The 143,521-nt window shown below is 31.7% G+C and overlaps 14 protein-coding genes, 1 long non-coding RNA gene and 5 other non-coding genes across 25 annotated transcripts; 5 read left to right on the top strand and 15 right to left on the bottom strand.

The window, feature by feature from the left end:
• Positions 1-2,506: 2,506 nt before the first annotated feature.
• Positions 2,507-6,592, bottom strand: LOC115713780 (uncharacterized). Its single transcript, XM_061114006.1, has 3 exons — positions 5,872-6,592; positions 5,722-5,790; positions 2,507-5,607 (listed from the first exon to the last, which is right to left on the bottom strand). Exons 1-3 carry the CDS (start codon positions 6,590-6,592, stop codon positions 2,507-2,509), a joined length of 3,891 nt encoding a protein of 1,296 aa, XP_060969989.1.
• Positions 6,593-9,071: 2,479 nt separating this feature from the next.
• Positions 9,072-11,393, bottom strand: LOC115712250 (oxygen-evolving enhancer protein 1, chloroplastic). The gene is made up of 2 exons (XM_030640507.2): positions 10,799-11,393; positions 9,072-9,947 (listed from the first exon to the last, which is right to left on the bottom strand). The coding sequence occupies exons 1-2, from the start codon at positions 11,042-11,044 to the stop codon at positions 9,189-9,191; spliced, it is 1,005 nt and encodes a 334-aa protein (XP_030496367.1). The 5' UTR covers positions 11,045-11,393; the 3' UTR covers positions 9,072-9,188.
• Positions 11,394-14,635: 3,242 nt separating this feature from the next.
• Positions 14,636-18,730, bottom strand: LOC115713779 (uncharacterized). The gene has a single exon (XM_030642262.1). It carries the CDS (start codon positions 18,728-18,730, stop codon positions 14,636-14,638), a length of 4,095 nt encoding a protein of 1,364 aa, XP_030498122.1.
• Positions 18,731-20,556: 1,826 nt separating this feature from the next.
• On the top strand, positions 20,557-24,809 carry LOC115714850 (notchless protein homolog). The gene is made up of 13 exons (XM_030643618.2): positions 20,557-20,823; positions 20,904-20,985; positions 21,082-21,171; positions 21,270-21,395; positions 21,592-21,719; positions 21,817-22,016; positions 22,266-22,329; positions 22,786-22,896; positions 23,514-23,651; positions 23,882-24,024; positions 24,114-24,168; positions 24,350-24,406; positions 24,503-24,809. The coding sequence occupies exons 1-13, from the start codon at positions 20,680-20,682 to the stop codon at positions 24,584-24,586; spliced, it is 1,422 nt and encodes a 473-aa protein (XP_030499478.2). The 5' UTR covers positions 20,557-20,679; the 3' UTR covers positions 24,587-24,809.
• A 4,108-nt stretch (positions 24,810-28,917) lies between these two features.
• Positions 28,918-29,042, bottom strand: LOC115715475 (small nucleolar RNA snoR126). The gene has a single exon (XR_004011344.1). It is a non-coding gene; the product is annotated as a small nucleolar RNA snoR126 (small nucleolar RNA).
• On the bottom strand, positions 28,941-30,915 carry LOC115714861 (uncharacterized). Its single transcript, XR_004011137.2, has 2 exons — positions 30,006-30,915; positions 28,941-29,721 (listed from the first exon to the last, which is right to left on the bottom strand). It is a non-coding gene; the product is annotated as an uncharacterized LOC115714861 (long non-coding RNA).
• On the bottom strand, positions 29,364-29,427 carry LOC115715459 (small nucleolar RNA Z105). Its single transcript, XR_004011329.1, has one exon. It is a non-coding gene; the product is annotated as a small nucleolar RNA Z105 (small nucleolar RNA).
• Positions 29,505-29,588, bottom strand: LOC115715488 (small nucleolar RNA SNOR75). The gene has a single exon (XR_004011357.1). It is a non-coding gene; the product is annotated as a small nucleolar RNA SNOR75 (small nucleolar RNA).
• On the bottom strand, positions 29,660-29,743 carry LOC115715489 (small nucleolar RNA SNOR75). The gene has a single exon (XR_004011358.1). It is a non-coding gene; the product is annotated as a small nucleolar RNA SNOR75 (small nucleolar RNA).
• On the bottom strand, positions 29,841-29,922 carry LOC115715490 (small nucleolar RNA SNOR75). Its single transcript, XR_004011359.1, has one exon. It is a non-coding gene; the product is annotated as a small nucleolar RNA SNOR75 (small nucleolar RNA).
• Positions 30,916-31,443: 528 nt separating the features above from the next.
• Positions 31,444-33,399, bottom strand: LOC115715090 (cold-regulated 413 plasma membrane protein 2). Its single transcript, XM_030643889.2, has 4 exons — positions 32,952-33,399; positions 32,292-32,399; positions 32,115-32,185; positions 31,444-31,859 (listed from the first exon to the last, which is right to left on the bottom strand). The coding sequence occupies exons 1-4, from the start codon at positions 33,122-33,124 to the stop codon at positions 31,606-31,608; spliced, it is 606 nt and encodes a 201-aa protein (XP_030499749.1). The 5' UTR covers positions 33,125-33,399; the 3' UTR covers positions 31,444-31,605.
• A 5,370-nt stretch (positions 33,400-38,769) lies between these two features.
• Positions 38,770-42,046, bottom strand: LOC115712791 (BTB/POZ domain-containing protein At5g66560). Its single transcript, XM_030641153.2, has 4 exons — positions 41,299-42,046; positions 41,148-41,217; positions 39,710-41,068; positions 38,770-39,601 (listed from the first exon to the last, which is right to left on the bottom strand). Exons 1-4 carry the CDS (start codon positions 41,340-41,342, stop codon positions 38,948-38,950), a joined length of 2,127 nt encoding a protein of 708 aa, XP_030497013.2. The 5' UTR covers positions 41,343-42,046; the 3' UTR covers positions 38,770-38,947.
• Positions 42,047-46,301: 4,255 nt separating this feature from the next.
• LOC115712894 (uncharacterized) lies at positions 46,302-49,398 on the bottom strand. The gene is made up of 6 exons (XM_030641310.2): positions 48,991-49,398; positions 47,836-48,095; positions 47,468-47,680; positions 47,238-47,328; positions 46,850-47,069; positions 46,302-46,768 (listed from the first exon to the last, which is right to left on the bottom strand). Exons 1-6 carry the CDS (start codon positions 49,299-49,301, stop codon positions 46,454-46,456), a joined length of 1,410 nt encoding a protein of 469 aa, XP_030497170.1. The 5' UTR covers positions 49,302-49,398; the 3' UTR covers positions 46,302-46,453.
• A 2,804-nt stretch (positions 49,399-52,202) lies between these two features.
• On the top strand, positions 52,203-52,904 carry LOC115711967 (uncharacterized). Its single transcript, XM_030640166.2, has one exon. The coding sequence runs from the start codon at positions 52,241-52,243 to the stop codon at positions 52,739-52,741; it is 501 nt and encodes a 166-aa protein (XP_030496026.2). The 5' UTR covers positions 52,203-52,240; the 3' UTR covers positions 52,742-52,904.
• Positions 52,905-56,366: 3,462 nt separating this feature from the next.
• Positions 56,367-61,396, bottom strand: LOC115713053 (wall-associated receptor kinase-like 14). Its single transcript, XM_030641531.2, has 4 exons — positions 60,982-61,396; positions 59,798-60,590; positions 58,273-58,347; positions 56,367-58,024 (listed from the first exon to the last, which is right to left on the bottom strand). Exons 2-4 carry the CDS (start codon positions 60,531-60,533, stop codon positions 56,736-56,738), a joined length of 2,100 nt encoding a protein of 699 aa, XP_030497391.1. The 5' UTR covers positions 60,534-60,590; positions 60,982-61,396; the 3' UTR covers positions 56,367-56,735.
• Positions 61,397-80,448: 19,052 nt separating this feature from the next.
• Positions 80,449-83,313, bottom strand: LOC115714840 (spermidine coumaroyl-CoA acyltransferase). Its single transcript, XM_030643600.2, has 2 exons — positions 82,417-83,313; positions 80,449-81,125 (listed from the first exon to the last, which is right to left on the bottom strand). The coding sequence occupies exons 1-2, from the start codon at positions 83,220-83,222 to the stop codon at positions 80,579-80,581; spliced, it is 1,353 nt and encodes a 450-aa protein (XP_030499460.2). The 5' UTR covers positions 83,223-83,313; the 3' UTR covers positions 80,449-80,578.
• An 8,665-nt stretch (positions 83,314-91,978) lies between these two features.
• Positions 91,979-93,940, top strand: LOC115712035 (uncharacterized). Its single transcript, XM_030640242.2, has 5 exons — positions 91,979-92,137; positions 92,230-92,282; positions 92,994-93,173; positions 93,265-93,357; positions 93,562-93,940. Exons 1-5 carry the CDS (start codon positions 92,081-92,083, stop codon positions 93,722-93,724), a joined length of 546 nt encoding a protein of 181 aa, XP_030496102.1. The 5' UTR covers positions 91,979-92,080; the 3' UTR covers positions 93,725-93,940.
• A 5,029-nt stretch (positions 93,941-98,969) lies between these two features.
• On the top strand, positions 98,970-103,378 carry LOC115715062 (uncharacterized). 3 transcript variants are annotated; one of them, XM_030643854.2, is made up of 11 exons: positions 98,970-99,228; positions 99,573-99,685; positions 99,856-100,239; positions 100,525-100,635; positions 100,940-101,030; positions 101,579-101,647; positions 102,017-102,094; positions 102,201-102,278; positions 102,426-102,476; positions 102,714-102,935; positions 103,034-103,378. In XM_030643854.2, the coding sequence occupies exons 2-11, from the start codon at positions 99,618-99,620 to the stop codon at positions 103,148-103,150; spliced, it is 1,269 nt and encodes a 422-aa protein (XP_030499714.2). In that variant the 5' UTR covers positions 98,970-99,228; positions 99,573-99,617; the 3' UTR covers positions 103,151-103,378. The 3 variants fall into 3 exon arrangements, with proteins under 3 accessions (XP_030499714.2, XP_030499716.2, XP_030499715.2); XM_030643855.2 differs by lacking the exon at positions 98,970-99,228 and adding an exon at positions 99,235-99,436; XM_030643856.2 differs by lacking the exon at positions 99,573-99,685 and having other exon boundaries at positions 98,998-99,228.
• Positions 103,379-104,084: 706 nt separating this feature from the next.
• LOC115715105 (uncharacterized) lies at positions 104,085-125,528 on the bottom strand. Of its 4 annotated transcripts, none has more exons than XM_030643911.2 (36): positions 124,884-125,518; positions 124,670-124,766; positions 122,108-124,329; positions 121,450-121,564; positions 119,042-119,896; positions 118,565-118,850; positions 117,730-118,199; positions 117,448-117,577; positions 117,220-117,344; positions 115,283-115,953; positions 115,048-115,165; positions 114,833-114,949; positions 114,169-114,263; positions 113,844-113,992; positions 112,322-112,377; positions 112,005-112,218; positions 111,227-111,643; positions 110,872-111,149; positions 110,285-110,370; positions 110,068-110,154; positions 109,616-109,877; positions 109,115-109,525; positions 108,908-109,004; positions 108,143-108,459; positions 107,823-107,930; positions 107,394-107,561; positions 106,959-107,087; positions 106,765-106,854; positions 106,550-106,656; positions 106,320-106,468; positions 106,094-106,176; positions 105,919-106,014; positions 105,683-105,805; positions 105,320-105,403; positions 104,930-105,073; positions 104,085-104,775 (listed from the first exon to the last, which is right to left on the bottom strand). In XM_030643911.2, the coding sequence occupies exons 1-36, from the start codon at positions 125,162-125,164 to the stop codon at positions 104,431-104,433; spliced, it is 9,582 nt and encodes a 3,193-aa protein (XP_030499771.2). In that variant the 5' UTR covers positions 125,165-125,518; the 3' UTR covers positions 104,085-104,430. The 4 variants fall into 4 exon arrangements, with proteins under 4 accessions (XP_030499771.2, XP_030499770.2, XP_030499772.2 ...); XM_030643910.2 differs by having other exon boundaries at positions 113,844-113,995; positions 124,884-125,517; XM_030643912.2 differs by lacking the exon at positions 124,884-125,518 and having other exon boundaries at positions 113,844-113,995; positions 122,108-124,324.
• Positions 125,529-131,581: 6,053 nt separating this feature from the next.
• On the top strand, positions 131,582-133,633 carry LOC115712351 (protein JINGUBANG). The gene has a single exon (XM_030640622.2). It carries the CDS (start codon positions 131,979-131,981, stop codon positions 133,416-133,418), a length of 1,440 nt encoding a protein of 479 aa, XP_030496482.2. The 5' UTR covers positions 131,582-131,978; the 3' UTR covers positions 133,419-133,633.
• The last annotated feature ends 9,888 nt before the right edge of the window (positions 133,634-143,521 follow it).

The following is a 143,521-nucleotide window of genomic DNA, read 5'->3' as shown; positions in this document are numbered from 1 at the left end:
GAAATTGAAGGGCAGAGGGGATTCCGAGTTGAATATCAGGATTTAAAATCCAGTTCAATAAAGATAAAGGGTTGATGAATTATAAAACCTCAGTTCTCAAGCCCCGTTGACTAGCAAATTAAACACCTTTATGTAACATCTCCACTTCAAGTCTCCATTGGCATTCTTCTACATACTTGTGGCTCTATTACATGTGTATGTCACTTTGGCTACTTTTGAGAATGATAACTAGCTCTGCAAGCCAACACAAGTCTTTTCAGCGTGCTTTGTCCTCACTCACAAGCCAACCTTAATATAATAAATATTTTTAGTTTTAGTTTTTAATCATTAAGGTAAAAAAATATAATATATATATTTGCATCTATTTATCAACTATTATTCATTGTGTCACTTATTTTACGAAAAAATTAAATAGAGTGTGATAAAATGATTACATTAATGTAAAAGTTATATTTGGAGTGATGATATTATTAACAAACTATATACTTAAGAGATAACTTAATAATGTAAAAAATTCGGAAGTAATTATTCTTTATGCTAATATATACTTCTTCTTTTTTATAAACTTCATTAATTCCAATATAGTAAAGAGATATAATATTAAAGATACGATTTTGGAGTTATATCATATAATAAGTTGTTTTCTAGGTGTACCTTTCGTTTTTCTAATTTGGCAAGAGAATAGTTAAAGTTTAATATATTGGTGAAGTGGGACATTGCTTTCTTTTTTGATATTGATGTAATAATAATAATAATCAAAAGGATAAAATAACTCAACAACAACCAAATTAAAGCCAAACAGATAATTCATCAAAATCAAATGAGTTCGTTTGGTGCATAACTCCATTTTCTTTATTATACTTAATAATATTCTTATAATAATTCTATCAATTTGCAATATACCAAAGTATTATAATACATTATTATTATTATTTGTAGTAGTGTTATTCCATATGCTAAAAGTCTAAGATATATATATTAAATTATTATTACTCTTAGTTATGAGGCAGTATCTAAAGGTGTGTCGATGCAAACAATCAAATTTGAGAAATGAATTCTATTTAAGACTAAATATTATCACACTTTGGTATATCAATTTTATATATACTTTTGAAAGAAAATAATTACAAATAATGAGCAATATATTCTTCGATCTGACCCAAACCAAACTTAATGGGTCAACATTATATATGTTAATGAAACTCTCTTTTGAAAATGTACATACCTAATAATAATAGATAGACAACGATGACACATACATAATACTAACGAAAACTCCATATTCATAGAATCATAGTTCATGGAAATAAAGAGACTTGGGCCTTGGAGAAGATTATTTTAGGGGATCTTAGTATCTTACAAAAATACTTTTTTTTTGTACTTTTCAAATTTTTACTGATATATTTTTTTTTTACATTTTTACTGTACCAAGTTTTCAAAAATATTGTGTTAAACTTTTAAAATTACAAAAATACTGTATTTCAGTAAAGTAAAAAAAAACTACTTAAAAACAACTTTAGAACAACTTAACAAACAACATGAAAATAATTATAAAACAACAAAAAGATAATTACAAAGCAATAGAAAAATAACAAAACATTGATTTAAGGGTAAATACCATTTAAGACCTTGTGTTTTGCAAAAGTTATCAGTTGGAGCTTCTGTTTTGTTAAATGACAAAATGGATCGTAAAGTTAGTGGCGGTAACTTTTACAAAACACATGGTCCAAAATAGTATTTACCCTTGATTTAATTGCAATATGCAAAACAACATCAACTCCTCTCAATATGTTTTTGTATTACAATTTTTTTATTTAGTTTTGACAATTTTATTTATCTTTTTGTACTACTACATTATTTTTTTTTATATAGAATTTATTGTTACAATTTCATACTTTTACTTTTTTTTGTCTTTTTTTTTTTTTTGAGTTAGTGGCAGTTACAATGTAATTTTTTTTAAAAGTTAAATAAATAATCATTAATGATAGAAATAATAAAATTTTCAAAATAAAGTATATAATATAATGGGTAATAAAAATAAATGTATATTTGAGGGTATTTGTGATTCGGCTAAAGCCATTAGTTTAACGGTTAAGCTTAATCTTAAGGGCTAGATTTAGTTGTTGTAACTTTTCTAATTTCAAAGCTATGAAGAAAGATGTAATCCTCATAATAAACAACTTTTAAGTTGTGAGGCTTTGTCTTATGTTTTGTATCTTGTTTTGGTGGTTGGTTGAATAAAATAAAATATATTTAAAATGTATTTTATTTGATAATTATTTATAATTATTAAATTAAAATTAGTTTTTAAATAAGTTTAATTAAGATAATAAATAAATTTGTAAAAGATAAATTTATTTTAAATTATGGTATGATATAAAATAAATGGCAAACATTTAACTTGGTCCAGCTATAGTAAGAGGCAATTAAGCAAGCATGGTTTTCTTGGTTCAATTTACTTTTCTATTTATTATTTTTTTTTTTTGAATGGAAAATAATAATTTTATTAACCAACAAACTCAGTTACAAGACAATGTAACAAATCGGTAGGAACAGACTCCATACCAAAAAGACAACCAGGAAATAATATAGAAGCTCGTGCAAAGTTGTGAGCTACCACATTAGCTGATCGTTTAACAAAGAAAATAGAAACATGCTTTAGTTCCGAGGAGAGTCGTTTACACTCATCAATGATTTGTCCAAACAAAGATAACATTTTAATTGAATTTCGAAGTGCTTGAACCACCATTAGACAATCCGTTTCAATACTAGCTTGCTGCCAGTTTTTCTTCTTGATCCAACTCAAGGCTTCTCTGACCCCGATTGCTTCAGCGACTTCCGGAGTAGCAGCCCCTTGAAAGTGTTCAGTTCGGCCTTCGACTAGGAAACCGTGATGGTCACGAGCTACCATACCGATCCTGTGGCTGGTTCCATCCTCAAAAAGAGCAGCGTCAACATTGATCTTGATACTATTTTCACTTGGAGCGGACCATTGCTCAACCCCATCACCCGTCTGAAAACCAGACCATGATGACTCAATGAGAGTGTTTTGAGCATTTGTCCATTGATCAAGATAACCTCTAGCTAACACTACAATTCTGTCAGCGTTTACCACCTTTTTTTGCCAAACAAAATCATTTCGGGCACTCCAAATCGCCCAACAAAGTGTTGCAATTAAGCATCTTTTGCTTGAGTCGGCACCAGTAAAAACCCGAATGCACCAGTCAAGAAAAAGAGTGATATCGGGGGTGATATTTGTACCAATTCCTACTCGATCCCAAACTTGTTTTATGTGTGAACAAGTGACCAAGGCATGTAATATAGTCTCTTCTTCCTCTCTACAAATCGGGCAGAGAGAGTTAACATTAACTCTCTTCGTTTGCAGCATACAAAGAGTAGGAAGGCAGTTCTTACCCGCACGCCAAAGAGTATTCTTCACTTTAGGAGGGATTTTTAGACGCCACATAGTAGCCCAGAAAGTTGATGCAGCATCATCATCATTATCCCATCTACCATTAACTTGTTGGAGGAGCTTGTAGGCACTTTTGACTGAGTATATACCCGAAGCTTCATATGCCCATGTCAATGTATCTTTAGCTGCCGATTGTTGCAAGGGAATTTTCACTATCAATCTTCTATCTCTTTCCTCAAATAAATCTTCTAAAATTTCCATATCCCAACCTGTGTCATTTATCTTCATTAGGCTATGGACTTTAGCACCAATTAAGCTAGGATGAGAAGTAGAGACATAAGGATTATCAGAACAAGGCAGCCATGGTTCGTTAAGAACATTGATTTCAGTTCCATCTCCTACACACCAACGAAGACCTTTCCTTACAAGTTGTTGCGCTTCCCATACACTACGCCAAACAAAACTAGGATTGTTACCTAGAGAGGCATCAAGATAAGAGTTGTTGGGGTAGTAGCGAGCCTTAAAAATCTTGGCAACGAGAGAGTCGGGTTGCACTAGGAGTCGCCAACCTTGCTTGCCAAGAAGTGACAAGTTAAAATCACGAAGATGACGAAAGCCCATACCCCCTTTTTTCTTGTGAGTACACAGTCGGTCCCAAGAAAGCCAATGGATCCCTTTTCCTGACTTGTTAGAAGATTGCCACCAAAGCTTTGTCATAATTTTCTCCATCTCCCGAGTAATGTCAATTGGAATTAGGAACACGCTCATAGCATAGCTTGGTAGAGATTGAGCCACAGTTTTTATTAAAATCTCTTTCCCTGCCCGAGAAAGGAATTTTGATTCCCAACCGTCAATTCGTTTTCGAACTCGCTCCTTTAAGTAACCAAAAACAGCTGTCTTGTTGCGAGATATGGTGCTAGGAAGTCCAAGATATAGACTATTAGTCCCTGCTATAGACATGCCGAGCCTTTGGCTAATATTGTTACGAGTTGACAAGGTTGTGTTAGTGCTGAAAAAAATAGAGGACTTAGAGTAGTTAACTTTCTGACCTGAAGCCTCTTCAAATTTGCTCAACACCTCTTGTACTCTTGTAGTTTCTTCCATAGTTGCCTTACAATATAGGTAACTGTCGTCCGCAAATAACATATGCGATATTCGGGGGGCACCATTTGCAACTTTGCAACCATGTAATAAACCACGTGCTTCGTATCGTTGTAGGATCGCTGAAAGGCCCTCAGCACATAGGATAAAAAGATAGAGGGATAGTGGATCTCCCTGTCTAATACCTCTTGAAGGAATGATGGGGCCGATTTCGTGTCTACCATGAATCACTGTATAGCACGCTGAAGAAACACACTTCACTAGACGCCTAGTCCACCAGTTTTCAAAGCCTAGCTTATGGAGCATGGCTTCAAGGAAATTCCATTCTATTCTGTCGTAGGCTTTGCTCATGTCAAGCTTTAGCGCCATGAAACCATCTTTCCATTTCCGCTTTCTCTTCAAATAATGTAAGACTTCAAAAGAAATAAGCACATTATCTGAAATGAGTCTACCTGGTATGAAGGCGCTTTGATTCTCCGACACCACTCTGTCCATGAAAGGCTTCATGCGGTTAACCACAACCTTAGTTATGATTTTATAGGACACATTACACAGAGCAATTGGCCGAAGTTGAGTCATGTTCTCGGGTTTCTTGTTCTTCGGGATTAGAACAATATTGGCATCGGCGCAGCCCTCTTCAAACTCTCCAGTAGCAAGAAAATTGTGAACCATTTGAATTACATCCTTGCCTACAATTGACCAACTTTTTTGATAAAAGGCTGGTGTCATACCGTCTGGCCCTGGGCTTTTGTCGGGGTGCATCTGAAAAACTGCTCTTTTGACCTCTTCTTCTGTAACTGGTTGACGGAATTCTTCATGAGCTATTTCAGGAATAGAGGTGTTAACACAATCAATTATCTCCTGGAAAGTGCCTCCTGCCGATTGGAAAAGATTGTTAAAGTAACTAGTAATTTCCATTGGTAATCCATTCTCCCAATATACCCAATTACCATGGCCATCTTGCAACCGATCAATCTGATTATGCCTTTTTCGAGTAGTAGCAGTTTTGTGAAAATAGCTACTGTTTTGATCCCCCTCTTTCAACCATAACTGTTTTGAACGTTGTTTCCAGAAAGCTTCTCTTTGGTCGAGCACTTTAAACAATTGTTTTTTTACATCACTGTATCTTTGAACTGAGTGAGAATCTCTCTTATTTTTCAGGTTTGCAAGTTCAACTTTACACTTTCTAATTCTCAGTTTAAAATTACCTGTGATTTCTTTTCCCCAAGGACCAGGCACATCGGCACACTTCTTTATTTTTGCTGCTAAATTGTTGTCTATTGAAGCATCCTAGCAGTCGCGGATAAGCTCAAAACACAACGGCTCTTTGAACCAGGCATTTTCAAATTTAAAGGTACGGCTAGGAGTGAATTGTTGAACAATGTCGGGTTCCAAGAGAATTGGGCAATGGTCAGAAGATGATAATTCCAAATTAGTGAGAACAGCAAGAGGAAAAACCTGAGAAAAAGTTGGAGTGATCAGTGCTCTGTCAAGCCGCACCTCTACCCAGTTTTGAGTGCCTCGGCCTTTCTCCCATGTAAATGGATAACCCGTCAATTCCATGTCATGTAAATTGCAGTCCGTCAATGCTTGTTGGAAACCAGTTATCAACTGGTGCGGATAACGCCGACCTCCTCTTTTATCTTCCTGCCTCATCACATTGTTTAAGTCCCCGATTACACACCATGGGAGATTGGAATCTCTTGATAGGAACCGAAGGAGCTCCCATGTTAAATGTCGTCTGTTTCGAACTGGTTCCCCATAGACACCCGTTAACCTCCGCTCGCCTCTCTCTGGTGAAGAAACCATGATGTCGATATGGTTTGTTGAGTAGCCAAGAAGTCGACCCTCTGCTTGAAAACGCCAGAACATAACCAATCCCCCAGCACTTCCTTGGGCTTCCACAATGAACATTCCTTCAAAGCCCAAAGCACGGCCCACTCTTTGCATTTTGCTTTTGTCACTTTTTGTTTCACAAAGGAAAATAAAATTGGGTTTCTTTTGAGACACAATCTCCTTAAGGAATTGAAAAGCCCGCTGGTTCCCAAGCCCACGACAATTCCAACTTAACACATTCATAATTCCTAGCGGGTCTATGAACCAGAACCCGCCCCAAACAAGTTTTTTGTACTACCATTTACTTCAGCATCCATATCCACATCTATTAAATCTGTAGGCCCAGTGGTATTTTTCACATTTGTCTCATGTCCCACGTTTTCCATAACCAAAAACCCACTTTGATTGGCAAAGCCCATTCTCCTTCTCTTACTTTCTATAATAAGAAGAGCCTCCTCATTATTAATTGGATTCGTCATATCAGCCCCCCCTTCTTCAGTTTGAAATTGCTCCTTTCCCACACTTTCCATATTCGGCCTCTCATTCAAAAGTGGGGAGTCTTCTTCCATATTTCTTGTAGCTTGATTGGTTGCATTGATTGATTTATTTTGATTGAATCCCAGATTTTGTGCTTGATTTATCCCATGTTGACCGCACCCTGATTTACTGCTTTGTTGGGCTGTCGAAAATACAGCATTAATGGGATTGGATACAGTTGAGTGGCCGGAGGAAGAAGCACCGCCGGACTTAGTGGCAATTCCTGGTTTCAACCATCTCGCACCAGCAGCGTAATTCCTTCGTCTTGGGAGTGCTTTCATCTCTAGACCATAAGGCTTCTCTAGCTGGTCATAGGGAGTATCAAAGAGACGATCGCAAAACCTCTCGGAGTGTCCAAGAACTCCACAGATGAAGCAAAAGGTTGGAAGGTCCTCGTACTTGAACAGAGCATGACAACTGAATCCTCCCTGTTTAATCAGTTTCTTTTTCCTTTTTAGTGGCTGAGTGACATTGATTTTTACACGAATCCGCAGATAGTCCCTCCAAACACCAACAAAGTTGTTAGGATTCGATTTGACATATTCCCCAAGATAATTACCCAGTCCCCGAATCACTTGTTCCGACATAAAACCCGTTGTCAAATTGTGAAGCTGTACCCAGAAATCAATCCGATTAAGAGGTACTGATCTGGGATTTTCGCCTTGTTTGAGTCGCTCAAATAACAAAGGAACTCGGTCGAAAGTCCGTGGGCTTCCTTCCTTAACCCGTTCAATGTCCACTTCATGATAAAATTGAAACAAATACAGATTGTTCTCTAATTCTTTCACATACATTCCTCTCCCCGGTTGCCATAGTTGTGCCATTTTATTTTGCATTGCTTGAAAGTCAATCGATCTGTGAGTGAGAAAACGTCCCACCAAGCACCATCTATCATCTATCTCAAAGGCCTCGTCATGTTCCCCTTCAAAGAGTAATCCCTCTTCCTCAACTTCTTCAATGTTCAGGGCTGCATATTGGTCTTCCAAGTTGGGAACGGTATTCATTCTTACAAGACAATAAAACACAAAAGCTAGACAGTAGGATAGCCAATAGAACCAGTTAAAAGACCACCAATACCAGAATAAACCTTTGATCGAAACAAATAAACAATTAAACATAAACCAGAGATACACTCATACACTCATACCAGAGAAAACTTCAAAACACTCATACCATGTCATATGACAAGACGCAAGAAAATATATTTAAAATGTCAATTATACTCTTAATGACAATTGTTTCTATTTATTTATTTAATTAAATTAATAAATGTTTTATTTAAAAAAGGGAAACTAAAACTTAAGACTTTGACTATATAAAGGAAGAGAAATACTCATAATGATATAACCGAAATTTATTTTTTTTTTTAATCTAAAATACTCATAATGATCAGTTTTTATTTAATATTTAATTCTAATTATTTTCACATAAGTATGTAATTGCAAAAAAAAAAAAAAAAAAAAAAAAAAAAAATTAATTCTACTTAAGTATTTTTCTAAACTATATGTTTTTTTTCTAGCTTCAATTATTTTTTAACAATTTTCCAATAATATTTTATAAACAATTAAATATATATATATAAAAAAAAATCGTTAGAATTATTAAAATTTGAATATTTACTAATAAATATTTAAAACTTAAAGTAGTTTTAATTTTATATTTTTTAATAGTTTCAATTATATAATTATAATATTCGGTGTTATATTTGAGTTTTATTATATTTTAATTTATTTATAATTAATTAATACATATTTATTACTATTATTATTAAATTTTTTTAACGTTTTATAATTTCGGACTAATATAGGGTGTTTGTACTTACTTGTAATTTTCGAACTTTTCGTGTTATGACATGCATTAAGCTTATATTTGAAATTTTGATGCATAAAACAAGTTAATATCTAAACTATAAAAATCAATATTTGTCTCATTTGAAACAAAAGGTAAAAAAAATAATAAAAACAATGGTTCATAATATTGACATTTATAATATTGTAATTACTTTTAAAACGATATTTAGCATTAAAGCCAATAAAAAGGAAGAAGATGATAATTATAATATACAACACAAACAAGTTCCTCTTTGAGTAGTTGTAAGAGAAAAGAGAGAGAGAGAGAGATGGGTTTTAGTTTTTACAAGGCAAAATTAACAAAAGTTAAAGCAGAGAAAAAAACACCTTTGGAATAACAATAAAAACCCAAAAATCTCATAAAACTTACAACATAATAACAATGATAAAAAAAAAGAGAAATTATTCATTGATTCATTGATTGATTCATTCAAAGAGAAACTAATATTGATCTAAGAGTCAAGCTGAGCATACCACACACCCTGAATCTTGACATCTTTAGGAACCTTAGCACCCAAATCAGTATCAGATGGCTGAACACTCTCAAAAACACCAATCACCTCACCAGTCTCAGGCTTAGTCTTAGTAACACTAAGAGTAATTTTGCCAGTTGAAGAAGCAGTATTCTTTACATTCTCCTTTTGAAGTTCCTCCTCATCACCTCTGCCCCCAGCTGGCAATGCTACAGCATTGTCATACCCAGTCGACCCACCTCTGCCCTTTGGGTCCAAAAACGACGAACCACGGTACGACGGGACAAGAAACTCACCGCTGAAGCTTTCGGGTTTGCCAGAAGCCACAAGTTGCTTGATTGTGAATAGGAATGGCACGCGTTCACCTCCCGGGAGCTGGACGGTGACTGCGGCGTAGTCTATGCCGTCTTTCTCCTCGAACTTGACTGTCCCGTCGCTCGAGACCTCGAAAGGTCCTTCGATCTCGTCCAAGGTGTAAGTTAGACGTGTCATGAGCTTGGTGTTTTGGAATTCTGCTGGGGCGTTCTTGCTAACTCCTTCTGCTTTCACTGTGAATGAAGTTGGCTCCAAACAGAACTTTTTCGCGTTGTATTTCCCCGCTTTGAAGGCGAATGACTCGACACCGCCGTCGATTGTTGGGCATTGGTTTGCTGTTCCTGTTCCTTTCACTTCCATGTATGTCTTGCTTTGGATTTCGTCGAATGTTAGACGTTTTGGTGCTCCTTCTGCACTTGCTCCCTGTTTCAACATGATAAAACCATTCCATTTTTCCACTTTTGAACAAAAAAACCCAATAAGACTTTAATACACTTTCATACAAAAATAAACATTACTAAATTTTCTTATTAGTAAAATAACTAACTTTAAAAGTTACTCTTAATTCGTTGGAGGGTTGGCTCTGAGTGTAGGCGAACTAGGGGTGCGCCTCGGGCCCGACCACTCAGGCCCCCAAATTTGTGAAAACAAAAATTATTAATATATAAATAAGATATTAAATAGCAAAAAAAAAATATAATATATATCATTTGGTTGTTATGGCAAAAAGTTTTAAGCAAGGGATCAATCCCTAATATTTACTTTTTTATTTTTTTAAAAATTAGTTATATGTAGCTATGACCTTTTAAGAGTTTTTTATAACTTAACAATTACATTAAAGTATTAGATTTATCATTTTGATAATAATTAAATTACTCCCAAATTTAATTTTGCTTTAGACTCCATATACCTTAGGACTGCGGTGGTAGTAAATGTGGTTTAATTTGACAAATTTCTCCTAATCCTAACTTAGGTAACTGAGTAATATATACTATATTAAGAGCATGCTAAACCAATTCAAGTGTAAATAAGAAAAAACAAATAAGGAGTAGACAAACTCCTAACTCATATTTGAATAGAGACAATAACTCACTAAACACTTTCTTTGTTGAAATGAAAAATCTATAGTCTCTATTCAAATACCACAGTGATCAAACTCAGATTCGCAAGTGACAACAATCTGTTCCTTCAAAACATAATTAACACTACAAACACTGAGAATCAAACAAAGGGTTTTATCATAAATATATATTATGTATATAAAAGTAGTGTACCGAGACAACAAGAGCAGAAGTGGCAAGAGCAAAGCCAGCGATCTTAGTAGCATCAAGGCACTTTTGGGCCAAATCCTTAAAGTCAGTTTGGAGTGAGCAAGTGAGCCTGGCTCCACCACAACTCTCAACACCAAAAGCCTTTGAAACACTCTGAGAAGACCTCAGTTGCAACCCACCTCGGCTAGCATTAGACCCCATCTTAGTGGGCTGCATTAGAGTGGCCGCTGCTTGTAGCGAGGCTGCCATGATTGGTTACACCTTTCTTCTTCTTCTTCTTCTTTTCTTCTTGTTTTTCTATTGTCCTAACTGAAAAAACAGAGTAAGTAATTGAAAAGTGGCAAGAGAGAGAGAGAGGTGTGTTTGTGTGGAGAGAGTGGATATAGTACACTTATTTTTTAAGCTGAGATAATGGATAGGATAAGGTCTTCTCTCATTGGCTACTTCAAGCTAAATGCATTAGTTTCTTTCTTGTGTTTGCCACGTGGGCTAAGTCCTTGTTTGGGGATAAAGATACTCTGTGGTCAGACTGTTTGTTAACTTAAGCCTAGCTAGTTTAGATTGTGGACTCTTCAAATGAAATGCACCACATGATTGTTATGTGGTTCTTATTCATTCATCACTTCACTCTTATTTAAATTGTCATTGATCTTTACTAATTACTTTGATATATTATTGTTTAAGCAGTAATTTAATTAGCTTTTTTTAGGGTAATTCTATACTCATAATTAAGAAGCTAATCATAATCATATATATACTTGAATTAAAAAATTACGTTATCTAAATACCAATCTATTATAGAATTACTCATTTACCTCTCTGTAGGAAATTTAAATTGCCATTTACAATTTTACCCTACACCAACAAAACAAAACTAATCAATTTCCAAGGTCAATTTCAACCTTTCACTGTTCCACTGACTTTTCAAAGTCAGTCCCCCAAAACGGCTTCGTTTTGTCTTTGAACAAAACCAAAGAAGGATTCGAGAACCTTCTCATTCACTCCCTCACTCTTTGTCTTACTCGAAACCCTAGCAGAGAGTTTCTCTCTGAGAAACTCGAACCCTAACCCTAGCAAACCCAGAAATCCAAACACAAACACAACAACAAGATCAGATCTACAATGATCTGATCTAAACACACTCACACACACAAAACCAGAAAGATTTAAGTTAGAATACACTAGATTTTTCCCGAAGTTCACCAATAAAATTGGCTACGTCTCCATTTGAGCTGCTCCTCAAAGTTGAGAGCTCGATTCCACTATTTCAATGATCAGAAGTACAAAGATGGAGATTCCAAGTCACAGGTATGGTTTTTCGACTGGTAATCTCTTTAGTTTTACATATAATGTGTTTTATCCCTTTCTCTCAAACTGTACTAACTTTCTCTTTTGTTCTTGTGCATGTACGAGCATCAATCTCTCTTTCTTCAAGTGTTCAAAACCTGGATCTTGAAGAAATCACTCAACCGTATAGATCTGGGTGTTGATGCAGGTATATATAGATCTAGGGTTCTGGTTTTTATTTCTGCATGTGTTAGTTAGGTAGTTACAGAAATTAGTTAGGTGTGGATTTAACCAAATCCATTCTAACTAATTTCTGTTAGGGATTTTAGAGGCCGAAGGCCAACTTAGGGCTTTTACTTGTAATTCCTTTTCTGTCCTTTGTATTAAAGTGTATTGAGTCTAATATCAGTGTAAGTGGAGGTTTAATCCAACACTCCCAATAATGATTTCATAGTAATATTCACCCAACAATGTTGTAGTAAGGCAAAATCTCATCCTAAAAACATGTTTAGGTGGGAAAAGAAACATAGAGTGCTATGGGAATTTATTTGGATTCGATGGTGGGTCTAGGACTTTAAACTAGTTTCCTTGAATGTTAGTGATTAGAGGCTTTCCGAAAACATATTCGGAAGATATATTGGGATTACTATCTTAATAAGGAGATCAAATTTTACATTGATTTGATTTTCAGATCTTAACATGTTTCTATTTCGCCTTATCACATGACACTAATAGAGTTGGCTGAATTGAGACATAATATATTAGGTAGTTAATGGATAAATGTAACATCAATAATATAAATAGTACTTTTCATTGGAAACTCTAGTTTTATTTGCTAAGAAGGTTGATGGATCATTTTTGCAACTTTATATCAATTATAAAAAATTGAATCATCAATTTACATTTTAAAAAAAGTATCCTAATTGATGATAGATGAGTTGTTTGATCAATTTGAAGGTTCAAATTTCTTTTGAAAGAATGACTTGAGGTTACGCTATCGTCACTTAAGGATTAGAGAATAAGATATCCCAAAGACTGCTTTCAAAACACGTTATGGACACTTTGAGTTTTTTGTGATGACATTTGAATTAACGAATGCACCTACTGTATTTATGAATCTCATGAATAGAGTCTTTAGACTTACTGGATAAGTTTGTAGTGATATTCATTGATGATATCTTGGTGTATTCTAAAATACGTAAGGATTATGCTGAACACTTACACACCTTGAGGGATCATCATTCATATGCTAAAAAAGAGAAGTGTGACTTTTGGATGACTGAGATCAAATTCTTAAGACATGTAATCTCTCACGATGGTATCACTGCAAATTCTACAAAAGTAGACTCTATTATATACTATAGAATGTACCAAAAAATGTTACTAACGTTTCAAGTTTCTTTGGGTTAGTAGGGTACTATTGTCGCTATGTGGAGAATTTATTTCTGATTGTGAATATTGAAATAATAAATAATTGTGTGCTTCTACCATGGTCATAATTGATCAAGAAATATTTAACTGATATAGTAATGTCAATTTTTGATATATATATATACTTTTGTATATACTTAATTGATGTACATATACATTAATGTCCACAATTTTATGACTTACTCTCACTTAAGTTTTAACTTTTTTAAGACTCTATATACATTAATGTCTATAGTTTCTACATAAAAATTTAAGGTCTATTATACTACAAGATACTCTTATTAGAAAAACTAAGTTTATAAATTATATGATATAGTCCAAAAATAAAACATAATTTATAAAAAGTCTCAAGATTCACAACTTCCACAAAATAATAATAATAGCCTCTATACTGTGAAATAAGTTAAAAATAATTGTAAATTGATGAATAGAAGTACACCGGCGCAAAGAGCGACAACAATATATAGTATTTCCAAACTCTTGTTATTTGATGTTCAGTGTCCACCCATGAAAACAAAGATACTTTTTGCTGTGAGTATATTTCGCTGCAAATAATTTCACTACATTTTTATAGTGACAATTGACAATAATCTCTGAAATAATTCTGTTATATTCTTATTGTGACAACAAATATTAATCTCCAAGTAGTCAATTAACACTCTAAAATTATATAATGACATACTATTTAACATTCAATTTTTATCCTTCAAAACAAAAAGTGTAATTTATATATGTATGTTTATATATACAAATATAATTATACGATTCTTCTTAAAAGAAATTACAAAGAGAAATATATACAATCCATAATACACTAAAAATAACATGATAGAAAAACCTTTCTTTCAATTATAGATTTAGATTAATAAAATTTGTTTAAATACGTGGGGACTTGATAACATTTTTTTATGTAGCATAGTTTAAAATATTTTGTTTTAAAAATAGTTAAAAGTATGGATTTGAATTTTATAATAGATAGATTTTTTTTTTAAAAAAAAACGTCATATATAAATTTAGAGTGATATTTCATCTATTAATTTTTTTTTTTTGAGAAAAGGACTATTATATTAATTTATGATAAAATTACATAATAGTCATCAGTGGAGATGGAAATTCCTCCAACTAAGAACAATCAGTATCCACCGTAAGAGCAAACTTAGCCAAAACATGGGCATAAGTATTAGCAGATCTCCTGACATGAGAGACTTGTGCTCGTGGGAAATAGGATACAAGATAGTTAACATCATTTAATACAGTATGAAAAGCAGAATTAAAATGAGAAGCAACTTTTAATCCTTGAACTACCAACAAAGAATCGGTTTCAATGTAATCAGTAGATAAACCAATGCTTTGAAGCCATTGTAGAGCATAAACAAGTGCAGTAGCCTCCATTTCTTCAGCTTTGTAAGACCCGTGAATGGACTTGGAAAAGGCTGCTTTAATAAAACCTGAGGAGTCTCGCAACACAGCTCCAATTCCAATAATTTTATTAGTTTTGTCAAAGGCTGCATCTGTATTCAGTTTGTAGGTACCTTGAGGTGGTGCTTTCCAGGGATCAACTGATGGTGCTGCAGATGTAGAAGTTGGGAAAGGAGCAGCAGGTGCAACATCAGGACAAGGAACATTAGATTTAGCATGCACTGATTGATATTTGGCAATATATTGCAGTGCAAAATCTTTAATAGCAGTAGGACATTTTGCTGGTTTATCATGGAATTCAGCATTTCGTTCGAACCAAATACTCCAACAAAGGGTAAGAAATTGCTCAAATTCAAGTGTGGATGTGTGTCCCGAGACATAGAGCAAAAATTCTTCAGCAGAAGAGGAAGCAGCTAGCTTGAAATTCAGGTTTAGATTCGATATTTTCCATACTTCTTTGGCCCTCGAGCAGAGGAAAAGAGCATGTGGAATTGTTTCTTGCTGAAGTTTACACAATGGACAGTAAGGAGAGGCTGCAATGTGTCGTCGGTTCAATTCAGAAGCCACAGGTAATACATTATGAAACACCTTCCAGACAAAGATACGAAGCTTGGAAGGCAGCTGCAATTTCCAGAATTTAGACCACCAATGCTCATAAGTATTAGAACTGCCCGTGTCTTGTTGCTCAGCAAGTGAATTTGCAAAATAATATCCTGACTTGACTGAGTAACAACCTGTATTTGTACCATTCCAAATGAGGATATCAGCCTTAGGGAAGATGCTAAGTGGAATGGATAGAATTCTATCAATGTCTGCCTGTCCAAAATTAGCTGCAACAGCTGAGAAATCCCATTGCCGATGGGAGTTGATAAGATCAGCAACTTGCAAAGAACTATCAGTGCCTATGAAGCTGAATGGTGTAAAGTCAGTATGTCCAGGAAGCCAAGGATCCGTTTTGCAATTGATTTGAGTACCAGTACCTACTCTCCATCGAAGGCCTTTAACAAGAAGCTCTTTACCCCATACAATGCTTCTCCAAGTAAGTGAAGGACAGTTGCCCAAACCAGCAGAAAGCAAAGAACCATGTAAAAAATATCTGTGATGCAATATGCGACTGAGTAGAGAATTAGGTGATTCCAATAAACGCCAAGCTTGTTTAGCTAGGAGAGCTTGATTGAAGTCAATGAAATTTCGGAAGCCTAACCCACCTTGAACCTTAGCCTTACAAAGAGAATTCCAATTTTTCCAATGAATTGCATTACCAGAAGCTGTTGATCCCCACCAGAAATTGGCCATCATGCTCTCAATTTGATGACACAGTGTGGCTGGCAAACGAAAGCAACTCATTGCATATGTGGGAATTGCCTGTACTACAGCTTTCAATAGCACTTCCTTACCTCCAGCAGAAAATAATTGTTCCTTCCAACTACTTAATAGCTTCCAAATTTTATCAGTGATACCACTAAAGAGTCTAGTCTTATCTCGGCCTGAGAAGGAAGGCAACCCAAGATATTCTTCATGGCAAGGCTGAATTGGCATATTGAGAAGTTGTTGGAAGTAATTTTGATGATATTGTCTCGTGTTAGGAGAAAAGGATAGCACACACTTGTCTGGGTTAACTGCTTGGCCACTAGCTCTATGATAGATATCCAACACTTGCTGAATAGACCTAGCTGATTGGGGGTTCGCTCGACAAAAAAGAACACTATCATCAGCAAAAAACAGATGAGATACTGATGGAGCTGTTCTTGACACTCTCAGCCCATAGAGAGACCCATTGTTTTCTTTTGATTGGAGCAGCCGTGAGAGTCCTTCTGCACAAATTAGAAATAGGTAGGGCGAGAGAGGGTCCCCCTGTCTTATTCCCCGAGATGGCTTCAAATCTCCCAGAACCTTACCATTCAAGAGAAAAGAATAGGAAACTGATTGAAGGCATCGAAGAATAAGGTTGACAATAATGGTTCCAAACCCCATTTTCAACATGATCTGAGCAATATAATTCCATTCCACGCGATCAAACGCTTTGGACATGTCGAGCTTGATTGCAGCATACCCTTGTGAACCCCGTTTTCGATTCTTCAGCGAGTGCAACAACTCAAAAGCAATGAGAACATTATCAGTTATCAATCGTTGAGACATGAAGGCACTTTGATATTCAGAGATCACCAATGGCAAGAAAGGTTGCAATCGCAGCACAATTGACTTAGAAACCAATTTATAGAGTACGTTGCACAAACTGATTGGTCGATACTGAGTTATAAACTGTGGCTTCTTAACCTTTGGAATAAGAGTGATTATAGTGCTATTGAAGAGAGTAGGATCAGCACCATTGTTGAGAACTTCCAACACCGATTCTGTGACTAAACTTCCCACAATATTCCAATAGTTGGTAAAGAACATGACTGACATACCATCTTTCCCAGGGCTTTTGTCATCACTCATTGAGTGGAGAGCAGTATAAACTTCAGATGCAGTAAATGGCGCAGAAATGATATCTCTTGCATTCTCATCAAGCATGGTTGGGACAACTTCTAAAATTGAATTAATAGCATGATCATCAACTTGGTGGCTTGTGAAAATAGATTGAAAATAATCTGAAATTATAGTCATGAGAGCCGATTCACTGGTTTGAGTATTTCCTGCTGCATCTTTTAATTTTTTGATTCGATTGTTGGATGATCTTGAATTAGCACGTTGATGGAAAAACTTTGTATTAGAATCCCCAGATTTCATCCATGATATACGAGCTCTTTGATGCCAATAATCTTCTTCCTTAGCTAACAAATCATCTAGTATCTGCTCCGAATTTTTAAGTGCTGCAAAGTGTTCAGGAGCTGTGCTTGATGAATTTTGAAGTGCTGCTACATGTTTATGAGAATCCTTAATTTCCCTTCTCAGATTGCCAAAAGTAGAGTAATGCCACTGCTGCAGATTCGATGCACAGTCAGAAATGTTATTGGTTAACTGAACCAATGGGCTGCTGTCACCCCGATTCCAGTTTGCCAATATAATATCAGCACAAGCTTCTTCCCTTAACCAGATTTTTTCAAAGCGGAACCGAGATTTGAATTCAACAGTTCCAGTTTGATCAGATTTAGCCGTGATAGTAGCTTTGAGAGCTCTATGATCTGATCTATAAAAATCCAGGTGCTGCAAAGATGGAATTAAAAATGTAGAATCCCATTGATTATTGATGAAACCATAGTCCAGTCGTTCCTTTACATGCCCACTGCCATGACTTTTATTCGTCCAAGTTGGCCTTTGTCCATCAAAAGAAAGTTGGGATAGTTTACAGGCATCCACTACAGCACGAAAAGCCTTTATCTGTGAATCACTTCGTCGAGGCCCACCAATCTTATCATCATGAGAAATAATCTCATTGAAATCTCCTAGGACGAACCAAGGAGAGGAGGGTGCAATATCAGAACATCGACGCAATAATGTCCAAGTAAGATGTCGTTGAGATGCACTCGGATGTCCATAAAAACCAGTGAAATGTAAAGATGGACCATCATGACTTTCGACAAAACAATCAATATGATTTAGAGAGTAATTATTAATAGAAAGAGTAACATGTGACTTCCAAAGGAGCATAAGACCACCCCCTTGCCCCTGCCGTGGAACCTCAATACCATTAGGAAAATGCAACTGCTTACGAAACTTATCTATATTACCATACTGTAATTTAGTTTCCATAATGAACAGAACACAGGGAGCTTGCTCATGAACAAGCAAGCGTAAATGCCTGAATGCACTCGGGTTCCCCAAACCCCGGGCATTCCAACTTACAAAATTCATGGTTGAGCGCGGTGTTGCTGAGCAACAACCGCTGAAATTTCAGGCAGAGACTCATCTGAATCCAAAGTATTGGAGTTGGAAACAGGAGGAGCCATGGAGAATCCACTCGGAGCTGAAGAATCCGATTGAATTTGAATGGCATTGGAACGACAACGCTTAAGAACATTTCGAAGAGATTCCGAATCAATTTGCCTCTTAAATTGCTTATTAGGATTAAAATTCTCAGAGTCATCTTCAGAAATGAGAATAGCTTTGCCTTTCAAGTTTTGTGAATTAGTCTGAATTGGAATGGAAGAAGTGGTGGACATAATAGTGCTATAACTCAGAGGCATCGAAGAGGAAGCAACAGTGGTAAAAGGAGTGCGAGGAGATGGCTTGACAGAGGGAGTATTTGGAGGGTAAGTGGCTATCATGGGTGAAAAAGGAAGGTATGAAGGAAATGGAATAATTGGAACATCATTAATGGAGTTAGTGCAGTAGTCAGATAATGTTGTGGGAGATATAGATGAGGGATTGGATGGTGAGGGAACACGCAAATGTGATGGAGTGTTTGGTGATGATGATGTTTCTCTATGAGTCATATTAGGAGGCAAAGGCAGAGATCTCTTGGATAGTGAAGGAATGGCTGATTCAAAGGACTTCTTAGCAAGTCTAGTCATTAAAGGCCATGCCCCTCCCTTAAAAAAATCTGTGCGATACCGATCGTAACCCGACTCTGGAAGAGGCGAACCAATCATAGCAGGACCATAGGCAAGAGATGGTTCTTGTCCTGTATAGATTTCCTGAAGAAACTTATAACAAGATTCAAATGGATGTCCAATAATGCCACATTCAAAGCAAAACTCCGGTAAACGTTCGTAACGAAATTCCAACCAAAATTCATCAAGTGAGTCTTTAAGCTTAACCATTTTTCCTCTAAGTAATGGCTTGGAAATGTCAAGAATTGCACGAAATCGCAGAAAAGGACCCCAGTCCTCATTTAAGGAATCTTCATGAACATCAACATAAGTACCAAGTAGGTTCCCAGCCCATTCGGCCATAGCTTTGGTCTTGCTTAGAAAAGGCAGCCTATGTAGTTGAATCCAAAAAGGAGTGAGCGACATAGCTTCCGGTGTTGGTGAGTGAAGGACAGTAGGGGAGGATAACACAATGAGATGATTCTGAAAATGCCATGGTTCCAGCAACAATACCTTCTTAAGATCACCTATGCACCCAAAAGAAACAAGAAAAAGACCAGAATGATGGTCTGTAATTGTTGCAGGGTATTGACCCTTCCAGAACCCACTCATTTTTATTCGAAAAGTTTTCCTATTGATGTCTCTTGAAGATACAACTCGAGCATACAATACATGGTTCGATTCAGGGAGGTTTCCATTATGAAATTCAGCAGGAAGTGTAAGCACTTCTCGTTCAGATTCAGTGAGGATTAAAGTATGGTTAATATCGTGTAGAAGATGATCCATGAAGAGGTTAGTGAATTTGCATGAAGACAGCAAGAAAAAATGCAGAAATTCAAAGGATAAGGAGGAGGGAACAGTTACAATTCAAAATAAGGGAGAAATAGGAAGACATTTGAAAGTGAGATATTCAAACGAGGAGGGAATATTGGAGATAAGATCAAAATAAGGTAGTTAATATAGTTAAAAAGAAAAAAAGGGACTAACTGCCACATAGCTCTTTAAGGCCATACATGCTCACAAAGAAAGAAAAGAATTTCATCTATTAATTAATAATAAATAAATATTTATAAATTTAATAAAACATTAAAAAAATTAAAAATTAAAAAAGGAATAAATAATATTAGGGTTTACAACTGGAATTAAACTTTAAATATTTATAAAAGTAAAAGTTAAAAAAAAAAAAGAAAAACCCTGAATTCGCTCGTGTCTCTCAGTATTGACGCCGGCGGTGCAACCTCACCTGCAACTTCTCCTCGTCACGACGTCACTATGGAATCGGGTGAAGGTGATCAGGGTGGTCTGCTGTGCATTTTGAAGGATGCAGAGGGAATTGCTCTGGGAAACCATATGTTTCTTCCTCAAACTGTTACACCTCAACAACTCCAACATATTGTTAATCAACTCCTCAACAATGTATGTATCTATGCATTCTTCTATATATCTTCATTTATCATATTTTCTGAAACCTAATTAGGCTAATTTCATTCTCTCAGCACGAGAAATTACCATACTCGTTTTATATATCGGACATGGAACTTGTTGGACCTCTCTCTCATTATTTGGAATCAAACAAAGGTTTATTATTATTATTATTATTATTATTATTGCCTCTATTTTTAGGTATGAAACCTCTTTCTCACAACATTTTTTTTTTCATAACAAAAAATACAGTTTCGGTGGAGAAGGCCCTTATTATAGTTTATCAACCGCAAGCAATTTTTCGTGTACGACCAATTTATCGGTGCTCTTCGACAATTACTGGTGAGTTTTTGTCCAGCTCATATATATATATATGATGATGATGATGAATAGGAAGAATTTACTGTTGTATTTATTATTGGGTTGGTTTGACATTGCAGGTCACCAAGATGCTGTGGTTTCAGTTGCCTTTAGTCCTGATGGCCAACAATTGGCAAGTGGTTCGGGTGACACCACTGTTCGATTATGGGATCTTAATACACAGACACCATTGTACATATGTAAAGGTTTGGACTTTGGAATCTAACTCACCTCAACTCTACATTCTTCATGTATAAATTGATGAACTCTCTAACTTATTTCGATATATTCATTAATTTGCACTTGTTGCATTGCATCCGTGAAGCAAGTTATTTGATTGATTATATCTTTCTTTCCTTTAACTTTTAATTGATTAGACTTTTGTATTGATTTTTGACCTAGGACATACAAGTCATGTTCTTTGTGTTTCATGGTCACCTGATGGTAAGCATCTTGTGAGTGGGGGTAAATCTGGAGAAATTTTGAGTTGGGATCCACTAACAGGAAAACAATTAGGGAGTACACTCAAGGTAAACTTTATTTTATAAATTTTATCCAATGCTAGAAGTTAGTACTTGTTATCTTTTGTTTGTAATTTTTTTCAGATATTGCAATATTTTATTTTAGGGTCACAAAAGTTGGGTTAATGCCATTGCTTGGGAACCAGTGCACATAACTGCTCCATGTAGACGTTTCGTTAGTGTTAGTAAGGACGGTGTTGCACGCATATGGGATATAGTATTGAGGAAACCTCTCATATCCCTTTCTGGACATACTGATTCTGTGACTTGTGTGAAATGGAGTGGAGATGGGGTGATTTATACTGGGTATGCTTTTTTTTTTTTCATTGGGAAATAGCTTTTGTTTATTTAATTAACCTTTATATCTTAATCAACTATCATCAAAGTCATAAATTGGTTTATTGGCCAATATGGACACCATGTTAGTTTAGCTGAACATGAAAGGTACCTCATATTGTTTTTAAATTGGTTTCTGTTGATTCCATTGTGTTGTCATTATGAAATTCAAACCCCGTGAGAGGAAGTAAATTTTGTTTTTCTTTATAATTGTTGCAGCTCGGTGGATCGTACTATAAAAGTATGGGAAACTTCGGAGGGTAAGCTGATTCGTGAATTGAAGGTAATGATGCATTATAACACACTATTATTATTCTTACAAGATAATAATGAATTAGAAAGCATTTCTTTCTATATTCAGGTTAACATAATCTGCTTTGCTGATTAGAACTAAAATGGTCGTATTGCAAATTTCGGAATTTACCTTTTTATGATTCATTGTCTTGCTACTAAAACATATTTATTTATAAAAGCCGCCACTAGTTTGATTGTGGTGAGAGGGAGTTGGGAATTGAGATGAGATCAAGGTTTGAACCTTGGATCTCTTGGTATGGAAACTCTTGGTCTAAATTAACCAAGTGTGTTGATGATGAGAAAGGATATAAAAAAAAAAATCATTGTTATGTAAGGTCCAATACCATCACAAGATTACCAACATGAATTAATATCTTAAATCAAATTCTTTATGTATTTAGCTTTCTTCTTATACTAGTTGTATTGTATTTTTATTTTGTGAAAGGGTCATGGACATCGGATCAACTCTATTTCTTTGAGCACTGATTTTATCCTCCACACTGGGGCTTTCGATCACACCGGTAAACAATACTCATCTGTTGAAGAAATGAAGAAGGTGAATTCTTATCTTTTAGTTAGAATTTGAATTATTTTGTGAAACTTATTCCATACAAATGATGCATTGTTTTTTTTTTCTTCCTTATTTGTAAGGATGCGCAAGTTTAGTGGTAAACCCGATAAATAGGATTCTAACTTAATTCCTATTCATAGATTAATGGCTAAAATATACTCCTAAGATAATAACATTATTAAGGAATTACTATTGTACTATATCAGTTTAGTCATCGGAACTAAACTAAATTCTTTCTTCACTAGAAATGTGTGGCCTTTATCAGTTAATAGAGTTAACAATTTGCTCTCTGAACTGGATTGTTTTCATTTTTAATGAAAATGTTAAGTGGGTCTTTTCCTGGAAAAGTACTTTTAGATGTTCCGATATATAGAGAAAAAAATGTCAGTAGTTTCTTGTTTACACAACATCTGGTGCCCTCCTTTTTGAGCATGATTTTTCTTTTATTTGGTACTGTTTTGTCTTGACTTTACATTCTTGTGCATAAAATCTTGTGAAGGAAAATTGTTACTGATGGAATGGACTCCTTTTCTTCTAAGCATTCTTTTATTTGGTTCATTTTTTGGTTAAAATGTTTGTATTAAATTGATTGAAATGCACAGGTTGCTTTGGAGAGGTACAACAAAATGAAAGGCAACAAGCCTGAATTGCTTGTTTCAGGATCTGATGATAGGACTATGTTCTTGTGGGAACCTTTTGTCAGCAAACAACCGAAAACTCGTATTACTGGTCATCAACAGGTAAGATTCTTTATTGCTTTGTCTTGGTCATACTTTTTTAGTTTTTTTGGTAGAACTATATATATAATTTTGAGCTCTTTCCTAATCATCAAATCCTCTATCATGAACTGCCATTCTTTCATGATAGTCTCACCTAGAGATCCCTATATAGTAATTGTTTTAGTTCTTTCTTGTTCTCCAAACATTGCAAGTAATGACAGATGGAGTTGAATTCTTTTACTGGTTAACAGGTTATAAACCAAGTTTGCTTTTCCCCTGACGGGCAATGGATAGCGACTGCCTCATATGACAAATCTGTCAAGATATGGAACGGTATTACTGGAAATTTTGTTGCTACTTTAAGAGGTCATGTTGGCAAAGTTTATCAAATCAGGTTTGAATTGATTCTAACTACAAGTGTTGTTATAAAGCAACTTAGTAATCTTGAAATGTTACCTTTCCTATTGCATTTTTTACTTGCAGTTGGTCTGCCGACAGTCGGTTTCTTTTAAGTTGCAGTGCCGATACAACACTTAAGGTATGTCAATTGGTCAAAATAAGAATTGTTAACTTCAATAACTTCGAATTTTCAAACCTAAGGAGATTATTTTTTTTTTCGTTCAATATTTTAACTTGGAATTTTCTTGATCCAATAATAAGTTTCATAAAGGGCTTTATAATTGAAAAGAGTGCTGTAATGAGTTATTGTTTAATTTCAGGTGTGGGACTTGCGCACACGAAAATTAAAGCAAGATCTCCCAGGGCATGCTGATGAGGTAATTTTAGTTTTAGTGCATATTCTTCTTCATATGTCTGAGGTTTTAATCTCTTATTTGTTTGTTCAAATTGACTTTTGATTTTTATTTTGAAAGGTTTATGCTATTGATTGGAGTTCAGTTGGGGAAAAAGTTGCTTCTGGTGGCAAGGATAAAACGCTAAAATTGTGGATGGGCTAAATAAAGTAAAATCAAAATTATGAAAATGTGATTAAATTTTGTTTCTCTTAATTTATTGCCTCATAATTAGCTCAATACATAAAGTATATATAAGCTGCAGTTACATTACATATTTTTAGCGGGAGAGTATATACAAGTTACTGTTTTATGTATCGAATATTGTACATATTTGGAACGCACTAAATCAAAATCAGCAAATGAAAGAATGCATGAGCTTCATAAATATCCTTTCGACTGGTTTTGGCTAAACGTTTCCAGGTTAGAGTCCCTGACAGACTAGCTGGAATTGAACATGTGCTGTTTATCTACTAAGAAATCTCTTCTCTTGGCACTTATGGTTCGCATCTCACTGGTCTCTTTCCCTGTCCCCGAACCCTGTTAACTTTTGTTGTGACTGGTTGAAGTTCCTTTAATGGATGTTGATGAGCAATTTTGTATTTGGAAACTTTGAATAACAGTCAATACTGCTGCTCTGCCTTCCTACTGTGGGCAGTATAAGCAAGCTTCTTAATGCCACCACCACTATGGCTTTGACACCAAGCCAAGTGGAATTTCGATGTTGCGTTGGGAAAGAAATAATGGTGATCTGAGAAGTGGCTTGCAGTTAGCTGTGGATCAAACAAGGTGCTCCGCCTTCTCCTTTGGCGGGTTGAGGATGGCTGCGCTGTTTTATTTTGCATACCAGCTCATGGTTTTTCAAAATTTTAAAAGATAAAAAAATAAGGAATTTTTGTAGTTTCTAAAATACAAGTTTTGGTTAATGTTTTTTAAAATTTGTTTTTATATTTTACAATAATAGTAATAATAACAGTACATCAATGACATAAACCTTGACCCAGCCAAGACCCAAAAACCCGTGTTCGAGACCTAGCAGTAACAAATACAAATCCAGACGAATCGATGGACCTGGATCTTGCCCCTAACTGAAGAACTATCTTGAAGAATCTTTTCCATTTTTCAGTAACCTTCGCTCGGTTCCATAGTTCAATATAAAGCATGTGAGGTTGGAAACTTCTACAACAACATTACACATATACTGAATCCAGTTTATGATACAATTAACTTTCAAATAGGTTCAATCTTGATTAATTCCATGCTTAAGGGTTAAAGTCTATTGTCCTTCTGAAAGGTTAATTTTTTTTGGCTCAAAGTTTAAGTTAAATCAAGTCATTTTTATGAAATGAAATACGATATAAAGTCCTTTAGACCTTGCAACGTCTTTCTTAGTGTTGTTCATAGCAGTGACAGACCTAGAATTTTTACTTTGTAGGGATTTATTTATCATTAAAAAATATTTATACTTTTATTATAATTATTCTTACTAAATTTATTTAATTTTGTGAGAGTTTTTTCTACTATTTTGATCTATAATTATCAAATTAAAAAAAATTGCATTTAATTTTTCAAAAGATTCTATTTTTGTTAGTGGGGGCTATAGCCACCACATTAATAAAAGTAGGTTCGTCCCTGCTTCACAGTCCACTTCAGGATCACAAGAGCAAAAGGCTTGGCTTATAGACCCACCTACGTGAAAGAGAGTCTCAACTAGACAAAAAAGAGAGATAACATTTGATTAAACTTTAAATTGAACATTGACAGTAGTAAAGAATAGTAGAGTCTGCAATGACCTAATCGATAGCTGATCATCCAACCTATAAAGTCAGGTTTGCGCCAAGTGAGTAGGAAGTTGCTGTATGGTGTTTTCAATAAGAAAACAAGATTTTTTTACTTGTTATTCGGAGGATTGGGTAGGCTTGACGCCTAAGAGCTTATTGAGTATATGAACTTGTTGCCTCATTTTGTTTCTTGTACCTTCACATCCTTTAAATATTATAGCTCATAACATTCATTTGGATGTTTAAGGTTCTTAACCTAAGATGGAAGCTAGCCTAGGGGTTTGATAACATTTGTGTTAGGATTTAGTTTATGTTATTTTTGAATATTTTATTTAGTTTTAGTTCAATTTTAGTTTGTGTTAGCTTTAGTTTGTCATATTTTAAAGTTTAGTTAATAAAAATGAAGGTAAACAAGTTGAATAAAAATTGAATAAAAAATAATGATTTAGTTGAAGTTGTCACAAGTGTGTCAAAAGAATTGTGAAATAATTTAAAAAATTTGGTGCGATCGAGTCCAAACCCTCAAAGTTGAAAATTCAATGCGATGGCACTCTTGTAGAAAAAATGGACAAAAAGATCAAGTTTGAAGGAAAAGAAGCGGGCCTCAACATTGGGAAGTCAATGTCGACGCAAGGTGCGAAAGCCACGACATGCACTAGGCCTCGACGTTGCATTCCTAAGGTTTTTAAACCCAAATTAGAAAAAAGAATTGGAGCTATTGATTTGGACACTTATAGAGACGAATTTAGAAGCTGAGAAGATTCGCCATTGTTTATCTACAAATTCTTTTCTTCTTCTTTTTATTTCATATTTTTAATTAGTTTTATTCAACTATTCATAATAAGTAGCTAAATTTTAATTTACGAATTCTTTTCTTCTTTTTATTTCATATTTTTAATTAGTTTTATTCAACTATTCATAATAAGTAGCTAAATTTTTAATTATAGTGTTGAAGTGTAGCGATTATTTCTTTGATTAATATGCAAATGATGTGTATCATAAAAATATAATAATTTTACATATAATTTAGATTCTATCCATAAGAATATAAACTAAATTAGTTAATTCGCTATCTCATATTTACCCATTATTTTAATGCTTTGTCTTAGTTTAATTCAAATGCTTAAACTGAAAAATTCGTTTTGGTCGGTTTGCATCTTTGGGGCCAACTGTTGATTCTTCCTTTTATTTGGGCAGTCAGGTGTGGTTTTAGGACCACGGGGCATTAAAGTTGTAAATGATACAATTCTAAATTTGCTTCTTCCCTTAATTTGGTCCCATAAGTCTCACAAATAATTGCTTTTCCATTAATGGAGCTAACCATGGAGTGAGTGGCTGTCATTAGTACTTTCATTGCTTAGTGTCACGGGCTCACCTTTTCAGGCAGTGGAACACTCGTGCGACACCTTCATTTCTCTAAGCCAAGGTCAGCCTTCCAACAATTCAAGTAACAATGGGCTCATTTTTCGCGCGACCATGTGCCTCGTGCACACTTCCGTCTCTCAAACAACTCTCGCCGAGTCATGCCCGCAAGCATCCATGAGTGCATCCATGCGTCGAGACTCTCTAACCAAAATACTCACACTGTCCATGGGTTCCCACCATGGTAAGACAAATTCCAACACCGACACTCACTTTGTCACTCCTGACCAAGGTAGCATGTGTGGTAAGATGCCAACACTAAGTCAACATGCCAACGCTTTTATCATGCTCAATTCGATACTGTTCGAACAATCTCTCTCGTTACCCAAGGACTCCCAAACGTCCATGGACCAATCCTCAAGGCGCCATGCCTCCACGCATGTTGGCAGACCCTCGAGACAAGCCACCAAGCTAGTTGCATACACGTATGGTCCATCCGTCCCATACACGTATGCAAACTTGCCCACGAATGACTACCCGTGTCATCTCGTGTTGAGACTAATGGCCAAGGCACACTACGTCTCTTGGAGGATCTAGACCACGTCCCGTGCAAGCAGCATACCAGCAAGCTAAGAGAAACGTACTAGTAAACCTCTAGCGGCATTCTTCGACGCACTATCAAGTCAGCCAGATAATGTTCATGAGTACTCTAACTCATGGAGACATATGAGTCCATAGCTGACACCAAGGTGCTTAAAAAGGATTCTGAGCTTTTAGCCTTTTACCAAGAATATACATAATTTTGGCTCTATAGACATAGAGTCAAATCGTAAACCAAATCACCTAATTTTGCCAAACCGATTACACAATTCTATTTGTAGACCCAAATAAATAGCATATAAACTAATATCACCAGCATGCACCACTACTTGACCACCACTTGGCCAACTTTTGGGCATCACTTAACTTGTAACGTGCCATCATAACATGCACGTAACACTTAGCAATGTCCCGGTGTTGTCATCACTGCTTTCACACATCAGTTTGGAAGGAGAACACAAAGGTTTTAGAGTTAATTAGTGTTCCTGATAGTTTTGTTACAATTAATGTGAAATTAATTTATATAAACTTCAATTGTGCTGCGTGGCAAAGGAGTTGTTTTCATTTCTGTTGAGGTGGACTCTAATATGTTTGCTTAATAGTTCATCAAGAAAATACGTTTGTAATGTATTAAAAACCTGCTTATTTGATGTCATCGATCATACCCACGTCTTGTTAATTTGAAGTAACAAAACTGAGATTTTACACAAATGTGAACCTCAAATTTAAGATTAGAGATTATAACAAATTTTACAGGCTCAGACACGCACAAATACTGTCATCAAAGAGCAAAGTACGTATACTTTGCCACTTGTTTATGTATATTTGTCAAAATATACAATTTCAGGATCGAGAAATGAAATTTGTCATCCTCGCCATATCTAAAATTCAAATTTACAAGAAATTAAAACAGCCAATGTCAAATTATACACAAAAAAATTTTACGAAACAAAAACAAAATAAATCTTCAATCCAAAAATGTAACTAGAATTAGGATAAGATAGAGAGAAAAGGAGAAGCAGCTCAAAAGTGCTTGAAACAAAATCATTGATGCTTCTCAGTGTACAGTTGAATCTGTTTTATCATCATTGCTACACTTTCCTTTTCTTCTTCTCTATCCACCATTAATTCAAATAAATTCAAAATCAAACCCAAAATACATAAATTTTGAAACAAAAATCTAAAACAAGATCAGGCATTCAGAATGAGTAGGAGGTTTGTGTTCATCAAAGTAATCAGAAAAACATTTCATCATTATGCCTGACATTTCTCTAATATACTATGCAAAGATAAACCCTAATTTAATGAAAACAAAATGATATATTGAGGAAGAAGAGATTTCCTCTCAGACAAATGCCTCGATTGTCCTCATGATTTTTAAGAATGGATATCAGACTCGTCATCTGTGTTGATCATCAATGAGATAATCCCCTTCATCCCCAATATATATAAGCATGTATAACAAAAACAAAAAACAATAGAAAGATAAGAGATTTCCTCTCAGACAAATGCCTCGATTGTCGTCACGATTTTATGAATGGATATCGGACTCGTCATCTGTGGTTGATCATCAATGAGATAAGCCCTTTCATCCCCAGCAATATATAAATTTAAAGCAGAGAAACCATTTACGATTGAATGAAAATAAAAAATGAGAAGGGAAAGAGAAAGAGATTGCCTCTCAGACAAATGCCTCGATTGTCGTCACGATTTTAAGAATGGATCGGACTCGTCATCTTTGGTTGATCATCAATGAGATAATCCCTTTCATATCCAATATTAACAAAGATACAAACATATACATACATATAGCTATGAAATTAGCACTAAGACCAACTCACCTGAGAGAGAGGACACAAAATGAAAGAAGGCGGAAGAAGAGAAGAGAGCCACAATGGTAGCTTCGCCTGGTGGTTCTTTTTATAGATGGCCTTCGACTCTGCTTTTATTAGGGTTAGGGTTTCACTCTTTGCTCTTTTCTCTTCTCTAATCTCAGACTCGGACTATGGGCTTTAACATGGCCTGAGCTATGTTTGGATCAAACATGGGCCAACTTTCATAAGCCCATAATTTGGTCATGAACATAGATTCCCTGAGGGATAAGTTGAAAACTACCTCTTTTTATTACACATTAATCAAATATAACTCTAAAATAATTTTAATTGATAAATACTCTCTTTTATAATCAAAGTACTAAATATAACCTCACAAAACTAATCAAAATTAGACTTCTTAATGTACATAATGGGAATATAACTTATAAAAGTGGGTATAAATTAAAGAGTAGTAAAATGAAGGTAAAAAATAAAATACGAAACAAAAAGCGGGTATAGAATGTAATTTCCTCTTTCCCTGACTGTCCCAGCCTTCTATTTGTAATTATGAGGGGTACTTATAAAAATACCTTTATTTTTTTTGTTATAAAGTTTTTAAAAGCTTTAAAATTATAAAAATATTGTTTCAATAAAATAAAAATAAAAATCTAAGACAGTTAAAAAATAATTATATAACACTTTAACTATACGAAAACAACTATAAAACAATAAAAATATAACTACAAAGCAACAGAAAAAGGGCAAGACATCGATCTCGTTACAATATACAAAGTAATATCAACTCCTTAGCATATTTTTATATTACGAAATTATTTTCTTATACCTAGTTTTAATAACTTGATTTATTATTTTGTATTAGTATATTATTTTTTTTTTCAATGAAATTTGTTGTTATAACGTTATACTTTTAACTCTTTTTTTCTATTTGAGTTAGTAACAGTTAAAATAATAATTTATTTTTTAAAAATTAAAATAATAATTACATTAATAATAGATAATAATTTTTTTGAAATAATAGTGACAATTAATAATAGATACAATTTATTGAGAGATATAATATAATAAGTAATATATAATTAATACAACAGAAAAATAACTAAATAATAATATAATTTTAATATCTCAATATCTATTGGACATTGTGTCAATTTTTTTTAAAAAAATTATCATTATATTTCAAAAAAATATGTCCAAAAATAACTAAATACATGATTGTGATCCACATTATTTGTCATTTGTTTGGTCAATCTAAAAATGTCTCATTTAAATAAAAATAAGAAAAATATAAATATGAAGTATCAAGATCATAATAACTCCTTTTTTTTCTCTAAAATAACTTTAGGAATTTGTAAGCATTTGCTGTAAATATTAGATTTTTGTAATTGTTTCTTGTTAAATGTTAGGGCGTATTATGTAATTTTCTACTTTTTTCAGTTAGAACATATTTGAGTAAACGGTAGATTGTTTATAAATATGATCATTCTACACCCACCAAATTGCAGAATCCACAAATAGATTTGGATACGAATAAAAGCACATAGAACAATAATACTGCAAACATTGAGAAATTTGCTGAAGCAGCCTAAAACATCAAATGCATTATATCCTAGAGAATGTGGAGAACCAGAGACCAAATAGGGAAGACCAAGAGCAAAATAATGCCCATAGTGTTGGATATCCCATGAGTTTGAGTGAAGGAGTTTCGGAATCCGCCTGAGGCCCTGATGTGCTGCTGAAGCAGATAACAGCCGATGATGAGGCATATCAGAACACCAACCCAACTGTCCCTTAGAGTGTGTGAAAAGAAATTTGGAGCCACAACCAGAAGAAGAATCAATGAACCTGGCAACTCCAACCAATCTGCAAGTAACCAAATATGTCTATGAGTTTCTGTTATGGAATTAGTAACCCTTTTGAGAAAGAAATATGACATATTTCTAATTATGTAAATGGTGTGGTATTATTCTAGAGCATTGAAACTTTTTGCATTTGAAAAAGATCACTTTTTTTTTCTTCTTTTCTTTCTGAAATTTTAAACCCTTTTTAGGTGGGGCTGTATAGACACATAAAAGCCTGAAGATGAATATAAAGTTTGAACTAAACGGATATATATACCAGGGAAGTGTCTGGGGAAAAAAAGTCTTAGCACAACTGTAATAAAAGCAACCCATTTTCCAAACTCTCCACTGCATAAAAATGAAGTAACTTAATCATTAGTTAAAGATTGTTGTACAATCAAAATGTATACTTAGAAAATTACACAAGGGAAAGAAAAGAGATTATTTGTCATACCTCAGAAAATGGAACAGTACTGAGGGAAAACTGAAGAAGATGTAGGGGATTAAAAGTGAGGTCAACATATTTGTCTTCCAATTTGTTCGATCCAAAATCAACAAGTATCTGCAGTTAAAATGGAAAATAGTTATTATGATCATGTGAAGAGACTACAATCATGGTTTGAGTATGTAATAAAGAAAAGCCTTTGTAACTCAATGCAATGTAAACAAGAAAGACAATGAAACCAAAAATATGTCAAATGACATGAAAAGAGGAACAATTGGCTTTCACTAATCACAATCTTAAAAGGGTTATTGTTTAGTTAAACAATTGCTACAAACTAGTTTAACAACGGAATCAGATAACATCAATCCAAAGTTGCAGATAAAAAAAATAGCTTTTAACCACTTTACCATTGAAAAGTCAACAAAATCTTTAATTTTTAATAATGGATAACCCAATCAACCAAATATCATGAAAAACAGGAACTTTAGAATTGTCACTTTCCCATTTAAGGGCACACTGAAAACAGTGCACTTTTTTTCTACCTCAAAAATTGAAGAAACATATATACTCAATTATCAAACACACATAACAAAAAATGGGTATTACTAAAATCAAATCAGTATCAATTTTGAAAAAAATGACAACTAGACCAAAGATAAAGGTACTTACATGGCAGCAAACGAAGCGACCCATTTGAGAAACGAAGTGCCAAATCCCAACCCACCGAGCTTAGTAGCATGATTAAAAAGCTTTTTGGCTGCAATCTTTAGATCGTTGATATCAGAATCGATCAATTCAGCGGTTACTTGATCAGTCTTCATAGCCAAATGATCCCTACCCATTGCGATTTTCAGATCTGAATACTGAATTCAGCAAGAAACAACAGGAAAAAGGAGAGAAATCAGATATAATTGTTTGATTGGTTCTAAATTTTTCGTTGGGAAGGAAAGAAATAATATATATCTAGGTCGAGTTATGTTGTGTTGGAACTCAGTGAGTCAACCCGAGAACGTGAGCGAAGCTCTCGTTTCGGATCCCAATCCAAACTGTATTGAGCTGGCTTTGACTGTTGGAATTACGCCACCTGGCCGCGCCAATTGGGGACTTTGCTCGGTGTAAGCAAACTTTTTGTCCACGTGTGGGTGTGAGAGTTGCACACGTGGTCCAATCAGAGAATGTCTTTTTTGGATGTAATAATATGGGCTCTAAGGCCCAATTATATTAATCAACTTTTAATTTCTTGGGCTGTTTAGTAAGTGAAGTTTATTTTGGGATAATTACACGGAGGCACAATTTTTTTTAAATATAGGGAAATTTACATGTTATACTAATTTTTGTTATTTTTTTACAAAAATACTGTCAGATGATATTTTTTATTTTTTTACTGTGTTTTTTTATAAGTTTCATACTGCAGTATATGTGTTAAGTTTTCACTAGTGTTTTACTGGTGTTTTACTGGTGTTCTACTGTTGTTTTGAGCTGTTCTACTTTGTGTTTTACTGGTGTTTTATAAAAACACAGTATTTTTTAAAAAAATTCCGTGTGACAGTATTTTTGTAAAAGTTAATCCAAATTCCAGTATTTTTGTAAGTTTCCCAAAAAAATTGTGTAAACTTTATACTGTTATTAGACGGTTCTTTTTTAGTTGTTCCATTGTTATTTTTAGTTTTTCTGTTTTGTGTTCTATTGTTGTTTTATAAAAATACAGTATTTTTGAAAAAAATTCTATGTGACAATATTTTTGTAAAAGTTAACCCAAATTCTAATATTTTTGTAAGTTTTCCTTTATTTTAGAGATAATTAAAAAAAAAATCACACAAAAATAACAAAAAAAGAAAAAAAAATACAAAATTATGATTAATTTTTACGGTTTTTAAATTTTATTTACTTAAAATACAGTGTTTTTAATGTATTTTTATATTGTATTCTTATTATTTTATTATTGATTTTTATTATTTATATTTTTTATGTTGTTTTGATGTTATTTTCATGTGATTTTTTTGTTGTGCTATGTTCATATCTAGTGCAGCTGCATGATGGTGTTACTAAATCCTTTTAGTATTTCTCTAAAACTCCCTGTAAACACTCTTGAATGATTATTTGCTTTGCATTGTCATGACCTATTATACTACACTTTTAATGATTGATTATTCTTAGTTGGCGTGAGCACTCAAAAGCTACAATTGTACTTCACTAAATATAGAATATGGTTACTCAAATGCATAACCCCAAAATGACCATAGATTATTCACCTTTAATTTGGTTGCTCATATCTGTAGCAAATTAGCAACCAAACACCAACTACTATTCACTACCTTTCATGAGAAGGACACCACTATTAATATTATCTTTTATTTCAGCTTTGAACATTACAAGCAATGATTATAATGAACTCTGCAGATTTTGGAGCACATTCTTATCTTATTTCACCAAATTTGACCATTCTCTTCTTTACTTTTAGTAATAAAAATATAAGGACACGATTTTGTTCCGTTAGTGTACTTTAGAGGGATGTATTCTGTGATGTACGGCAACCGTTAGATGGGGTAATTATTTGATTTGAGGGTTGGAGTTGATCTAGGGGTAATTAAGGTTAAAAAATGGTAATGTACCCTGAGACCCATTATTACGTACCCTGGGACCCATAAATAAATTCACACACATTATTACGTACCCTGGGACTCACCTGTCGTACAACGCAATACATTTCGTGTTTTACTTTTCGGGACACAAAATCGACTGCCTAAAAATATATTGAGATGCATGTTTTCTTATTCAAAAACTCATACCAAATCTATGTTAATAAAACTTAATTGAGAATTTGAAAAAACATACATATGATTTTATTTTATCATAATAGTTTCATTGAAAAATTTGGGTATGTTTTTTACACAAATTTAGAGCATGTTGGGACAAAAGTAAAGGAAGAAAGAAAAACATTTGATGTGTATTAGGTATGATGATGAGTAAAGTAGAATTTGGAGGGTAGGGCCAACTCCCTTCATATGACTTTGAATCTTCCCAAAGAAGAACATATTTTCCTTAGACATAAAGGGTTAATGATGATCACAAGTGAAAAATAAAATATAATTTTTTAACATGTGCTTGTTATTACAAAATTCAACTCAAACTAAGACAAATTATAGAAAAACAGTAACAATTGCAAATGCAATCATACCACTGCAAATAGTGCACCTTCTAATGTCATCATTTTAACTTTGAGTTGATGAAGTAAAAGAAGAAGAAGATGAAGAAAAAAGTCATTGCATTTTGCATGTGTTTACTTACAAATAATCATTCAAAGATGGGTCCAAAGTCTAAAAGAAGCCCTTCTATTTTTTTCTTTTTTCATTATGAAAATTATTGTATACATAATTTTATAACATTCTTTCTTCTTTTGAGCTATCCCAATCAACTCAAAAGAAGTGTTTGTACTATCAACACAAAATAAAATCATATCATTAGTAGAAACAAAGTAAAAATGAAATATCATGATTAATTGGACCAATTTAAGCGATATTTTTTTTTGTTTGATTGGTACTTAAAATATATAATGATAATGACCACACCAAATTAGTTGACTTAATTAAAACCTTAGAAAAATATTTTGCAGCACAACGTGCTTTTAATTTTTTTACGATAATAATGATGATAATACCATATCCGATTTAGGATCCTATTGATTTCTTAGCTTTTAGTTTTAATAAATAAATTTATCTATAGTGTCTCACCAAATTTAGTAAGCATTGTAAACCATACTATTTTTTTTTTAAGTTTTTAACAATTAGATAATACTTAATACGAAAAAAAAATTATATATATTTAGTATCAAAATATTTTTATTATATTAAAAAAATAATAGAATAATATAAAATATAAAATCTGGTGTAATTTTTGGTATTGTGATTAGAGATATCTACTATACCTGTTAATATCTTTTGTAATGACCATAAGGTCTAACTTCAATTTTATTTATAAACGCATTTTTCAAAAAACAAAAAGATTAGAATTGAAAAAAAAAAAATTAATGCTTAAATAGTAATTTTTTGGTGTTGATTTAACACAAAATTTAAGTTTTACAAAATTTTTTGTAATGACCATAAGGTCTAACTTCAATTTTATTTATAAACGCATTTTTCAAAAAAAAAAAGATTAGAATTGAAAAAAAAAAATTAATGCTTAAATAGTAATTTTTTGGTGTTGATTTAACACAAAATTTAAGTTTTACTATTAGAGATGACTTAAGGCACTCCCAATAACTCAAGTACTATTTTTTCTCTAAAAATATTTTAATAGTATTTAAATTATATTTTATTCTCACGTAAAAAAAATTATATTTTATTCTAATTTTATTAGTATGTATTGTATATACTAGTATATTGTTACGTGCATCGCACGTATACTATGTTTTATATTAAGTATTATATTATGAGTTCGAAAGGAAATAAATGAATCAAAAATAAATAATATTTAATTTAGAGAGATTTAAATAATAAATTTAAATTCAACTTTTATGTCCAGTAAAAACATATTGGAAACGATAATAATAAGGTTATAATATATGTTGCATTTGTTCCCGTTCTTAAAATAATAGCAGCAAGAATATCTTTGACCTGGAAAAACAAATATTACAAAATTAATAATAATAAGGTTATAATATATGTAAGTTAATCGTAAATATTATTTAATTTTTTGGGTTTAATTATTGGGTTTATTTTTTGAAATTTGAATTTAGCCGTGTAAAAAAATTTCAAAAATGGTTGTTAGAGAGATAGGTGGGTAAGATAGGCACTTTTAATATATAAAGATATTAAAAAAATAAATTATTTAAATAATAGAGAGAAAAAATAGAGAAGTCGTAAAAGTGTGTTATAAATAAAAAAAGTTTTATGTGATTTATTTTAAATGATAGAGTAGAGAAATTGTTGAGAGTCCTCTAAGAATTTTTAAATAAAAGTTAAACAAGTTTTTTTTTTTTTTTTTGATTTAATTTTTTTTTGGAGAAGTTATAAATATGTTTTTATTCAAAGAAAAACCATATAACCTTTCTAGTAAATTGATTTTGCTAGCAATTGATGGTTTTAAGTATAATTCTTCCAACTTGCTCCCAATTTGCTCTAAATTGATCGTGTAATAGGCCATCTCCTTCATTCATGCTTTTTCTCTGGTTTCTTCTCGGCCAAAAGTTTCTTATTGGATACCTTATGGTCAATCGAATTTTTCCAATTCGAATCTCTCCATTGATGACATTTAAAGTTTCTTCAAGAATTACAGTGGAAAGAATCTTGATTTTGCGTTCTTGATCGATTACCAAGCTCTGATTTGTGGAAAAATTACTACTAGTGGTGCGAAATCAAATTAACCAAACTTTAAACAATCAAACAATTAGAGGAGAAAAACAGGGATGAACAATATTCAAAACTAGAAATGGAAACAAAGCAAAAAATGATAAAATCAGCACCAAATCTCCTTTATTGATTGAGTAAGAATAAGTACAATACATTCGAGAAGATTTTTTGATGATTCTCTCAAAGCGTTTCAACTCTCACACTCTTACCTAAGAATCTTTTTTATCTACAGAAGATTATTCATACAGAACCCAACCCCAATCTCTCTCTTTTCTATGTACTTTTCTCTTTCTTCCTTTCAAACTTTCAATGTTCTCTCTCTCTCGACTCAATGTGATCGTCGTGTCTGAAATAATAAGTATTAATGGTATTTATAAGCTTAGAATCAAGATTTTAAAGTCGGTGGCTGCAGTTAAGTTGTTAAGTTAGTTAGGACTTAACAAACTGTGTTATGAGCGAGATCTCCATGTCAACTTAAGTATAAGTGCTTTTGAGAGCGTATACGAGAACTTCTAGAATCAAGGAACAAAGCACTATTCCACAACATATAAATAAGAATTGCAAGCAATTGCACGAGCAACCTTATTTGCTAATTACTTAACAAAGATAACAATCACATTCTTTAACAAAGATAAAAACCTGTTACAATCAGCAATGATCAATCCATATGGAGAAAAACATACGAGTCTTGCTTCGTAAGGCCAATATCGAAGCGAGGAAATCCGTCTCTAGCACCACCTTTCTCTTTAATCCACCTTTGCTACTACTGGTTCAACCACCCTGTTTAGAGATTTGTCGAGCTTCAATAAGCTGGCCAGAAACATCTCGTGCAACCATACCAGCCCCATAAGAACCTTAGTTAGAGAATAAATCCATTGATCAAAACATAACTAGCATTAATCCATTGATCAAAAGTAGAGTTCGTTAACACGAAACCTTCATTAACAACCGGATTCTTATCATTTCGGATTCTCCAAATTGCCCAACAAAACATACCCACTTCTTGAACAACATGCTTAGAATTATGACTATAGAAACATCCAATATAGCCAAGACGCAAAACACTTAGTAGATAATAGAAGAGTTCATAAATTAGTGATATATGGATATGGATGAATCATGTAGTAGTAGTGAAACTATTTGGTTGAATTTTTTTTCATTTCCAATTTAGACGTAGGGAACAGTGAATCATCATCAGCATGAGAAAGAAGAAATTATGGATTACAGCTCTGCTTTATAAATTTTGAACTTTATAATATAAAAGTGTGACATAAATGGGACCCAAGGCGAGTAGATTATGATCGTGTGAGGTAGGGCCTACGATTGATGATGGTGGAGTCGTCTTCCTCCGTTTCCTTTACGAACATCCACAACCGAAGGTTCATGAGAATCGCACACCTGAGTCTTGAACTTACACCCAAATCTTCTCGTCAACGATCCTCTCCACCCTTTCACCAACGAACCACCGTTACCGCCGCCTTCTTCTCCGACCGGCCCGGTCTTATCGATCTTCTCGATCACTTTTCTCATCGTCGAACACTCTCTTTCCAGTTGGTGCACTCGCGTCCTCATGCTATCCATGTCCAATCGAAGCACCTGATTCTCTCTCACCGCCGCTCTCCACGTGTTGGTCACTACTCCTCCTCCGTCGTGAGCCACCGCTCGCGGTAGCTGATGATCTTCTTCGACGACTTCGTTTTCGTTGTCTTCGTCTACTTCTTCAGCCTCTTCTTGTTCTCTTCGTAGAACAGATGGCCTTCCGGCGTCGGTTTGTGCGGCTTCCACGGCGATTAGATTCTCTGCGATTGCGTGGCGGAGCTGGAGCTGTTCGAAGAACAGAACCTGAACCACCGCGCGAAGTGGTAGTCGTTCGTTCTGAGCCGCGTGCGTGCACGCTTCCAATGTGAGTTTCTGGCAATCTAAAACTGAGCTGATCCTTTCGCGATCGGAATCCGATGTCGATGGATGAGACTAACGAAAATAAAATCATAATAATAAATCAGAATTCGAGCAAAATTTGCATAGCTTTGAATGACTATACATACTTGTATGTATATACGTATATATATGTATATATACCTTGAGATAAACATCTACGGCTCTGTATAGACCGTCATGGAAAAGTCTGGCCTGATCTGGTAGAGACATAGCTAGATTGAAAAACCTTTCAGGTTTCAAATTCGCATCTGAGGCGATTTCCGATAAATAACCGTCAATTAATTTTCCGACGAGCATTAACGCTGGTGATCTGATGTCGTCACATTCATCAGCTTCGTCTTCATCTTCAATTCTATCTGTATTTCTGTGTTGTAATCCTTCCAAGAAGTGATTTAATATTCTCTCGACGCAATCAACGTCGTAAAGAGTCTCGTTCAGATAAGAGTAGCTTGGGATTAGAAGATCGTCGAGAGTGGCTTGCTCCAGTTGCGAACCGAGCTTCTTCTCCAATGTCGATTTACTAGTTTCTGAAATGTTTAATATATTTGCCGTTCTTAGCAAGCCGAACAAAAACCTAGTGGCGGTGGAAGATCTGCTAGAGCTCTTCTCTAATGGCAGATTCGAAATTACGGTCTCCAAAAGCTCTTTCTGTTCGTTCTCTGAAACTATCAAAGAAGACGATGACGTGGACGATGATGGCTTCCGATTCGTACGCGAAATTCCAGGAATACATTTTTTGGCGTAATGAATCAAACAGCTCTCGATCATGTCAGGGCTTAGATCTCGATCTTTCATGGCAGAGATTAAGCGTTTGAAGAATGGTAAACTCAATATAGCAAGCTCTTCCAACCATGAATCTGCATTGGTTGCTCTAGCGAGTCCTTTTCTCCTCCTATTGGTCTCAATCCCATTCCACAAATTCTGGTTCGAAGAATCTCGGCCGCCGTTAGTGGCACCAACTCCGTCATTTACCGGCCAACCGAACAGAGTAGGATCAGCGGAGGAAGCTCTAGAAGCGATTGAGTTAATGCACCTCTGTGAAATCCCTAAATTCTCCGCCATAGGCATTAACCTCTCACATGATTTCAGAGCTTTAATGGAGTCCTTCAAACTTTTGAGCACGGATTGGGAGAAGAACCTCTCTGTCTTCGAAATGAGATTGTCCTCAGAATACTCCTCCGTCATATCCAGAAATTCACCGGCGCAGCGAAGAGGAGCAACATTGAAAGCGGTCAAGTCAATCTTGACGCCATAAGAGAACTTCGCTGCTAACTCAAAAGTCTCCGAACCGCCGGGGAAGTCGGAGAGGACTATGTGGCAATGGACTTCCTCGATTTCGTCGACACCACCGGCGCCGACTTCTTCTTCGTCCTCATCTCCTGGTTCGGCGGCGGCGGCGGAGGTAGAAGTTTGGTCTTTAGTAGAAGAAAAAGCAATAGGATTCTTCTCTTGCTCGGTAATCAGGTCGTGAAGCCTTCGACTTTTCGACATCAATGGAAACTGAACCATAAAAAAAGATAACACTTAGTTCAACCGTTTTTTAAGAAATTGCAGTATGGTTTCAATGGAGGAAACTAACCTTGTGGAGATGAAATGTCATTTCATTGACTTCAACTACAACGTCACTTGGCAACCCAGTAGTGCAAAACCTGTAAAAAAAAACCAAATATGATTATGGGTGGGTTTAGAGCAGAAGGAGAAGAAGAAAGTGCAAAGAGTCTTGGTGTTACCATGCTTGGCCTTTGGTGGTGCCCGGTTTCTCAGGTGCTGCCATTTTCTCGGGAATAAGCTTCTTCAAGTTCTAGACTTTCTACTACTGAAGAAAACCCTTTTCAGAAAACTAGACAACCAGATCCATGAAATACCCAGTGGTGACTGGTGAGTGTTCTATCTCTTTCTCTCTCTCTCTCTGTTTCTTTCTTTGTTTTTCTTTCTCTGTCTTATGTAAATTTTAGATAGGAGAGTAGAGTAGGGAAAACCAAGAATATTAGGATGGAGGCTTGTTTGAGTGTGAGTGAGTGTAAGGTAGGTAGAATGAATGAATGAATGAATTTCCCTTCTCTCACTCCAACATCACATTAACAAAGACAGTACATGAAAATTGTTTTTATTGTGGTTTAGTAGAAGAAAACTAGGTGAAAGAAAGAAAGTGTAAGGGTTTTGAAAGAGAGGGTAGGAATCCAAAATATTTGAGAGAAGACAAATAGAGCTTGAACAAATATCGAAAAAGGAGATCATATGATCATGTTTCTTTTTATTATTTTTCCATTTTTTTCCTTTTGAAACCGATTCAGTATCTAACCCACTCCAGCAATGACACACACATTCTCTCTCTCCCTCTTTTCTCTTCTTGCCTCAAAGAAAGGAAATTGGGACTATCATCATAAAGAGGGTGTGTTACTCAAAGAATAATTTTAAATTTTTGCTTTTAAATATTATTAAAACCCACCATCACAATCATCCATATATCACCCATTATTAACCAAAAACGCATTGTATGCCAACTGGGGTCTCATTGCTTTTTTGAGAGTTAAAATAATTGAATTTTATAATTGCATTTGCGTTTCATAATTCTACTACTATTCAATATTGTTTGATTTTCTCCTTCAAAAAGAAAAGAAAAATCATTTGCTTTAGTCAAAACTCTTGGCTCTGCTTAATACATAAATGTACATTTATTTGGGGGGGAAATGTGTCCTAGTCCCTACCCCCCACATAATGCATTACATTAGACTAAGGTTCATAATAATAAGAATATGATGAATCTTACACATTTAAGACTAATAATTACGATTTGATTATAAATAATTGCATACCATTACCTTTAGGAAACATCTGAAAGTCTAGAGGAGAAAAAGCTATAGGTTAGGGTAGGTCCTAAAGCATTAAGAATTGGTAATTTTTGCCACAGGCCCACATGACCAACCAGTCAATTTTGTAGTCTTTTATTTATTTATTTATTTAAATGTCAATTTTGTAGTCTTTAAACTTAGAAGGTTTATCATTACTTCGGCCAACATGGTTCATACTTATAGAGCTGTGTGGAAATTAATGCTCATGTTCATCTACCATAGGATTAGGAGCTTAGGAATTTCTTGAGTTATGTTTTTCACACACACATTCAAATTCAGTAGTGACAAAGGTATGGAATTCCTATGCAACTTTAATGCGTGCATCTATCTACCCTCGCCCCATTATTAACTTGCATTTATTTATGGGCTGTTTTAATGGTTGACAGAGTATGGCAGGTTACGCACACACACCATTTCGTACAAATTCAAATTCAGACTTGAGAACTTTGAACTGTTCAAATCTAAAATTTTAAAGGATACAATATGTTATCAAATTATAAGACTATATTATATTGAAAAGGAAAAAGATATTGGTTAGATATAGTACTAGTATAGCAGTGTTGTTGGTAAATGCCATACACAACGGCTAACAGAAAACAAACAAACCCCACTTTGCCTCGAAACTGAATTTTCTGATCTATTAAATATTGACTTGAGATGAATTTGGAAGAAGGGAAATCATTCTAGCAAGGTACTAATTGTTGTAAGTTGTAACTCAAATCCCTTTTTCGTAAAAGAAAAGTTTACTGCCATTCATATTTGGTTTGGTGACTAATCATTAGACAGTAGTGTATATACTAAATATTCTATCATTATATAAAATTAAAGGCAAGGATGGGCAGGTTTCGTTGGCACAACTGCTGAGACAACAAAATGCCAATGCCAAACAGTATGAATCCAAAACATTTCTTAAAGTCAGAACTTCATATTGGCTACAATATGGTAGAGTGGGTTACATTGTTTATTTGGTTAAAACCCATGTTTAGCAATCTCTTAGGGAGCTCCCCAAATCACAAAATCAAACTTTATCAGATTCCATTTAACACAACTCCATCTAATTTCGAATTTTCCCTCTCTGGCTCTTAACATCAAAAACTATAGCCCCTTTTATAAATAATATTACAAGTGGGTTTGAAAAGAAAGAGAGCACAAAAACCATAGCAAATTGAAAAGGAATCATCCAAAAGTACAAAAATAACCCATGACTGACTTAAGTGAGCCCTTACCAAGCTAGCACAATATTTAGAGAGGAATTTGATTCTTTTAATTAACAATTAATGAATCCGTACAGTGGCAAATACAAGTTTGGTTTGGTCAATGGGTGTTGACCATAAGCCTGCATTTACATTATTAAAATATGACTAATCTTCTAGACATGATTAAAGGCATAATTAATAATGAAAGTAGTATTCAACTAAAAACATCCCTCTCTTAATTATTTTATGGATAGGTCTTCCCTTCCAGTCCCACCATCAGTCTTAAGATAACAACTCTTAACAAGCATCCAAGGGATGCCACCCCTACCTGCACAAACAAACATCAATCATCTATCTTCAATAATAAACAACCTCCCAAAATTCAAGAACTGTATATATGCTTTGATTTGAAGTTTTCTACTTCTAGGATAAAACTTCATTCCAATCATAAAAATAAATATTTATTGCAAATTTTGTTTTCCTTATAATAAACTGATTTCTTTGTAATATCATTTTTTTAGAGATAAATAAAATATATATCAGTTGGTCAATAGAATACATAATCTATTACAACAAAATAATGCTCGCAAAGCAAAATAGATTATACTCATTCAAGTTCCTTTGATTTATTCCAATTTATGTCATTCAATTTTATTTCATTCCTACGCTACATTTTTTTTTTCACTCTAAACCAAAAACATAATTTCACATACATAAATTTAATTGAAAAACACATGAAAAAACTAGCATAACTCAAGATAAATAGTGTGCACAATTTAAATGTATTCCAATCATTACTTCCATAAGTATAACTCAAGATAAAGAATAGTTAGTAAGAATTGAACATGTAACAACTAGCATTTGCATCTTAATTAATCACATATATCATGAGTGAATTTTCATTTTTTATTACCAAAATGGAGGGGTCATTTGGAAGTAGTAGTAGCAGTAGTAGTAGTGGTGGTAGTAGATGTCTTTGTAGAAGGTGAGCCATCAGTGGCTACAACAACTCCTGGCCAAGCCCTGCATTGACAATGTTTTCCCTTTTCAATTTGTTTGTACACAGAAGGAAGGTGCTGACCACACCCACCCCAGCTGTATTTTTTGCACCTTTGGCATTCAACTTTGTAGCACATTTTTTTTACTTACAATTGACTTATTATGAATTACCTCTGCTTGGTTTGGTTTGGTTTAGTTATAAAGCAATTTCCCACATTGATATAATCGTCTAATCTTTGTGTTTATTAACACCTAGTACTGTACTGTCCTAGAGTCTGTCAAAGGAATCGATTAGCTTAGTTTTTCACTTCATGAAATTGTTATCAGAAAATGACACTTCATGAATTTGTGTCTTAACCCTTGTGCTATAGTTTCTTGATTGGATCTTCTGGAACAAGAATAAAATAGAGAAAGGAAAATTCTTTATTTAAAAGCAACGTGAACCTTTTGTCATGTATTGTTTATTTGGAGATAAAAGAAAGAATGAAAAAAGTAACTAGGAACTAGGAGTTGAGTTCAAGTTCATTGTTTATAAATTGAGAATGTAACTAATTTGGTTTGGATCCAATCGAGTACTACCAATACCAACTCTTATAAAATATTTCCTCTTGAATAACGCTTCTTTTTGCAAAATAAATAAATAAAGATAAAACGTCATGGTCGGCTTGTAGTGGAACCTAATGAAATGAAGAAGACAAATGTTTAATTTAATAAGAGTTTTCTTCATTAAATGATACTCACTTTCAATTCTTTGTAAGCTATTCCAACGTAGAAAGAAGAGATTTGGTTTTTTACTTTTTGGTAGAGTAATGCTAACCATACAATGCAAAAGAAAAAAAAAATCTTAACGTGTACAATTGATTGTTTGTATGTAAATTGTAAGTATCCTTGTCACTACATGTTTGAATATTGACACAAGAATTCCACACCAAATTTGGTGACATAATTTTATTGAGCTATAGTGACAAGACTCCATTCTATTTGTATTTATACACTTCGTGAGAATCATCACCTCATCCAATGCTCTTTCGCCACATGTCTTGATCAAAATATCCAATTACTTCTCATATATTGTATATATATTTCCTATTGAAGTTCACCAATTCTATGTAAAATGCATGAAAATGATAAAGAACAATAATTGATATAGAAAATATATAATATTAATAATCACGTTATGCACCATCTCGTCTAGACTCCAACGCCTAACCAAGTCATTATATTAATATATGAGAAATGTAAAGCACTAAGAACGATTTTAAATAATTATTTGAAGAAGAATTAGTGCTATTTTCCTTAGCTTTTATTTAAAGGGCTGTTTGTGAAGATCGATGATTCCACAAAGCCAGGCAAATTATCTAATGTTGTAACAACCTGTTTTAGAATAAGTAACACTAACACCCAACTTTGCTAAACAAGGAACGCTTTACTTTACAGCCTATTTTACAATTTATTTAAATACCCACGCTAGAATAAAAAACAAGAGTAGAAAAGAAACGAATATAGAACAACTCTACCAGCATAATTCTATATTAAAATTTCATAATATTCACACCAAATCTTCTTTCTACTAAGAATCATTCCCACTCATATCAATCTATTAATCTCCCCTACAGTTTTCTTAAGAGCAGGTAAAAATAAACTGTAAATAAACAAATAAAATATATATATATATATAAGCATGCATTTGTAAATCCATTACCTCAATATTAGAAATGTTAAAAGTTGTACCACCGCATAAAAGTTAGTAAAGAAATTTAACAGAATCAGAACATTTATACTCAGGTTTCTTCATTCGCACACAATATAGAATCCTAGACCTTGAAGAGAAGCTGTCATTACTTTTTATCTTCTTCAGAATCTAATGCTGGTTTCTTGGTTGGGTTCGGGTCTGCTGTGATCACCATTCGCTTTACTCCTCTTCCTACCACTCCAAGATGTGTGACCCCAGTAGAAGACCCACTAGCTTGAGTAGTAGAAATAGTTGGAGAGTCGAAATTCCCATTGTTCTTAGAGAAGCTCATGGTGGAAGAGTCTGGCAGCACAGATGAAGATGCATTCTTCTCGCCTGCTTTAGAATTGGCAGCTGCGATTCCTAGAATTTCAGAAAGAATCGATTTCGGGTTTGATACCAGTTGTTGCAAATCTTCGAGCTGCAAAAAAAAACATTAAATGATTAATTTGAAAACTTTCAACAAGAAATATTTATTTTCTAATTCAATTTAGAGCTATACCTTCTTTTCTAGATCACCAGCAAGACCGGTTAGTGTTTCAATCTCTGCCTGTTTGTCTGTATCAGAAGTGGATGATGAGGATGTTGATTCAGATACACTATTTGCTTGGTTTTTCAGCCGCTGTGTCCGGGCCTGGCAAACAGATATAGCCTTTTGGCAGTATTGCATGGCTTCTTGAGGCTGAGAACCAATCTCCAAACACAAACATATCCGAAAATTTCTAAATTACCCCAGTTAGGGATTTAAGTTGAAAATTGAAATCATGTGTACAGCATCATTAATAGAATATAGCTAAATAGACTTAGAATGGAATGTCAGCAATAGCTGATCAAAGGCCTATAAACAACATAGTATTTTGAGTAACAGTGTCCTATCATGGAAAGGATACAATTCAGCTATATGTCGGCTGTCAGGTTCAACCAAGCGTTCCAACATGGATAGTGCTTTCTGGTAGTCACTAAGAGATGTTTCAATGTCCTCTACAAAGAGAACACAAATAATTCATGTTTAAAACAATTAAAGGCTCTGGAAGAGATCACCCAAAAAATTAATTAAGTATTCAGCAAGTCAAATATTTAAGTTAAAAAGAAAAAAATATGAATAAGCATAAAGGCACACCTCTTTCAAGTGCAACTTCTGCCAAAGTTGATAATATGTCAACTTTCAGCATCGTGTCACCGGACTGTTTCTCAGCAATTGCTCTAGCAACATCTAACATCTTCCAGGCCAAATCAAGGTCTGATTCATCTTCATCTGCTTCGGCTTCAGCTTCAGCCAGGTCCTCGGCATCACTGCCCCCATCAGCGCCCTCCTCATTATTTTCATTGGAAACTGGCTCATAAGATAACAACGAAAAAAGTAAGAAAATGTGAACATTTAAAGCATAATTGCAACCTTAGGCAGGTGCAAAAACATCTGAAATGGGAGTTTGTAAGATAAAATATCAACAGATGTAACCAACAACAAACGATCAAGCATACACCCACCTTCTTTAGCTGCTTCTCCTTCTTGATTATCTGCTGGCGCAGAATCTTCTCCATTACTTGAAGCAGAAGCCACTGAAGATTCCCCATTTGAGACATTCTTAGCAGATTCATCTTTAGCAGACTCTTGTTGAGATTCAACTCCTTTCTTGGGTACAGAACCCAGGGGATCAGCCTCCTCTTGAGCTTTGTAAAGCAAAGCACATCCATATTTATAGTAAGTTTTGATACACTCAGGAGAAAGCTCACCAAAGCGTCCAACCCTGAGTTTTTGCAAAATTATCACCAACAAGTACTCCTAAGTCCTAAAAAATGATGGGATATATGACAGGAAGTAAAATATAAAGTTTCCTAAAGAAATTAAGTCATATATATATCACCAAATTTAAACACAAAAACCCACAGAAGCATTTTCATACATGATGAGATTGAGAACAGATTGGGTTTAAAACAAACCTACTATGAGATATGAAACAATTTTTTAAATGTTTAGATAACCAAACAGTAAAATAAATAGTTTCGTAAGGAAATTAAGTCATATGAAAGCAGAAATTAAAGTCATATATATGTCACCAAATTTAAACACAACAACCCACTGAAGCATTTTTCATGCAGGATAAGATTGAGCACAGATTGGGTTTAAAAACAAATCCACTGCAGCATATGAAACAAGCATCATCAGCTCAGAGATAAATCAAAGCTCAGCACCCATTACTGCTAGATAACCAAACAGTAAAAAAAATAGTTTCCTAAAGAAATTAGTTCATATGAAAGCAGAAATAAAGTCATATATATGTCACCAAATTTAAACACAAAACCCACTTAAGCATTTTTCATACAGGATGAGATTGAGCACAAATTGGGTTTAAAAACAAAAACCCACTACAACATATGAAACAAGCATCAGCTCATAATGTTTAAATAACTAAACAGAAAAAATGTGAAAAAACAAATGTAACCTGATTTTTCATAATGTATTTGCTCAATAGAAAATGTAATACATAAAGATCTAAACACAGTTTCTAAACCTCATATACATAAATCGGTGAAAAAAAAAAAAATCAGCTCAAATACTTAATAAAATAAAATGAGCAAACTTCATGAAATTACGTGAAATGTTCCTATTTTTAATAACTAAGAAGAAAAAAAAAATGGAACCTGATTTCTAGGGCACGGCTGAAGCACTCGGCAGCCTCGCTGTAATCAGAATCTTTGAGGGCGTTGGAACCCTTCTCCATAAACTCATCGGCCAACTGGAGTGAATTCTTTGATCCTTCGCCGGAGTTAACGCCAGGAGTGTCGTGAACTGCGGCGGCACCGTTGTTGCAAGTAGACTCGGCTCCTCCTTGAGTGATAGATTCAATGGTGGCCTCGTTAGAAGGCTGAGTTTTAAGGACATTAATGGGTGGAGTATTATCTACCTCCGTTATAGAGGATTCAGACACTGGAGCTTCTTCAACTTCAACCATGGCTTCCCACTTCTTTGCTTCTCTTCTTTCTTCTGTTATTTTTTTGTAAGGAAAAACCCTCTCTTTTGGGGCACAAAAGGTAAATAATAAAGTTGTGAAATTACATAAACTACCCTTGTAATTTACATTTCTTTCATAAATATCCTCGTCTCACTCTACTAATTATATTTTACTCCTTTTTTTAGAACTGAAAAATAAAATTTTAGTCCGTCTTACACTCTAATTATAATTTCATATTTAGAATTTTCAAAAATAAGTTTGAATTTTTTTTAACATAGATTAGAATATTAGAGATTTTATTTTCAATATTGTAAATTATTTAAAAATTTACAGAATTAATATTGTAACTATAACGATAACTACTATGAAAAAAAATTAAAAAAAGAAATTCTAACACATATTTTTTAGTAAAGAAGTTGGGTGGCAGTAGTTGTATTATTTCAAGATTAGTAAATAGATTAACGACCCTAATTAAATTAATTAAGAATAAATGAGTAATTATGTCATTAAATTATATAAAATTAATAATTTTACGCATTGAAGACTCATATATGAGTTAGTGGTATTTTTCTAATTTTGGCCCCAGAAAGAAAAAATTATAATTTTATTATATATTGTGCTAATGGAGTATATTATTATATAATATGTTTGTTTTGACTTATTGTAGGTAATTTTCGACAAATCAGCGCGATATGGTCACAATCAAGTATTTTAACACAAATCGGGTTCGAAGTTCAAAATTTATGCATTATTTCTACTTTAATAATTAAATAGTGTTAGACTCTTATATCTAATTTATTTTAAAAATTACATATACATCACCATAAAAAATTATCAAAAAAATAATTTTATAAATATACTAATGTATCTCTTTCTTCTCAAACAACTTGAAAAGATTACTAAAATACTCTCCATCCTTCCTCAACTCCATGACCAAACATAATCTAAAGAAACCAAACAATTAAATGGCCCCCTCTATTCATGTGAACTAAACATTATATAAGATAAGTTTTCTTCCTTTCAATTAGCATATTAAAATTTTACTCTTTACAATTGTATTCATTTCTTAAAAATGTTTAATCTTTATTCCAATTCTCTTTTTCTTGGTGTGTTTTGTGAGTTGTTTATCAATTATTCAAACAAATTTTAACTAGGAAGCAATAATTTGGAGGATGATGCTGGTTAATGTTGGAATTGAAGGAAAGTTTTGCTTGGGGCCGTTACTATTATTTTATCAAGATTTGTAGACTCATGTCATGATAGCTTTAATATATTTTCACTTCATCAATATTTTCAGTATTTTCACTTTGAAGCATCTAATTGTATAGCATTGAATTTTGTTTTGTCTAAGCATTAAATATTTATGAGTTTTAATACTTGATTTTTAAGGTTTTTTTTTTTTTTGAGAAGTTTGATTCTTAAGTTTGCTATCAAATTTTTGTAGATTAAAAATTTTGTTTTGATGGATTACACTTTATTGGAATTGATATGTTCATAATTAAAAAAAAAAAATTAATTAATATTTTTATCTTTTGAACATTGACATGTATTAAATTATGTTTTTTTAAAATTTTTAAGTCGTTAAAATTTTTTCAAAAACTATTAATATTATTAGATTTAAATTTTTGGAAAATTCTACAATGCACCCCCTTAAAATGGATATATTGATGCACCCCTATGTGTTTTAGCATCTGAAATAATTTTTTAGTCAAATTTTTTCTCATGGTCATGTACGTTATAGTTATTTAAGACATCCTGCAAAATTTTAAGAAATTTAGAAAAGTTTAACACGTCGAAAATTATGTTCAAACAGTATGTTGCACGCGTGACTATTTTATTTTATACGAGTGTAAAATAGACGGTTTGAACATTGGTTTCTATATTGTAAATTATTCCAAATTTTTCAAAATTTTGTAGGATATCTTAAATAGCTATAACGTACATGAATATGAAAAAAATTAGACTAAAAAATTCTTCTGGATGCCGAAACAAGTTAAAGGTGTATCAGTACATCCCTTTTAAGGGGGTGCATTGTAGAATCACCCTAAATTTTTTTGTCTAATTTCATTTAATTTACTAATATGATGATTGCTAATATACTAAATTGTGTTCCTCAAATTTTAATATTTATAAAAACATGTCTTTTAAACTTTAACATGTATCGAATTATGTCCTTTAAATTTTTATCCGCATAAGATTTTATTTAATAAAATTAAACAAAAATTATTAAATTTAACTATTTTGAAAAATAATTTTTAATAACTAAAAAAATTTAAGATACATAATTTAGGGTGATTCTACAATGCACCCCCTTAAAATGGATGCATTGATGCACCCTCTACTTGTTTCGGTATTTAGAAAAAAATTTAGTCTAATTTTTTTCATATTCATGTACGTTATAGCTATTTAAGATATCTTACAAAATTTTAAGAAATTTGGAACAATTTACAATATAGAAAACAATGTTCAAACAGTCTATTTTACACGCGTATAAAATAAAATAGTCACGCGTGCAACACACTATTTGAACGCAATTTTTGGCGTGTTAAACTTTTCCGAATTTTCATAAAATTTTGCAGGATGACTTAAATAAGTATAATTTACATGACCATGAGAAAAAATTTGACTAAAAAATTATTTCGGATACTAAAACAGATAAAGATGTATCGGTGTACCCCTTTTAAGGGGGTGCATTATAGAATTTCCCCATAATTTATTACATATCAAAATTAAAAGAGTCAAATCTAAATTAGTCATAACAAAGTATATCTATATGTAAACTTATTTAAAGTAAACGACAATAATGTCCCTAATCTAACAAAAACGATAACAGCAAAAAGTAAGGGTATAACTGTCATTACAGGCTCCCAAAAGATTGTAACATATAAATAGCTTGCCCTGTGCTCAACCACATCTCCACAATCCACACACCATCTCCAATGGCTGCCACATCAGCCACCGTATCACCTCTGCTCAACACCTTCACGCTCCGGCGCGTGCGCAATGACCTTCCGCCCTCCTACAATCCACCATCTCTCAAAGCAACGCCGGCGAAAATGATGTCCTCCATTCCCAGTCGCAGACAGCTTCTGTTCTTAATTCCGGCAACGGTGACCGCAGTCACCGTAGGGGACAGAGCTTCGATGGCTGCGGACATTCCGCTGTTTGGGATAAGGAAAGGGCTGAGGAAGGTGGAGAAGGAGGCGGAGGAGATCGTTAAGGAAGGGTTCGAGGCGGCGGATAAGGGAATCGAAGCGGCTGAGAAAGGGATCGAATCGGCGGAGAAAGGTATCGAAAGTGCGGAGAAAGAGATTGAGACGGCGGTGAGTTTCGGCGGCTTAGCGCAGGCTGCGGCGGTGGCCGGAGCCGAGGTTTTGGGGGTTTTGGTGGCTACTTCAGTTGTGAATGGTATTTTGGGACCAGAACCTAACAAGTCCTAGCAATATTTTTTTATATATAATTATTGATTGTAATAATAAGTTTTTGTATTTTCGGATTATATAAAATATAAAATGTTATTATTTAGTAAATTTCTTTAGTTTTGTTTGTAAAGTTGACATAGTTTTAATGAAAAGTACTAGCGAGTATTATTTAATACTGAAATATTAGTGCACTCACAATCTAAAATAGTTACAAATGTGCAATCACTCGACGGCGGATAATTTTTGCATTGGTCTAAACCCGCTTTAAATAAAATTAAGGTAAATGTTGATGTCGTTATTTTTACTTTCGAAGATTGGTTTGGTTTTGGGGGTGTTGCTCATGACCATAATGGCCGTATTATTTAAGCTATTTATGTTAGTAAACCTAGACAAGTGGATGCGGCTATGGTTGAGATTTATGGCATCAAGAAGACTCTAAGTTGGATTAAAAAGTTGGATTAAAAGAAAAGGATAGAATGATGTGCAACTTGAAATTGAGTGCCTAGTTGTAGTCCAAGCTTTACAAAGTATATTTCATATACCTTCTTTTTTTGATTTATTAATTCACGATTGCAAACTACTCTTAGTCTCTTTAAAATCTATTGAGATTTATTTTGTTAAACGTTCTGTAAATAAAATTACTTATTGTATTACTCGTAACTCTTATTTCTATCCCGTTCGTATTTTTACCGAGAGTAATGCTTCGACTAATTTTTTATCTATTGTAATGGTTGAAGCTTTATTTTAATAAAGTGTCTATTTCCTTTAAAAAAAAATAGTTACAAATGTTAAATTATATTATATACCTAAGATTAAAAAAAATTGTGGATAAAGCACATCTATTAGAGCTAAAATAGCTCAAAAATTTATTTCAGATATAGTGCTTACTTAAATATAACTAAAAAATTTATTGACTTTAGTGTTTAGCTATAATTTTTTATTATTTTTATAATATATTTTGGTGTAAGTGTAAAAGTAAATAAATAATATATAATATTTTATTAGATAAATTTTCCAAATTAAAAATAAATTAATTTTTTATAATATATAATATTTTATTATTTTGTCTGCTATAAATATATTATTTAAATGGTATATAAAAAAATATAAAGTAATTAATATATAATGTAATGTAAATATATGAGATAAATTAGAGAAGATAAAATACAACAAAGGAAGTGTAGGAAGTATTTACAAACTCGCTATAGCTTCTATTTTTGAAAAATAAAATAAAATATGGGGACAACATATAATTTTTTGGGAATCACTAAAATTGTTTTTTTTTTTTTTTAGAAAACTTGTTTAGCTAGGTAATTAAATATTTGGATGGAGAATATCCCTCTTAATTTTTTGAATCATAATCTAGCTGATAAGAAAAGATCAAACATGAGGAGGGTTGTCCTTTTGGTGGAGTCTTTGCCGAAATAGAGTATCATCTTCTGTTTTCTTGCAGCTTTGCAAAGGCATGTTAGGAGCTTGTAGACCTTATGACAGAAATGAGTGACTTTAGCTTGATCCGAGGTTGGCTTGAGGAGGTTGTGAACTATTTTGATAGTTGTTACGCAAAAATATGAATAGTTACGCAAGTACACGTAATCAAGTAGTACTTACACATGTGAGATCGATCACACAGAGAATTGAACTGAATACCACTAAATCAGATTTATAATTCTATTTGGTAATCAAAAATTTGTAATTGAAATAAAAATAAAGATTAACAAGAAAATAAAATTATGCAATAAAAATATTTAATCAAAGATGAGAAATTAGGGAAAAAAAATCATGTTGATTTAATTACCCAATTGTTAATATGTTAATTACTATTCTCTTTCTCAATGTGGATGACAGATTATAAAAATTAACCTAACTCTTTTAAGATATTTTAGGCCATAAATCACATGTTATCTAATCATTTCTGAATTAGACTAACATATAATCAACATTAAGCAATAATCTCAAAGTCATTTAGGCTGTGCAAATACTTTCGTTTCACATCAAAATCTAGTTTATCCAATTTTAGTATTCCCAATTCTCACTTTTCAGATTTTAAATTGGGATCATAAAGCATGCAAAAGGCGATCAATCTTAAACATGTAATTAACAAAAATATGAATAAATTCACAATCAAGAAAGGAGAAATAGCAATTATCATTAACCAAAAATAATGTCAATCAACATTCATCATCTCCTCAAATAGGAGTTTAGTTCATAATCTCCATAATCAGATCCATAATTAAAATAAAAACAGAAAATAGCATAAAAAAATTAAAGAGAGAAGAGAGAACTGGTTGGAGAGATCAATTCGGATTGCCACAAGCCGCTCTTGAAGTCTTCTCCTTTGTTTCTAGGGCTCCAATTTTGAATCCTCATAAACAATCACAAGTTTCCTTTTAAATGAGCCAAGTTTTCTCTTTAAAATTTGTGAAATTACAAAACTGCCCATTTTTGTCGTCAGAAAGGCTTCGTCACGATGAAGCCTATTCCCCGTCGCGACGGCTGGAGCACTCTCAACTTGGAAAACTTTCTGCCAAGTCCTATCACGGCAAAGCTTATTCCCCGTCGCGGCGAAGGATATTGCCCGTCGCGACGAGCTTTGGTAGAAAAGAACTTTGTATATTTTTTACCTCAACTTTTTCATTTCTTGTCCTCTATTCTTGTGAATACTTCCTTTAAACATCCGGGGACCTGAAACAAAATAATCATGCGTAAAATAGCCCTAAAACTAGAAGCAAAGATCAAAAACTACCCGAAAACGCGACTCGAAACTTAGACTAAAATTAGCCTAACAATAGTCCGGGTTTGGGGCATGTAATTATAGTGTGTTGGGCTTTGTTGTTTGCTCGTAACGACTGTATCTAAAAGCAAAGATTGCGTTCTGTGGAGGATGTGGTTGCATTTGCTAATTTAAGTCTTGATCAATGGTTCAGAGCTCAAGGAAGGGGAACTATTCCTCTATTACAACCGTCTGTTGTAGGTGACAGTTTGGAGCTGTAGACTAAACTGATTTTAGGCATCAAGCTTAATGTTGACGCAACCTTGTTCAACAGCGAAGGCAAGTTTGGTTTCAGGTGTGTGGTTCGTGATACAACAGGGGTGTTAGTCCATTCTTTACCTGGTTGTTTTGTAGAAAAGTTGAATCCTAAAATGGGGGAGGCTATTGGTGTTTGGGAAGTGCTAAACATGCTCAAAACTTCTCTTCTGGTGTAGTTGAAACAGATAGCCTGATGGTTGTGGAAGCTATGTAGTTCAATGGTGATGGGTTCAGCATTTAGCTTAGTAATTGAAGATTGTAAGGAGAGTTTGAGGGATTTGTCAAATGTTCTTTGTATTTTGTTAAACGATCTGCTAAATAAACCGCCCAATATGTTACACAAAATTCTTGGTACCGTGTATTTTCTATTAATTGTGTACCTTTTGGTTGTCAATTCTCGCGAGCGATTTGCTCTAATTAATGAAGCTACACTTTTTTTTTGTGACATATATTTGAATCTAAGTATAGGACCAAAGTTTTGTAGTGTACTTTTTCACAATCATTACCAAACCATAATTCATATACAATCATATATGATTGAATTAGTGCCGGTAATAATGGAGTTTGTGTAATTGAAGCATATATCATTTTGCATAGCTATCCAACAAAATCTTTCCTCTCAAAAAATGATAGGCCTGAAGTACCATATGCATAAATTAATCTAGAAACTATTACAAAATAAAGGCTTCATAATCTGTTTTTTCTCACAAGTTACAAGTTAAAAAAATGTTTTGCAAACACAAGTAACTTGATGGCCTTTGGCTTTGGCATCATTTGCTTTAAAGGAACTGAGGGAAAATGATGATATAGTATATATATATAAATACAGTTTGGTTAAGCATACAAAAATTAATAATAACAATACTATAAGATATGGGCATTAATGGGGTTTAAGAGAACCTGTATAATACATCTATGGTATTCACTATTCACACGATTATATATATAGAAATATATATGTGAAGCAGAAGTGATTTAGAGTCATCGGACTACATTACCCAATAAGCTATTTGTTGAAGGTGAACTCTGTTCACTAAACCATGGATCTTGCACAGAAACAGGAGAGCTTTCCTTCTCCTCTTCTTCTTCCATTGACTCCAAGTTATCATCTATTTTTTGTGGAAGAAACAATCTCTGACTCCCAACACCGCCACCTTTCTTTGATGTCACGCTACCAAGTGATTCGCTCCCGTTGTAAGGCGATGAACAAGAGGACACAACTGATGAAGCAAATGTGTTTTCCTCCATTGTAGCCCATCCGCTTCTCCTGATTTGTTCGAGTTCTTCGGCTACTTCCATCATTGAAGGTCTCATGTCACTATGAAACGCGAGACATCTGAATGCAAGCTCGGCTACCTTGTTTACAGAGTAAAGTGTCCATGCATCTCTATTTGGTTCAAGGAATGGATCTATTATATCATCCACACACCCTTTTCCAATCCTATCAACAGCAAGTGCAGCCAAGTTCACATCAGTCTGAGGTCTAGTAAAGTCAACCACTTTCATTGCTGTTATTATCTCAACCAAAACTACCCCAAAACTGTACACATCACTTTTATCTGAGAGATGAAAGTTTTGATGGTACTGAGGATCCACATAGCCTGGAGTCCCTTGTGGGGCTGTTGATATGTGTGATGTTTCTATTAAGCCAAGTCTAGAAAGCCCAAAATCTGCTACCTTTGACTTGAAGTTGAAATCTAATAGTATGTTGCTAGATTTGATATCCCTGTGATAAATTGGTGGATTCATGGCAGAGTGGAGATAAGCTATAGCCTTAGCAGTTTCAGAAGCAATGGTAAGCCTTATAGTCCATGGAAGCCCTTTACCCCTTTCTCTTTGTAGATGCTGAGATAGAGTTCCATTAGGCATAAACTCATACACAAGGATCTGCTCGCCTTGCTCTATGCAGCAACCTAAGAGGCGCACCAGATTCGGGTGACTAACAGATGAAAGTAGTTTGATCTCATTCATAACTTGCTCAATGCTGTTATTGTCTCTATGTTTGATCTTTTTTATAGCAACCAACTCATCATTGAAGAGTTTTCCTTCATAAACCATACCAAAGGCACCGGTTCCAAGTCTTCGACTTTCTGAGAAGCCATTGGTGGCCTTTTCGATTTCTTTGTAGGGGTATAAAGCAACACTGGAATTGCCAGTTTCACATAGAAGGCGCTTTGCACTCATCCGGTTTTTCAAACAAGTAGAACGCCTTCGGACAACGTGGCAGAGGAAAGTTAGGATGACCATCAAAACAGCTCCAAATATTATCCCTAATAAAAGCAATGTAGCACGTGTTAATAAGAAAGCCATGGACTTCCTCAACATCTCAGCTATGGCTACTATCAATCAAACATTGTACTTTAACCACATCAATTGCTTGTTACACTTACAGATGACCATTTTGGCCCTTCAAACACATAGCAATACCGAACATAAATTAAAATTTGATACACAAGCAATACATTGATATAATTATCAATTTAATTGGAAGATTAGACTCAATAATTAGAAATTTTACCTGCAATAAGAACACCCACTTTACTAAATTTTCCACATTTGCTAGACATGTACTTTCGAGGGCTGCATGCTGAAACTGAAATATGACAATGAAACAGTAATTAGTAAACCTAATGGAAACTGAAGTTGCTGACATATTCTGAGAGTTACATAGTTCAATAATCTTGAAAACAAACACCAACATATTTTTATAATTGGAAAATCCACCAACACCCACATCTTCAAGCTGACATTGTATTCCAAAATCACAATTTCTCTTTCCATTGACTTGGTTAAAATGAAGTTCAAACTTAGCTAGCTTAGGCATGTGCAAAGCCTAATTACTCTATAAACAAATGGGAGATTTCCCAAATGTTCTAACATTTGACTTTTGCAGATATCTGCTTGGAAGATACATTACATTATAAGACCAATATTTAAAACAATTTCCAACTCCTGAAGTAGTTGGTTTTTCTTTAAAGTCCAAAGCTCCAGAGGGTCTATAAAGAAAGACTAATATAAAATAGCTGTTCCTTCAATCATAACTAAAATAGCTAAATCATAGTACTACTACTTTCCCCTAAACATCCAGCTTTCAAACACAAGAGCAAACTTCTCAACAAGCACAGTACCCTGGCATTATTACACCCAAGTCAAACACCAAACCGCCCCAAAAGTCTCACCCATGTCCTTTTATCAATTATGAGGAAAAGTAGAGCCTAAACACACGTAATCTAACAATAACCTTATTTATGCACACTTGCACAGTTCTTCTAGGTATTGTAATTACCACCTACAAAAAGAGGTAGCCTTTGCAAATTGGGCATTGACAAAAGTAGTAGTAGAAAAATAATTATGCAATATCTTGTGTCCACATATTTTTAGTTGGTCAAAAACTTGAAACTAATGATGCCCCATATCTGGTGTCTACCTAGTCATCGTTCCCATTCTAAGGTGAAGATCCAGTCAAAGAATCAATAATGATAAGAGGGCACTTAGGTACAAAAAAAAAAGTTAAACCATTATCACAAACAAATCCTACAAAAAGAAAACCATGAAAATCTTAATCCATATCCACCATTGGTATATAATAATATGACCCTCTAACGAATCATTCATTGCCATGAAACCCACCAAAGTAAACAACCAAGAAATTTCAATCAATCAGGTGTCGTTTTCTAATTGGCAAAAGACATAATAATAGCCCCACCAAACCGTATACTTTTCCTTCCCCAGTTTCCATCGTCAAAGGCAATTAGGCCATCCACCAAATATTAAAAATTAAATTAAATTAAAAAAAAAAAAGGCTAATTTAGATTTCTATCTAAGGACTTTGACATCTGTAAAATTGTGTACTGAACTTTTTAAACAGTTAAAAGTTCTCAAGAACAATGGAGATGGTTAGATTGAAAGACTACAGTATTTGGTACATGTCAAATTTCTACCATTTTGTTACATCATGTGAAATTTCAGGACAAAAAGTTCTAATTACCTTAAATAAATATGAACTTTAAACCAAAAAAAAAAAAAACAGCGAGTTGACTTACCTTTCCGGCAACGGGAGCCGGCGAGAAACCCATCTCCGTGAAACCCTTCATTACAAAAGCACCGGACCCCTGTTTTACCTTCGGGAAGAGTAACATGCATAGAATTTGCGTTTCGATCACATGACATATTTGAGGACCCATTGAGCCACCAACCCAATTCCAGCCTCTGAAACTGGAACGAGTTGACTGAGTCAAGGGCGATCGAAGCAAACAATAGCTTACACGAAGTTCCCTTCACGGCGTTGAAGTTCATAATATCAGTATCAGAATTCTTAGAGAAACAGCTGAGAGAATCGTTCTTGTTAGGAATCTTACAGTCCTGTACATCGACGACCCGATTCTCAACGAAGCTCATGGGTATGACACAGCCATTAACACGAGAGCTAGTACAGTCTTGGAGCAAGAGACTGTTATTCCAAGTCAAACCGTAGTGTGAACCAAAAAGGGGTTTGATTGATTCAATCGAACGGTTACATTTCGCTGGGAGATTGATGAAGATGCTTGTTGATGTGATGTTATTGACTAAAAATTCTCCGATTCTCTTTTCGCCATTGTCACTACAATTCAATTGGATTTTGCAACCTTGTGAGAACCCAAACGGGTACGGTACAGAATCACCTTTGCAAAACCTTTGGCAATCGTTTGAGCCATGGCTATGGTCAGCTTCGCTTGAAGAAATAACTACGAGAAGAACTATTATGATGAGAAGAACGAAAATTGTTGGTGGGGTATTCATTCTTGGGAAAAAATCTTGCAAAGCTGAAATGGGTTCAGGTTCAGGATCATCACCTTTCTGCCACAAAATTCAAAAAACCCACAATATTAATCAAACTGAAAACAAAATTTCTCTGAGGATTTTATACAAACAGTTTCTGGGTTTTGGGTTTTGGGTTTTGGCAGCTAAGAAAAATAAAAATAAAAAAAAAATTCTATTTGAATAAATTTTTGAGAAATTAAAGGCAAAGATCAGTACCGTTGGGGAGACCATCTATCTCAATAAATGCTTTATACAACAATTGAGAAGTGTAGCCTCAAAACTCATGAAGTAAAATAAATAAGCTTTAAATTCAATTCCACATTCGTGAAAAAATTAAATGTGAACAAGTAATAATGAAGAAGAAAGAAGGTGACAACAACTAAGCCATTTCCAAAGCTTTCCTTTTTTTTCTAAATAAATAATTTACCTTCCAAACCAATTGAGACTTAAATTCTTTTCCAGGTTCAACATGTAACGTTAACTAACAACTCTCCTCTCTCTCTGTTTTCTTTCTTCTCCGCATCTGAATTAAAAACAGAGTCTCAACTCAAAGTTCAACTCTTTCTTCCTCTTCTTATTCTTATTTCTTCTCCAAATATATATATATATAAACTAATAATAAGATTGGTCACCAGTTTTTGAGATTCTTGTTCATGAAAAATGAAAGAAAAAAAAGAGAGTAAAAAACCGTGTGATTCTGAGGGAAGAATTAGAAGAAAGCTTTCTTTTGCGCTCCTAACGCTTTATCTTTTTTTATCACTACAGAAATTAAATTATATAAAAAAATAAAATAAATTATAAACTTATAATATGTGTTTTTTTTTTCTTTTTTTAACAATAAACGTATAATATATGTTAGTGGGGAAAGAATTGATTTTTGTTCCTTGTTTTGTTTTTTTAGTACTTAATTTTACGAAAATGCCCCTATTACAGACACTAAATTACTCATTCCAAAATTATATTTTGTTAGTCAGACAAGAAATTATAAATTTTTTGACCAAAGCAGTAATTGTCTTTGTCCATGCTTCACACTACGAACACCAATTTTCTTAATCATTTATTGTTATTTTATTATTTTGTAAAAATAAAAAAATTATACATACTCTATCAATTTACCCTAAAATTAATTATTTCATACTTTGCCCCCAATTTTATATTAAATTATATAAAAACTTAAAAATACAAATAGTGTCTTTAAGCGTTTCTTTTTTATATGGTAATAAGAATAGTAATAGAATGTAATGGTAATAATAATAGAAATACTATTACTATATTTGATTTATTTTGTAATGAATATTGTAATTAGAATTGAATTGACAAAAATATTTATGCTTTATTTATTTTTTTATATTTTTAAAGTGAGAAAGAGAAAGGATAAAATTGTCTTTTTATTCTTTAGTTGTAATGAAAATTTATAAAATTAGTGTAATGCCCATTATAATGGAATTCCATTACAAAGGTTAAAAACACAAATCAAACATTGTAATGGTGACTTTAATTATATTACAATCGTGATCTTCTAATCAACCAAACATGCTCGTAGTTCATAAAATAGATTAAACTGATACCGAAATTAATGACCAAATCTAATAATGTTAGTTTGATGTATTTTATAAAGTGCATACTCCAATTTATATTAAACTAATTACATAATTAATCATATATTCACCCTAAATATAGAAATTAATTAGTAGTTTTAATATACTAATTAGGATCAAAAATTGAAATGATTAAAAAGCTTAGTCATGTGGAATTAGGAGGAGTTTTCTCTTGCAAAGTGTGGTTTCTTGTATTGGTTGGTTGATATACCAATTCTAACTTTCTAATATATTTTCCTTTTAAGTTTTTCATTTTTTTTTTGTTTTTTTGAAAATATAATATTTTTTTGTATATATTACATGTAATGAATGAAAATGGTGGGAAGATGGGTCTACAGTTTCCCAGCTTGAGAATAAAACTTTTATGGGTCCACTCTCCACTTTTTGTTACCCACACAAACAAAAATGGCAGTGCATAATGCATGATTTTTTAAATTTATTTCAAGTGTTATTATTTATTTATTTATTTTTGTTGAAAATTAGGGTTTTTAGTTTTGCATGCATATATTTTCAGATTTTACATTTTTTTTTGAACATGAAGATTTTACTGTTTATTAACAAGTTCTTATTTCATTAAGAACTTGGATTAAGGCCAACTCCAGCCGTATGTCAATATGTCAAATATTTGGTGGCACCACTAAAAATGTAATTCAACTGAACTGTAAATACTAATCTAAATATAAGTATATCGTTCCACTCACGGGCGGACCCACGCCCCCTGAAAAAAAAAATCGAGAAAAAAATGTATATGTATTTTAATTAGTTACACAATATATTTGTATTAAAAGATGATATTTATAAACCTAATAGTAACCTTGGTGTAATGGTTAAGGTAGTTGGTAAATAGGTTAGAGGGTAAAGGTTCAAATTCCACTAACTATACTTTATATTTTCTTTTTAAATTTATTTACGCCCCCCTCACTTTAAATTCTGGGTCCGCCAGTGGTTCCACTAAATTTAGTGGGCATTATACACCAAATTTTTAGTATTAAATAATATAATAATCAATAATATACTTTTTTTTTTTAGTTTTAGTAATTAAATAATAGTTCTATTACAAAGTTTTTTTTTTTGTCTTACATAAAAATAATATATTTTTTTTTGTGTAATTTTTAGTATTGTAGTTGAAATAAAAAAAAAATAATGTTAATTATATTTTTTTGATGTTAAACCTGCACTAAATATAGATTTTAACATTGGAGTTAAGAAGAACATGAACAAAAAAGGTGGTCAAAATTAAATTAATATCAACTAGCTAGTTGTGGTCTTTTTTTAGTGGGCAGCTTCATTAATATTGCATATTTTCTTAGCTCTGAGATATATAATTTTTTTTCTTTTGACTGATTCGTACATTTTTCCAACTTCGTAGACGTCAGATTATTTGTATTTTTTCATTAAATACTATAGTTTTTATTCTAATATATGTCTACATTGTTTACTTTCAGCAACAAAAGCAAACTTTGATAACTTATATTATTATTGTAGTATAATGTTACTTCAAGTTTCATGAGAAAAAACTTCTATTAAAATTATTTTTAAAATAGGGAGAAAAGATTGTATATCAAATTTAATTATAGTGTGTCTATAAATTAGGATATATAGAAATACATTTACTTTAATATATTTTAAGAATTGGCAAATTATGTCCATACCTATATGTGTGAGCTAGTACATTGACCAACTAAGAATAAAATGATGTATATTTGTTTCACAGATATAATTTTGGATCTACTCAAAAATATTGTTTAAATTATGCCATCAAATTATAATTAATCATAATTAGTGTCTAGTGATACTATTTTCTTATATGTGAAAAAAGTCCCCTATTATATAATATCCTTAACTCAAAAATAAAATCATGAGTCATAAAAGTAGTGCTATGCATATTAGTGTGCCATGATCTATATCATTCAATATATGTGTTTGGCTTTTTATATGATAAGGAAAAAAAGTATAAGTCACATAATAATGTCCCTTTGAATAAAAGAGTACAAATAATAATATATAGTATATGATATGTATTTTATAAAGTGAACAGTTTATTTGTGACTGTAGTACCCTTTTGCCACCCTTATTCGACCAAGTCAATCCTTTATCATTTTCTATTTTCTAAACCCAACCTTGAATATTGATTGTCTAATTTGCCTATTCTTATTAAAAAAAAACCAACGTCCGTACTTATATAAATGTTAAACTTGATAGGAAATTATGTCACATATATCACAAAGACATATATAACATATTTGACACTTTAATAAATATTTCGTAGTTTTGGATTGCATGGGGTCTAAATTTTAATATTTCAAGCTATATGCATTGAATAAAAAGAAAAAATAGTAAGTTTTATTATTAAAATCAAAAACTTATTTAATTGTTTACATAGCCTAAGTACAAGCTGTCCTCATTATTAATAGAAGTAACAATATTTACATGCAAATATATATAATTAATTCTAAATAATTAATAAATTTAATGTGATTAAAGTAATTAAATTTTGGAAGTGGTAGTGGTAGGTTCCCTGTATGCACTTGTTTTTCAAGTCGTAGTGTTATACTTATATATATTTATATAATAAATTAGATAATTAAGCCTTAATTTGTCATGTGTTAGGTTACTGACTCAGTTTGTGACTTTATAATTGTGTATTAGTCCACCTAATATATTTACTTACCACGACTAGTTTATAACTATCTATATAAGAAAAAAAAAATTGGATCAATATTTATTAAGTTTCATCTAATGGCCAGAATATTTATACTCTTTTCTTACAACTAATGTATATAGATATTCTATATAAAATATGATTATGTAACATAATTTTTAGTTTAATAGTATTTTTTGTATTTTTATGTTAACTTTTACTAAATATACTATTACTTAAAAAAAAATATTCTTTAACTTTAAATTAAAATAACAAAATTATACTTTTCAAAAAAAAAAAAATAATAACAAAATTAAAAATTAAAAATTTCTAGTATATCAATATCCATATATAGGTAGATTATTGTTAAATATTTTTTTTAAAAGAAAAACCCCAAACTCTACTTTAAAGAGTAAAAGCTCTCAAAAAGGAGAAAGAAGGAATATCATTAAAGATTTATGACATCAACCATATTGAGGTAGTGATGAAAACAATTTGAATAATCTGGCCATCAAACTTTGCTAGTAGCCACAAACAAATCATACTTAACAAGGTTATGAGCAACAACATTATAATTAATTGTCTTAGAACAATCACATTATAGAAAGAGCCATACTATAATGAATGTCCGAAAAATTAATCCTAGCGACCAGTCCAATTCTACTTTCTTGTTGATCTTGTTAACCACACTCTGGCAGTCAGATTCAATTTGAACATTATCTAAACCCAAGAGACGACATTGGATGCCAACATGACAAAAATAGAGCAAAAGCTTCAACAACTTCAACTTAAAAAAAAAACCAACATGTGCCAGATTGTCGAGGCAAAGACAACCTCATGAGCATCCCGAATAACCATACACAAACCACAAAAACTACCTTCCAAGTCTAATGTTGCATTAATATTGACCTTGAAACAACCACCATAAGGAGGAACCCAAACAAACTCGATAGGAGAAGGTGGAGTAGGCTTGGCTTGCCCAACTGCTCTCCGTTGACTAGTTTCTTTGGAACTCAAAAGAGGCCTCTGATAATCGCATAAGAAATCACGGGCCCAATTTACCACCAACTTTGGGGACATCAAACAATTATTGTGGACCATTTTATTTCTCTTGGACCAAACTCTCCACATGATAACAAGAGCTAATTCCACTTGAGATATAGGCAAAGAATCCAGCATATTATAGATGAAAGAAATGAAATTAGAACAAATGACCAAAGGATTTCTAAGGCTAAACTCACAAAGGTTTCGACAATGGGATAGAGAATAGCATCTCCACAAAGTATGATGAGTAGTTTCTTGGGCATCGCACAAGAGACAAATACCATCAATAAGCATACCACGCGTATTCAAATTAAACTTGGATGAGATTCAATTGTGAGAAATTTGCCAAGCAAATATTTTGATTTTGAGGGGAAATGAAGACTCTAAAATTTCTTCCACCATCTCGAAGACCCATAAAAAGTAAAAGGTATGTTACGCTCCGATTATTGTAATATTAGTTTTTAAAAATGTTCTGTAGTCGAGAAGGTTATTTAATTATAATAATTAATATGTATTAATTATAATATTCAAGATTATTTAAAAAAAATAATAACATTATTCAATAATAATAATAATAATGCACTTTATTTATATGCTGAAATCTATCGGAATTACAAAGCATTGTCATATTTGATTTGAGTTTTCCCCATGTTTTACAAATATATATAATAATTGTTAGAGATTTTATAACAATGGAAGAAAATCAAGATTTATTACAACTCTATTGTAAAATAATACAAGGACTAAAATCAGAGATTGATTAAATATATGTTACAATACATATATATACACTATATATATTACATATATATATATATATGAAAAGTAGAAGAGAAGATTACAACACATGCAATATAAAATATGTATATATATAAAAAGAGAATAATATATATATATAAACACTCACTCACAACCTTGAGTGTAGATTAGTGGGGATCACCATGACTTGAACAAGGTATTACACCTTTGTCCAAAAGCTTATTTCCCCCTATCTCTAAGCACTAAGGGAACTCTCTAGGAAATAGCTTTGGGAATTATCAAGCCTTAGGGTTTTCTAGCAATGTGCTTTTTTGATAGAAAACTTCTTTCTCTACCTCCCAAATGAGCACCATAGACCTCCTTTATATAGTGTTTAGGATATCACCATTTGAAATTCAAAATTCATAAGTCATAACCTCCATGGTTGTTATGGACTCAACAAAGAGATGTAACTCATGCACACCATAACTCTTATAGAGATGTAACTCATGCACACCATAACTCCTATACCATTAAGAATTTCAAATAAAGATGTGTAACACCTTTTACACTCTTAAAGTTGGTGATAATGGTGGAAGTTACTCATAGTAACAACTCCTCCAAATATTACAAAATGATGACACATAATATATAATGTCATATGTTACATATTAGTTTGTTACATGTATTTAATCTACACATTATATTATTGATAAATAATATAACAATCCCCCACTAGATTAAATGTTATCTCTTTAGTAACAAATTTGTAACTTTTGTAACATTTATTTAATCAATCAATATTATATCAAAATATAACATTCCCCCACTTTGATTGACTAAATACACACTTTTAAGAAGTCTTGCTTAGGTGCATTAGATAAAATGTCTTTCGACTTGAATTTTATCTTAGTGTAATTACCACAAAGTTTGATGAAATTTTGGTTGCCGTAGCATTGAACCATTATTCCTTTAATACAAACCGGTGATAACACACACACCCTTGCTAATGCTCACTTGAGACCGCATGTCTCGCTCTTGCACCGTTAATGGCCATGTGCAAAATTCCAATTCATGGACTCTCTAGAGAATACTCCCAATTCTCATAAGAGGCGGCACCACCTCTAGTCCATATAGGTGGAGTTTTAGTGTCTCACCACTCGTTAGACACTTCTTAAGCTTAAGTGAGTTTTCTTAAGCTTAAGCTCCATTAAAAAACCTTTTGGTTTTAACCCTCAATTTTACAACATGTACTCATCCATAGATGGGACAATTGAGTACCACATTCACTCTATTGACTTGTTATTACCTATTGAACTTAAGACTAGATTTTTACTAGTGTTAAGATAGGTTACCATCAATGAGAAAAACGCTAAGGGAGTTTAGGTCCCATCCCTCGAAAATTCATGCTTTAATCTTGTACGGAGATTAAGCGATTTGTTATAACCTCTCACTATTGATTCCATGTGAATCATGCATGCCAAAAAATATAGTGTTCACTTTGTGACCACTTTTCTCCTTAAGTACTTAAGCTTTGAAAATTCAATCATAAAAGATTAATTTTCACACAACTCAAATTCTCAATAATTTTGATACCAAACATATCAAAAATACACCAATTTAGACACCAAACATGTCTAAATTTTCATATTTTATTTTTAGACACCAAGTATGTCTAAACTTTCTCATATTAGAGTATACACCCCCACACTTTCACATTTCATTATCAAGACAATATCTTGATTTTAAAATATAGAAGACCACTTTGTCTCTATAATTCTTTTAATTAACTTCCTTCTTGAAATTATTTTCACTTAACTTTGACACCAAAATATGTCAAAATTTTACATATACACATAGCCAAATTTGATTTAGAATTTGAATTCAAAATCAAATAAATTAATCAATAATGTCTCAACACATTTTGATTAAATTTGTGGCTCACCCCCACATTTTTACCATAAAGTGTATATAAAATATCACTTTTGTGTATTTTCCTCTTCAAATGACTCTTTAAGGCCACTTTAAAAATACCATTTGACATTTTTAATTTTCTCAACAAAACTAAAATATCAAACTCACATTACTACTCATAAAATAATGTGATTATTTTTACTCATAATTTTAAGGTTATCTCCTTATTGAGATTAGCCCAAAATTATACCAAAGTTAACAAAATTCTCATCAATTTTGTTCACAACTTTGATCATTTAAGATTCAAAATTGCTTCTCTAATTTTGTTATCTTTTCACTATTTTTGAATCCACATTGATTCATTTACTTTTGAGTCCAAAATTGCTCTTCCAATTTATGGTTCATTTCACAAGTTTGGATCCCCTTTTAATCTATTGTTCTTGCTATGACAAGACAATTCTCATAAGTGTAACTCTCATATAGTTCACTTTTCTTATCTCATAATATGAGATGATTATCTCTTATAATCCAATAAAAGATATAACTTCTCAAAAGTCATCTTTTATTATCTCATAAAGTGAGATGTTCAACACCAAATTAAAAAAGAATTTAAAATATTTTTTATTCACAAAATAGATGATAATAATTCTCACAATAATAATAAACACTATTTTATTACTATCAACATTTTTATCATGCTATGTAACTCATATGTTAATATAATATGTATGTTACTAATCAATATCTCATATGTAACATACACATAATATCAATATTAAATTCACAATATATATGTTACATATCTTATATATATATAACATATATACTATAATATACATATATATCATATACACATAATATATATTAATTACACAACTATATATGTTACATATCTCACACATATATAACATATATACACTTTAATACACATTCATGATATATATTATATATAATATATGTATTATATATGCATGTCTCATATAAATACATAGAAATAATTATTTCTACATATTTAATCTCACTAATATATATTATATCACATGCTCTACATATATATAATATATATTACTCATATATATACATGTTATATATTATATATCTCACATATATACATAAAATAACATGATATAAATTTCAAATATCATATATATAATATGATATAAACACATGATCACATATATATAACTCATATATAAATATCATATATATTACTATCATATAAAATAGTAAATCACATAATATACACCACCATGCTCACCCATGAATGGTTTTCACATAAAATCTCTTATCCTTGTATTATCACAATCTTGATTTATCTCCTCTTCCATTGAAAAGGGATAAGCTTTTGATTGTTAGAGATTTTATAACAATGGAAGAAAATCAAGATTTATTACAACTCTATTGTAAAATAATACAAGGACTAAAATCAGAGATTGATTAAATATATGTTACAATACATATATATACACTATATATATTACATATATATATATATGAAAAGTAGAAGAGAAGATTACAACACATGCAATATAAAATATGTATATATATAAAAAGAGAATAATATATATATATAAACACTCACTCACAACCTTGAGTGTAGATTAGTGGGGATCACCATGACTTGAACAAGGTATTACACCTTTGTCCAAAAGCTTATTTCCCCCTATCTCTAAGCACTAAGGGAACTCTCTAGGAAATAGCTTTGGGAATTATCAAGCCTTAGGGTTTTCTAGCAATGTGCTTTTTTGATAGAAAACTTCTTTCTCTACCTCCCAAATGAGCACCATAGACCTCCTTTATATAGTGTTTAGGATATCACCATTTGAAATTCAAAATTCATAAGTCATAACCTCCATGGTTGTTATGGACTCAACAAAGAGATGTAACTCATGCACACCATAACTCTTATAGAGATGTAACTCATGCACACCATAACTCCTATACCATTAAGAATTTCAAATAAAGATGTGTAACACCTTTTACACTCTTAAAGTTGGTGATAATGGTGGAAGTTACTCATAGTAACAACTCCTCCAAATATTACAAAATGATGACACATAATATATAATGTCATATGTTACATATTAGTTTGTTACATGTATTTAATCTACACATTATATTATTGATAAATAATATAACAATAATAAGTTGTGTAATAAATTTTTTGTAATTTTATTGACATGGATCTCTCAAATTACTTCAAAGAAAAGAAAAAGAAATGAAAAGAAAAATGTATCACGCCAAAATATTCTGCCAACACCTTAATATAATTTTTTTAGTTCATTGTATCGACTAGGAGATACCTTAATTAATGGGAAAAGGCTTAAATTTATGGTGTAGAAACGTCACAACATAATCTGATGGTCGGTAACGGTGCGAAGGGTTGGACTTTACCACAAGAAAATAATATTAAGATAAATATTGATGCAGCATTATTTGTTGAGGAAAATTGTTTTAAACATGGGATTCAGGAAGTGTGTGCATAGGCAGGTTGAGCCTCATCTTGCTGAAGTTATAGAAATTAAAAAAGCTTTAAGTTGGATTAAATCTAAAGTAGGTCTGCTTGGAATCAGATTGTCTTGTAATAATTTAGGCAATCTGTAGTGATGTCAGATGGTGGTGTTCTTTATTTGGCATGGTCATTGAAGATTGTCAAAAATTAATGATTGAGTTACAAAATGTGTTTATTTTTTTGTTATTAAACGATCAGTTAATTTGATGGCTCATAAGGTTGCTAGAGTCTCTTTTTTCATCCTGACTCCAACTGATTTGTTATCTATTTTGGTAACTGAGTTTGAGGTTTAATAAAATGATTTTTCATTAAAAAAAATAATTAAAATATATATTTATCTAAATACTATCAAGAAAACTCCATTTTAATGTCAATTAGATGTAATTGGTCACACTTTCTATGGTGGTGAATAGTACTATAATATTGGCTTATAGTGTTATCCAACTTGGGACGTATGCTTGACCAAGAGAATGAAAGAACCTCGTTTGTCAAAATTTCTGAAAATGATTGATGTTAATACACCTTTTAATTAACTTATAATAATTATTGCATATTTTCTAACTTGATAATCATAAATTTACACAACTTATTGCATATTTCTTCTTAATTAATTATAGGAAGTTAGAAACACAATCAACAAGCAATCATAGCTGTGAATTTGACTAACATATAGATTTATGTGGACAGCCACTCACAATAGGACATTTCATGATTATTTATATATTCACTTAGAGAAATGCTAAAAGAATCATAATTAAGTTGTATATATAATATATTGTTATTGCTACAATTTAGTATTGAATCTCACTTATTTTAACTTAATAAACAATATAAAAAATTATTAATTAACCTTCCTAAAGTGTCACTTTTGCATCATTTAGCACCTTAAATTGCTTAATAACTAATATATAATTAGTGATTAAATCAAGGGAAATGTAGACTAAGTGAGGCGGTTGCCTTAGCTGAAAATATTATGACTGATCTTAAACTATTTGGAGCTTAAGTCTAAATAAATTTTTCGGACCTTTATACAAATATTTTTCTAGTCAAATAATATTAAGTAAGTGTTTAGTCATTTAAATGTTTGAAAATATAAATGTCATTCTATAAAATTCACTTTTATTCTATAATTCTTATTAAGATATTAAAATATCAATATGATATAAAAATATGTAATCGCCTCACTTCAATTTTATTTTTAATTTTTCCACTAGAGTAAAATGAAGGTAACATGACTTAGAAAAATATAGTTTTAGACCCCAAATTTCCAAAACCAAGTTACCTTCCTTCCTTGAGTCTTATATAAATTGATACCAATATATGCTTTTCAAGATATATTTCCAGCTCATTTTCACACCAAAGATTCAATCCAATATTATTGTCTTTATTGTCCTTTCTCCATTGAGTAATACACCAACTATTTTGTTTAGGAATATTATATAACAATTTAAGGAAATAATGTTCATTTAAAAGGTTTAACAAACAAGCATACATAAATTGTTCTATTTATATATTAATTGTTAACATTAGAATATGTGGCTTTATATCATCTAATACGTTATATTTTTTAATTTTGTAAAATCTTGACAATCAAGTGCTATGAAATTGAAAATTATTAAAATTGTGAAAGAATATTTTGAGCGATTAATATCATTTAATCTAGTTATACCATTTCAACGAACGTAATTTTAGGGATATAAGAAGAAAATTAATATGATGATGATAATTTTAGTTATTAGATGCTGACTTTTTTGTAGTTTCTAAAAAAAGAAAAGGAGAGAAAAAATAGAAAAGAAAAGAGCCAAAATGATTGACTGTCAGAGTCCGCATCTTCATCAATTGGGGCATTTTTGACCCTTAGATTACGGGGTTGGATTGGCTTCATCTGTTGATCCTTTTCTTTGGTTAAGGCCAACTCTAAAGAGACTTTGTATATATAGTGGGCTTCTTCTCCAAAGAGATACCATATACTTAGGGAATTTTACAAAAATACTGCTTTTGGACCAAAACTTTACATTTATACTGGGACACGGCAAAAACAACATTTATACTGCCACAGCCCAATTTCATTACTTTTGTACTGCCCAAGCCCAACATCATTTCATTTCTACTGTGAACAGTAAAACACACGGGAAACAACCTTGTTCGTGTGTGGGGAGACGCCGGAGACGGAAATCACCAAGAAAAAACCATTAAATCCGGCAAGAATAAACAAAAGCAGTAAAATCGACGTCAATAAATAATCATGGCAAAACAACAGTAAAACAACACTAAAACAATCAAACAAAACAAAAGAAAAAAATGATTAAAAAAAACAAACAATCTGCTGCACAACCTCAACACCAGATGCAAAATCAACTATATTTGCAAGTCTATACCTAGAAAATTATAAAAAAAAAAACTACTAAAACAACACTGAAACAACACAAAAACAAACGAAGCAAATATAACTACTTAGAAAAATATAAAAGAAACACACACCTCAAAACTCTCTTGTGAGTGAGCTCGTCAAATATATTTATAGGAGAACCAAAAGAAAAAAACCACAAAAATAGCCAAAGAGAACGAAGAAGAAATGTATTTATAGCCTCCATCTTCCACACTCACAGACATAACCATCACAACAACACGAGAACACCCAGAAAATACCTATTAATTCCAGCGAGATGGAGCAAGGGCAGTGAAATCGGCATCAAATAAATAAATCATGAAAAACAACAGTAAAACAATACTAAAACAATACTAAAACAAATAAAACAATAAAAGAAAAAAATGATAAAAAATTAACTATGTTGTGCACATCCCCAATACTAAATGCACTATATTTGCAAGAAAGTTCTAGAAAATTAGAACAAAAAAAAACCCACACTAACTCTTATATTTTAAAAAAAAACGTAACTAAGAACTTCAAAAAATTAAAAAAAAAAAAAAGAAGAAGAAGAAAAGAAAAGAAGATGAAGAAGAAGAACTGAACATGAAAAAAAAATAAAAATCATGAAAAACAACAGTAAAACAATACTAAAACAATACTAAAACAAATAAAACAATAAAAGAAAAAAATGATCAAAAATTAACTATGTTGTGCACATCCTCAATACTAAATGCACTATATTTGCAAGAAAGATCTGGAAAATTAGAACAAAAAAAAACCACACTAACTCTTATATTTTAAAAAAAAACGTAACTAAGAACTTCAAAAAAGTAAAAAAAAAAAAGAAGAAGAAAAGAAAAGAAGATGAAGAAGAAGAACTGAACATGAAAAAAAAATAAAAAAGTTATATGTTGATGGAGAGAAATAGAGAGAACTTGAGGAAGTAGAGAGTGAAAAAAATGAAGAAGATGATGAATAGTAAGAGAGAATAATGGAGAAGAGAGATTAGAGTGAAAGAAATAAGTTTGAAATATTTTAGGTGACATATTTTTATCATCAATTTCAATTAAAAAAATAATAAAAAAAAATATATGTCACTAAAGTGACAACACAAGTCACATCACACCTTTATACCTTTAAAATATAATATAATTTTAATTAAAAGAAAATTAAAAAAAAAAAGAAAAACCCCCCACACGTTTTTTAAGATTATAATATATATATATATATTTTATGTACAAAGTTTGCAACTGCTAAAAAAAAAAGAAAAAATTTGTTTAAAAAAAAAACGTTTAATGTTGTTTAAAAGGCAGTAAACTGCCAAAAAAAAAAAAAACAGTATAAATGTTGTTTTTGCCGTGGAACAGTATAAATGTAATAAAATGGGAAAAATCAGTAGTGGGTGTAAATTTCCCTATACTTAGGGGTGTTCAAAAAGTTTATAAACTGCCCAATTTCAATAAATTATTCAAATTAAAGAGTAAACCGATAAAAAATACAATCTAAAATAATACAATAAAAATTAAAACTATCCAGTAAATATATTAGTTGGTTTGCAAATTATTTTAAACTGTTCAATTAACTTAATTGAATAAATCGAATTAAATAAATTTATATATTTTAATAAAAGTATATATAATATATTACATAAATTACATTCATTAATTAAACTATTTTGTATTAAAAATTTAGCTTTTATAGTGTTTAATATGAAATTTAGATTTTATAGTTAATAATTTTTATTATATTTTGATATTAAAATTGAAATTTAAAATCTACACTATATTATTACTTTTTTTATTTTTATTTTTTATGAATATTTTTTTAATTGTTCTATGTTCACTCAATTATATTTATTTTATGTTAAAAGTTCTTAAAATTAGTGTAGAATATAACATTTTTTAGCCTAAAATATAAATAATGTATTTTTATTTTTTAAAATCTAATTATTTGAATACTAGAAACTAACAAAAATAATTATTAAAAGAATAATGAAGATCGATTTGGAAGAATTAACCCAACCGAACCGACAAAATTATTGGGTGGGTTAAATTTTTTTTAATTTTTAATTGAGCGGGCTACAATTAAATATTTGTAACGCGATATTTATATTGAGTTAGTAAAAATATGCTATAACCCGACCAAACTGACTGATATACACCCTGACACATTATTTTGAGGTTAATGTTACAGTGCACGGCATATATGTCGTGCATTGTAAATATGACATTTGTTTTTTAATATATTTAATTAATATTTATATTATGTATTTGTGAAATTAAGAATTTAATTTAGAGAAATTCTACAATCTACTTTTCTAAAAGTGTTATACTGATGTACTCTTATTTGTTTCGACACCCGATAAACTTTTTTAGTCTAATTTTGTTTTATATTCATGTATATTATAGTTATTTAAGACATCCTGCAAAATTTAAAAAAAAAAATTAAAAAAATTCAACATACCGAAAATAATGCACCTCTTTAAAAGTAGTACATTGATGGATAACACTTTACCACTCAAACATGCAAGGTATCCTAGACCTAGCTTGAGCTAAACATTTCTATCTTCAATATGAAATAGTAAATAATCAACAGAGCGTCGAGATACTTACTTGTTGTGTGAGTCGGAAAGGAAAGGTTGTCGTGGAATATGTCCAAGAATGTTGAACCCAGTCGACTAGACGATCGTAGCCGGCTTGAGCGTCGAAGTTTTTGTCAGTTTAGGGGTGGAACAATTTGAGGTTCAATGACTCTGCTTCTGGAAAACGGACTGAAAAGAGGTTTAAAAAGATTTGAATCAGGCAGTCGAAGACCTCTTCCATTCATTGTTTGAGACGACGATGAAGAAGAAGTTTTCTGGAAAATAGGAGGTTATGGCTTGAAAATTCGAAAATGGGGAGTCTGAAAGTCTGAAGTGATGAAAAAGAATAAATGAATTGGGTGAGCATATTTATACCTCGGTTAGAATCCTTGCAATTTGAAATGGACGGCCCAGGTTTCTTCTTCCAAAAAGCACATTTTGATCTGATGGATGAGAAGTTGAAAACCTGGCATTTAAAACTTGTTCTTGTCGTTTATTATTCATCATTGCACGCCTCGAGTACCGTACTCATTAAAGGAGGAGTCATTTCAATTGTCTTGCCATCATTGCAACTCCTCCTAAGAAACGTGCCCCTAACAGTCACGTGTTGTCAACAATTACATTAAAGGCGCCGCATGCGTGCCACGCCCGTGGTACCTTCACTTTATGGCCCTTTTACTTCGTGACAGCTCACGGGATGCATCTGCAATCCCAACAATTACCACGTGTCAAGAACTTGTCTCCAAGAAATGAAAGAGTACTGCAAGCTCCCAGACCTCAGAGAGTCCCAAAAGCTTAGGGGTAAATATTATGTGTGTTTTTGAGCACTCGACACATGATATTTAAAGAAAGGGATTAGCCTCATAATTCCCCTAATTAAAATCTTCCACTACAATCTTGTTCCGAAGAAGCCGCGTGGATCCAGTAGCAAGAAAAGATTGAAAGATGCATGGAAGTCCACTTCACCCTGTCCTAGCATCTGAGACGCGGAAGGCGCTTAGTCTCTCCCAGACTCGGAGGGATCCAAATATGGAAGCTTGACCTACTGATACCCGAACGGATACTCAAAGGGCCTAATGCGAATGTCGACTGCCCAGGAGTATCGCAGACGTCTACCTTTGATACAAGCCAGTTCACCAAGTGACAGTTATGCTTTTTTTAACGCAAAATCATATCTTGCCCCCTATGTCTGAGCATGGTAGTGCGCACACCTCCACCATCTTTTTAATAGACGGATATTATAAACCTTTGCCTTTAAAGGTGAAAGCTTTGGGCGACACGTGGCCTTTACTTTTAAAGGTTAACCTTTGAACGACACATGTCCATGTAATACAAAATAGTTCCCATTGTCCAGCTAAAGCATGCACAGACACAATGGTTTTCAAGGGACCCAATAGTTAGCTCTGACTTTGCATGTAATTTACCCTATTAGTGGGCTTTAAGCATAAACCCTAGGTGGGTCATGTGCATGAACATACCCACCACTTAGCCTATATATACCATTCTATTTTTATACGAAGGGAGGATCACAACCTACATAGTTAAAACTCTACCAAGATTATTCTTCGTCTTCTTCTTCATCAAAAACTTAGAGTACATAAACATGTTATTGGTTGACATGTTTAAACAATATATGCTTGTAAACGGGTTACACAGGTCGTGTCGTGTTAATCCGTTTATGAACGGGTCGTGTTCAAGTTTTATTTTTTGACACGATTATTAAACGGATCATGTTCAGGTTAAACATAATCCTGTTATACATGAGTCTCGACACGACACGAATAGTCGCTCTTACCTTCACCTACTCCATTAAATATTGCATGTAAAACGTTATTATTGTAAGCAAATAACTTATCATTTTCAGTAGACCATTTGAGTTGAGGTTTTAACTTTGAAGTACCTTCGAAATCTACCACAATGGAATGAGGCCATCTTGAAAGAATTATTTTCCATACTTTCTCATCTTGAGACTTGATAAAGGCCCTCATTCTAACCGTCAAATAAGGATAGTTAAAAGACCACACTCTTGAATCTATTCTATCTTATCTAAATAAGCTAAAAATTAGCAAAAAAAATAAATTTGAAGAGTTTAGTGTCCCACTCTGATACCAATTGAAAAAGTGTGTTTTTGCAAATGTCAATACATACTAAATTTCAATAATTAAAAAAACAACAGTAATGATTTGCAGCAACAGATTGAAATCTTGTCATAGTACAACACAAATTTGAAGAATTAAAACAAATTCATAAATAAATAGTGCATAAATTAAAACTTGACACCAAGGAATTATACATGGTGTTGACTTCGCTTTTAGCCAACGACAATGAGTCTTTTAATAAGCTATAAACGATATGTTGTAATAAGAATATGTAATAAAGCAAATAATAATAATAAGAAGACACAGAAATTTTATAGAAGTTCAGCCCTGAGCAGTTCGGTAATAGCCTAATCCTCGTTAGTTGTATTGACTTAAGAATAAGGAAGAAGATTCCTTTTCATATAGCTCTTACAATAATATCTCTGAATATATAATTCTTAGATAGCCTTAGCTTATAGCGTTTCGGTGTATGATCTCTGGTATACAGTTTCGATCAATCTCTCTTTTTTTGTCCTCCTGCCCAGTGAACATTCCTCACTATTTATAGGGCAGGAAACTTGAGGAGGAGGAGTTTTCTCTCTCGTTACAAAGCGCATAATCACAAGATCGTGGGATCATTGCTGAATGCCAGGATCGTGGGATTGAGGCCGTATACACCGATAGTGGAATCGTGCGTATGCCATATCCACGCAAGTTGATCCCTGGGTTATAGGGATTGAGCTGGTGACTCATGAAGTGCTTGGCTGAATTCGCTAAGTGTTGTTCATTCTACACGGCTCGTTGAGTATTCCATTATGGACATGTCAGCGAGGCATCCTGCTCGGCATGTTGATCCGACCAGGTGCTCTAAGTTGATGCCACGTGTCACCATTCTTGTGATGCCACGTCAGAGTGCCAATTTTGGGATAACACATGGTATCAATATTCTTTCAAATACTCCTAGTCCTCGAGCCACACCCAGAGAATGAAATCAATTAGTAAAGTATCAAAAATTACAAAAGCAATTGACTTAAACAAATTTAGATTTCCTTTAATAATTTATCACAACCCATTGTAATCCACATTGCTAATATGATCTCTGAAACACACTAAGTAGTGAATTCCCTTGAGCTATTGATATGTGCTTACATCTTCCCGAAGTAAGACTTAAACAAATCTTCTCTCTAAGATATATGCTCACTTCCTCCCAAAATGAGACTTGAAAAAGTCTTCTTCTGAAGACTCACGCTTGTTCAAAACTTTTCTTTAACCTATTCTATGAACAGTAAGAGAACAACAACGAAGATACAAAAACCTAGAAGAACACTTTAAGCTTTTACAAAAGAAACACTCTTCTCAAAAAGAAAGATATGAAAATATGAAACTAGAAGATATGAAAACGTTTGGCTGCTCTCTAGGTCCTATTTATAGAACATAAAAATCCTAGACACAACCACAAACACATTTTTCGAACTGTTCAAATTTTTCTTAAAAAATTCTTTGATTTGTAGCATCAAAATCGAACTCTGCTGCAATAGATCAAGACCAAACATTAAACTTTTCAAAAAGGACCAAGTCACGATTTGGTATTTAATACATGCCAAATAAAGTTTATTTAATCTACTATAATCATCATGACAAAACAGATTTCACCAATTAGAAAAAGGTAAGTCAAGTTTTTAAAAAACATACAACTTTCCATAAAAAGAATTCCTTATCTTGTAAGACAAATTTTCTAAACAAATAAAACCAGTCGAGAATAAAATCTTCCTTGAAAAAAAATAGCAATTAAAAGCACAAAATTAGCACAATAAAATCAAATTAATTCACAATAAATTAAATAATATTTTAACAACTAAATTACCAAAAAATGACCTAACATTATACCTCAATCTTTTTCTCTTAACCAGTCCATAGGTTCCACCACCACTGTGTTGACTATCCTTAAAGAGCTTCTCACTCAATTCAGTTGGGTATTTAACCTACCAGCAATTCATACTTTTGGCCATTTATGAGCCAACATCTCAGTGTTGGCCTCATTTCCAAGTGTCATTGGAACATCATCAAGTACATCCGAGACACCACAAATGAATGATACTTCAGTATATTGAACACCATCGTTAGACCAACTAGACAACACAGCATAAAAATTGTTAATTAGATAAAGCCAATATATTAAGAGTAAGCCCCAGTTGATTTAGCTTCAAGGTTTGATAGTAACCTCTCCAATACAGTATGCCAACTACAATTAAGATACATACACTGAAGCCATTAATTAACTCATCTTTTTATTAGAATCATACATAGTACACTATTAAAAAGTCACACAACATATCCAAGCAACACAATCTGATAAAAAAAATCTGTTACAAGGCATGATAAACACATTATAAAACCAAATTTCCACAGAAACCAAATTATAAGAATCTATATCTATACTTTATTTATGTCCACAAGTGACAATATGAAATCAATAGCAGTTTAGGGATTTTTATGAATCTGTTTATTTTATTATGCTTCAATTGAAAAACTTATTACAAAGTTAAACTAATCTTTATTTATGACAAGGGCAAAATCTCCACTTCTAAACTTGTCCATCTGGACCTTAAATGCAGGCATAGCAAACTCTCTTAAAGTCACCGAAACCTTGAAACCATCCTTGTTCCCTACACTGGCCGAAGAGTAAGGCAAAAAATAGCAAGGTTCGAGCCCCCCAAGAAGGTGCGTGGAGAGGGGTAATACAGTGACAGGACCACCCCAACCAAAATCAACATTAGAGTGTCCTAAGTGTCTCCAGTCCGTGAACCCACTCACCTCTTTCCCAACAGTAATGCCTTCACCATAATGTAAGCTCTGAAAGTCGATGAAGGACCGTACGTACTCCTCAGTGGCGTTTCTTTTGCTCATCTTGATCACCTCTGCCGTTTCCCAAATGGGCTTCTCCACTAAATCATTGGCTCTCATCTTGGCATACATTGGAACACAACCGTTGCCCCAATAGTCCCCTGGTAATGGGGGCATCATTATCTTTCTTATGTTGAGTGAGTATGCATACTTTACTATCTCATCTCCTGGGATCTTGGAAGCTTTCACTCTGTTTTTTCCAATAATGAAAAGCTCAAAATTAAGACTGAGCTCTACAATTATACAACATTGAAACTAATCTAAAAAAATTGTATTTTTATGTCAGCTGTAAACACAGATTATTATGATTATGTTCTGTTTGAACTTTTTAATATATAATTCCTACAAAATTTAGAATAAATCATCATAAATTCAAACGTTACATTTATTTTATAACCGTTGCATTGAAATAGGCCTATTATTATTTAGGCTAATTAGTAATTTTTCCCTCCGAATTTTGACATGTACTAAATCGTGTCCCTTGAACTTTTTTGACCGTTAAAAATTTTCCTCAACTATTGAGATTGTTAAGTTTAAGGATTTTTGTCTAATTTTAGTAAAAAAATTCTAAAATAGATGAAAGTTCAAGGGGCATGATTTAGTACATATCAAAGTTTGAGAGACATGATTTGGTAGATATCAAAGTCTGGGAGCATGGTTTAGTACATAAATAATCACTGAAACATTAAAATTGAATAAAATTAGACAAAAGTCCTTAAATTTAACAATCTCAATAGTTCGGGGGAATTTCTAACAATCAAAAAAGTTCAGGGGCACGATTTAGTACATGTCAAAGTTCGGGGGAAAAAATTACTAATTAGCCTATTATTTATAACAGTCTCATTATTAGCACAATTTGTAACATGTATCTACTACCTATAATTTGAGGCTAAATATTATTTTAGATACTATGTTTCGCAAAAGTTATTAATTTGAAACTTTGTTTTAGTAAATAATAAAATAGATCTTATATTTTTCAAAATGGAAAAAATAGGACCTGAAATTCAATGTTCAACAATTTTATTTTTTAATATAACAAACTTTAAGATATTTCTAACAAAAACAAATACAGAAAATGTAATTAGTTTTGTCATAATATCTTTATTTTGATAAAAAATCAATTCATAATCCTATTTGTATAATTTTAAAAAATACATGATTTATTTTGTCATTTAACAAAATAGAAATTCCAATTATTAAATTTTACAAAACACAATATCTAAAATGGTATTTAATGAACCCCTCTCAATTCAGAGCTGAATAAAAGAAACCTAGAAATCCAGAACCACTATATTATTCTATATTTTCTTTTTATCAATTATTTACAAACTAACACAAATATTATGTAGTACTATGTATATGATATGAGTACTATGGTCTAAATTTCTCCCACACCAATTATTTATTTTAAGTTAGATTAAAGTGATGAAACAGAGGAATATAAATAGTATAGATTGGGATCAATCGTTTAAGAAACTTACTTTGCTCGCCAAATGAAAGCTCCGAGAGCTTCAAACGTGGTGAAATTCAAACCAGAATGCTTTAATAATTGGCTCTTAAACCCATCCAGACACTCGTCTTTCACATCAAAGCATTCCCTCACAACCGGACCAATCGATTGTTCGTAGGCAGAGAACCCACTCTTCAAACTCAAGAACTCCCGAATCGGCGCCTCGACACGTGGCGGATTACGGGGACCCAACAAACTTTCCCGGTTCCATACCGGCATAATCGACGATCCCTCTCCCCGAGCGAACTTGGCCATTACATTGAAGAACTGAGTTGCGCCGAGTCCGTCAGCGAGCGAGTGGTGAAGTGCGGTACCGAGAGTGAACCCGCCGCAATCAAACATCGTGATCTGAAGCATACAAGGGTGAGCCAGAGCTTCGTCCGGACCTGGGGTGGGCACCAACTGTTCGACAAAATGGGTATCCGGGTTATCGAGGTAACCCAGAGAATCAAGTGTACAGCTCGCTTTGGCCCGTACAAAGGGGACGCCTTGACCTTTTGAACATACCAGCTCCAGCCGCCGATCCGGAAGAGATCGGAGGGTGCCGGTGAGAGGGTAGTAGGGAACTAGTGCGGAAGAGAGGGCTGAAGAGATGACGTGGAATGGGTTTGATGGGTGGTTGGTGGTGGTACTGTTAACGTAGGCCCGGAGGTAACGGAAGGTGAGTCGGAGATTGGGGTCGTTGTCGATGTGGGAAAGAGAGAGGACGATGTGGTCATCGGAGAATGGTGAATTTGGTGGGACTATTAAAGTAGTATCACAGATTTCAACTTGCATTTTGGATTAATTTGTTGTCTGGTATTGAGTAAACTACAAATGTTTTATATATATATATGATCATTAAGTAGTACTAATGAGTCGTTGAGTTTTTTTTTTTTTTTGAAGTTATGGTTAGGTGAGTGTGCATGAAATGTTCAGTGATAATAATGTTTAGACAAAATGACAGGTTTACTAAGAGTTGATCTCAATTTAGAATAGTCTTTCGTGTGGTTGTGGGCTCGCCACGTCTGTTTTCGATGACTACATTTCTGTCTCATATGGTTCGTTAAAACTTTCATATACTAGTCAAAACTAGAGCATATATACTAAAAAATTACATTTTATTTAAAAATATAATATACTTTTTTCCAAAACTTTATTTGTATTAATCTTACTTTTAAATATATTTCAATATATACAGTACCCTTACAAAATATTATAATTACAATCTCACTGTATTATTATTTAATATATATATTCTAACTTTTAACTATAATAATTTTTTATTAAAAAAAAAATAAATAACATCAATAATATTATATACCATCCATATATATTTCTTAAAATAATATCTTTTTCTATCTAATAGTATAACATTTCAATATTTTACGGCATCATATTTTCAGAAAATATTTTCTAAATTTTTCCCACTAGAAATGCTCTAACTACCTTGTCAAAATTTTATGAGGTGCTGGCTCTTTATCCCAACTCTTTTATTTATTTATTTGTTTTAATTAATAAACTATTTGATTGCTCAAGCCAAATACTGCATTAGTCGTTATATAAAGAGAAACTTCTTCCCATCTAATATATCTTGTTAAATCATGTGTTATTGAGATTTATGTTATAATTACAATATACAATACTAGGGAACTAAGCCGCGCTTTGCGCGGTGTTACCCAATTTTTGTAATATCTTTATATTTTGAAAATTTTATATTAATTAAGTGATATAATATAAAATATAATATTTTTTTTTTATAAAATAAAATATAACATTTTAATGTGTGTATTATAAATGAAATAACACTTGAAATTTTAAACGAATAATTTGTTATTGTCAAAATATGTAGAAAATTGTAATTTTATGACAAATATTAAAAATTGTAGAATTAACAAAGAAATTGCATGTATTTTTATAATAAAATAAATAAAACTAATAATTTTTAAGTTTAATAAACTCGTCTTGTGACTGATTATGCAATTTTTTTTATTATTATTTAAAAACCTATTTAGACTTTTTTTCCTTTTAGCTACAAAGAATGATGTTAAAACTATCTAAGTATCATTTATTATTCTGTAATATTATTTTTTTTTGTGTGTGTAACTTACTTGATATGTTTGACTTACTGAATAAATGAACCAAAAAAAAAAAACAAATATTTATAAAAAATATTCAGATAGTTTGTTATTATATAAATATTTAAAATTTTAGATTATAGAATTAGTTTTAACAATATGAAATTTGTATCTTAAAGTGTAATAATAAAAAGAGTGTTTGTAATAAATCAAGCTAATAGGACTATATAGAAAGAAAAAAATACACAATTTTGTGTATAAAATATGTAAAAGAAAAAAATATTATATAGTATACAGTAAATTGTTATTACTTTTTTGGTACCAAATATATGTGCTATTCTCAAAACTCTAAAATTTTAACTAAATGAATATAAGATGTCACTTAAATTTATTTCTGATTTAGAAAATATAACCGTCTTTTACTCATTTGTATAGTATTAGAAACTTATATGCATAGGAAATATATATTATATTAGTTACTAATAAATCTTTTAAAAAATAAAATTCATAAAAATTTATATATATAATTTTTTTCAATTTATATGAACTATATATATAAATTTAAATTATAAATATATTTTTTAATATATATGTATTGGAAATTTTAGAAGACTAAAAGATTCAATAAATTTCATGCATATATATTATTTATAAGAATAAGAATATCTTATATAACAATAAATAATAAGATTTATAAAAAAAATATGAAAAGACATGAGTTCTGTGCATATAATTTAATTGTAATAATATACAATTTATTATTATTATTATTATTTAATATGATTAGATTATAATAGATGTAGTCATAAGTTACACCAATAATAATAATAATAATAAATGTAAATGTGAGTTACTCGTTTAATTATATAGATTAATAATAAAAAAAGATAGAGCACATTAGGAAAATTTTATAATATGAAAATGGAATATAAAAAATTAATACATATATATAAACATTAATATATAACTAAACTCTAAAATTTTAACCCAATAAACAATTGTATTTGGGACTATATACGAACATTAAAAAAATAAAAACTATACAAAGAATATAAATAGTTTTTTTAATAGAAGAAAACAAATAGTTGTAATAATTAATAAAAAAAAATATTAATACAAACATAAATAATAAAATTATACAAATAATACATAGTTATTTTTTGTTACAAATTTTTATCTTGAGGTAATAATAAAAATTCTAAATAAATAAAAAAATTGAAAAAATAAAAATATGAAACATAACTCTAGGATGTCATTTTATATTGTTTAACATCAATATTATATAGATATATAGATAGATATTACATAAATTTTGTATTTAGTTAAAATTGCTATATAGATGGAGAAATTGAATTGAAAAAAACGTATAACTAATAGTATTATTAGGGATTAAAGATAAGGATGTTATATTTTTTATTATAATCATTAATTGAAAAAAATTATTAAAAAAACACTGCAATTTAAAAAAAAAAAAAAGAAAAAAAGAATATTAAAAGAAGAAGATGTCACCTCACATATTTTAACATCACAATTATAGATGTACAAAAATTTTATTTTTATTCACGATTTCGTTATTGGTATTGAATTCGATGATAAAAATATAATGAATAGAGTTGTTTTTCCATAAGCTTTGTAGTTGGAGCCGTGGTGGACTACGACGAAGACAAAATTTATACTGAAAAAAAGTGTTAGAATTAGACAACTTCTTCAATTAAAAAAATGATAAACATAGTTTGATTGATTCAAAGAAAGAAAAAAATAATACATACTAAAATATATAAACAACATTAAACAAAATAGTAATGAAAATTAAGAATTTACATTTTAAAAGATATTCTAATTTACAAACCCTTACATATTGCACATCCCAATACATGTATATATAGTGGTATTCAATCTAATAGAAGTTTTGAAGTGGAATAATTATATTGTAACCGAATATTAATTATATTTTTTATAAATTGAATGGAGTTAATAATAAAATAATAAATAAGAAAGGGGTTATAATAATAAAATAATTTAGAATTAGAGTTATAAAAATGAAAGGTCATTAACTTTTTCAACTAAATAAAACTACATTAATATTGAACATAAATGATTAAATAGAAAAAAATTAACAAAAGAAAATTAAAAAAAAAATAATGAAAGAGCAAATACAATATAAATAAATATAAATATATAAATTTATTCTTTTATGCATATTTTTATATTGGAAAATAATATATATTTATAATGCTTAAAATTATTTAAATAGGGAATGTTATTATTATTATTATTATTTTAAAATTTTAAAAAAATTAAATTAGAAAAAGTAAAAAATTTTAAAAAAATGCCAGAAAAATATATATTTGAATAATAAGAAAAATAAAATGATGAAAAACACAAAATAATATTAGATTATGAGTTATAAAAAATGAAAAGTCACTTATTTTTTCAATTAAATAATGCTACTTTTATTATTAAATAATAAATGATTTAAAGATTTTAATTGATGAAAAAAAAAAAATTTAAACAATGTGAAAATTGAGAAAACAAAAAAATGGAAAAAAATTCATATAAAATATTACCTCATTTTTTATGGTTTATTATTATTATTATTATAATTATTATAATTGTTATTATTTGAATTGAATAATTTATTATTTATTAATTTTTTAAACTTACATTTCGAATGAAATTATACATCCATATATTCATTGAATATTGATTGACTAATAATGAGTATGAAAATCTTACCAAATAAATATGGTAGATTGAAGAAAATATATGATAATAAAAAGATTGGTAATTTTCTTTTTTGAGTTTTAAAAAAATAATGTAAAATAAATGTGAAGAGAAGAGGAAAGGTTAAGAAATGTGAATAAAAGAGATAAAAATAATTAAATTAAAAGTAGATAAGTTACACTTAACACAATTTAAAAAGAAAAAAATAATTAAAAAAAGTAAAAAATAAGTATTAGAGATTATAAGAAGCTTAAGATGCCACATCATCTCCTTAAAACATTCCTTTATATAGATATATAGATAGATAGATATATAGATAGATATATAAATATAGCTATATAAATATCTATGCATATATTTTGAATTGTTAAAAGATTAATCAATTATATAGGTTTACAAAATTACTATACATATATCATATTTTTTGGGTGTAATAAAATATCTATATATATAGATGAGAATACTAATAGTTTAAAAGAATACTAATAGATTATAAAAAATTAAGAATGGGGAGGTTACATTATTTATTTCTTATTATTCAATAGAAAAAAATTACAAAACATAAGAAAATAGAGAAAATAGAGAAATGGAAGGAAAAGATGCCACATCAATGCTCTTATGCTTTCCTTTATTTATACATATATATAAACATTAATATATAACTAAACTCTAAAATTTTAACCCAATAAACAATTGTATTTGGGACTATATACGAACATTAAAAAAATAAAAACTATACAAAGAATATAAATAGTTTTTTTAATAGAAGAAAACAAATAGTTGTAATAATTAATAAAAAAAAATATTAATACAAACATAAATAATAAAATTATACAAATAATACATAGTTATTTTTTGTTACAAATTTTTATCTTGAGGTAATAATAAAAATTCTAAATAAATAAAAAAATTGAAAAAATAAAAATATGAAACATAACTCTAGGATGTCATTTTATATTGTTTAACATCAATATTATATAGATATATAGATAGATATTACATAAATTTTGTATTTAGTTAAAATTGCTATATAGATGGAGAAATTGAATTGAAAAAAACGTATAACTAATAGTATTATTAGGGATTAAAGATAAGGATGTTATATTTTTTATTATAATCATTAAGTTAAAAAAATTATTAAAAAACACCGCAATTTAAAAAAAAAAAAGAAAAAAAGAATATTAAAAGAAGAAGATGTCACCTCACATATTTTAACATCACAATTATAGATGTACAAAAATTTTATTTTTATTCACGATTTCGTTATTGGTATTGAATTCGATGATAAAAATATAATGAATAGAGTTGTTTTTCCATAAGCTTTGTAGTTGGAGCCGTGGTGGACTACGACGAAGACAAAATTTATACTGAAAAAAAGTGTTAGAATTAGACAACTTCTTCAATTAAAAAAATGATAAACATAGTTTGATTGATTCAAAGAAAGAAAAAAATAATACATACTAAAATATATAAACAACATTAAACAAAATAGTAATGAAAATTAAGAATTTACATTTTAAAAGATATTCTAATTTACAAACCCTTACATATTGCACATCCCAATACATGTATATATAGTGGTATTCAATCTAATAGAAGTTTTGAAGTGGAATAATTATATTGTAACCGAATATTAATTATATTTTTTATAAATTGAATGGAGTTAATAATAAAATAATAAATAAGAAAGGGGTTATAATAATAAAATAATTTAGAATTAGAGTTATAAAAATGAAAGGTCATTAACTTTTTCAACTAAATAAAACTACATTAATATTGAACATAAATGATTAAATAGAAAAAAATTAACAAAAGAAAATTAAAAAAAAAATAATGAAAGAGCAAATACAATATAAATAAATATAAATATATAAATTTATTCTTTTATGCATATTTTTATATTGGAAAATAATATATATTTATAATGCTTAAAATTATTTAAATAGGGAATGTTATTATTATTATTATTATTTTAAAATTTTAAAAAAATTAAATTAGAAAAAGTAAAAAATTTTAAAAAAATGCCAGAAAAATATATATTTGAATAATAAGAAAAATAAAATGATGAAAAACACAAAATAATATTAGATTATGAGTTATAAAAAATGAAAAGTCACTTATTTTTTCAATTAAATAATGCTACTTTTATTATTAAATAATAAATGATTTAAAGATTTTAATTGATGAAAAAAAAAAAATTTAAACAATGTGAAAATTGAGAAAACAAAAAAATGGAAAAAAATTCATATAAAATATTACCTCATTTTTTATGGTTTATTATTATTATTATTATAATTATTATAATTGTTATTATTTGAATTGAATAATTTATTATTTATTAATTTTTTAAACTTACATTTCGAATGAAATTATACATCCATATATTCATTGAATATTGATTGACTAATAATGAGTATGAAAATCTTACCAAATAAATATGGTAGATTGAAGAAAATATATGATAATAAAAAGATTGGTAATTTTCTTTTTTGAGTTTTAAAAAAATAATGTAAAATAAATGTGAAGAGAAGAGGAAAGGTTAAGAAATGTGAATAAAAGAGATAAAAATAATTAAATTAAAAGTAGATAAGTTACACTTAACACAATTTAAAAAGAAAAAAATAATTAAAAAAAGTAAAAAATAAGTATTAGAGATTATAAGAAGCTTAAGATGCCACATCATCTCCTTAAAACATTCCTTTATATAGATATATAGATATAGATAGATAGATATATAGATAGATATATAAATATAGCTATATAAATATCTATGCATATATTTTGAATTGTTAAAAGATTAATCAATTATATAGGTTTACAAAATTACTATACATATATCATATTTTTTGGGTGTAATAAAATATCTATATATATATAGATGAGAATACTAATAGTTTAAAAGAATACTAATAGATTATAAAAAATTAAGAATGGGGAGGTTACATTATTTATTTCTTATTATTCAATAGAAAAAAATTACAAAACATAAGAAAATAGAGAAAATAGAGAAATGGAAGGAAAAGATGCCACATCAATGCTCTTATGCTTTCCTTTATTTATATATATAGATTATATAAAAAAAACTTGAGGTATACTTTCTCTAGATACTGAAAATAAAAAAAAAAAAATTAGGGTAGAAACAAAAGTAATATCCCTACTAAATAATCTCCCAATAATTTAATTTCAAGTTTTAAATATTTTTAATTAAATAAAAATAACATTAAAAACTACTACCAATTTAACAATTTAATAATATTTATAATTTAACATGCAACATGCAACACCTTAACTTAACAATTTAATTTTAAACCTATTTAATTGAGCTTTGCTTCATCTGTTAACTTTTCCTGAAGCTCTTCCTTATAAAACTACTAAAATTGTACTAGTTGAGAAAAAAAGGGTTGAAAAAAATTAGACCAATAACAAAAGTATTTTTGAATATTAAAAAGGGATAATTACATAACACAATATTTTTTTGTTAAAAATTATATTTTTACGTTTAAAGATTTTTTTTATATATATTTTTACGGTTTTTCATAGAAACAACACGAAAATAACAAGATTACAACATAAAAGTAACATGAAAATAACATGTAAAATAACATCAAAACAACAACAAAAAATAATATACAAATAACAAAAAATTAACAAGAGTACAACATAAAAAGATTATATTTTTAGTAAATAAAATCAAAAAATCGTAAAAATATTTAAAAATTCCGTAAAACCGTATTTTTGTAATTTTTATTGTTGTTTTTGTGTATGAAATAAAGTCCAAAAACAACTTTTAGAGCCCAACAATCATTTGGTTTACATGTTCATTAAAGAGGCAACATTAGCTAAACTGAAAAGAAAATTATATAAACTTTTTGGTAAAAAATTTTATACTTTTATATTCAAAGTGTTTTTCTATATTTTTACAGACGCAAAAATATTATGAAAGTAATAAGAAAACAAAATAATATAAATAAATAATAAATAAATAATAAAAAATCAACAATAAAATAAGAAGAGTACAACATAAAATTACATCAAAAAATTATATTTTATGTAAGAATATTTAAAATTTTATACAACCTATTGTAATTTTTTTGTTATTTTTGTATTTTTTTTTTTTAAAAAATTATGCCAAATAATATTGCATTTAATTGAAACATACCTCTTTTTATATGTATTGTACCCAAAATATCATGACATAAGAGAGTCACATGGAGAGTATCTTGAAATAATAGGTGTAAAATTAGTACAATGTTTAAAAAAAAGGTAAATATGATAGACTTTGAAAAAGAAGATAAAAATAAAAGAGGACAATATAAAAATGGTATAGAGTGTAATTTCTTTCCATCTCATGGCATCATATCGTTATTTAAAGGGAAATTTACAAAAATACTGAAATTTAGGTTAATTTTTACAAAAATACTGTCACACGAATTTTTTTTCAAAAATACTGTGTTTTTATAAAACACCAGTAAAACACAAGACAAAACAACTCAAAACAACAGTAGAACACTAGTAAAACACCAGTAGAATACCAGTGAAAACTTGACACAGTATACTGCAGTATGAAACTTATAAAAAAATACAGTAAAAAAGTAAAAAATACCGCCTGACAGTATTTTTGTAAGAAAATAGGAAAAGTTTAGTATACCATGTAAATTTCTCTTATTTAAATTAGCCCAGGCCTACTTTAGAAAGAACAAAAGAACAGGCTTCCCAAGCCCAAGCCCAAGCCCAAGCCCAAGCCCGAACCAGATAAATCTTCCTCATCCTTCTTCATCCTAGGACGAATTTCTGTGAAAAAACGGAAACACCATAAACCCTAGACGTACCTGAAACCCAAGGCACAGTAATTCGATGTCGGACGATGAAGCTTATGGCTCCGATGCTCCGGAGGAACTTACAGCGGAACAGGTACCTTCAATCTTCACTTATTTCTTTATCCGATTTTTGTAATTCAGTTGAGAGTGTAAGGTTTTTCATCGTCTTTGTTGTTCTGGGTATAGGGGATACTTCAAGACCAGGAGCTAATAAAGGTTCAAAAGGAGAATAAAGCCAGGTACGATACTATTTAATTCTTAAATAAAGTTGACTAGTTTTTATCTGCTTAGTTCAATGGAGAATCGAAGCCTAAAGTTTTGGCTTTTTGCTAGTAAGGAATAAGGATTATGATTATTTTTGTAGCTTTTGATTCTTTATAATAGAATTTAAATTGACAAGTTTAGGGGTTTTGGGTTTCTCTGGATTAAGCTATAATAGCGATTTAACAAGTGGTCATTTATATAACTAAAGTGAAGAGTTAGAACTTAGAAGTTAGAACTTAGAAGTTTCTTCGTACTTGTAAATTAATAAGCTCAGAAGGAAATTTTAATGAATTAGTGGAGATTTTGACAAGTGATGATTTATATAACTAAAGTTAAGAGTTAGAACTTAGAAGTTTCTTCATACTTGTAAATTAATAAGCTCAGAAGGAAATTTTAATGAATTAGTAGAGATTTTGACAAATGATGATTTATATAACTAAAGTTAAGAGTTAGAACTTAGAAGTTTCTTCATACTTGTAAATTAATAAGCTCAGAAGGAAATTTTAATGAATTAGTAGAGATTTTGACAAGTGATGATTTATATAACTAAAGTTAAGAGTTAGAACTTAGAAGTTTCTTCATACTTGTAAAATAATAAGCCCAGAAGGGATTTTTAATGAATTAGTAAAGATTGATAAAGCTTGTTAATCATTTATAATTTTAATGGGATTTACTTGGTAATATAGAGTTGCTCGTGAAAGAAAGGAGCGTCGTAGATTATGGGCTCAGAGAAAAACACCAAAAAAACCATCTCAAAAGGTTGAAAGCGTTCAAGATGTTCCCCAGACCGAAGACCCAAGCGAACCTAATGGTAGAGAAGGAATGCTACCAAGTGAGATTGTTCAAGTTCTTGCTGCCCGTGAGAAGTATGATGCTCTATTCTATAATAATATACCTATCATACTTTTATGATTATAGAAGATGGTCTAACCAAATGGGTCATCTTAATTGTTGCAGACATGTGTTTTTATCAGACTCTGAGGATGAGAAGACTGAATCAAAGGAAAGTTCTAAAAGGAAGAAAAAATCCAGAAGAACATCAGGCTCAGGGTGAGTACTCTGTTTCTTTGGAATTTTGGCTCAAAACCCAGAAATAATCTCTGTTAGTATTAGCTAAAAGCTATTCATTTTAGTTAAAGTTGGTGTTTAATCATCTTCTTGTACTGAGAACACGTATAAAACGAGAGTCACAGAGTTATGCTTTTTTACTTTCAATCATAGTAATAATTCTTTTTTGAAATATGATGTGTGCAGGGTGGAGACTGTTATGTTGAATGAAATACCATCGGCTCAATGCTTAAAGAACTCATTGGAGTTCTTGAAGAAAAGAAAAATGCAAGTGCCAAGATCATTTGCAGTGTTGAATAACTCCAACCAAGCATTGCGCTTACTTTCTTCATCTGGCTTGTTAAAATAAAATTTGGGCAATCTTCAATTTTGTCTGTTTTTCTTTTAATCTTTTGCTTTTTGTATGTTATAGTTTATATATTTTGTTAGGTCATATAAGTTACGTTTTTCTCTTCTTTTTCTTTTCTAAGATACTTTTTGCTCCACCAAGAGCACATTTTTGTGACTGATGACCATTTCGAAAGGCTTTAAATCGATGAATGACCAATTTTATTATCTGGCTCTACTCTTCTTCCTCACTATCTTTGGATCTTATTAGCTTAGCTTTACACTTTCTAAAGTAAACCAAGTATATATATAGAGCATTGATTTTCATCTCATTGGAGTTTGAAAGGTTGGCCCCTAAGTTCATGTTGAGTTGCACAAAAGGTAAATTTTCAATAAAAACATAAGAAAACAAAAAAGAGCCCACTTTCTTAGTTCTAATTCTTATTACATTTTAATACCTACTTTCTCTGCCACTGAATCCACAGCCATATATTTTATTGGTGCATTAAAGTGAAAAACCATTCAAGCACTTTCGATGTCTTTTTTCTTCCAAGTTTGCTATTACATAAATATATTGCTAGAATAACATCTCAAGACACAGAAGCATTAATCATTACATAAATATATTGCTAGAATAACTTACTTATACATGATATGCTCAAAATAACATGTTGGGATTCAGTTCAATACAACTACATATATACAATATAGTGATGTACATATATTTCTCAATAAATTGTAAATGTGTTGTTGACTAGTTTAGCTTAGCCCTTCAACCAGAACTTAAGAAGCAATTTACTAACTCTTTTTCAAGGAGAAGAAAAATTGTCATTCTGGTCAAGCCACTTCTGCTCATTGATAGAGTTAGCATCAGCTTGGCCTTGAAAAACACTTGTGACTCTTTTCAAGCACTTGTGAAGACGAATACGTCTCAAAACAACATCTCTATTTAGAGACTTGGATGGTTTGAGGTGTAGCTCACTTGTGATGGTCTCACTTGGTCCTTTGGATTTGGATTTGGAGTCTCTATTATCAACCAATGTCTTCTGATGATCAGTCTCAGAGAAAACAAAAGCCATGTTTTTTTTTTTGCTTGGTAGTATAGAATTTGAGAAGAGGAAATGAATGAAAAAGTTAAAAGGGGTGAGTTGAGAGTGTAACAAGAGAAAATGGGGTCTTATTTATAGGAAGAAAAAGGAAGAAAGAGTGTTCATTTATTTATTCATTTAATAACCCATAAATATATAAAGGAATTATTAGTGTGAGTGGTTTTTGGGCTTTTCTGGGTTCTCAAAGCCAGTGGTTTTAGAGTCATGTGTGTGTGTGAGGTTGACACGTGGGAAGGAAGCAAAGCTGGTGTGGCAACTATAGTATAATATGCATTCTAAATTAATAGCGATATTGACACGTAAAAATGTATTAAACACCACTAATACTTTTTAACATTTCTAATACCACTAATTCTCTAACTATTACTAGCTAGGTGGACAATAATGAGTTATGCAATGTAACACACTTCCTAATATAAATTAAAATATAATATTATTTAACTATGTAATTATATATATTGATCAAAGAAGCAGAAATGTTTTTTTAAATAGGTAAATTAAATATAATTTATTATATAAATATAACGTTTATAGTCCTAGAGTAAAATCATTAGTTATTTATAATAAAAAAAATTTAACAACAATTTCAACTAATAGTGCATTTAGAAAGCTACCGTATAATTAAATTTAAGTGTAATTAAAGATAATTATATTGTAATTGTATAATTAAAAATAATTGAAGGGTTTTAATTATTTTCTCCAATTCTCCTACTCCATAAAAATTAAGTGTATTATATTATGTAATTACTAAAAATTTTATATTTTAATATATAATTACCATTTTATATTCCTATTAATTATACTACCTAAATTATATTGTAATTGTATAATTGAAAATAATTGAAGGGTTTTAATTATTTTCTCCAATTCTCGTACTCCATAAAAATTAAGTGTATTATATTATGTAATTACTAAAAATTTTACATTTTAATATATAATTACCATTTTATATTCCTATTAATTATACTACCTAAATTATAAAATTACTTTCAAATACATCCTAGAACTCTAATAAACTATAAATTATCAGGCATATAAGTTAATTATTACTTTTAATGAGTTGTGGTGTCAATAGAAAAACAATAAATAAAAGACAAATATTTAAATAGAGATAATATAAAATGTTCATTAATTATTTCTACTTTTTATGTTTGCCATTTATGTGAAAGAGGAATGGGTGATATGTGGAGATTTCTGGTTATGTTTTTTATAGTGCTCCATATGGGCTGATTGTATTATGAAAATATATATAATATGTTAGTTTTATATTTGAAGAAAGTCTAATCAATGAGTGTCATTTTTTGGTGCATGAATGTGCTATTTTTAATTTTAATTTTGAATATGATGTATGATTCAATAATCATCGATAAACTTAAGTGGTATCTGATATCTATAACATTATTTTTTTTTTCACATTATTATTCATAATGATTATTTATAAATAATCTAAAACTAATTTCTATTCACTCAACTCTACTACAATTATAAATATCACTATATAGGCATTTTTGCTCCTAAACTTTAACATGTACTAAATCATGCCCTCTAAACTTTTTTAGCCGTTCAAAATCCCCCTGAACTAATAAGATTGTTAAATTTAAGGACTTTTGTTTAATTTCATTTAATATTACTACTTCAGTGATTATTTATATACTAAATCATGTTCCCCAGATTTTAATATTTACCAAATCATGCCTCTCGAACTTCGACATGTTAGATCATGTCCCCTGAACTTTCATCCATGTTAGATTTTTTTTATTAAAATTAGATAAAAGTCCTTAAATCCAACATCTCAATAGTTCATGAGGCATTTGTAATGACCTTAAAAGTTCAAAGAGCATGATTTCGTACATGTGAAAATTTGGAAGTAAAAATTCTAATTAACCCATTTTTAATAAAAAACAAATTAATAAATGCAAGAAGGTGTATATAAGTCAAAATTCCAAAAATCTCCTTCCCAATGTAAGAGTAAAAGAACATAGTTTGTTATTGAAAAACATAGTATTTCTATGGGGCATCACCAATACCACTTAATGTGACATGAATTTAATAATTTTAATAATTAAAAGATTTATATCATTTTCGATCATTAATTTAAAATAGTTACAAATATTATCTTATATTTTATAATTGAACAATGTTATTGGGTATCAGTAGTGTGTAGCACCTTCGAATGTATCGCTTTATGATTGACTAACGATACTCTCTGATACTATATGAGACTTGATACTTAGTCAAACCAATAACGATATTAACATGTAGGAAGGTGTTAGACACTACTAGTACTTTTTAGCCTTTTTCTTTATAATTTGTTTAGAAAAAAAAAATGATAAATACCCCACTTCAAATTTGGTTAATAATAAGCTCAAAACTTATATAAATTTTCATAATTATGATCTATTTAGTAGCTAAGCTAAGCTCATGAGAGGAGAAAAGAAAACTTTTTTTTAAGGATATTTATTGTTCTTACATTATTAAACAACCAAAGGGAAAGGTGGTTTGAGCATACCAGCCCTTAGTATTTTTTTCATTTTCGATTCTTATGGCTCTTGTTTGAAAGAATTGTGTGGAGAGAAAAGTATTAAAATAAAGATTTTATCATATTGTAAATTAACATATATTAAATGTACTAGAAAATTAATAACAAAGAGAATTTTTTTTGTATGAATAACATCAATGAGAATTATTATTAAGTACCTTAAAGTATTTAATATAGCCAATATGCCAAGTACAATATTAAAATGTAAATAATAATGTGTTATCTCTTATGACATTTTACATGTAAAATTAACCCTAATAAAAGTATTTATAGAGAGAACAAAGAGAGTGTATGCTGATTCATACTGATGCCGAGAAAGATTAGGTCTGAGCTTAGGACCCATTTAACCCAGGAGTGCCAAAAAAATATCTTTTATAAAAATGCAGATGTTATTTTGTTAGTTTAAAAAATAATTTATGGGATTCATTCAATAAATATGAAAATAGAGTTTTGTGAGGTAAAACATTGGATGACAAGAAGTAGTGTTGATTGAGTGTGGATTAATGCCACCATTCCATTCCATGGCATTACCGGGTGCTGTGCTTTGCTTTGCTTTGGCGGCTGTCTGCCAAAGAGGTATCCTCTTCCTAAGTATGGACCCATATGGATTTATGTATTATCTAATCTAATATGTACGGACGCAAAGCTAGGAATATATATTCACCCACCATACTTAAGGATGCATTTATATTACCATTTTGTTTTATAGATAAACTAGTGCTATTATAATTAAGAAATTTTTTTTTTATGATTAATTTACGGAATAAATACTTATATTTTATGCCGAGTAGCATATAAATATCTAAGTCGTATTTTTAACGGTAAAAATACTTTTTGTTATATTTTTAGCAGTAAAAATAATTATTATAAATATTATTATTATTTTAATTGATAAATAAATATTTATTATCATTATTATTATTGTTATTATTATTATTAAATTATTAAACATTTTAATGTGTTGTGTTTTCAAATTAATTTATTAGTATTTACGTGTTGTTTTCGAACTTATTTTATTGTGTCATACTTAAGTTTATATTTTTTTATGTTGTGCTGTGTTCAAATTTATATATTTTCATGTTGTCACGTCGCCTTTAAACACATATTTTTTTTTATGTGAGATCGTGCTCGTATCTTTGAGGCTCGTGCCATATTAAAAAACTTGGCCTATATTTACAACATAGTGATTTCCTTTAACAAAGTGGATTAGAGCATCTCCAATGGTAATATTTTGGAGAATGCTTGATGAGGTGGAAAGCTTATGTGACAAAATATAGAGGTGCTATACCATTAGAGATAAAAGAATGTTATTCTTGAAATTTGTATTGATGCCACACAATGGCATTGATGCTGTCTTTTTTATACAATAAAAAATTAAAAGTGCAATATATATATAATAGTTTAATAAAGAAAAAAAATTATATATATATATTTTTTTGAGAATTTATATATATAATAATATGTGATATCATAATTATAGCATTTTTAGAAAGTATTATACTATTGGAGTGTTTTTAAAAGTAAAGGTGTCAAAAATGACGTGGAAGAAAAATAAAATAAAATATTATATTTTGAATGATGTGGAGTATGTAGAGCATTTTTAAAGAATACTTGGAGATGCAATAACTTTTATTAGGGGTATATTGATATGATAAATGATAATCATTCAAATTCCTCCACCAAAATAATGAAAAATGTGCACCAAAAATAGTGATTAGAAATGCTTAAAAAAAAAAAAGTGATTTTAACTTGTAAGTGTAAATTGCGGTCATTTTGGAAATTTGTAAGGGAGTAGTGATGAATTGGATAACTTACTGATGCGAGCAACGGAACTCGATTCGACGCCGGTGCGAGTTCGGATCAGACTGAAAAGGGAAGGTAAAGTCTTTTACTTTATTTATTTTGGGTTCCCATCCCATATGCCTTTTCATCAAATTGAGAATAGTGTTTCTATCTGACACACCCTGATTCATACCCAATCACCGCACCCGAGAATTCTTCATTCTCCACTCAAATGGCCGGCTAATTTTTGGTGCTCCTTTCTGTTTAGGCTCTCTTATGAATTTGTCAATGGCCGACAACTTAGGTTTCTCTTATAAAAGGCATTTCATTTCTGGGTTTTCTTTAAAAATCAATGCTTTGTATTTTATTAAATTGGCAATTTAACACTGACTCAAACAAAAGATTACTTGTTTACCTTGTTGCTTTATCACTTATTTCAGCACATTTGACATTGTTACCTTCTGCTGGCTTTAAGAACACACATCATGAATGACCAACAAGCTCTCCATCTTTTAAATGAATTGGAACTTATTCTGGAATCCGATCCTTTGATGTAAGCACAAGATTCATCTACACAGAATTATATATAATGTTGTATGATAAAATTGGAGTGTTTGAGGCAATTTTTAGGGAATGTTTTCTTGGGTTTCATTGGAATTCAAAGCACTCTTTACTTCTCAATATGTTTTTATGTAAATATTGTTTTGCTTTTTTGAAACTCAGAGATGAAGTGGGGTTTATTCATCCATCCCAATTTGATATGCTGAATGAAGAAGCATGTCATCTTCTCCCATCCTCAGATGACACGTTGAGCTCTAAGGTGTCAGACATTGATGATGCTTCTAAGCATATTGGTGCTGCTAGTTTTTGGAATAAAGATCACAAGCTGGGAATCTCAACGGAGGTTCTTTTTCCACTATACCAGACAACCAAACATGCATTCATGGCTGCAATCAAACAATACAAGGCACTTGTTGACAACTCTTGTATTGAGGATTCTTCAAGTTACTCTGCATCTTCTCATGACAATGTGGAAAATGAAGTTATGAAACTTAGCAGGGCTCTTTTGCTGTTAAGCTGCGATTTTGGCACCGCATGGCATTCCAGGTTTTACTTGTTTTCATTTTGGGCTGTTAATTGCCTTTGATTCATGAATTCAGTTCTGGTTTGTATGGTGCCACTACAATCTTTAAATGCTTGTATATTTTTCTTGTTTTAATTTGTTATTGTTATTATTAACATAATTGGAGTACCAAGAACTATTGGGCCTAGTTTACATTTGTTATTTGTTGATTGATTGTAATCCCACTTAAAAAGCACTTTAATAGTATCAGATTATGGTATACTTGCTGCTATTATGATTTATGACAATTGACAACTCATTTCATTCAGGAAACTAGCTGTGTCGAAGAAACATCGTCTCTCTATGCTGATGTATGAACTTCAGTTGTCAGCACTTGTTCTATCATATGCACCTAAGTGTGAACATGCTTGGAGTCACAGGTATGCCATTATTGTCAGTATCAGTACCATAGAATTGATGTTGGCTAGAGAAACTAATAATTGTAGGATTTTTTTTCCTTCTTTCGTTTCAGACTTCTAGTATTTGGTGTTATTGGGTCTACTTGTTTTGCTTGAATTATTTTATACCGGGAGCTAGTTTAGGCCTTTTTTGTTCCTGTTCTTTTTTCTCTTCTAATTGGATCCCTATGTACAGATTCTGATTCTCAGAGGTCAATTTTGTTATGTAGCCATTTCTCTTGCAATGGCTTTGAATAGAAATCTTACTACATATCAATCATAATAGGCGGTGGGTGATCAAATCAATTGCTGGAAGATGTTCAACTCTACAAAATATTTTGGAAAAAGAATCTGAGCTGGTTGAGAAAATAGCTGAGGTTTAATTCAATTCATAAACTGCTTACTTTTAGAATTTGAAGGTTCACTTAAACATTTATAAGGAAGTGTAGAATAGCATATGGGATCATTTTGTTTGTCTCATTGTCTAAACTTCGTACTCTTCTATTTTACATCGCCTATTTTGCACTCTGTAACAGGCACATTTAAATTGAATTAACCGCTGTGTTGCATAAGTTTAATATATTATATGGAATCATTTTGTTTATCACTTTGTCTAAACTTCGTACCCTTCTATTTTACATTACCTATTTTCCGCTGAGTTAACAGCCACATTTAAATTGAACTAACCACTATGTTGCATAAAATGTGCAATGCTATAGTCTGCCTGTGTTAATTGACGCCTTCAATTTCTCGATTGCACTTAAAATTTCTAATTTACATAGCTGATTACGAGTGGTGTTTCAAATTACTTGCTTTAATTTTTCCTTCCCCTCACAGAAAAAATTGGAATTACCATGATTTTATTCATTGCATTGCTTATACCTGTAGTTGGTCATTTCATATTACTAGCTGTTCTTCTTTACAGAGATCAAAAATGAATTACCGTGCATGGAATCATCGAAACTGGTTGGTTTCTTATATGTCAGGAGAACAGGTTAGATACGTTATTTTGTCTTTTTCGTTGTTTTATTTATCATTCATTCCTTCCCTCCAAGTCCTATGTGCTTAGATATTAGTCTTTGTTTCACATTGCTTAAACCTATCTGCTTAGAAAGTCCGGGTTTGCTGAACTTCCCGAATTGTGAAAGTGCAGGCAAAGGCAGTTGCAGTAATTTTAACAGTCCATACATTAGTAATGATATGCGCACTCAAAATATATACTATAATATTACACCTAGTAACGTGATAATATATTTTAAAGTAGTGGATCCCATCTGAAATAATTTTTACTGGTTATTATAACCATAATGTACCTCATCCCTGTGATGATTATGAGGGTAACAGCATGAATGTGTCCTTGCAGGTACTTCATGAGCTAAAGAAAACTCGAAGCTGGGCAGGCTTGCATGTTGCTGATAATAGTTGCTTTCATTATCGCAGAGTGAGTAAATATATCATTTGTTTTCCTCAATGTTGCAGGGTTGATGCTTGGGAAATTATGATGTGTTATAACTCAGTTCCTCATTATTCATGTTTTCAATGTGCAGCGGTTAATGCTTAGAATTTTAGAGGACTCCAAAATTGGGCCTGTCCAGAACTATGTTGATATAAATCAATTGTGGGAGGTAGAACTCTTCTTATATGTACATGTACATTTGACTTCGTCTTTTCAATTTCCTTCAACCTTTTTATATGAAAATGGTGTTGTCCACTTTTTTAAAACTACTGGCTTAAATTTGTTTACCCCCTTTCTAATTTTGGGTACATGACAGGAGGAGCTTGAATGGAATGAAATGTTGATAAAGCTGTATGTTGGAAGAGAGGTATATAATGTTCTAAAACTGCATTATTTTCATATTTTTGGAGCATAGTTTCTTTATTTTGCATCTATATACCATACATGGAAAGTAACAGTCTACTCTTAAATTTGGATACTAATTGTAAAACTTCATAATGTCTTGCTGATGCACTTTTTATTTGTTATTACAAACAGAAACTAGGAATTTATTGCAAAAGCACACTCAAGTCATTTATTTTTCATCTGTATTTACTCTAAACAGGCTCTATGGCTTCATCGCCGCTTCCTTGCTCCAATTCTGTTAAAAGGTTTTTTAATTGATCACACCGACACCACCGGGACCAGCATTTACAAGGACTTTGATAAGTTTGTGGATAATGAGTTTAAACTTCATAGCTTCTGCTCAACTGTTCCAGAAAGCAGCTTTGAGGACCACCATGCACAAGCGTTGCATTGTGCTACATACATGTTATGGTTGATTAAGGTAACCAATAAAGGTTTTTATTTATTAAATTTTCTTCATAACCTTTGTATGGGTTTCTTTAAATTGAAATTGTTGATTGTCGTTTTAATTTTCCTCAGTTTATTGGCATTGAATTCCAAGAGAAGCTGAGAGTAGAGAATTTGAAGTCTCTTTTGAAGAAGATATGCCCAGAGAAGCCCTTCCTTTGGGATCATTTAACGAATAATAAAAGTTGACACTCTTTCAGCAAATATAAAGTTGACACTCAATTGTTTGTTATGTAATCACTTTTTTTTTATTGGTGAATCAACTTATCAACATTTGATAAGTTAAATGTATTATCATGTAATAATCATGGTTGATGTGGATAATGATTTTTATTTTCTTTTTTTTTTGCTAAGAAATAATAGGAATACCATTAAAATAATCTGAATTTGACATTTTGGATTCCATTTACGACCAAACTTGTGTTGTGCGTTGTTTGTAGCATATCGCTTATGCTTACCAAGCTTGTGTTGTGCATTTGATATGGTGTTTTCAATTTTTTATTTTTATGTTTTATCATTTATTCTATTTTATTTAGAAACATGACTTAAATATTCTGGTATATATTAATTTACTACATTATTTCTAATTTCCTATATATAAAATTGAACAAATGGAAGTTAACTTTGTCATAAATTATCATTTTATTACAATAAATCGTAATAATAATATATAAATAAACTACTATTTTTATTAAAAACACCATAAAATGAAGATTGTATATTTCAATAAATATTTTATCAATTCAGTGAAATTGAATGTAGATTTATTTATCGGTTTGATCAAGACTTGTATAAAATTAATTAAATCAACAATTCTTAAAAAACTTCTGTGATAGTTTATTTACTCTATAGTTATTTAACGGGTCAATTTTTAAATTATAGACAAATAGTGATTAAAATTTAAGAAGAGATATTACTAGTTGCTGACAAAAAAATTCTTAAATTTAGTGTTCTTGTTTTTCTAAAAAATGCTAAATTATTTCACTACTCTGCATTAAATTTATTTGTACTACGAAAGAATTAATATTTTGTTATACATATTTAATTTCCAGTTTTATATATTTAATTTTATAATGATTTTATTGCATAAATAACAATGAAATTAAATAAATAAGAAGAGAAATGAAAACATAAAACACAAGACAAGAGTACAGTTATATATACAGATTCGCTGGAGTTTTTCACTCCAATTCAATCTGATGACTCGATTGAAAAATGCCTGTATTATCTGTCTATAAAGGGAACACAACTAAGACTTTTATTACTTATTCTTTGCAAAATTGCAAGTGCAAATGAAAAAAAACAAACAAACAGCTTTATGGGTGGGCCTATCAATCTTAATCTATAATTCTATACAGCGTAGTTTTTCTTCTTATTTCTTCATTTTGATTTTGCTTTATAATTTGTAGCTGTGGAGTAAAAATTAAATTTACGTGCATGCATGTAAAGAAGAAAGTAAAAAAGTTTACTCACTCACTCACATCGGTATTTTTATCAAGAAAAGTTAACAAGAAACCACTCACAATGCGCCGTGCCACAGGATTAGGAATACTACGACATAGGCGACCATCGATATAGGCTACGATACCTGACAACACAAACTTGCCAACTCCCCATTTCCATACGAACTTTACCTTCTGCTGTACTTCAGGGTTGTTCTCAAGAGTAATTGCTTTAATATTTTCGTTGTCGGTATCTATCTTCAGTTTCACGCCCGATATAAACTTGTTAGCTTCCTTCCTAAGCTTGCGAATTGAGAAACTCACAAATAGGTGCTCACATAATGTCAGCAATGTTGGTCCAATCTTCCACTCCTGTTTATAATGAAATTTGTAATTATGAGATAGAAACACCGATGCTGAATCAATTTAAGAAAGTTGGGATTATGATGAGGGTGGTGTATTAACACCACTCTAGCTTTGAAAATAACACACTCCACTAGATGATGATGAAAATAACAGGACATACACTTTCTCCTCGAAGATGGCGCAAGGAGCGAGAGGTTCTGGAAGGATCGCCCTTTAACAATGCCTTGCTCACAAGGAAACTCTTCACATGATCCACAATCTCCTCTATAAGTGTATTGTTTGGAGGTAAGTTTTTTAGGAAAACCTGAACAAAGGTAGTATTAGTGTCATTCAATACATAATTTTCCAGCTGAAGTAGCAAGAAAAGAGAAAAAGTATTGCCGGACCCATACAAAATATAGATTTTATATGATAGATTCCAGGGCTGAGATGTAAGGTAAAATATTAAATCAGTACTACATCTCCATGTGAAGCTTTCTCAAATATGTAATTTTATTCTGAAAGGAAACAACATTGCTACCAGTAGATTATACACACACAAATTTATTACCTGATTATCAATGACTCTGACTCTAAGATATTCTTGTCTGTACAGTGTATCCAACATAGCTTGAAGGTATCCTTCAATGTATAACTGCAATAATTCAAGCAAATTCTTCATAAGAGGTTTAGTGGTCTATTTGCAATGAAAGGGAAATTAGCTCAATTATAACAGGCTACAGTAAACTTTTCAATAGGGATTGACAGGCTGTACTCTTGAGTACATTTTAAGGAGATTTTTCTTCCCCCCTCTCATGGGAACAGACTTTCAGGCAAACGAGATTGACTGAATATCAGTGAATAAGGTGCCAGAATGAAAAGCATTGTATTACGTAGAATTCTTATCAGAAAATAGACACAGAACCGATGTTACCTCATCTACCCCAGCACTTCGGTCTAGTTTAATTTTTCTATCTGGGCCACCTTCCATTAAAGCACTCCCCAGTAATGATGGCTCCATAGCCAATTTCAATATGCCTTGATGAAACCCAGTCACCTAGAAAAAAAGACGCACAACCAAATGTGAATTTATAGATTAAATCTTGTCAACTCAATTTTCTAATAAACATAATTGTATTTATTACTTTTGTTCGAAAGGGTTAATCATACCATGCCATTAAAACCGCTTGCTTCAGCTCCCTTCAGAATAGAGTCTGATATTTCAGTGACAGCAGCAAAAAGCACATTAGACCCTGCTGTTCGCAACTGCAAGCAATCGTAATAGTTCGTGAGTGAGGTAGCACTGTGGTAATCCTACTCATTCTTTAAAAAATATACAACTTACAGATTTTTCAAGATCTCCAAAGTATCGTTTTGTTCCTGAGGACCCTTTACCCCCAATACATTTGCTGAGGAGTTTGAACGTGCCTGGTCCACAGTAGGGGAAAAAACATTAGCTTCAATGGAAAAAAAGAGGGAATGATAAGAAATTTCACATGTAATCATTATAATTGACATGGCTGTTAAACAAAAGCAGTTGAACCTAAAGAATGAAAGAGCAGAAAGTATACCTAAAGTGAAACGTGGAAGGTTCATCAACCCACGGGAGGGATCAAAGAAAACATCAAGGGAGGAAGAAGCCAAGTCATCAAACATGGATACAAAATCTGGTGGCAGCAACGGGCTTCCTTTTGCAATATAGATAGCCCTCATGGAATACCTGAACAATCTTATCAAGTTTAAGAGATGCCTTATCTTTTGCACAAAATAACAAATTAACACAAACCATAGTTGGATTTACCATGAATAATGTTGTGCACATCTGATAAACAGTTCACGTATTGTTATTAATGCATGTGTAACCAAGACACCATTCAGCTCAACAACCTTATTTTTAATTGGAGGCACCTAAAGTACGATAAAGAAGAAACAATAATTGTACAATGGATCTCATCAAATAAAAGTAAAGTAAATTATCTCGTACACTCGAGTCAGAAAACTTTTACGCAGCCATACCTTTATGACACTGTGCAGCAATGACCTCAGTGTCTCCTGGCCTGAGCTATAACTTGAATACGAGTCCCCAGGAAGGAAGTTTGCAATAATCTATAAAAAGAAAAAAGAAAAAAAAAAGTTAGTATATTGTTTGAATAAAACATTATACTGAAAGAATAATACATTAAACAAATGCAGCGTGTATTATATCATACCTTTATTGGATGGATCTCAAAATGATCAAAGTAGAACTGTCGACTCTTAGTATTTGAGTCACTTAGAGATGTTCTCCAAAATGGCACAATTTTCATCAATGTCTCCTCATCTAGATTCAAATCAATTGGCTGTGAAATCATGTGTGTATTAGTCAATGCACGTGTATAGTACATTCAATTACAAATGAGGAGAAATGAAGCGCATTTGCAGTATCTTCATTGTTTGCAAGTGAACAATACATAGAATAGAAAAACAAAAGCCAAAAAGTGAATGGACATTTCAGTCAAGTAAGAGTAGCATATTCTAATAAATTAGTAACAAATCAAATCTTTAACTCCTAAAACAATATTGTCTGAAAGTAATTTCTTTGGTTAGTGTAAGCTGATTTTAAATTGCTCTAGGGATAAAAACTAGAGCATACTGGCTAATTTTACCTGCAGAGCAATAGATGAGTATCGAACTTGTATAACATCAGAATTGGTTGACAGCAGAACAAAGACAATTCTGAGTATGCAGTCATTTGACTCTGTATAGTCTACTTGATGTTTTCGAAGCATTGCTGCAAAAGGCGCTCCAACCCACTTCTGCTCTAAAATCAATGACTACATTCAAATAAAGGAGGCACTATTGTTAGTGTGATGAGTGGCAAAGTTTCAAATGACATTTTTCTTTAAGGCTCGCCTCCAAAATCAATGGAAGGCATAGATAGGCCAATTAATTGTTTTATGGCCGAGGTACAGGGACAACAAAGTGAAGATTTTTTTTCTTAGAATTTTAGAAATCTTTCCAAGCAGTAGTAAATTGAAAACAGAGATATGAAGGCTATTTACTCTGGGTCAAGCAAGAAGCACTAGTGGAAGTACCTGTAGATTGATCTGGTTATATTTGTGTTTATTGGTAAAGACAGAGTCCAGACAAAAATTTCCGAATCTTGCAGAAATAATTGTAGGAGATGACTCCTCCATTCCATCCTTCAATAAATGAAATAAAAAGTCATTTTGTCAAGGAAAATTATACGTGCATATTGAACTATTCCACTTGTCTGAAATAATGCATTTTGTATCAATATTATGGCAATATCAGAGAGAAAAGCAGCAGAATAAAATGCAAGAACTGGAAATGGAGAATCAAATACAGCCCATTTAGTTAACTTGCAAATCACATAATGGGCACATTCACATACTTGTTTTTCTTGTTCAAGCAGGTGAATGTTAAATTGAGGAACCCTTAGTTGAATCTTTTCACATGCTTGAAATCCTTTCTCTACTTTCTGGCTTTTAGAAAACTCACAAAACCGCAGAACTCGGGTAGGACCATCTGTATATACTTCATACCCTACTTTTGCCATGTCGATGCTGTCAAGGTCACCAGAACTTGGCATGCTATTTTCTGATATTTCTTCGGTAAGAAAATGATGAGCCAGCCCCCTATGCCTGACCTTGTGGAAAGGCTTCCATGCCCGCACCTTATCCAAGTTAATATCCCGAGGTAAAGAACTATCTATGAGGAAAATTAACATAGCCAGTTAAGTAATGCTTGCGGTAAACAATAAAATTGACACTAGTATCTATCAATCTTAAAAAGAAAAACAAGATAATTTTGTAACATTGTGCATGCCTGTATGCATTTCATTTCTATGTGCATGCTTGTATGCATTTCCTAATTTTTAACGCAAAACAATAATTTGCATATAGACAACTCAGTTATAGAGCTAATGAACTTGACAATGAAAAATTATGTATATAGAGAATGAACAGTTAATAACATGTCGTTCCACCCCCTCAAAAAAAAAAATTATAGAGAAAATAAGTGGAAAATGATGATGTGATGTATCATGTATGCTTTTCCAAATAAATAACAAAAATTACATGCAATGATGTCTACTTATATGATACATGCAAAATATTAAATATTTAAGCTGTGACTCTCTAAACTACAAAAAGATTACCATTAATTTTGACAACTAATTTATGTGGAAGTGTCAAATCATCCCATACATAATCGACAGTACTTCCCGATACAAGAACCTCTGGCTCCAATAAATCCTGTCAAATGCACAAGAGAAATTTGAAAAAAAGAACAACCACATAACATGGTAACTGTTCACATCACTTGCATTAGTATTTAGTACATAACTAAAATACAAAACAGTAACCTTTTGATGGTACGTTATAGATACATGGGGCAAGTAATTCTCAATTCGATATGGAAGATTGACATTTGGAGGACTATGGTAGTGCATAACAAGTTTAGAACCTTCTTCTACAACATGAACATCAGCAAATGTTGTTTTACTTTCTCCTGGTGATTTCTTTTGGCCTGATCGTTGCTCCCTGAATTTGAGGAAAAAGCGTCCTAAAGAAGCAATGCATACCGGTCCGGACCAAACTGAATCAGGCTGCTTCAATTTAAATTGGACATAAAGTAATGCGTCATCATTTTCTTTACTATGTTTTCTTAATAAACTCTCAAAGAAACTGAGTTCTTTTTTATTGACCATCACATTCGACAGCTGTAATGTTGCTCTCTGTCTACTGTTAACGATAATATCGTCACCCCTGTCATACTTTTTTAAACAAAAGCAGAAAGAATTACACAACATATTTATAAATATGTATATAAAAAGAACCTCTAGAACTATAAATGCAAAAGCTACCTGTAAATAGCATTGACGAACACAGATACTTTCTTCAGATTCATTTACTACCACATATCTTGGGACTATAGTTACTAATTGAGATGGTACAACTGCTTTACTATGAAGTGGGCCCACAGAAACCCCAAGCTTTGTAATAAATTTTACACCATCGCTTTCCTCCATTTCTAAGCTTATCTCTGTAAGGCCTGACAAGGCATCCAAATCTAGATGTGCCTCAGATGCATTATCTTTTAAGAGTTTGAGGCAAACCTTGTTAGGTCTGCAAACATAAGGCACATGAAGATGCCTATTCAGTTATAACATGAAAATAAGGAAGATCTAAGTGAAGGAAATGTAAAGAAAATATTTAAGAGCTGTAAAAACTAATACAAGTACCACAACCTCTAGTTATTATAAAAAAGATATGGACCTCAAACAAGGATATGACTATTGAAAATTACACATCTTACTTCAAGAACCAAGATCTGGTTGACTTTGGATGTAGAAGTAATCCGAACTCTGAAAAGGAGTCAGAACCGAAATTCTCCACTTCATCCCTGGTTAATTTAATGAGTATTAAGTTTAAAGAGCATGAGCAGATATCAATGCTTAAAGAGTTTGATTTTAATGTTTTTTCCTTTAGTAATCTTGAAAAAGAAAATGTATTGTTATGGAACAACAAAATACCTAGCCAGGGGCTTCCTATTTGGTGGAAAGATATAAAGGGGAACATCTGTATCATTCCTCAGAGCATATGATGTGAAAACAGTGGCCTACAAAAGATATATGCAGTTTAGAATCATCGCAACAAACTAGCGTAATTATTGAAATTTTAAAGTGAACATACATCTTGGGAAATAAAAGGAGCATGAAAACGTAAATAGAAATTCACAATACTACTCATGTTCTTGCAATAAGTTTTTTTTTAAGAAAATCAAATGTATGTTAGGCCTCCAAAACGTTTGAAGTATTCGAGGAGAAGACCTACTTAAGTACTTGAGTAAAATGTCTACTTTATTATTGGCTTTTCCTGTTGTTTGTTAGTTTTGGGGTTTTCTTTGAAATTAGTTTCAAGTCAGCCAGGAGCCTTTGTCTATAAATACTAGGAAAGGAACTTCTGGATTTTGTGAATTGTACAGAGTGAGTCTCTCAGAGTATAGAGCAAGTTGGACTATCAAATAGCTCAACTCCTTGTAATCTTTCTGATATCAATAAAACTCATTTCCTATTTACTTTCCTATTCTAGTTTGTAACAATGTAGTACAGCATAGTACCTCCAATATGCCTTTGTGCCCACGAGACAATCTCAAAGAAGCAAAATATTTTCCACCAGCAAAATCCAGATCAATGTCTAGATAGCGTGCCTCGTTTTTCTGCTTCTGTAACTTCTTAACCCAATCACCACTGTTCACTGGTTTGCAGCTAGAATTTAGCGCAGTTAATGTAACAGTAAAGTATATCATGGAGGGATTAACATAAAAATCCAACGATGAATCAGGTGATAGTTTTGCCTGATTCTCAGTGTTGTCACACTCAATGCAAGAACATGGATCTGCAACAGTGTAAAAACTTATGGAATGAATACTGAAGGAGTAATTTATTCTATCAAAGAACATTTTTCCCCCTTACCCATTTCAGTTAGAAGTACATGTATCTCTGACTCTAATAAATTTGATACATTCACAGTCGGCAAAAGAAAAATTTCCTTCTGTTCTTGTATTGCTTCTGGGGAAGTACTACTTTTATACCCTTCTTTGGAGTTACTAGGTTGTCGAACAGGCACGCCTCTTCCAAAGCTTTGTATCAGAAAATGAATATCAGCAATATGAGAACCTTCAGATTTGAGGCTACATTGAGCACTGCTGAAGGAACACTTTGCTGATTCGGTAAACACTTGTCGAACTTTGTAGCTTAGTTTATCAAAAATTCCAGACAGACGAACTGCCTTTCCACCTTTAAGTTCATGTGACCATTCTACTGAGAGTGAATCCTTGGAACTCATAAACTCTTCATTTATGTTGGGTCTAAAGGAAAATAAGAAGTTACCTGTGTATCACCACAAACCATGAATCCATGGTGACGATAAAACATGAGATAACAAGCAAGAGAAAAATAAAGGTAAGAATTGCATCATTAGTTTTTCCACAACAAAGTCGGAGATGAATGTGTAATTAATTCAATGTGTCCCTCAGACATGGGTGGCACCCAAATTCACCCTGAGATCTGCACCTGCATTAACTCTTAACATTCTTCTAAAGTAAATGAGAAAAATAATATCCTAGGATGAAGATGTGTGAAACTATAACTTCTGTGACTACTGGATATTGACAGTGACACTCCTTGAAATGTATATAAATCCACAAGAGGTTTCAAGTCTACCCGCAGAACAACAATTAAAAATGCTTACCAAGACTTAAAGAATTCAATGCCTTCTTTAATCCACCAGACAAATGTACAGAATCAAACATTGCCATTGAATCATCCATTGTATCTCCTGGTTTTAGAACGAGTGAAGCAGACTCATCTACATTTTGTTGAGGTCGTTGAAATCTTAGTTCAAGGGAGAATCTAGTTCCATTGTGTATTCTTATTAGAGGAGAAACAGTAATAGACAAGCCATCCTACAAGGATATAGAAAATGTTTATAAAGCTAGAAATAATTATAGAATAGCATTAAGTCTCTAATATAATATGAAATTTAGGAGTAGATTTCTTGTCACATACCTCGGATTCCTTTGAAACATCTACTACAATAATTGGCCCAGGATATGTTTTTGAATCTGTTCAAGGGTGTAAAATGAAATATCCATATAAAAAGTACACATGCCATTTAATTATGAAATCATGTTATCTAAAAAGCTAGCCATATAATTATCCAACTTATTTGATTTTTTTTTTTGACGCGTCCAACTTATTTGATTTTGAATGGTCATACAATTTGACAACAGCAACAACAACAACAAAGAAAAAAGAATAGTCGTAACAATAAGGGATCCCTAACTATAAATTGAAATTCTTAATGTAGCAAATAACACAAATGTACACCCTCGTGGGTTTGGACTGAAAGGTAGAGTTCCAAGTTTTTTTTCTTCAGATTCTTTCGGCTAGTGATTTGTGTTTTATCTGGACTTACCCTTAATTTATGAAAAATCAGTACATAATATAACTCATGGTGTTTTGTTTTTGCCACAGGAATAATAGCTCGATGTAATAAACTTTGAAGGTTTGACTGCAGCCTATAGCTAAAGTCTTGACTTATCCCATTTCAATTGTTACTATAGAAAACATCCTAATAACAACCGACATTTTTCCTTTTAGTTGGTCGACAACATCCCCCTACTCATTCCTCCTTAGTACTTTCATTTCCTCAAGAACTACGACCTTACATTCACGAGACTCTAGAGCTTCTTCAATATAGGAACCTCAGAGTTAAGATTCCTCTCTAGTGAAACTAAACCAATGAGATGAATTCTTGTAGATGCAAAATTATATAGAGGGTGTTGAGTACATGAACGCATGCATTTTTTTAACAGCTATGTGAATGTTAAATTTAGGGGAATTTTTACCCTTCTTTTATGTTTTATTTACAATTTTACAGGCTAAAATTTTTTATTACATAAATACGCTTGTAGAGTTTTAAAATTATAAAAATACGCTTTGCTCAACAAAAAGTAAAAAAAAAAAAAACGAGAAATCAACCTCACAACAACTATATATCAATTATAAATAAACTATAAAACAGCCAAAAATAACCTCAAAAACAACCTCATGACAACTATAATACGATTATAAATAAACTATAAAACAACTAAAAAACGGTTTATTATTTATACTAAAGAGGTATTTTTGTAAATAAGAATGAAAAAAAATTCGTGTTAAAGTATTTTTGTAATTTTTTTAAAATTTTTAGTCTATTATGGAAATTTTTCTTAAATTTAAGGGTGTTGAGTTTTCTTGAGAATCGTTAGACAAATTAGAGATACTTGATTTTCTTTTGGGGGACACTCTCAGATTACATTCTTAAAGTTTCAACCTTGGCACCATCAAATTTCACTTCCTACAATATTCATCAGCACCAAGATTCTTTTCATATCATCTTCAGTTAATCAAAACTGGGAAGACAAAATTTATCTTATTTTGACAAGTATATTTATGTGTAGACAACATCCATGTGTGTGTGGCTGGATACATTAAAGAGTTTTTTTTTTATCTTTTTTCTGGTAAGGGAAATAGATTCAGGATATACCTTGAGAGGAGACTATACTTGTTCTCCAAGCGAACTTTTGACTTTGCAAAAGAGAGACTGGAACTGAGGAAGTCATGAAAGATCCTAAAGCAGCAAGTTGAATTGACATAGATGCTACCTCTTGGGATGGATTCTCCAAGTCTTCATACCTTCTGTGTAAGAATAAAGATCAACCAGCTGATTAACTCAATCATGTGTTTACTTTATAATTTGTACATAACAAAAGAATGTGAGGCACTTTTAAAAGTGATTATAGGGTGACGCGAAGGATCTGAAACCCAATAAAAGTATGAAGCGTTTTTTCATTTTTTTTTTAAAGAACTACCTTAAAAATATGGAAGTGGATTGATTTCTGGCTATTTTCAAACTCCGCTCATTGAGAAAGTGACAAAGAAGGGTTATGCCTGATTCGTTCTTTACCTACCAATATAGAATTATCATAATAATGCCATACATGGAATTATGGAAATTCAATAAATATATATATACACACATATACGAATAAACAGACCAGTAATTTAATGCACTCAATGTCATATTGTATAAAAAAACATATCAACTTTCTGAATACCATCAAATGCCTGTGTCATCACAAATCATGGGTCAGGAGGAAGTTTAAAAGATCAAATGATTGAATCAACGTGAATTCTTGATCTTTTATTGAAAACAGAAAGAACAAGACCACATCTCATCCTCATGCACACAAACATCACATTACGATTCCAATTCAATAATACCATTCGGTCATCATTGAACCTACTTTCAAGAATACCAACATGTGTTCTATTCAATTCAAATGACAAAATATGCTTTGTTAAGTGAAAAAAGTGCATGATCAAATATACTAAGGTCAACTGTTGGTATCCACTCCAACAATGACTCATTCCCTGTAGGACACATGCCCGGAAGGAAAACATGCTTAGAATGTATATGTATGTGAAAATTCAGTTAGATATATTTGGTGTTTAAGGAAGAACAGAATAACAAACCATGCAACCGTTGGCCAGAATCCTGGAGCTTTTCAACAAATAAGGACCAGCTAAATTTAACTTCCCAACCACAAAAAGGAGTACATCCAATGAAAGTTCGGAAAGGGATATGTTCAACTGCAATACTCCACACCAAAATTGTTAAAAATAGTCAAAGTGGTCAACAGCCCTCAAATGACCATGGAATTTAAATTATCATTGTTTAAATTGCTGACCTCCTTTGTTCTGCAATGCATATGAACAGGTACCCCACACAAATTAACTTCTGAACCCTCGGGGTGGAAGCTAGAACGGTAGAATAGGAATATTTCAACTGGATGGAGAATTTCTTTCCTACAACTCAAAATAAGATAAGAAAAGTTATTCGAATTTGATCAAATGGAAAGTAAATTTTGATTAAATGAAAGACAAATAGAAGTAGTTAGTAATATGTATAGTCCAAGTACTCACCATAAGTTTCTTTGGGAGTCAAAGTGATATATTGCTGGGATTAGTGTGGTTATAACCCTGGTCTTGGTAGATGTAACTTGTACAATAAGCTTGGTAGTGTCAATGGAAGCACGTAGGAGAGGAAACACACCACTTCTATCAGAAAGTTTATGGATGATGGTTAAAGATATTTTGTTAATCAATTCTATTTTAATGGAAGGAAGCTTTATTTTATGACCGGAAGTTGTCCCTTTGAACTTAGATGCATTATCTTGAAGACTAGTTCTAGAATCCTCCAGAAGATGGCTATCAATCTTTCCTACATCTTGAGCTGCAGAAGGTTCCAGGAGCACTTTGAACTTAAAAGGACTTCCAGGCTTCCTAACGAACTCTGGAACACCATCAACAAATGCTATGGCACAATCATTCTTCTTGTTCACTAAGTAAGAAGTCCTTTTAACCAACTGATTGTAAGGGTCCCAATCAATATCACTATCATAATTTTGAGGCTCACAAGGAAGTATTTTCCAAAGTGCACCCCCACTATCATCGATGCCAGAGATATCAACAAAACCTGACCCTTGACGATAGTTCAATCGGAATGGTTCTCCTGAATCATTGTTTGCATGTAGTGATAGAAAGGAGAACCACAAAATTGATGATCCCCATCTCCTTTGATAGTGGTACTTGACCTATGCAAAAAAAAAAAATAACCAATAACATGAAAAACAAATAGCATATCTTTAATTTAGGTACATTTCATCATACAATAAATTCATCAAATAAGCAAATGACCCCAGTCACAAGTAGTGCGAATAAATATACATATGCATAATAACCAAGATATCTTGGTGAATTGTCAAATACAAATGCAATTATCTTGGTGAATAAGATTAAATAAGGACCAAAATTTGGGAAATATTTGATATGTATGTTGTATATTATTTTGGAGTGATGCTCGGCCTAAAAAACTTGTATACTTCTTTTTTTGTGCACACAACTTGTAGTTAATTTTAACCACATAATTAAAAAGGAGGATGTGGCCTCACCGTGATACTACAGAGAATACATATTCAAACTATTGCCTATGATATAGAACACTAAGTAATTGAACAATAGAGATAACATATCTAACTAATACATTGAGATAATGTCGATTGGTTGTATAACACTAACCTAATAAGCTTTCCCCCCTAGATCTTTTTCCTGAAGCAGATTATTAAAGTATATATCTAAGTAAAGTTTTCTAAATAGGTCTCCTCCCTAACTCTAATACGTATCTCATCACAATTGTATACTATGATAATCTGCTTCAGAATAGAGATCAAAGGAGGAAGTATTAGTAGGTTAGTGTTGTACATCCAAATAAGTATATATCAATGGATCAATTAGGTATGTTTTCTCTATCATTCAATTACTCTTAATGTTCTAACTTATATACAATATCTTGAATTTGTATTTTATATATATATATATATATATATTTTAACATGTGAGTATTAGTGGCTAAAAGTAATTAAATCATTGTAAATAATAATTGTTGCATGTCTTCATCAAGGAGAAACTGGTAAATAATGAATTAACTCGTATGCCATAAAATTCTACTAAAGGCCTACAGAAGTTGTTTGAAAGGCTGTATCAAAGCTGGTTATCAAAGATATTTTCAAACCAGCTTGAGCGGGGTGCTAGAAATCTTGGTATAATAATCAAGATTATATTTGTGAATCTATCAAATAATGACCAAAATTTGTAAAAAACTAGCTGTGTATGCTGTACATATTTTGATTTCTATTACAAGAATTAGTCAAATAATCAAGTGAGAATTAGGTTGTAACAACTGTATAGCTCTGGTAGTTGTGTTCTATTTTTTATTTATAGGAATACTTATGCTAATCTATATCAAATAATTCAAAATTCTACCTGCCAGTTTATATGGAAAAAAAAAATACAATCCATACCCTGAAAAGAGCTCTTTCTCCAACTAAAGAATAATGAGGTGTGCCAACTAAGTTATACTTATTCTCTTCACCCTCAACTGCAAAGTACATATGTTGGTGGACATCTTGAATAGCAACAATTGATCCTACATAGACAGAGTAATTGATAACTCAAGTCTCCAAAATTTACCCAAAAGAAATCTGGAGAATAAAATTTTATTAAAAAAATCACAATAAAAATAAAAATACCTTCAGGAATCATTGCTTCTATATTGTCCAATTCGTCCTCGTGGTTAATGGACCTTTGCTTTTTATTGAAGTCACTGGTGGTAGTCTTGCTGAATACTCCAGAGAAGGATGAAACAATATTTAAAATCATCTGATGTATAAAAATATGTTAGACTGCTAACACTTGCCATTATGTAGTAAACCAGAAGTAATTACATGAGAACATCCTTTTATTACATTACACAAGCATAATCAGCAGTAGGAAAAGTTTTGTGTTGACTAATTTTTATATCAAAAGCTCACCTCTATTTCTGACAGAGAGATGATGATATTAAAATCTGAAATAGAACCACGGCCTACCCATGACTGATGTGAGCAAATAGCACCATTCACAGGCTTTTGAACCGAAAAGAAAGCACCTAATTGTTTCAAGATATATTTCTGAGAACTTGAATTGGAGTCCTTGGGTACAAAATTCTCAGCAGAAAGTTCCTCTGGTGAATCAGAATTTCTTGAGCAACTCGGATCATTAAGTTGATGCATCAAATCCCTACGCTGAAGTTCTGAAGCAGAATCTCCATATTCAAAGTGAGTAGACGTTCTATTGAAAGTCTCCGAATAAATTTTAGGTTTATGAAATTCATTTTCACCACTTTGCCGGAGGACTTGAGAAAGGATTGATGACTTAAGGTCAAACATGAATTTTCTTTCCATATTTGTCAATTCAAATTTTAGATGGACATCAAATTCAAGAACAAGTTCTCGAACACCACCTGCAACATGTAACAAACGATTCAAATACAATGTAGACCTAGCGGTGCAGCACATGAGTATAGTTGGAGGGGAAGAACATGGCATGTAAATCAAAAACAAAGAAGATGGAGCAGTAAATAAAAAGATAACAATTTAGCTAAAATAAAATAGAAAATGAGATAGATTTCATGAAAACCATAAACAATCCAACTAATAATTGATGCTTATCTAGCAAATAATCCTAAATCAGCTAGGAAACTTATAGTAAGAACTGAAAAGATAAAAAATCTCTAATTGGGCCAAATAATATAAAATCAAGTAATATTTCTAACAAATCCATATTAATAAAATACTAATTATCTAATAGGTATCTACATCAACACACCTTTCTCATCTTTGATTACAACAATAGTAGAAAGTCGAGAGACATTTACAGTTAACCCTTGCATTTGGTTCCCTTCAGCTTCTAAAGGTGTTTGAAGAGTCCCTTCGACATTCTCAGTAACATAGTCATCATCCACTCTGGGCATATCCACATTGCATTGTGCTTTTCCAATCCCTTTATATGCTAACTGAACATTAGACATTATTTTTGCAATAGCATAAAGATTTGCGGTAGCACAACTAATGAATGTCTCCAAAGCAGTTGTTTCAAGGAACAGAGTACCACCCTGCACAATAGCAACATATATAACTCCAATTTGAAATCCATTATCATCTATACAGCACTACGCACTGCTGCTCCCACCTCCCCAGCCAAAAATAAAAATAAAAAAAATGAAGTTATCCAATGGTCAATTATGAGCAACCAAAAATATAATATACATATCATATAGGTGTGTAATGTTAGTAAACATATCACCTGAATCCCCCAAGATATTGTCTGAACTTCACCCCCAACATAAAGTGATGACAAAAGCTTATTCAAATCGTGTGCTTTAAACAAAGCTTTTTTCAGTGAGAAACTTCCCACATAAACAATACCGAGTGCCAGATTTACAAATAACCAGTGACTTGGATCCGGTGCTGGAATATTTGATGCAAATCTTAACTTCTTCATGTGGTTTGAATTTTGACTGCTTGACCTTTCTGAATCAATAACGAATGATGACTTATCCATATATGATTTATAACTAGAGCCTGATAGTTTGCTGTGCATAGTCCTAGAAGATGAGGCATTTTGCAAGAGAAACAATGACACAGAAAATGTAAAATTTGGCACTGATATTTCATATAAGCAATTATGAGATTGCAGCAATAGATCTCTAAATTCAGATAGATCAGTATATTCTCTCTGTTTCTGATATTTGAATATCAGAGATTGAATTTCCCCAAAACCAGTTAAAATTTCCAATCTCTCTTCTTCACAAGATAAATCAACACTTGTTTGCTGAATAGTTATTAAAATTCCGTAATCAGGCAGATCAAGATCAGCAAAAGTACCACTACTTAAGGCATTAAAGCTTTTCTTAGAACTTTCCACATCATAATTTATCCTGGTCTTTTGAACAAATACATCCACAGACTTAATCTTGAGGATCCCCTCAACCAAAAACAAAATGCTGCTACAGATTGAAGGTGCTTCTTTACCAACTGCGTCCTCATTTACAGATTTGGCAACTAAACATTTTTGCTTAATACTTTCTGAATGCATAGAACCAATGAAATCTAAGCTGCCGAGTGAATGTGAAACTGCAGAATTTAAATGAGTAACTACCTGCCAAAAAGACAAATCTTTAGTTGAGAAATGGTATGATAAGAACTAACGCAAGTATAAATCTCGGAACTTTCTGTGTACGTTGAGAAACAACAAATATAAATGGGATTCTAGGTTGGGAGAAAGATGGCCTCCTATTTGTATCGATCAGTGAGTGGGTAGTTTGCTATGGAATGTTCTAAGGATATTAGAAGAGGCCAGAGTGTGTTTGAGGGATATGAATATCAAGGATCTTGGAATGTTGGGTTATTTTCTGGGCATGGAAATTTTTAGGAGTAAGAAAGGCATTTCTGAGTATACTCTTGATCTTCTAAAAGAAACTGGAATGCTAGATTAGTGAGGCCAGCAAAACTCCAATCGAACTTGGAAACAAAGATCAAATGCTCAAAGGAGAACCAGTTGAGAAAAGAAGATACCACCAATTAGTTGGAAAGCTCATTTGTCTCTCACACGCTAGACTAGACATTGCTTTCGCTATAAGTCTAGCAAGTCAGTATATGCATGACCCACACCAAGGTCACCTCAATGTTGTATATCGAGTTTTGAGATATTTGAAGCAAACACCAAGCAAAGGGTTATTTTTCAAGAAAATTGATGACCAAAAAGTAAAAGTACTGACAGATGCAAACTGGGCTGGATCAATTGATAATAGAAAATCTACATTTAGTTACTGAAGTTTATTGTGGGGCAACTTGGTGGTAACATGGTGAAGAAAACTTGAGAGGAGGACAGCTATTAGAGAAGAGATCAGAGAAGAATGGCACATGGGAACTCTCTGACTTGTCACAAGGAAAACAATGTGGGATGTAAAATGGCACTTCAATGTCAAAACAAACTAGATGGAAATGTAGGTCGATATAAAACTAGGCCGGTAGCAAAAGGATTCGCTCAAACTTACAAATATCATTCGTGTTTTCCTCTCACTAGTGTACTACTCTTGACTAGGCCTTACATCAAATGGATGCCAAAAATGCATTTTAAAATGCATACCTAAACGAATAAATATAGATGGAGATTCCACCAGGTTTTGAGACCAAGAACAATGCCCACAAAGTGTGCAAACTTTGAAAATCCCTTTATGAGCTCAAACAATCCCCAAGAGCTTGGCTGATATATTCACAAAAGTAGCCAAGCAAAATAGATACAGACAGAGAAGAGAATAAAATATGTGGAGTTGGATCAACATTTTATCAAAGAGAAGAATGAGGATGGTATACTTAGTCCCAACCATACTTCAACAAATCTCCAAAAAGTTGATGTTCTTACAAAAGGCCTTTCAATAGTTAAATTCGAACCATTAATATTCAAGCTGGTGGAAAATGGACTGAAGAGAAACAGACGGATTTTTTTTCTTTTCTTGGTGAGAAAAAATTAAGTTTCTTGGGTCTCCTGAGCTTTAGTGGGCATAGAGAAAATACATATTATATTTCCAGTGGTGTATAGTTTTATTCTGTTTATGTCTATTTGTTTAGAGTTTGTAATTATGCTTATCTGCCTTTGAGAATACCTTATAAATCATCATATCGATATGCACTAGTAAAAGAAAACAATACCTGAGAAAGAGCATATAGCTCATCCATACATAACAAAATAGTCAATCTTGTAGCTGTAACGCACAAAGAGGCTGAAATAGCACTAATGTTTGTGCTAAACGAGTGAAAGTATTCCCTGCAGAGCATATATAGTTCATTTAACATCAGGGCATGATCAATGGTTCTAGCAAAGGAAGTTAAGAGAGATAAAAAAAATGGTTTTCTTTCCAAATCAAAAAAAAAAAAAAAGAAAGTTCTTTACTTCAACTTATGCAGTTGTGATGATTTGTAACTCTTTCAGAAACCTTTAAAAGGTAGATTTCACTCGTGTTTTCAATGTTTAAGTAAGAGTTGCAAAAGATGAAGCCTTTAAATTGACAACGAATAGTCTCATCTCAATCAGTAATCTCTTTTTTTTTTTGGTAAAGTCAATCAGTAATCTTCTTATGTTATTTCATTTCATTTTGGAGGAAACAAAACATCCTAGATCATTTGAAAGCATTACTTCCATTTATGTAAAACTGTATAAGAGAAAAAAACTAGTGATGAAAAGAACATCAAATGCTTTCTTCATTTCATCTAAGGAAGCACATAAAATAGTCTTAATGAAACAAGAAAAAAGGGTACCCTGAAATCAAGGTAATAAAGTTAACAGAAGGAAGTGACCATAAAGTTTTACCTTGACGACGAAAAGTGGACAGTCAATGGCTGCAGACACAAAATTTGATGTTTTTGTTTCTCTGCACTGTCCCCCAAATAAGCATTCAAACCATTGATTCGTAAGTAAGAACAAAGAAAAATCCACCAGTCAGCTATAAATTTTTCATTATTTGATTTAGGAATATAAATTATCTGGTATTCTGGCCCTGCATCATTGTTTGGTATACTGCACTCTGGTTCTATATCATTATTATCTGAGCTTCCCGCAACTGATGATGAATTTGGTTTTAAAGATGGCCAAAATGCAACCTCAATGTTGTTTACATCAAATGCAAGGTGAAATTCATCTGGATTCTCCTCATGACTTGTGACCTCATTGCCACTGCTAAACTCATTTTCCAGACACAATTTAATGAAAGGACCAGCAATGAACACTCCAATTTGAATATGTTTCTCTGGGAGAATTTTTAGCACCGCCGCACTCAAACTACTAGAAAAGTACTTGTACATATTCTCCCATTTGATTTCAGAAGGATCTTCAATGGTTCTTGGTGGATGTGAAGTAACCTCTGATATCCCAGTGTCCTTAGTCCTGCAAAGAGCATGTTCTATCTGCCTTAGGAGCACAGAAATTGATAATATTGATGAAGACCCCAGATCTAACTGCAACCTTCCTAAAGTGAAAAAGCATTTTGAAATCCTAGAATCCAAGTTCCTTAGATCTGGATATGTCAAAAAACTTTTAGTTTCACAGAGAAGGCACGGGTCTTCAGAAAACTCCATCTCACTTCCATCTAATTTCATGCAAGTTTTTTCCCAATTTAACCACATTTCTCCAAGAAATTTCTCCAGAGACGAGCTGCAAGCACCTTCAGCATTATCAATTGCAGTAGTATTACTAGTTTCTGAAAAGGGAAACTTGTGTGCAAGGTCACACCATAATATAGATTTCATATCATTATGATTCTCCTGCCAATGTCTTTTCCCACTGAGAAGATCTTTAGAACTGCATTGCCTTAGAAGAGGTTCCATTAAAGATGAAGATTTAACCTCAAATTGCCCACAAGATACAGTCAAAGACTGTTCGCATACATCTTTCAAGTATAATAATAATAATCCATTGATTGACAGAGACAGTGAAATAAAACTGGGGGGCAACATTCCAATATGCGAATCTAAATTTTTAATAGCAGCAGGTTGAGACATGTTGACTAAAATTTTTCCAAGGTTCAAAATAAAGCAAAACTGCATAGATGAATCATCTGATACAATTTCTAGGTATTCTTCAGTCAACTCTTCTGCCAATTTCCTCCTAAAAAATAAGAAGTAAAAGATAAAATGAAATAACTTGCATATAGGTTTCCAGATAAGTTGAAGAAGTGCAAAGATCATGCAAAAGAGTCTGAGACGAGTATCGACATGGGATTCCTTTAACTTAACAGACTGTACATTGGCTGCTGCTCTATAACGTGCTATCCGCCGTGCCTGTGCAATAGACTCAGCAGGTAGCTCTCTCTCAGCATCAATAACCACCTTCCAAAGCTGTTTGAAAGATCTTGAAAACAATTTATTTTCAGACAATTTTGTAGGCAATCCTTTCAAGATATGATCAATTGAATATCCAACAAGCTGTAACAGATTCTCATAAGCTTTGACATAACGCAACCATAATCCAACAATAACAACTAATTTATGGAAGGATGTCACATGGCCAACTCTGCTTGCAGCTAGTTTCCATAAATGTCTACCATTTCTTGGACACTGATACTCTTTAGATGATGTCTCACCAAATGCTAAACACATGGAAAGATCAAGTGGAGAAAAAGAAACAATTAATTCTGGAACCCGGAGATTGAAGTCTACGAGTTGAAAACTATTCAATTTGATGCAAGTGAATAAATCTGTCATTGAAAATATGTGATTTGACTGATCTACCAATTTAAACACAATCTCAAATTCAATGACAGTTATAACAAAAGAGCACTCTTTCAAAGGTAGAAAAGGCACTCCAAAAAGCCCCCTGAAGAAACATCCGAAATTCAAATACTGAGATTTTGCATTAAGCTCCTTCAAACACAAGGTGCAAGAAGCATTCATCGTAGGGAACTTCACTTGCACATCAATATTATGTATCTGAAGCTGACAATGTTTGAGGACAACATTCAAAAGAGCTGTCTTATATTTACTTCTTGAAGGAGTAGCAGCTGACATCCTCTCAAGAATGTTATGCAAATAGCTACCCTGACATTGAATAAATTGCCTCAATAATATTTATTCAAATTTATTGATAAATTGAGAAAATGTTCACCTTCCTAATGAGAAACATTAAATATTCATAAGTTAACATAGACAAACATAACTTCCATTCTAGGACACAATAATATATCATCTTAATTTACCAATTTGTTCACTCGCTACAAATAAAAGGAATACCTATATTACCTAAACCTTCTTGTCATTAAATCTGATGCTGTTACTAAAATCCACTTTTCTTTTCTTTTTGTATTCCAGTAGAGTAAGCTTATACATCAATATCCATATTTTCTTTAACAAATCAATCTTTAAAACTGACAGAAAATACCTCAGGATCAATCTGAGAAAGCTTTTTCTTTACGCTTTCTCCGAATGTATCTCTCTGCTTCAGTATCGGCACCGAACTTCTCTCGTTCTCCGAGTCCCTTTCAATAAATTAAAGGGAACAAAAAACAAAGCACCAAATCACTCGATCATTTAGTACAACAAGGACATAAATTACAGCAACAGTAAACCAGAACTGGAAAAAATCGGTGACTCACTCAGCTGAAAGTGTGACATGCAAGCCATGAACTTCGAACGAGATGGCAGGGACGGACCAGTTCGAGAATCGAACAGTTAACTGATCAATGGTGACATCAGTAAAGGAAAATCCACTTAAATCTTCGATGAGATCATTGAAAACCGAAGTATTGAAGCGGAGATTCTTCGCGATAGCCTGCGAATTGATCATACCCAATTTTACCTCCAATTCCGGTTGGTCTCGGAGCCATGGCAGTAGCAGAGACGCTAGTCTCCGTTGCGAGAAGTTGTTCCAGAACATTGGGCTCTTTCTTAGGTCAAATCAATTGGAATTTGGACATTTTGGGGAAATGGAAAGAGTTTTATCAAGAAACAAACAGAAGAAAAGAATAGTTTGCGTCCCTATCTTGATGGAAAGATGTGGATGAAGTGTTCATCGGCGGGAAAGAGTATATATACGTCTTACTTAGCATCAGGCAGATAGAGGAACTCCTTACGTGGCAAGTTGTTAGTGGTCGGCTTATAGGACACAAATTCAAATAATTTCCTTATTTGGTAAGGAAAGATTTTTATATATGAAAATTTCCCTTTGTATAATAATGCATCATCTTTTATCTCAACAAAAAAATAATGCATCATCTTCGTCTTCTTCTCAACTCGAGATCTAGGATAATAAGGATTTATGAAGCGGAAAATTAAAAAAAAATGAATTTTCCTGAAATGACACAATTCATGTTTGGCTATTCATAAATATTTGGTACTAATTCATAATTCTCAAATTTTGGAATATTTGATGATATATATTGAGATTTAGTGCTTAATTTTGACTCATTTAATTATAATAATAATAATCATAAGGGTAACTACTCAATTTTAATTGATATTTTATAAGAAAATAAAATGAAACTAGAGTTTTTAATTTATTTTTTATTATTTTATGAGAGTTTTATATTTGTCATTTTCAAAAAAAAAATACTTATATATTGTAAACTATGTAAAATTATTAAATTATTCATTAATGAAATTAATAATATAAAAATGTACATACATATTATATATATAAAAAAATAATTCATCAATCATGTAAAAAAAACCCTACATATATATATTACTATAAAAAAAATTACAAAGTTTAATATAATATAACTTAATACAACATCCAAATAATACGAATAAATTGAAGATGAACAACATCACTTTTTTTATTTTTATTTTTATTTTTGAAGGGGATAACATATCGTTTTTATGCGAGAAGATTTCTAGAAAAAGGTAAGGAATATAAATTTATTTTGTTTTTGAGGTTTGGCATAATATGTAAGGAATATTGATATATACGATTTTATATTTTACAAAAAAAAAAAAAAAAAATTGGATGAAAGTTCCTAAACTAGGTAGGCCATAAGCACAAACTTAATTTGTTTATACCTACCTAGAGGAAATTACACTTACTATGAGATTTTAAAGATTCTTATGATAAATATGGCACATTTAAATTTGACCAATTTATATTTTTTTGTTTTTAGGTCTTTTTATGGTATTTGATATGTCATATATACGTAATTAAGTTTTCAAATCTTATATTTAATGTTTTTATTTGTTTAGAAAGTTTTATTTGTCACTAATGTCGGAAAAGTTACGAGAGTTATTGTCGGTGTTGGAAAAATCGCCAAAGTAGTGGTCGGCGACGGAAAAATCGCTGGAGTAGCGGTCGGTATCGAAAAAGTCGTCAGAGTTGCTACCAGCGCTGGAAAATTCGTCGGAATTGGCATTGTCGCCGAAAAAATCACTAAAAAAATCACCAAGAAATTAGTTTCGAAGAAGAAACTGGTTTCTTGATGAAGAAACTACTTTCTTGGTGATTTTTCTGTTGAAAATGCTAATTCTGACTCTAGCAGCTACTCCGGCGACTTTTTTGGCACCGACAGCAAACTTCAGAAAAGTCATCAGAATTGGTATTGTCACCGGTAAAAACCTGGAAAAATCACCAAGAGGAAACCAGTTTCTTGATGAAGAATAAAGAAACCAGTTTTTTGGTGATTTTTCTTGTGATTTTTCATCAAGAAACCACTTTCTTGGTGATTTTTCCGTTGACAATGCCAATTTTGACGACTTTTCTGACGCTAGCAGCTACTCCGGTGACTTTTTCGGCACCGACAACAAACTTCGAAAAAGTTATCAGAATTGGCATTGTCACCGGTAAAATTACCGAAAAAATCACCAAGAAACCGGTTTCTTGATGGGTTTCTTCATCAAGAAACCAGTTTCTTAATAGTTTTTTAGTAATTTTTCGGTGATTTTTCCGTTGACAATGTCAATTTTGACGACTTTTCTGACGCTAGCAGCTACTCCGGCGACTTTTCCGGCACCGACATCAAACTCCAGAATAGTCGTCATAATTGGCATTGTCACCGGTAAAATGATTGGAAAAATCACCAAGAAATTGGTTTTTTGATGAAAAAACTATTTCTTTGTGATTTTTCCTGTGATTTTTCCGGCGACAATGTTAATTCTAACGATTTTCTTGGCGCTGACAGCAACTCCGGCGATTTTTTCGACACCAAAAGCTACTCCAACGACTTTTCCGGTGCCGGCAGTAAACTCCGGTGACTTTTTCGGTATGAGTGACAACTTCGGCGATCACTATAGTTTTATTTGTAAATATAAAGGGAATTTTAATATTTTTATGGTAATTTAATTAAGTTTTTATTTTTTATGAATCTTGAATTCAGATTTTCTTTTCAATGTTTTATATGTTTTTTTTTTTTAAAAAAAAAAAACCATATTTTTAGTTTGATTTGGTTAGATAATGCTATATTTAGTAGGGGTGTTCGCGGTGCGGGTGGTGCGGTTTTTCACTATTTTTTCAAACCAACCCGCACATGCGGTTTTTCCAATTTTCCAAACCGCACTGCGATACTAAAAAACCGCAAAAACCGCACTGCAAAAAATGATGCGGTGCGGTGCGATTTTTGCGGTTTATGCGGTTTGAACTATCACAATTTTTTTTTTTTTGAAATCATCATAAAATAATCAAACTATCATTAATATAATTATTCCAAAACACTTAAGAAAATACAACAAACTTGAGACTAATAAAAGTTATAACAACAACAATAAGTCAATAATCTTTTTAAAGTTTCAACAACACACTTAAATCAAAATAACAAACTTGAAACTAATTAAGTTCCAACAACAATATAAATGCACAACTAACATACTTACATCAATAGATTAAAAATAAAACAAACACAAACTTCCAACTCCAAATTTTAATACACATGTATGGGCTTGGGTTTGTTGCTAAGAAGAGAGAGTTTGTGAAGAGTTATGGATTTTGCCCTAAGATTTATAGGCTTGGGTTGGGCTCATATGTATGGGCTTAATAAAATAAATATAAAAATTGAAATTTTAAAAGATGCGGTGCGGTGCGGTTTGAATCGCGGTTTAATAATTTAAAACTGCAAACCGCACCGCACCGCGCGGTTTGGGAAAAATTCAAACCGTAACCGCACCGCGAAGAATTTCAAACCGCATTTTTTTTGCGGTGCGGGCGGTTTGAGCGGTTTGATGTACACCCCTAATATTTAGTGGCATAACCTTAATAATTTTTTCCATATTTTTGAACATAGCCCTTATACCTAATGTTAGGCCTGATCTAGAGAATTTGTCTTTCCTCATGTGTAATGGTTTTTTTTTTGTAATGTACTATTTTTGTCCAAAAAAATCTCATGACAAGAATTTTAAGAATTGAAAGGGGACAAATCAATGAATTTAACTATTCATATTCTTTAGAGTTTTTTGTTCTTAAATTTATATTTACTGGAGGTTGTCTTTTTTTTAGCTAGGCCCGCAAACCTTCTCAAGACATAAGTGCGGCTTGATCAGGGTTGTGTTTTGCTATTGTGATTCGATTTTCGCTACTATGATTAGTTTTGTCTCTATGACATGGTTTTGAGTGTTTTAGTCTTCTATTTGTGATATGGTTTTGAGTTTCTTACAATCTTGTCTTTGTGACATGGTTTTAAGTGTTTTAGTTTTATCTGTGTGACATGATTTTATTTTGTTTTGTTTCGTTGTTGGTTCTTCTTTGTTATTCGATGACTCGCCATCAAATTGCTATTAGTGGTTGGGAATAATAAGTTTTCTACAATTGACGGGTTGTTAATAGTGCAATTACGTACTTTGTACAATAATTGAGTGCTCAAGCTAGGAGGTTGAATGAACCTACTGTTGGGTTTTATGCCCTAAATAAAACTCATTTCAATATAATCAAATTTAATTATTAATATAGATCAGAAATAACATTTAATGTTGCATGGTTCACATGATTTATTTCATGATTATATGTACATAATGTATGAATTCATCTGAAACTCTTTTCACATACTTGATCCTGTTTATTGTGCTGTTAACACATTGGAAAGTAAACATGACTATGTGAATAAAGTTTCCTAGATTTATCAGACACAGGGTTTTACTGATATGATAATCTACAACAGAGTTTACTTGCATGTGGAGAAATGCTATGTTCTTTCCAGAGAATTGGTTAAAGTAAAGCTCAGGTTGGATGCATGGAGTATGCATCGGAAGGGACCGATATTGAACTTTGACTTAGATTTATTAAACTTACCGTAATATCTATTCAAGTCAATATCGTCTAGTTGATCTTAGATCAAATGATCTTAATCCTATTATGATTAGGCTCAATCTCGAGAGGCTATTCGTAATTTTTGATTTGTTAGTTAAGCCTACTTTTAGGTCAGGGTGATATGTACATTTTGGGAACACGGTAGTGCAATTGAGTGGGAGCGCTAACATGAACATGGAATCTATAGCTTCTATCTGGCAAATAGTAAGTAAAGGATGATCTCCTTCGAGCTTGACCAAACGAAAATAAATGGTGGAGATCTCATTTCACATAAGCTGAAATATCATTTATACGGGGTTAAGTGTTTTAAGGATTAAATACATTGTAGGGTGTAACGGTAATCTAATCCCTTTACTGTGTAGATCATTCATATAGAGGATCATTGATCAAATTAGGATTATAACAATGGATAACTAATGATGTGTCTATATGGTGGAACATATAGAGCATTCTATATACTGAGAGTGCAATTCTAAGTTCTATGCGTGGATTCAACGAAGAATTAATAAGTCAGTGAATTTAGGTTATAAATTCTTGATCTGCTTATTGGAAGCTCGGTTATATAGACTCATGGTCCCCCCACTAGTTGAGATAATATTGCTTGTAAGACTCATATAATTGGTTTTGATTAATCAATTATAATTCTCAAATTAGACTATGTCTATTTGTGAATTTTTCACTAAGTAAGGGCGAAATTGTAAAGAAAGAGTTTTAGGGACATATTTGTTAATTATGATACTTTGTATAGTTCAATTAATAAATATGATAAATGACAATATTATTTAATAATTATTTATAGTTATTAAATAGTTAGAATTGGCATTTAAATGGTTGAATTAGAAAATTGACATTTTTGAGAAAATCAGATGCAGAAAAGATAAAACTGCAAAATTACAAAAAGTGAGGCCCAAATCCACATTGCATGGCCGGCCACTTTTATAGGAATTATCCTATGATATTTTCATTATTTTAATGCCAAATAATTCAAACCTAACCCTAGTGGAATGCTATAAATAGATAGTGAAGTCTTCAGGAAATACACACTAAATTTTCTACTTTTTCCTTCAGAGAAAAACCTGAGCCTTTTCTCTCTATACCTAGCCGCCACCTTCTTCTCTTTCTTCCCTCTTGAATTTCGAAATTCTTAGTGTTAGAGTAGTGCCCACACACAGCAAGTGATACCTCAATCATAGTGAGTAAGATCGTGAAGAAAGACTTTCAGCAAGAGGGAGTTTCAGCACTAAAGAATCAGAGAAAGAGATCCAGGTTCAGATATTGATAATGCTCTGCTACAAAAAGGAATCAAGGGCTAGATATCTAAACGGAAGGAGTCATTATATTCCGCTGCACACAATGTAAGGTTTCCTAAACTTTATATGTGTTTATTTCATCGTTTTAGAAAGTTCATATTTAGGGTGTTAATCAACATACTTGTGAGTAGATCTAAGATCCTGATAAAATAATTTCCAACACCTACTGCAATAGTTTTTACTGTTATGTCTTCTAAGCGGTAGATGAAACTGAATATAAATATTTTTTAGATTAACTGTGATGCTATACTTTTTTTAATATAATTTTTTTATTAAACGATCTTGGAATTATACAATTATTTGACTACTTTTCTAATTCTGATGGTATTATTTTAGATAATTGTTATTAATAAAATTGTTTTTTTAAAAAAAAAATAAAAAATTGAAAGGGGACTAGATAAATAGGTGGAAGTAAAATGTATATTTAAATAAAAGAAATAAGTGCATGGTATTGGTAACCAAACATTATATCCTAAGTTAATAATATCTTTTTACTTAATCACATTTCTAAGTTTACAGTTAATTTATTAAATTACTACGAGTCTATGACTGATTTTATCACCATGCAATATTGGCTTGTAAAATAGTTATATAGTCTATGAAATTAACAAATTATTAATTTCATTAATACACAATTAAGAGATGTTTAATTGAACAAGTCAACTGAAAGGTGACTCATTTTTTTCAATTAATTTCAACAGCGTAACGAATGTTTTGTTTACAACCGGACAAGGAACCCATCCAATTAGAACATTTTAGAATTTGTTTTTATTTTAGAAAATTACCAAAAATAGATTTTAACATTACAGGACATAATCTTTTCTTCAACCATTACCATTCTTTCTTTCCTCAACTCTCTCTCTCAAACCAACCATCATAGAAAATTCCTCAATTCTTATTCCTTTTGGCAATAATAATAATAATAATAACAATAATAATAATATCATAGAAAGAAAGAAATTTAAATAAACATTCCTTTATTATCTGTCTTCCTCTTCGATTGACTCTGTTTTTTCCCTTTCGGTTTCCTTCGTACAAAAAAGAAATCTTCTTTATTCCTTTCTTCTTCCATAGCTACTACTTATATATATATAATAAATACACGCACATGTATTATATTTATATATAATTATTATTTTTTGATGAAGCTATAAAATATGATGAAGAAAAGCTCGTCGAGAACAGGGGGTCGTATATTTACAGATGAATTCAGTAGCCGAGGACAAAGATTCGGCAGATTAAAGAACTCTGAAGATTTTGACGACCGTGATAATAACGAAGGTACTCCATTAACAAGTCCTCCAACTGACCCATTTGGTGACTCAGCCGCCGGAGGTGTAGACGACGAAGCTTCCGGCTCCATGTCACCATACGCCAAATCACCTTGGTCAACCCACGTCAGCCATAATCCATCTCCGGGAAATGACAACTTCTCCAACGTCCTTATGGGTTCTCTCGTCAGAGAAGAAGGTCACATATATTCATTGGCCGCCGCCGGTGACTTGTTGTACACCGGTTCCGATAGCAAGAACATCAGGGTATGGAAAAACCAGAGAGAATACGCTGGTTTTAAATCAAACAGTGGTTTGGTTAAAGCCATAGTTATTTCGGGTGACAGAATCTTTACCGGTCATCAAGATGGAAAGATCAGAGTTTGGAAAGTCTCGAATAAGAACACGCCGAATTATAAACGAGTTGGGACTTTGCCCACATTGAAAAACTACATAAAATGTTCGATGAAACCGAGTAATTACGTGGAGGTTAGAAGACATCGTAACGTTCTTTGGATTAAACACTTCGATGCAATCTCATGTCTTAGTTTGAGCGAAGATGGTACTCTTCTTTACTCTGCTTCATGGGACAAAACCTTCAAAGTCTGGAAAGTCTCCGATTTCAAATGCTTAGAATCAGTTCAAGCTCACGATGACGCCGTTAACGCTTTAGTAACGGCTTTCGACGGTTTGGTATTCACAGGCTCAGCTGACGGAACCGTTAAAGTGTGGCGGAGAGAATATCAAGGTAAGGGAACGAAACACTTCTTTTCTCAAACGCTGTTAAAACAAGAGTGTGCCGTTACGGCTTTAACGGTTAATCAAGAAGCGACTTTTATTTACTGTGGATCATCAGACGGAGCCGTTAACTATTGGGAGAGAGATAAGTCTTTATCACACGGCGGCGTTTTGAGGGGTCATAAGTTGGCTGTGCTGTGTTTGGCTACGGCTGGAAGCTTGGTGTTTAGTGGCTCGGCTGATATGGGTATTTGTGTTTGGAAAAGGGTTAAAGGTGGGGACCACATTTGTTTATCTGTTTTAACTGGTCATATGGGACCAGTAAAGTGTTTGGCTGTCGAGAAAGAGAGGGAAAATAATAACAATAATAATAATACGGCGGAGGAGGGTGGAGGAGAGAGGCGGTGGATTGTTTACAGTGGTAGTTTGGATAAGTCGGTGAAGATGTGGAGAGCTTCGGAACAAGCACAACCGTTGGGTCTAAATCAGCATTGTTCTTCTGGTGATGGGAATGATAAAACGCCGTCGTTTGGCATGGCTCCTAGTTTTGCTACTCTTCCAAGGAACACGAGTTCCAGAAGATATTAATTTAGATAATTAATTAATTATGGATATTTCATTAAAAGAAAAAAAAAATCTTTTTTGATATTGTTATAATTATTATTGTATTTAATGGGTGAAGTGAATAGGAATTCGATTCTGTTTCTATTTTTTGTTATGGTGTGTGAAATGTAAGTGAATGTTAGGCCAATGTTGTTGTTTGGAATATGTAGTAATTCCCTAATTTAACAAATATTTTATTATTATTATTTATCTTTAAAGATTAAAGAAGACCTCGAATCAAAGTAAATGGTGAAAAGAATGTTTGGGGAGGTGGGAAGATGGAATTTTCTATTTTTGAATTGTTTGAATTGAAAGATATAAATATCAATAAAAACACAAGAACTTCCCTCATACAATATACATGTATGTATACCTTTCAAAAATATATATAATTAATTTCATTAATTATTTTTAAATTTGAAAGCAATTGAAAATAAATTATATTTAGATTTTGTGATTTAACTTTTACCTTGACTGAAATCTAAATCCTTCCAAAAAAAAAAAAAAAAATCTAAATGCAAAGTGCAAAGCAAAGAGGGTGATATTCATTCATTCAGTACACGTTTTATTGGTTTACTTGGTCACTTTTTTTCTTTTTTTTTTTTTTTCTAAAAGAAGACTTTGGTCAGATTTTAATAGGATCCTTCGTCTATAAAGTATAGATTTTACACCCATTTGTGGAATATGATACAACATTACAAACGGTTGGAACTTTTTACAAAGTAACTGAATTTTGACAAGCCATTAATATTGATCTGGTAAAAATCTATGATAGGCTAAGTTGGAGATTCATTGATAATGTTTATGATTGTTATGGATTCCCCCAACAGTTTCGCAATTGGGTTTATCAGTGCATCTCCACCACTACTCTCAAAATATGTCTTAATATGGGTCATGTCGGCAAGATTATGCCCTCCTGTGGGCTTCGCCAGGGCGACCCACTGTCCCTCTATCTCTTCATTTGTGATGCTGAAGTCTTATCAAGACTCTTGGAAGAGGCCATTGGAAAAGAGAATATCAAGGCATTAAGCTGAGTAGGGGAAGTCCAGTTCTTTCCCATATCTTCTTAGCAGATGACCTTATTCTAGTTGGTCGGGCCAATTTGAACGAAGTTAATTGTTATTGAAACTGCCTTGAGAGATTTTGCATTTGGTCTGGCCAAAAAGTTAATGAGCTCAAAACGTCAATCTTCTTTAGCAGAAATACCCCTAACGACATGAGAAGAGGAATCAAGGAAACTTTGGGTATTGATTCTCCGGAAGGTGTTATAAAGTACTTGGGCCTACCCCTATTCAAATCAAGATAAAAGGATGTTGACTTCAATTTCATCCTTGACAATCTCACTTCTAAATTGTAGGGTTGGAAGGCAAAAACGTTGTCCAAGGCGGGCCGGGCTACCCTTATTAAGTCTGTGGGTCTATCGCTGCCTATCTACGACATGCAAGCCACAAAACTCTCTAATCGTCTTGTCTATTGGATCGATATTTTGGTCCGGGATTTTTGGTGGGACTTTGAGAAAGGGAACCATGGTCTTCATCTAAGAGCTAGGGATAAACTTTGTAATCTTGAGTCTTTAGGTGGTCTAGGTTTTCGGAAAACTAAATAAATGAACCTTGCTTTTCTGGCCAAGTGGGGGTGGAAAATTTTGAATGGCTGTCAGTCTTTATGTTGCAAGATCTTGGAGGCCAAGTATCTAAAAGGAAAGGATTTTCTCAGTTGTAGATGTAAAGACTCTGATTCCTGATTTTGGAAAAATGTTGTGAAAGCCAATGCAATTTTAAGAAAAATGGCCTGTAAAATGGTGGCTAATGGTAGGGACACTAGTATTTGGAGGGATCCCTAGATTCCTCATTTGAATGGCTTCGTCCTGAAATCAAATGGTGATGTTTCGACAGATCACAACAGTGTGGCTGATCTCTTGTTAACTAGTGGCAATTGGGATGTCCATAAGTTAAACAGTCTTTTTGATCAAGAGACAGTTTCTGCAATCTTTAAAGGTGGCAATCCCTCGGGTCAGGATTATGATAGATGGGTTTGGACCTTGGAAAGTAACGGAGATTCTCGGGTAAATCGGCTTACCTGTCACAGGCTTTGGAAAGAGCCCCCCTCTGCGAGGTTGCTTTGTTGCTTTGGAATAAGCTACAGAATAGCAAAATTTTGGAGCGTCATAAGATTTTTTGGTGGTGCATCCTTTCTAATGCGCTCTCTATTAGATCAGTGATTGGAAGAAGATTTCAGATTGAGGATACAAGTTGTCCATTGTGTGGGTTGAGGGAGGAATCTATTGAACATTCATTTCTTTCATGTGATGTGGCATTACACCTATGGCGATCTTCGCCTTGGGGCATTTACCATGTTTGTGATACTAGTATTCGTGTTTGGGACTGGGTTAAATTCATATGAGATCTTAAAAATAGGGGTATCCGAGTTGAGGATGTCTTTCTTTATGCATTGATTGTTGTTGACACCATTGGAGAATACGCAACGAGTTGGTACACAATAATTCTCCTTCTGATGTGTTGAAATGCATTGACCATATTTGTACTTATTTTGCAGAGTCACATGCTTCTTTCTTGCCATGCCCTACACTGAGAGGGAGACTTGGACTCCACCTCCTCAAGATTGGATAAAAATGAATTGTGATGTTAGAGTGGGCTTAAAAAGTATGTACACAACTGTTGTAGCAAGGAATCATTTGGGTAGGGTGATTCGGGTTCATACGTCTCGGTTGGATTTCTCGGATGTGTTATGTGGAGAAGCTGCGGCCTGCCGTTTGGCTATTTCGTTGGTATTGGAGTTAGGGTCTAAATATGTTATTGTGGAGAGGGACTCGAGGCTAGCTATCAATGCTCTCAATGGGAAGGAGTCTCATTGGGCTCTTGAGAACTATGTCTCCTTTTGTATTAAGTCTTCTCCCTCTTTTATTAGTTGTAATTTTTCTAATGTTAGCAGGACTTGTAACTATGTTGCCCATAATGTAGCTAGGTGGGCTTTCACCCACCAGTTGTACGACTCTATTCTGATCTCCTCCTTACTGGAGAGCCTTTTTTGTAATGACTGCAATGTCTAACTGTTTTTTAATTAACGAATAATTATGCTTATTTTTTTAAAAAAAAAACTAAAACTAAAAAAATTGACTTTTGACAAAATGGAAGTAAGTATGTGACAAGGAGAGAGTTAAACATTATATATGAGTCTTTATTTACAATGATATATAAGATACAACTTTAGCATTTCAGTTGGAACCCAAGAGATATCCAATTTTCATAAGTTGCGCGACATGACAAGCGACATGTTACTTAAGGCGGAACAAATCTTATTTTTCAGTTTCTTTTGATCATGTTTTGTTTTTCAATTTTGACATATATGTTTATGGGTGCTTCTACAATACACTATATTAACATAGGTATATTGATACAATCCAAAACTATTTCGGTATCTATAAAAAAATTTAGTTTAATTTTTTTTATAGTCGTGTATGTTATAGTTATTTAAGACATCCTGCAAAATTTTAAAAAATTTGGAATAATTTATAATATACAAATCAATGTTTAAACCGTTCATTTCACACGAGTATAAAATAAAAAAGTCACTCGTGCAACAGATTTTTTGGACACTATTTTCAATGTGTTAAATTTTTTGAAATTTCTCAAAATTTTATCAAATGTCTTAAATATATATAATGTATACGACCATAAAAAATATTAAACTAAGTATTTTTTTAGATACTCTAAAATAGATAAAAGTTCATCGATACACTAATTTTAAGGAAATTTATTGTAAAATTTTTCTATATTTATTATTATCTTTGTGCACCAAAATTATATTATTAGTATTGTCGTGTTTAAAACTTAAAACTATACGATTACAAAAAACATCAAATTTATAAAAAATATAAAAATAAACGATAATTTATCTTAAGTGTATAAATGTGCACTAATCAATTTCGGTTCTATATTTTTTCTCCTTGTGTTTATTGACCCTTTGTTTTGTGGTTTCGTGATTCCTTGTCAAGTTTATGTCTCTTATTTCGTTTCCTTTTTTTTTTTTCAATAATAAGTTTATTATTTTCTAATTTTTATTGGAATGTTATTGGTTGATGAGTTAAATTTGTCATATACTTGTTTGGTTTGAAAATTTAGCTCACTTTACATTCCTCAGATGCTTAATAACTGGTGAATTATAAAACTTTGTTTGAAGTTGCTGTTAGTTTTTTCTTTTTCTTTTCCTAATTGTAATTAACCCACTAAGCTTATAAGTTATATTAGTTAATTTTGCTTGTGTTATCTTCAGGCAAGAAAACTGTATCCTTACTTATTAATAAATAATTATTGTATCTTTTCGAAGGAAGAAAAATAGAGATATTAAAAATTAAAATAATGAAATTAGAATAAAATTGTCAAAAATAAATTAATATAATAATTATGTCATTTCCGCAGTCCATCAATGGTACAAGCCATTTCTGGGCCTTTTAACTATAGGATTGAGCTTGGGCTTAGGCCCTTCTTCTTTCGATATTTCAATCAACATCTTGAGAGAATTGAATTGGATCTAAGCTAAGATAGTAGCTACCAAGCAATGTGAAACTCTAGCTATCAAAATAAAATAAAAAATAGAAAATAAAAAAAAAAAGACAATGTGAAAGTTTCACCAAGTTACACAACAACGTATAAATTCCTTAACTCGATAATAGTGATGGATTTTTTTTCTTTTTTCTTTTCTTTATAAATAAGAGGATTCCCAAGATAAAACGCTATTCATTTTGGGGTGGGAAGGAATTTCAATTTCAAATATACTTGTTTGTGCAATTCTAAAGATGTGTTTTATAACTTTGTCCTATAAAAATTACCTTGATAGATGTGTTTTAAGTATTTTTATTTCTTTAGTTTATTTTTTCTTCCTTGAACTTTTCAATTGCATTGCATGCTTGATTAATGTTTCACTTTATCCACCATAGATGGATTTTTAATTTTACTTCCTTACTTTTTTTTTTTTGGTTCTTGAAGATAAGCTATTGGTATGGCATTAATGTCTTTATTCTTTACTTGTGGTGTACTATGTATAGTTTTATCATTATTATTGATAAAGGGTCAAATAAATTGATGGTATTTGTTTGTGGAGTTTGGACTTTTTTAAGTGATGGGATAAAATGGCTGCTTATGAAGTCAAAAGAGAAGAAAACACACAAATGAATTTATTAGTCATGTCTTTTTGGTTTTTGCTATTGTCAATTTTGTAAGAATATTATTTATTTAAGGAAATCTATTTCTATATAAAGAAATAAATTTCTATTTAAGGAAATAAATAAATAATTGATTTTCTGATAAATGAATATTTTATATTTATTGAATCTGGACAAAATCAATTACGTAATATTCTATATATGGTCAGATTTCTATATTCATTACCTGATTTGATTTCCTGAATTAATTGTCAAAATATTCTGACAATTAATGTGGCGCAGATACTGATGGAGTATCTCACCTATAAATATAGGGTCTCGGTCCCCGAGCTCCTCACTCATTCTGTTCATAACAGCAAATTCCATCTAAAGAGAGTTGAGAGAGCGAGGAAGCCCGATTACCCATGGTAGTCAATTTCCTTTGCAGATCAAAGCTTATGTGGGTTTGAAGTTCAAGATTCAATGGCTGGAGGTATTTCGATCCTTATTCATAGTGTATATATGTTTGATTAATTCCGCACTTAATACTTAAACATATACATTTCAGTTTATATATATAAATTTCTAACAGTTGGTATCAGAGCGGTTTTTATCTCTGCCTTGATTTTAGTTTGAGTTTCATATATATATATATATACTCGTATATACAGTGTTTATATATATATATATTTAATTCAGTGTTGATATATATATTTATTTTCGTTGGGGTATATATTTATATATTCATATTCATTCAATCCCAATTATATATATACATATATATTTTTATACATATATACTTGTTTATTCATTCAGTTCATATATATATATTCATATATATATATATATTTTCTTCATTTCATTACGTATATATGTTGTATATATATATATTATTTATATATCTAAATGCTATATACAAATATATACATATATACATTTCATGTTTATATATATACATACAGTATTTTTATTTTTCTGTATATATATGTATATATATATTTATATATATATATATTGTATATGTATTAATACATTCATATATTAATATAGATTGTTCTAAGCATGAAAATCCACTTTGAAAAAAACAAAGAAATCTCAAAATTATTTTTCAGAAAATTTTGGTGATTTTTAAAGTCTTTGTTTTATGTATTTTCGATGCATAAAATCTATATGAATGTCTTAATTTTTGCATTTAGATTCATTTGGAATTGATTTCATGATTTTTGGAAGTTTAAGGAAATTTTATCATGTTGTTTATGGCAGTGTATTTTTCAAAAAAAAAAAAAAAAAGGGAAAAAATTTCGATTTTTTTTTTATATATTTTTTATTTATTTGGAAATATAAATTATTCTCCTATTGTTAATTTAGTCAATAAATTACATTCATTAATTTCCATTTTTAATTTAATACATATATTTAGAATTAATATGTTATTTAGTATAAACTGAAAATGGAAATTTGTTTTAATATGGTAATTAATTACATGATTTATTTAGGCATGTAATAATTGTACAATTTGTATAATTGTGCATTTAATTATTTATTACCAAATTTATGTAATTTATTGTTTAAATTAATAAAATTTGAAAAATCTGCCATTAAGTATAGTCTTTAATTTTGCATTTAATTCATTCCATATAATTAATTGTACTAATTTGTATAATTACCTTATTTATACAAATTAATTATTAGTATAAATATTTAAGATATTATATGGTCATAAATGCATAATTAATTATATATTATGGAATTAAGCATTTAATTTATTATCATACAATAATTGTATTAATTTGTATTTATTTGGCAAATTTATGTTTAATGCAATTAATTTAGATTTGTATGATTTAAATGCTATACATAAATTCCTTTTATAGTGCTAGATATATTTAGAAATATTCAAACACTAAGATAGGTTGAATATTTTATATAGCACATTAAGTTTCATAAAACTTCATAAAATATTCATAAAACTTCCTAAAATGAATAAAATATGAATAAAATGTAAGTAATTTTGTGGTTTGACATAAGAAAACATGAATTTGAGACAAATGCTCATATCTAGAACGGTTTTTAATGATCTTCGGACGACCACACTAAGAGCATTAATCTCAGTGATTGTCTACTATGTTAATAACGAAATTACTTTTAGGTAGAGCCCAATACCTAATGTCAAAGTGAAAATATAATTTTATATAATTAGGGAGTAGCCACAGCATCCTTATTTGTATAAAATTATATATTAATTAAAATTCACCTTAATGGACATAACTTCTAATTAATTATATAGGTATAATAATTTTACCCCACAGGGATTTTATTATATTTGTATAATTAATTAGGATAATATGTTAAATTAAATTCTCTTAATTTACCCCACAGGGAGTTATGGGGATTTAATTTAATAGTGTTATCACAAATTTAATTAAAGATAGATAATAAACCTTCATTTTCCAAAACTAATTGTTTAATTAAATCTATCATAAAGTTCATCTAATTTTATTAAATTTAAAATTTAGCCCACAGGTTTGGATTTAGTAAAATTTTAATCTTCAGTTTATACTTTGGTGTCTAGTGAACCACATAATTTTAAATAATTAGGGAGTAGCCACAGCATCCTTAATTATATAAAATTATATATATTAAGTGGATTAAGATCACATAATGGACATGAATTATGTGAACATAATAATCTTACCCTACGGGGATTTTATTATATTCACATGATTAATATGTTAAATTAAATTCTCTTAATTTATCCCACGAAATTATGTAGATTTAATTTAATAATTTTATCATAAAGTATAAAATTTTGAAACATTTATAAATAATTAAGTGTTTCATACCTTTCATTAAGATAGAAATATTAAACTTTAAGTTTTTCATAAATTGTGTAAATCTATCATAATCTACATCTAAATCTAATCTTATTAAATTAAAAATTTAGCCCACAGGCAATTTTTGTTTAATAAGATTTCATATTTAAGCATGTTTATTCATTGGTAAAAACATGATTCATTTAAACCTCAAAACTATATATGTAATTTTATTACATCACTATTCATAAATTTCTTCCATACTAGTAGAAAATTTCTTCCATAACAGTAGAAATTTTCAAAATTTATTCTGATAATTTCATCTAGCATATACAGTTTTTACTGTATAATTAAGAAAAATAAATCACACTTTCTTATCACCAATAAATTTTAATTTATTGTGTATGAATTCATTCTAATATAGTTAATGTGATTATTAACACATAGTGGATTATTTTAGATTGTTATTCCACATTCATAATTTCTTGCAAGGTTTACAAATAAACCTAAGAAAGTCGATGCTTGTGAGCAAATCTTATCCACAGACAAGATAACTTCTCACATTTAGAAGTTTAAGGAACAAGCAATATAGTAGTGACTTTGTTTTAAAATTGGCAAAGATCTTTATGTTCCAAGATTCTATTGAAACTTGATTTAGACACATTTAGAGGTCTTTACTACAAATGATGTCACTCATAAAGATATGCAAGTTCAATCTGACAATAAGAAATGTGTTATTAATAAGAATTCTTCTACATTATAGCACCAAAAATTATGGAACATATCTCCATAAATATAATAAATGTTAGTAAATGGTGGGGATCTTCATTACACTTGATTTTACTAACTTCATTTAGAACTTGTGTGAATTTCATCAAGAATATGTATTCCAACAAGTCAAAATCGGTGCATACTAGAATTCTATCATATTAGAAATCATACAAGTCAATTAATTTTGAAGACATGGACTCAAATTTTGCATCTCTTTTTTAACGATTACTCACATAAATAATTTTTCTACAAAAGTATGGATTTATATGTTTCAAAGACATTTAAATCTTAAGTAGAGAAATGGTGCATTTTGCATATTAAGATAGTGAGATCAAATATAAAATGGAGAATACTACATCAAAATTCGTGAGTATGGATAAACTCCCAGTGTATTTGTAAAGTTTCTTTAAAAGCATGGGTTCATTGCTCGATACATATGCTTGGTACACCTAAATTATAGTGTGTAACAGATTTAAGAAACTAAGCATTTTTTGGACATGGGGTGGAGCCTACATAGCAAACTCCAATCTTTCCTAAATCTTTGTCTATTGATACTCAACAATGGGGTGTACATATCGAATCGTGTTCTAACCAAAGTTGTTTCTCAAATATATTTTGAGTTGTGATAAGGTTGAAAACCGACTTGATGACATGTACACATTTTATAAATACCCATGTATAGTTAGAGTACAATTGTCAAAGAAAAGATCTGGGCCCTAAACAATAAATGAGCATATTTTATTTGAAAAGCTATAAGGTTTAAGGGTTACATATTTTATTATCCATCTCACAACACTAGAATTGTGGAATTAAGAATTGACTTGATCAGTGGGAGTGATCAATCTAGGAACCTAGTTTCCGAGAAAGATCATTCATATTTTCTCAAACTTCCACCTCAAGTGTTAGATTAATTATGATTCACAACAACCCTTAAAATTAATGGTTATTGAGAATTCATAACTAATCATTAATAATATACAAGTCATTGGTAAAATTCTAATAAGTTATGTTATTTAGTAATTGCTTACAATTTCTAAAATAACATGTTATTGAACCATTTGCTCTTTTAAGAGTTTGTTGGTCCATCCTTAAGATGACTTATTAGAACAGTAAGATCAATGTTTTCTAGTGATTACATTTTGTACAATAAGAGTTCAACTACAATATTAATTTGAGACATAAATTAAATTATAGAATGATAAAGAATTGAAGTTGTAGTACAATATGCCATGAATGAAGAAATGAATATCTTAAATAGCAATAAAGTTTATCTTTAGTAAAGTTGTCTAATGGGGTGGAGAACATTAATTAAGCATAGGTTTTTCCACCAATAATATTCATTA

This window comes from Cannabis sativa, chromosome 4 (genome assembly GCF_029168945.1).
Source record: "Cannabis sativa cultivar Pink pepper isolate KNU-18-1 chromosome 4, ASM2916894v1, whole genome shotgun sequence".
In the NCBI taxonomy this organism is placed as follows: Eukaryota; Viridiplantae; Streptophyta; class Magnoliopsida; order Rosales; family Cannabaceae; genus Cannabis; species Cannabis sativa.
Note: the sequence above shows the minus strand (reverse complement) of the source record. Positions and strands in the feature narration are given on the sequence as shown.

Coding starts and splice junctions, on each gene's coding strand:
- LOC115713780 (XM_061114006.1), bottom strand. CDS start 6,592: ATGAATGTGTTAAGTTGGAATTGTCGTGGGCTTGGGAACCAGCGGGCT. Junction 5,791..5,871: donor TCAACAATTCACTCCTAGCC/GTACCTTTAAAT, acceptor ATGCTTCAATAG/ACAACAATTTAGCAGCAAAA. Junction 5,608..5,721: donor TTGGGGAAAAGAAATCACAG/GTAATTTTAAAC, acceptor AATTGTTTAAAG/TGCTCGACCAAAGAGAAGCT.
- LOC115712250 (XM_030640507.2), bottom strand. CDS start 11,044: ATGGCAGCCTCGCTACAAGCAGCGGCCACTCTAATGCAGCCCACTAAG. Junction 9,948..10,798: donor CTTCTGCTCTTGTTGTCTCG/GTACACTACTTT, acceptor ATGTTGAAACAG/GGAGCAAGTGCAGAAGGAGC.
- LOC115713779 (XM_030642262.1), bottom strand. CDS start 18,730: ATGAATTTTGTAAGTTGGAATGCCCGGGGTTTGGGGAACCCGAGTGCA.
- LOC115714850 (XM_030643618.2), top strand. CDS start 20,680: ATGGAATCGGGTGAAGGTGATCAGGGTGGTCTGCTGTGCATTTTGAAG. Junction 20,824..20,903: donor TTAATCAACTCCTCAACAAT/GTATGTATCTAT, acceptor TCATTCTCTCAG/CACGAGAAATTACCATACTC. Junction 24,407..24,502: donor TCCCAGGGCATGCTGATGAG/GTAATTTTAGTT, acceptor TTATTTTGAAAG/GTTTATGCTATTGATTGGAG.
- LOC115715090 (XM_030643889.2), bottom strand. CDS start 33,124: ATGGGTAGGGATCATTTGGCTATGAAGACTGATCAAGTAACCGCTGAA. Junction 32,400..32,951: donor GTCGCTTCGTTTGCTGCCAT/GTAAGTACCTTT, acceptor TTTTAACTGCAG/ATACTTGTTGATTTTGGATC. Junction 32,186..32,291: donor GTACTGTTCCATTTTCTGAG/GTATGACAAATA, acceptor ATTTTTATGCAG/TGGAGAGTTTGGAAAATGGG.
- LOC115712791 (XM_030641153.2), bottom strand. CDS start 41,342: ATGGCAGCACCTGAGAAACCGGGCACCACCAAAGGCCAAGCATG. Junction 41,218..41,298: donor ACCACCAAAGGCCAAGCATG/GTAACACCAAGA, acceptor TTTTTTTTACAG/GTTTTGCACTACTGGGTTGC. Junction 41,069..41,147: donor TGACATTTCATCTCCACAAG/GTTAGTTTCCTC, acceptor TTTATGGTTCAG/TTTCCATTGATGTCGAAAAG.
- LOC115712894 (XM_030641310.2), bottom strand. CDS start 49,301: ATGGTTGAAGTTGAAGAAGCTCCAGTGTCTGAATCCTCTATAACGGAG. Junction 48,096..48,990: donor AGCCGTGCCCTAGAAATCAG/GTTCCATTTTTT, acceptor GCAAAAACTCAG/GGTTGGACGCTTTGGTGAGC. Junction 46,769..46,849: donor CTGGTGATCTAGAAAAGAAG/GTATAGCTCTAA, acceptor TTTTTTTTGCAG/CTCGAAGATTTGCAACAACT.
- LOC115711967 (XM_030640166.2), top strand. CDS start 52,241: ATGGCTGCCACATCAGCCACCGTATCACCTCTGCTCAACACCTTCACG.
- LOC115713053 (XM_030641531.2), bottom strand. CDS start 60,533: ATGAATACCCCACCAACAATTTTCGTTCTTCTCATCATAATAGTTCTT. Junction 58,348..59,797: donor CGGCTCCCGTTGCCGGAAAG/GTAAGTCAACTC, acceptor GTCATATTTCAG/TTTCAGCATGCAGCCCTCGA. Junction 58,025..58,272: donor AGTGGGTGTTCTTATTGCAG/GTAAAATTTCTA, acceptor TGCTTTTATTAG/GGATAATATTTGGAGCTGTT.
- LOC115714840 (XM_030643600.2), bottom strand. CDS start 83,222: ATGCAAGTTGAAATCTGTGATACTACTTTAATAGTCCCACCAAATTCA. Junction 81,126..82,416: donor GCTTTCATTTGGCGAGCAAA/GTAAGTTTCTTA, acceptor TGGAAAAAACAG/AGTGAAAGCTTCCAAGATCC.
- LOC115712035 (XM_030640242.2), top strand. CDS start 92,081: ATGTCGGACGATGAAGCTTATGGCTCCGATGCTCCGGAGGAACTTACA. Junction 92,138..92,229: donor AGGAACTTACAGCGGAACAG/GTACCTTCAATC, acceptor TTCTGGGTATAG/GGGATACTTCAAGACCAGGA. Junction 93,174..93,264: donor GTTCTTGCTGCCCGTGAGAA/GTATGATGCTCT, acceptor TAATTGTTGCAG/ACATGTGTTTTTATCAGACT.
- LOC115715062 (XM_030643854.2), top strand. CDS start 99,618: ATGAATGACCAACAAGCTCTCCATCTTTTAAATGAATTGGAACTTATT. Junction 99,686..99,855: donor CTGGAATCCGATCCTTTGAT/GTAAGCACAAGA, acceptor TTTGAAACTCAG/AGATGAAGTGGGGTTTATTC. Junction 100,636..100,939: donor GAACATGCTTGGAGTCACAG/GTATGCCATTAT, acceptor CAATCATAATAG/GCGGTGGGTGATCAAATCAA.
- LOC115715105 (XM_030643910.2), bottom strand. CDS start 125,164: ATGTTCTGGAACAACTTCTCGCAACGGAGACTAGCGTCTCTGCTACTG. Junction 113,996..114,168: donor TCCACTTCCATATTTTTAAG/GTAGTTCTTTAA, acceptor ATTCTTACACAG/AAGGTATGAAGACTTGGAGA. Junction 105,806..105,918: donor CAAGCGGTTTTAATGGCATG/GTATGATTAACC, acceptor CTTTTTTTCTAG/GTGACTGGGTTTCATCAAGG.
- LOC115712351 (XM_030640622.2), top strand. CDS start 131,979: ATGATGAAGAAAAGCTCGTCGAGAACAGGGGGTCGTATATTTACAGAT.